Here is a 144,179-nt window from a genome sequence, read left to right on the forward strand (position 1 = left end):
TTGTTGCATCCTTTGAGAGCAGATATTCCCGATGCTAAAGACTGATTCATAGCTTTCTTGTAAGTGGAATAAGTAACTACATTCATTGGAGGGTCGGTATCTACTAATGCATTTGTGCTATGATTGCTCAATTGTAATGTGATGCAAAGGTCAATTCCATCCAACCATTCATCATCCGTTGATACTGCATCATTTGTGATTCCCGTAGTCTTTTATCTGGTTTTAAAGTGTTGATGGGAATAGGTGTTTGTTGATTTTTGAAAGCAGCTTTCCTCGTGAGTACGCAAACTCGAGCTTCCTCTTGAGCTTTGTCAACAACCTATTGTCGTTTAAACTTTCTCTGCTTTGCTGCATGTATTTTTTCTAGCAAATCAGTGGTTAGTGGAAAATGGTACTTCTTTAAGTGGCATCCACAATTCCAGCTAGCCATTGGTTCACCATCTAAAGTGGACAGTTTAACTGCTCCACTTGGAGATACATCTTCAATGACAAATGGTCCATTTCCCTTTTTCTTGAATTTGGGAATGTGTTGCTTAAGGGAATAAACCAAAACTAGGTCCGCTTTTTTGAAGGTTTTTGTGACTAGATGTGAATCAAAACATTGTTTTTGCTTCCATTTTTGTGCATAGATGTGAGCTAAAATTGTTAGCCTTTGTTCATCAAGCTTTTCTAAATCTTCAAGCCTCTCTGACAATTCATGTCTTGTCCACTCAAGATCTTTAGCTACCCTTAGTGTTGGCAATAGAAATTCCATCGGTAGGATGGCATCAAGACCATAAACAAGGTTAAACAGTTTAGCATTTAAAGCTCTCTTGAATGAAACTCTATAAGCCCATAGAGAAGCATATAGATTCATTTACCAATCAATTCGTCCTAAACTAACCACTTTAGTCAATATCGAGGTAAGAAATTTATTCGTGTGCTCAGCTTGTCCATTCGCTTGTGGAGGATAAGAAGCGGATTTGTTATGGATGACCATAAATTCATTCAGTAGATACTCAATTACCTCATTGAGGAAAAGAGTTTCCCTATCACTGAAAATTTCTATTAGAAGTCCATATATTGTGAATACATTCTCATACAAGAATGGGGATGTGGTTCTAGCATCATTCTTCTTGGTTGCCTTAGCCACTGTCCACTTGGTCAAATAGTCCGTAGCTACTACAATGATATATTGAGCTTGAGCATAAGTAGGTGGTTGTATTAGTCCGACAAAATCTATGCCCCGTTTTGCAAAAGCTCTAGCCCCCATCATTGGTCTTAATGGCATGCTATCTACCCTTGTTGGCATTTTTGCTCTTTGGCATGCATCACATCTTTGATCATATTCTTTGGAATCTGCAAAAAGTGTTGGCCACCATATGCATGCCATTAAAATTGCGATAGCGGTGGTTTCACTAGAAAAGTGACCTCCAGCTAATCCAGCATGTGCTTGTTCTAGAATGGGTATATATTCATCTTCATTTGCATAGAAACGCAAATGTTGATCCTTTTCCCTCAGATACGATTGGTTTATAATAAGAGAAAATTCTCTTGCTTCAGTTTCAATAGCTCTTTGGTGATGTCTACTCATATCCTCAAGAAATGTTCAGCTTAATCAGTAAGTAACTATATAGTTACTCCACTTAGGAATGCGTGAGATTTGAAATAATGTCACATGAGGTACAGGTGTTTCTTTTTGGCATTGAAGATAGTCTTTCACAAATGAGTGAACATCACTCCTCATGGTTGGCCAAAATACTCCAAGTCTAAGGATATGTTGCATAGTTTGGTCTTTTGCAAAGTGAAGTCCTACTATGGTAATGTGAGCTTGATTGGGTTTTCTCCTCATGATTAATACAGAAAACCAATATTCCATCTTGATTATTTTGTATAACCTCCCAGCTAGTAATTGATATATAGCCAATTGCCCAATTAATCTTGGTGTAATAGGAAGTGATATTTGAGAACCCACTTGAGTTATGGTCATCAATGAAACCATATTTTTTGACCAATGGGGTATCATTTCCATGGAGAACAGAGATGGATCTGGTAGATCATCGTCTACCCCTTTTGGTAGTTCTCCTGAAATAATACTTGATAAATGATCTGCTCTTTGGTGCTTTGTGCCTTTTTTTATAATTACAGTGAAATCAAATTCTAGAAGAATGATGAACCATCTCACTATTCTTCCAATGTTGTATGGCTTGTTGACAACATACAATAAAGCTTGGTGGTCCACAAAGAACACAAATTTATTGGCTAATATGTAATGTCTATACTTTTTTACGGCATAGATCATCCCTAATCCTTCTCTTTGGTGGTTATATATTTTTTCTCTGCCACATTCAGTTGTCTACTAGCATAGGAAATGGGAAAATTGATATTTGTGTCCCCTTGTTGAGCTAATATACACCCAATGGAAAAACTGGAAGCATCAACATGTAAATGGAATATCTTATTCCAATATGATGCTTTCAATATTGGGGTTGTAGTGAGAGCTTGTTTAAGCTTCATGAAGAATTCTTCACACTCATCAGTCCATACAAAGAGTGTAATAAGGCCTTACATGGGTTTTGTGATTATAGGATACATATAAATGAATAGTCTATAACATCCACAATGTCCCATGAAAGCCTAAACCCCTTTGACTGTTGTCAGTCTTGGCAATTCAACAATAACATGAATTTTATCCAAATCGGCTGCTATGCTATTTTTAGACACTATATGTCCAATAATTTTTCCTTGTCTGGCCATAAATGTGCACTTTTCACGATTTAAGAAAATCCTACAAAGTCTACATTGTTTAAAGAGCTTTTTGAGATGTTCAAAATGATCAGCCCTGATTAACGAATGTACACATAAATCATCCATATATACTTCCAAGAAATTTCTAAGATATTCTTTGAAAGCATGGCTCATCAATCTTTGGAAGGTGGCAGGAGCATTAGTTAATCCAAAAGGCATAACCTTATAGGCAAAAATACCCCATCCAGTTGCAAAGGCAGTTTCATGCTGATCTTTTGGATCAACCAAAAGTTGATTCTACCCCAAAAAGCCGTCTAAAAAGCTGTAAGCTTCTTTTCTTGCAACTCGTTCTAAAACATGCTCAGTGATTGGAACAGGGTAGTTATCTCTAATGGTGTCTGCATTCACGTTTTTGAGATAGACATATACTCTTGATTTTCCAATTTTCTTCTTTGATCTTTTTGGCAAATGTTTCATTATAAGTATATGGATGTTGTCTACTTGGTTTTGCATCATCTCTCATATGTATGATATGTTGACAAATTTTTGGATCAACACCCTTGAGTCTTTATAAGACCGAGAAAAGACATCTCGATATCTTTTAGTAAGCTTAGCAAAAGCTCTTCTTCTTATTCAGTCAAGCTGTTCGTAATGTAGGTAGCTTTGGGCCCTTCTCTTGGTTCAGCTAAATCTACTTTCTTTGCATTTTCAGGTCCTTCATATGACTCACCCTACTTTTTTAGCTCCCTAACAGGTTGTTCCACTATGATCTTTCGGTCTTGAAGAGTATATTTTTTTTAATGGGATGGAACACTCATTACATCTTTGTTCTCTTCCTTGGTTGTTTCCATTTCAGTGGTATACACCTCCTTTAGAGTTTTTTCAACTCTTGATATTTTTTCTTCTGTTCAACCCGTGTCATGGATGATTCATCATCCTGGTGCTTAGGTTTTGATTGAGTTTCCTTTTTCATTTTCCTTGGTGTTTTTGATGTACCTTGCTTGTTGTTTGAAGGATATCTACCAGTGATTTTGTCTTTGACACAATTATGTGCATCTATCTGCATCAAAAAATGTGTTGTGCTAGTTTTTTGTTTCTCTTTTTCCTTCTACACCATTTTTGTCTTCTTGGTTTTTGATTTTGAAAGTTAAAAAACTTTTCCTCTCCTCCTTTTAGGATTAATTGGGCTCTCACATGTTCTTTTTTTAATCTAGAATCACCGGATGTAGTTGAATGTTCTTTAAACTCATAAGTAGCATCATAATAGAGGTTTGAAAGACTTATTGAGCTTTTAGTAAGTCCTTCAGTTCCTGAATTTCATCTTCAATTTGAATGGTTGAGACCATTTGTATGGGAATTATGTCATAACCATCCTCATTGCAAAATTGAGTAGGCATAGACGTATTCACACACACATCCATTGTTGCCAAAATTTGAGTCCAATCAAATGGCTTAAACAAATGCTCCAAAAAGGGTTCATGTATATATGCATCATCCGTGCAATCCCTTTCTAAAATACATTCTTCTCGTTTTAAACTCCCGTTTTTTAAGCTCCACACATCCAAATAGGTGTGTCTTTGTTTAACCAAGATGGAAGCTTTGATTCAACTAAAGAGACTGAGTCAAATTATTGAATGGGTGTTTTCATTACATCTCTATAAGTGTGATCTTTTAAATTAACCCTTGTGATTGATCCCACTTGCTTTATGTACAAGTAATAATTTTCCCAATCTTAAATGAGTTGTACTTGTTGCATGAATGGCCTTCCCAAGATGATTTCATAATTAAGTTTCTTTCCAAAGTCCACTATTGCAAAAGTATGTTGATAATCAATTCCACAGGAACTAACTATCACTTTTTCAAGCAATCCTAGGGGTTTTTCTATGTGTCCATCAACCAATTGTAATTTCGTTCAAGTTTGTCTAACGACTGGTTTTCCCCATGATTCCCATCCTACTTTTGTGGTTATGGATAGGCCTGGCCCACTGTCCAATATTGCCATGGTTTCTAGATCATTATATCTCACCGGAAGGGTTGTGTTTTCTTCTCCCCCCTCATAGTATTCTCCAACTTTTTCATAGGAACGGATCTAATCTCCTTGTTATCCAATTCATGTTTCAATTTACCCAAAAAATTTGCGATTAGCCATGTTATCCCCACTTTCTCTACAGTTTTTTGTAAATCATTCCATAAATCTGGTCTGATTTTTAACATTTCTCCCAAGTTAAGAGTACATTGAATGGGTGTTGACATGATTAAATGGGTGTTCTCTACCTCTAGGGTATGTTTCTCTCTTTTTACCTTAGTGGTTTTGCACACTATGGACTCATCTTCATTGTCTCCTAAGTAAGAGGGTAGTGTTTTTAGAGTCAATGGCTTAGACATTCATGATACTTCAGAACCGCAATCCCCATAAAAGGATAGTATATTCATATCCATATTAAGTGGTGAATTGTCTAACCAAACTTCCTCTATAGGAGCTGATTTCAATTTTATGCTCCCATCATTAACCTCTCTCACTTTTTCCCATAAATGTCATGGCCAGTCTTCTTCCACAAATAGAATTCCATCTAATGCATCTTCACTGTCAGGCACTATGAGTTCTGGCTCTTTAATCTCAAGGTGGGATTCTACCACCACTCTGGATTTCTCTTTATTTGTTTCTACCACAAGCTCCTCTGGTTTTGCTATACTCTCAAGCTTGGGTTTTTGTTTTTCCAACATGTCTTGAGTAATTCTTACCAAATTTTGATAAGCTTCAAGCTTAGCTACTTACATATTTGGAGAAGGATAGCTTTTCCATTTGTTTTTCATATTTTGGCCTGCTTTAAGCCCCACTTAGAAAGCTTCTAGGGCTGCATTGATTGGCTCAAAATTTTTGTCTACCAAAATTGATCCTCCAAATTTTACTAGGGTTTCCTTGATTTCACTCTCAGTTTCTTTCACTTTTTCTTGGAATAGCTTTCTGGATTTTTTCTCAATTTCTTTCTTTTGTTTATGTTTTCTTATCTCATATATTTGACGTCTTATTTTCGTGGTCTTTTGTGATGAATTTTTAGTATTCTCTGATTCATTAGAGGAGTTATGTTTCTTTTTCTTAGCTTGGGTTCTAGTGATCACCTTGACTGGAACAGTAGGTTCACTTTTCGAAGAGCTAATAGGTATCACTTGTACTAAATTTACCATTGCCTTTTCTTTGTTTTTGGATTCTTTGGACAGTCTTCAGGGAAGTGTCCACCCTTCTTGCAACATTGTGTACAAAAAGCTTCAACTGGCTTAATGTTCTTGTCAGGTTCAAGACATTCATTTTTTCAATGATCATCTGCACCCCACATTATGGAAATTTCCAATATTTGGCTTAATCATGGGTCTTACCATTGGAGATCTAGCACCTGCTACAAAGTACATTAGTGTAATCTCTGGTGTAGTCCATCTAAATGAAATAGGACACCATATATTAATGCAATGACAATATTTCGGTATACCATAACATCAAAAACGTTAATGACAAAACAACTAGTAGAGCACCAGACCCTGTGTAGGGATCGAATGGTCCACCCATCCTCTTCTGCTCTACTACGGACAAAGAGAATTTTACTTCGTCGGGAGTTGCATTGTAGAGCAAATTCTTGGAACTAAAAAGAAAAGTGTTGATGCCAAACAAGTTGTTTTTTGTTGAAATGTTGTTGGTCAATGAGAGGACAGAGAATGTGCCTACGGGAGCAAATGATCACACTCCCCTGTCAACTCCTTTTCACGAACATGCTTCAATGTCAGTAGCAGCAAATCCTAGCTCAACTAAATTTAGTAAATCATCATCCAATAACCAAATGCTTTATGAAGTGATAGATAAGCAATGGTTGCTTGATTTGCACTTGAAATGGATGCAAGATTTTGTGGCGTGTGGTATACCATTCAATGCTATGCATAATTCCATATTTCCTTTACTGAGCACGACCAAAAATGGGTTTGTGCTTCTTGATTATAATAAGATGTGCATAGAGTATCTAGATAAAGTGAAAGACAATACTGAAGTCATCCTCAAGCGCACGGTGGTGGACTTTGTTCCTGCATATGGTTGCACCATAGTGTTGGATGGATGGACCAACTGTCAGAAGAATCCGCTCATCAATTTGATGCTTATCAATCCTAGAGGGTCTATGTTCATAGAAGCCATTGACACCTCTTTAAAAGAGAAGACCAGTGATTATCTAGCAAGGATATATGAACGTGCCATAGCAAAGGCAGGTGGACCAAAGGATGTGACTGCAATTGTCATAGATAATGCATCCAATTACAAGGCTGGAGGAAGGGCTATCCATGTTAAGTACCCAGAAATTACTTGGGTGCCATGTGCCGCGCATACTTTTAATTTGCTATTAAAAGACATTGGAAACATGGCCGTCATAAAACAAATGCTGTTGGATGATAATCATGTAGGGAAATTTATTAGAGAGCATCAATTTTTGTATGCTCTTTCTTTATTAAAATCACCCAACAAAACTTTGCAGATATTTTGTGCGATAGGGTTTGCAACCGCATATTATGTTCTTGCCACCTTGCAATAAGTGAAGCCTACATTGATTGAAACAGTAGTAGCTGATAGACACTGGGATGCATGGTTCAACAAGTATCCTAGCTACTAAGAGGCAGCTACAAGGTGTATACAGCTTGTAAAATTTCACAAGTTTTTTGGCGCAATGTAAAGAGAATTGTCACCCTGGCCAAACCATTTCTAGATCTTTTGCGAATAGTTGACAAAGATTCTTTTGTCTTTAGTCAAGTCTATTGGTATATGTCAGAGGCATTGCATAAACTAAGAGAGCATGTTGGCTTTGGTGCAAAGGACAAAGCTTCCATAATCACAACTGCCAATCAGCGATGGGTGCAAATGCATATGCAGTTGCATGGTGCTGCATTTGTATTAGATCCTAAATTTCAAAATGCACCAACAATAAGCAATAAAGAAGTCATGAGTGACTTCAAAACAATGTGCTCGCAACTATTAGGACAAGAGGATGGGAAGACTACTTTTCATTAGCGATTTGATTATGCTAATAGAGCTGGCATGTTCCAGGATCCATGGCATATAGATGCCATTGCACACACAAGTGTGCCTCTATGGTGGAAAGAGTATGGTGGGGAGAAAGTGGGGCTGCAACACATTGCTATTAGGGTTATATCTATTGCACCATCAAGTGGAAGCTGTGAGAGGAACTGGTTGTCTTTTGACTTTATGTATACTAAGAAACAAAACCAGCTTCATCCTTAATGTGTTGCTGATTTGGTTTATGTTTCTGCAACATGAGACTCATTCATAAGCCGGTGAACATTGCGACAAGAGCAGCACAAAACATTGTGACAAGAGCAGCACAAAATAACTTTGGTGTTTTTCAAACCCATGAAGCTATAGCTGCGGAAGTAGACGATGATGATGATATGGAATGGGAGATAGCTTTAGAATGCTCTGATATGGATGAAATAGATGATATGATTGGTGTGTTTCATGGAGATGAAGATGTATGACTTAAGGTCTATAAGTTTTACTCGTTGTGAGTATATGAAAATTATGACACATCACCATTTTACACTACAACATGTTCACCTCTCTCCCTCTCTCTCTCTCTCTCTCTCTCTCTCTCTCTCTCTATCTCTATCTCTATCTCTATCTCTCTCTCTCAAGTTACTTTTGCAATAAGAGTCATAATTACAGTTAGATACAATACAATACAATTTGTTTGATTGAGAATACAAAAATAGCTAGCTGAGGGGATAAATGATGAGCTGTGATTACAAAAACTGTAGCCCTTTGCCAAAATAGATAGGGGTAAAGTGAGCGAAGTGCTCAATCCAAAGATTGAGTCAGCTCATTGAGTAGTCCGTCTATGTCAAACTCGTCACTTTTAGGCGTAGGAGATGGGCCTAGAGGTCCTTGCTGCAAAGGACCAGCCAGATCTGGCAATCGTTCATAGAGTGTTGCATATTGTTGCAGCTTGGCTTGGGCCTTTGATAGCTCTATCTCAAGCTCAAGGATTCTGCCGTACAAAATATCAGATGTCTCTCCTTGGCTTGCAAGATCTTGCCCTTGGCTTGCCAATGTAGCAAGTGTCTCTGATTCTTTGGGAAGCAGAACTATGGGCCCTTTGCGTGGAGGCATTGGATTGTTGGCATGACTTGCAGCCACTTTCTCTGTAATCCAACCATGCCCAAAATCAGAGTTCTTGGGGCGGTTTGGCCAATCCATGTGTCTCCCAAGGATGTCATGAACATAGAATTTTTGTATAAAGTAGAGTACCATTTGGTTGTTGTTTGGCATAACTCTCTCTCGACGTATGAATCTTTGTAGCAATACTCGTGCTAGTCCTTTGTGCTGCAAATCTGATAGCTTTACAGGAGCTGATTCCTTGGCACTGCCACTGATTTGAAATAAATATTGGCACACAAAGTGGCATGGACACAGCTTCCTGCACTCCTTAAGGTTGAGAGGCTCGCCTTGCAACCCGTACTTGTCCTCTTTGATCCGTGCAATAGCTTCGAGATATTTCTCTTGGACATAACTCTCTCTCTCTCTCTCTCTCTCTCTCTCTCTCTCTCTCTCTCTCCTTTGTTGATGGCTTGTGCTTCAACGCGGTTAAGTTATTCTTCCATATCTATCAATCAAGCAAACATGTCATCATGAGAGAGATTTGTCATAAAGTTAACAAGTTATCACTTTCAAATCTTCAAAGAAATAGACATGATAACTTAATCTTACAACAATAAAGAGAAATAATATTTATCACCATGTCGTTGAAAAGAGACAAGATAACTTGATCAATTATATAATTTACAAGCACAACTAAAAAGGATAATAAATAATTTATCACTTCAATCATCAGTTGGCCGTAGACCAGAAATCTCATTATAATGTCATAGACCACACTGGGCATTATTTAGACATAGGGAAAGATTAAAAGTGTTAGGTCAGGCTAAGGGATTGTTTTGCTTGCCACTCTCAAGGTAGGTAAGTACATTGCCTAAAAAATCCCTTTTGTTTTGCTCTTGTTCCACTTCCATGCACTTCAAGAGTTGTTTACAAGTATGACACATGGAGTAGATATCCATGGCTTTATTCCAGGGAGGGGGAGTAGTAGATATGCATTACGGGGTAGCCCATGGAAAATATCTCTTGCTCTGCTTTCTAGTTTCTATTTGCAAGTTGCGGAGAGGAGGAAAGCATACAATTGTTCTGGTCTTTGTACATGACCCCCAATCCACAATGCCTACATAGACCCCCCCGTCCAAAGTGAAGCATCATGTTGTGGAAGTGAAGATCATTGTGGAGAGAGTCGTGCACATGTAGATACTTCAGGGTATGAAGAAGAGTGTTTATTATCTGCAAAATGTTATTTTGGAATAACTCTACTATTCCTTCTGTGGTTACATAATTGCAAATGGCACGTTGATTGCCATCTGCAGTGCACTCTCTTATCCACTGCTCTACATGGCTGCCATTCCAAAAACGTGGAATGAGCATTGGATGCTCTATGTGGCGGACCATGGCAAGTGGATAAATAATGCCGCGATGAGTGATGTCCAAAGCTGCAGCTTTGTCCTTGACTTGTTGATCCACTGTGGGTCCATGCAAGTGGACTTTGAAGATTTTTGCCGCATACATTGGCTCTTTAAATGTAGGGTGTGTGACACTTATACGCTTCACATGTGACCATCTCCCTTATCCTAGCTGTGGATCCTGTATGTTGAAGATTGTAGTTTTTGACAAAAGATGTAATATAGGGGGGAGCTAAGATGAATCGAGAGCAAGAGTGGCACTAGCAATAGACTCTATTCTAGCCGTAGTTTCTGGCTCTGCATTAGCATCAAAAGAGCTGACTTCTACTCTCGTGCACTTTGCTACTCTTTCCAGCTTTTCCTTGCTCTTGAACTCAATATACAACTGTTGCACAAGTTGTATGTGAGTAGCTATGCCTAGAAAAGTAATGATTTCATGATTTTTTACATCCTGAAAAAATCTTCGCAATCTGTCCAATAGATTGCTTGATCATGTTAAATAATGAACCTGATGTCATTAGAGATATGTCAAAAGCAGCATGCATAAATGCATGGTGAAGCTGCTCAAAGACAGACTTTGCTAAGACCTTTCTGAAGTGATAATACTGTTTTGGAGCAGAGGGGTTTAGGCAATGATGAAGATCAGGCTCTAACATGTGATGAAAGTGACGTACAATCACTTCAAAGGTGAATTTTTGTTGATGTTTTTCTAGCTTAATATCCACCATATCTGCAAGATATAATTTTATAACATAAATGTTGTCAGAGAAGAGGAGAAACTATCAAATTTGTGTCATGTTTGTTAATTCAGACTCCATATACAATTTGACTTAATTCTTAGCAAACGACGATATATTATGATTGCAATACATTGTACAATAGAGAGAGAATACACAAAGAGAGAGACGGAGAGAGGTGAACATGCCAGGAGTGTGAGGTATGCTCATCACAAGAACTGGACCCTGTTGTGTGTGTTACATAATACACGTAAACGATTGGAGTGTGAATGTGAACAACCCAGCTTGTGTGAGGTACGGCCAACACAAGTCCTCGACATTGTTGTAATGTTGATTGATTGTTTAATCAATCTAATCCCTGATGAAGTTTGTGGAACGCACAACACAACCATCAGCGGGACAATTTAAAAATCTCGGATTGTGGTCAAACATCGTACATATTTACATCCAAGACAACACCAAGTCGTCTACTAATGAGCGAGAACTCACCTAACAAGAATTGTCAGCTAAGGACGAAGCTCGACCCGCAGGCGCGTGGAAGCAAGCATAAGGTGTAAACTTACACTCGACCGACTATTGACTACTTCCTATAGAGGTCTCTACCCAATGTCTAAGTTACAGCCTACTATTGTGCACAGGAGGACATTTCCTACAATGCTTCCATGAGCCAAATACCCATTAGACATCTCGAACTGCTACGAAACTTTAGGGATATCCTATTAACACCAGTAGGCCACTCTCCCTAAGGTCTGTGACCCAAAACCCTACCCAAAAACACTCGGTACAGAATCATGTGGGATGTCTAAGAGGTTTTTGCAAGTCGACGTTTTTGAAAACTAAGGTGCCTAATGTGTATCTCTACTCAATACGAACGCGTGGATATGCTAAAATGCAAAAACAGACACCGTTTGCTTACCGAATCCCTAGAAATAGCTCCCAAGTCAATCTCGCGAAACCGGGTCGTACACGCGCAATGTGGGTATTGACGTGTAGCTCTCTCCGGGGGCAGCACACAGCACTTCTCCGTACTCGATTCTGACCACCAGTGTGCACGTATCATCAAGATAAGCTCTCACTCTCTCTCGTACACAGAATACGCTTCTCACAGACACTTCATAGAATGAACAAGGGTTTTTTTCATTAAGGTTAAAATTTGGTATATATACCTTCCAAATGCAAAACCTCATGTTCCAAAGTGAAATACTACTCAATCTAATGGCAAAAAAATAATATACAAAATTGGAAACTTCTGCAAGCCCCAAGTATTTACAAGTGAAATTACAGGTTTTCTTAATCAAAGAATGACTACATAGGATTTCCTTCTTTTCTCATTTTGTCAGTCTTCAGTTGAGTGTGGCCATCAATCTTCAGCTAACACTCCCCCCCCTCCTAGCTCATGTTGTCCCCGACATGACAGTAGAGCCGCTACTTCAATGGAGGATGTCGCGCATCTTCAAAACAGACTCATATCGTGCATGCTGGGCCACTAATGTTGGGCCGAATATATATGTGTCGATGCTGAAGAAGCCAGTGTAGAAGGCTTCTTCAAAGGCTTGGAGATGGTATGAGGGCAAGACCATTATTCTTTGGTAGAGGGCATGTATCACCTCATGGGAAGGTCCAACAGACAGTTCATAAGCACATCTATAAGTGTTTTGGAAGAAGAATATGTTGTCTGTGGCTTGTCCAGGTTTGAAGACCTCAAAGACTGCCAGAAGTGTTTTACATATCTTTCTGAGCATAATGCAAGAGAGGTCAGGCAAGCCAGTGAACAATTTAATGGCGCCCGTTAGGGTTTTCACCATGTATTGCTCACTTATTCTCTCGCTTGCCTTCAAGCTTGGTAGCTTTGGGTAGTTGAGCCATGTGGGTGGCTTCTCTTCAGCAATTCATGTTCCTTCCATGTCCGCATCCTTGGTAGAGGGCAAAAGCTGAGGTCGTCTCTGATCATTTTAGGCGCCTCTACCAAATGTACTAAATACTGTGGGTATTTAGTGAGCCATGCCTTCCTCCATTTTGTTTGAGAGTCCACAATAAGCTTAACACCTTCTGGTTTGGTAATGTCTTCATGGCACAGCGGCACTATAGGCTCCTTTTTAATCCTCTTGTTGATTGTAGCAGCCTCATATTTTAGAAGAGGATAGGGGAGAGAGGGTTGTAGCCATTCATGTCGAACAACATTTGCATCTTATTTCTGAATGGTCATTCACTTCAATATCCTCTGCTCCCACTGCATTACTTCTTTGGCGGTGTCTTTTATGGCTGCTTCTATTGCTTTCTGTAGATTGTCTTCTTCTTCTTGTGTCAGATCCCGACGCTCTTGTAATGGTCCCAGAGGAATGTCCTCTTGCATTGTTGTGTCCACCGGATCTGACATATTCTCTATATCAATTCCTTCCATAGCAGCCGGCCCATGACTTTCTTGATGTTCTTTACTTGTTTGGCTCTTAAGTTCGTCCAGCTGCTTCTGTAAGTCGTCTTTTGCTAATTGAGCTTGTTCTGTCACAGCTACTAATAGGTCATTAAGTTTTGCATTGACTCTATCAGCTTTCTCTAGCTTTTGTCTTACCTCATCATTCTCTATCTGCAGCGTCTTTGTATCATCTTTTAGTCTTTTCTGAAGGTTAACCAATTCTGCTTTCAATGATTTGTTATCATCTTCCAATCTACTTTGATCACCATTGATCCCTCTGCTAGCATCACTCTCTGCCTCTTTTCAAGGGTCATCTCTTTTTAAAGTTCTATCATTTGTTCTTCAAACACATCTTTATCTTGGCTAGTGCTAGTTGCTGGTGCAGCTCTTGCTCTGCCCGAAGATGCTCTCAACCTCTGGATCGTTTGGTCTTTCACTGTGATTTGATCCTTTAGTTCAATCACCTCATCTTGGCTAGCCTCATGTGATATTTTAGCTTTTTCTTTGGCCTCTTTCAAGCTCTCAACCTGTTTTGACACTTCCGCCAGCTGTAGGGTGAGCCAATCCCTTTCCTTTTCAGCTTCAGTCAGAGCATTGCTGATTTTTTGGTACTCTTCTTCAGAGTTCATCAGCTTCTGATTGGTTTCTCGATTTTGACTTTCTAACTCTTGATATTTCTTCAGTGCTGCTTCTAGTTCAGCTTGCAGCTATGCCTAGCTGTGCATTTTCTCTTGACTTTGCTCCTAAAGTGTTTCCACTTCAGCTTTCACCTTTTCTTCACTCAACCTCAGCCCTTCATACTCAATCTCTTTGGCCACTAATCTGGCTCCTAATCCTTGCAGTTTTTGCATCACTTCTTTCCAATCTTCGGCTTGTGGTTGCAAATCCATGGTATCTGTTACAATCTCCTTTAGCTCCACTAAACGAGGACTCAGCGTGTATTCTTCTGGTTTAGGGGTTGACAGTTGAAAAGCTGTATGAGCTGCCTCTTCTCGGGTGTATCCAGCAGCTAGTAGATCCAGGAATATTCCATAGTTTTTTGCTTCCGGATCTTGCTTCTCAGGCTTTGGTTCAAATTCTTCCTTCTTCTCTTTCTCTTTGTCCTCTTCTTTCTTGGAGTCTTGCTACTTCCCAGATTTACTCAACTCCTCAATTTGTCGCGGTTGAGGAGGACTAGGAGGAGGTGGTGATGGTGATGGTGATGGTGGAAGACTGGACTCGTGGATTGATGGTGGGGTTGCTGGCTTCTTTTTGAAGTCTCGATCAGCCTTTGTTTTCCTCTCGCTCTTCACTTTCTTGCTCTTCTACCAGCTGCCGCCTCACATCATCAACCTCTTCTTCGGTAAAAGGAATGATTGGAATATTCTCGGCTGTCGCATCTAGGATCTCGAAATTCTTTTTATAATCATCGAAGTGATCCCTATTAGTCCTTCAAGAATATCCAGACATGGCCTCAAGTGAGGGCTTCCATAATTCGTTTAGATCTCCTTTAAGAATTCTTTGGGCTCTGAAACTCTCCATTAGCCTCTCTAGCCGAGCGGCCTTCTGGGATTTAGTCTCTTTTGCTGGCATCTGAATGGTAGCTTTCTTTCCTTTCTTTGGTTGAGGTGGCTCTTCTTCTACTGCCTCTAACCTTCTTTTCAATCTGGTGGTCATCGTGGGAGCTGTAGGTTGCTCCTCTTCCTTGTCTTTTGTCAGCTTCAACCACTCATTCTGTGATGGAGGACGAGGCCACTGGCCTTTAGCATGTAGAGCTTCATATATCACCTTTGTGAGCATCTCCCCTACTGCAATATATGTAGGATTCTTGGTTCCCATCCTCACAATGTGGTACTGCAGGTATGCCACATAATCTATCTCTCCTGGGCTTCTTCTCTTCATTGCCCAAGTGAATGTTGTTCCAATTGCTGCAAGTGGCACAGTGTACTTTTGAGGCCTCTTGGTGCAGATATAGAAATATTGGCTGCAAAGTTTGCACATGGTTGCCACCATTGGATCCGCAATATCCTTGAAGGTGTAATTCTTCTTGGTTTCCTTGTATACCTTCACCTCTTCTCACCTCTTGTTGACACTGTCTCCTGCATTAGAGAGGTTCAAGGCACTTGCAACCACCTCTGGCGTGATTACAATCACTCTGTTCTTTCCTTGCAGATCTGTCACCTTGGCTATGCCATTCTCCTTTATTATGGTGACGAATTCCCACTCTCTGAATGTCAATTCTTGCTGGCAAAGCCTCAAAATAATTGTGTAAGTCTAACTTTTCCAAGATAGACACTATCTCTGGCTTTCTCGTGAACTCATTGAGTTCCTGCGGTATCATTGTCTTTGTAACCAAGTGGTAGTGGGCTTTATGGTTCTTGATACTATTATAAATGGCTCCACCTCATCCAGGTAGTCCTTGTTGGTCATTCTTTTCTTCTTTGTTGGCGACTTAGCGGCTGCCATGGATCCTGTTGCACTCAGTAGCCCAAAGTTAGCGTTCTTTACAGATTAGCTGATAAACTGAGTTTTAACTATCCAATTGACTTGAAAATTGAAACATGAGCTCAAGAGGGACTAAGGATGCCCTGCAAGTGAAAACAGTAGGATTTGTGCTGCAAAATAAGCCTAAAGATATCCTACGCGTAGTATGTCTTTTTCATGAGAATGACTTGAAACTTGACATGATGATATCTTATGACCTGTACATCACAACTATGTGCTTGGATTTTGATTTAGACACCAAAAGTGCAATTTTGGACTATTTTAGGCTTCTTGGTATACAAATGAGTAGGATGTCCTGTAATGATGAGCAAATGGTATCCAAATGACTTGAAACTTAATATGTAGGCTTCTTGTAGCATGTTGATCACATTCATGATGTCAAATTCTGCTCAGTAAGTCAAAATGACCCTGGAGACATACTACGCGTAGGATGTCTTTTGCTCAAAATTGCATGAAACTTGTCAGTGTGATAAGGCATAGCCTGTGGATCATCACCATGGTCTTAGATTTGAATTTGGATAAGTTTTGAGGGTAGGAAGACCATTTTTTGTGCTTTAGAGTATGAAAAGTCCATCTATGGAGCTATGAGGCCAAAAAGTGATCTGTTTGGCTTGAAACTTAGTGGGTGGGATTGTATGAATGTGATAAAGATGTTTGAAGATGAAAAAATCCACCTAGAGGTCATTTAAAGCTTGGAGACATACTACGCGTAGGTTGTCTTTTTTCATGATTTTGAAGATGTGACCTCACAGTTAGCTTTGACATGTTATGAAGAGTGTGTGGTTCAAGTTTCACTTGATTTGGATCATTTCTGATAGGTCTATGACCATTTCTTGTCTCTATGCTCTGACTTTGTGTTTTTTGATGCATACGAGGTCAAACTTGGTCCAAATGGAGTGAAACTTGAGGGACTAGATGTAAATGACATGTAGAGGCTGTGTATGGCTGAATGATGAGTTGGGTGCCCAAAAGTGTCCTTGAGACATCCTACGTGGATGATGTCTCCTGTGCATTTTTTTGGAGCAAGTCCTACTACTATGTGCATATGACCTTCCTAAGTCCCTTTTGTGCCTTATTTCAATTAAAAAATCAAATGGTTAGTTAGAAACTCCCTTCTTGGCTTTGAGAGCCTCAGAGGCAATTTATGACTCTTGGAGCACTTTTTCGTGATGAAATTTCTTGATGATGACCAACATAGCTTCATAAACCCTTGGGGGACCTTGCCCTATGGTTCTTGCTGGCTTTGGCTTCACATGAGCTTCGTTTGGCAATTTGTCCCTCTAGAAGCGCCCATGATTGCGTTTGCATGCCCCCGATGATTTGTAGTGGTCTACCACCATAGGACTTGGTTGTTGAAGGCCTTGGTAAGCCGCTCGTGAAGTTTGGTGGCAAACGGACGTCTCGCTTGGCTGTGACAGCCAAGTGACGCTTTGCGTTTCCAATGTCGTTTCTAAAGCTTAGGCCTGCTTTGGGTCGCCTTATGGACATGTGGCCTATGTAGCCTTGTACAGCTCGTTGAGAAGCTCCTACCCATGAGTTTTGGTATCGTTCGGGTCACTTTTGCCAGATTTTCCTCTTTGTGGCCTCTTGCAGGGCTTGAGGTGTTAGATTTTTTTCCGTTGCTTTATTGCCTTCTTTGAGCATCCAAGATTGGTCTCCTAAGCTAGGGTAAACCCCCTATGAAGTCTTGTTGGTATTGGGTTAGCCGTTAGGTGGATACCTACGCTCACAGGCCTCTACCCTGCAAACCCCATTGGAGTTCTATGCTAGTCTTGGCAACAAAACATCAAATATACACGAAGAGCATAAGGTGCTGAGTCTACCTCTCATATCTGGTGGCCGTCAGGTGCCTGTGCGCGGCGTATCAGTTGCTGAAAATCCTGTGCACTCTAGGTGGCTAGAGCTCTCTCTCACAAATGAAATAGTAGAAATGAGCTCTAAGTGGGGTGAAAAAATCTTATAATGGGGGTCTCCAAACCATTTTTCATGAAATTTGACATGTGCTCCTAACTTTTTGCGAAATGCGGTTTAGACTCGAAAAGTTCCTCATTTGGACTCCGTTTGCCCACTTTCTGAGAATTTTGACGATTCGATCAAAATCTGGCCACAACACGCCTCCCGCTTCATTCCCATAATTGCACCCACACTGTACCATGGGTTATCTTATAGTCATTGATCATCCCCATCTTTTTTGTTTTTCATTACGTTCGCCTTTCACTTGCTTTTTGTATTTTTGGAGTTTTTCTGTCCAATAATTAGTAAAAATAAAAAAGAAAATAGCAAGATCAACCCGAAAAAAATCCCAAAAATTAAATAAATCAAAAAATTCACCTCGACACACTATGTACACTCACATGTGATTTTTATGGCCGGATTTCTCCGTTTTACCAATATTTTGCCCGAAAAATGGCTATTTTAACATATATACACACACCTATAGGCCTCAATTTGGCGTTTGGTCTCATATATCTGTAGATTAATGTTGTATAAGAGCATATGTACTTAGTTTAGTCTAGAAAATTTTGCAATCAAATGTAAACCCCTCAAAAATAGTCAAAACATGCCCTTTTTGCTGCTTTTTACGGTCATCGGGTTTGCATTGAGAATGCCTCCTCCCCTCCTAATCGGAGTTCTCTCGGATGACAAGGTATCGCCTCGGGGTATGTGCAGTGTATGTTAAAATCGTGCTAATGAGAAGCCTTGTAACGTGGCACTACCTGATGTATACTCAGTCAATGCATGGTAAAATTAATGTGGTGCGAGAGGAGGGTATAAGCAAGATGCTTATTGGCATTCGACGTTGAGGTTTCCTGTTTGTTCCTAGTTTGGTTGGCAGATTTTCTTTGCAATTAAAAGTTGTAATTCTACAGCTCGTTGTTTGATCGTCTTCTTTGCGAAAGTGGCTTGGTTTGCCGCTACTGTAGATATTGCCGTTGTGATCTCCTTGGACGGGAGTGTCTTGTCCGATGTGGCCATAATCTTTTTCTCTTTTGATTGCCATTTGTAGCTTTGGTTTGGAGGTGTTTGTAGGTTTATGGCCTCTTCTTTGGTTGTTTTTGCGGTTCTTTTGATCGGCACCCACATAGATCGATTTGCCGATGTCGGATTTAGTGATTGTCTGGCTGCTTGTGTTGCTTGTACTGAAGGGAGTTCCTGTAGCATCTCTTTGGGGATCCAAATGCGTGTCTCATGTAGTTGGCAATTGAGCATGTTTTCGGTATCCAGATCTATTTTATGGCCCTGTTCGGTGTTTGTTTAACGTTGTTTTTCGGAGGCCGTCTGCTATTGCACTATGGTTTGTAGGCTCGTTCACTTCCATCCTTCCGTATTCATCCCTGTTGTTTGCATATCGCTGACCTTGATCTATTCATTGTCGCCTGTGGTGTCTCATTTTTTGTTTGAGTACGATGGGTGGTTTCTTGGTTATCCTTTGTAGATATCTTTTGCTGGTTAAGTGGCACCCATGTTTTTTGCTCTTTATCAAGTGATTGCATCCCTGTTGTTTGCATATCGCTGACCTTGATCTATTCATTGTCGCCTGTGGTGTCTCATTTTTTGATTGAGTACGATGGGTGGTTTCCTGGTTATCCTTTGTAGATATCTTTTGCTGCTTAAGTGGCACCCATGTTTTTTGCTCTTTATCAAGTGATTGTGGCACCATGATCTGTTTCTTCCGGGTTGTCTGAGCAAATACTACCACCTGGTGTTGTTGTGCTTGTTGAATTTTGACCGTATTCAAACTCCAACCTATCTACACATTATACTCTTTCTGCCATGGTTGTCCCAACAACATTGGATGTAGTGTGCTTGCATTACCACATAAAACTTGTGGGGATAAACATATTGATGTATTTTTACATGCAATATCGTCTAGTCCAACATGCTTAATGAATGTGATGTACTGCTTTCTGGTGCTTGTTGAATAGGATGGAGTTGTTCTTCAAGCTTGAGTTTTTTATATAATTTGCAAGAAATCAGATTTTCTTGAGCTCCTGAATCAAGCAATGCCGTCGAGTCAACTTGGTTGCTACCCACTTTGACTGCAATTATTGGATCCACTGTGTCTTCATTAAAATTTGTTAATCGAATAGCATTTATTCACAACGGTGATCCAATTTGTTGTTATTGTCGTAGAAGCCTTCATTTTGCAATGCATTCTTTTGCTTCTGCTTATGCTTCTTCTCTTACCCTCTGTTTCAAAACTCTATGGGTAATATAGCGTTTAGACCAAACACCATGTTGTATGGTGTTGTTCCAATCGATGTTTTATAAGCTACCCTATATGTCCATAGTGTTGAGTGTAATTGTTGACCCCAGTCTGCCCTTGATTCGGATACAATTTAAGTCAACATAGTGCATAGGGTTTTATTTGTGGCGTCAGCCTGTCCATTTGCTTGTGGATGATATGGAGCATATTTTTTATGTATGACCATGAATTCCTCTAGCAGGTATTCAATGACTTCATTAAGAAAATGTGTTCCTTGATCACTGAAAATTTCTATTGGTAATCCGTATCTTACAAAGACATTCTCATACAAAAATTGTGCAGTAGTCCTTGCATCTTCCTCGTGTGTCGCTTTGGCTTCAGCCCATTTTGTAAGATAGTCCATAGCCACGATGATATATTGGGTATGGGTGCAATACGTAGGGAGTGAAATAGGCCCCACAAAATCAATTCCCTATTTTGCAAATGCCCGCGCTCCCATCATTGGCCGTAGTGGCATCTCATCTCTTTTTATTGGCAATTTAGTACGCTGACATACGTCACAACGCTTTACAAATTCCTCAGCATCCATGTGCAATGTAGGCCACCATATCCTTGCGGTTAAGAAAAATTTTGTCGTCTTATCGCTTGAAAAATGGCCTCCATTTATTCCTCCATGTGCGTGTTCTAGAATTAGCAGGTATTCACTTTCACTTGCACAAATTCTAAGTTGATTGTCCTTTCCTCGCTTGTAGAGTTGATTTTCAATTAAATTAAAGTCTTGAGCCTTCAACTCTATAGCCCTTTGTCGTGATTTTGTTGTGTTTTAAGGAAATGTCCTTGTTGTTAAGAAATCAATGATATATTGACTCCATGCAAGTGCAATGGTTACCTAAAACAATGTCACGTGATCCACTGGTCGTTTGTCACTACATATAATACATTTGGTAACATAAGCATGTGTGTCAGCATACATAGTTGTCCAATATACTCCTAAGTGTTTCAATCTTTGGTGTGTTTTCATTGTTGAATAATGAAATGCATAGTCTTGGATGTGTGCTTTCTCAAGATAACACTCGAATTCCTCTGGATTTATACATAAGCGTAGAACTTTGTCCGAGCCTAGATGGTATAATCATCCCGCAATCAATTGAAAGGCTTTTGTTTGTCAAAATGTTTGTTGTGTGGATCCTTCTTCCTTTTTATCAAATCTACCTCAAAAGGAAAGAATGCTAACAATTTTCTGAGACGATTTGGGTATCATTTCAATATTGAAAAGATAAGCATCAGGTATGTCATCATCGATTCCTTCAGGAGCTTCCCCGTTGTGTAGCCTTGAAAGATGATCCACTCGTAGATGTATTTTACCTTTTTTTACTATCACTATGAAGTCAAACTCTAGCAATATAATAAACCAGTGCACAATTCTCCCAGTATTGCATGGTTTATTTACTAGATACAGAAGAGCTTGATGATCTGTGAAGAACAAAAATTTGTTTGCAAGCAGATAATGCCAAAATTTCTTTACAACATATATCGTTCCTAATCCCTCTCTTTCAGTGGTGGTGTAGTTCTTTTATGCACTATATAGTTGTCGGCTCGCATGACAGACTGGGAAATCCATTGTTCCGTCTCCAGGTTGAGCCAAAATACTCCCAATTGCGTATGCAGAGGCATCAATGTGAACATGGAATATCTTTTCCCAATCTGGTGCTTTAAGTACAGGTGCTGATACAAGGCTTTCCTTAAGCTTTTTGAATGAAGTTTCACACTCCTCGGTCTAGTCGAAACTGACTAATAAGTGATATAGTGATTGTGCAATGACCGCATACATATATATGAATCTTCGATAATATCCACAGTGTCCCATGAAAGATTGTACTTGTTTAGCATTAGTGGGCCTGGGCAAGTCCACTATGACTCTAATTTTGTCTAGGTTAGTAGTTATGCCATTTCTTGAGACAATATTTCCTAAGATGCGGCCTTGCCTTACCATAAAAATGCACTTTTCCGGGTTGAGACAGATTTGATATGTTTTGCACTTCTCAAATACCTTTTGTAAATGGTCAATGTGTTCTTCTTGAATAAGAGAGTGGACACAGAGATCATCCATATATATTCTTAGGTATTCTTTGAATGCATGAGTCATTAACCTTTGGAAGGTGGCTGGGGCATTGGTTAGGCCAAAAGGCATAACTCTATAGGCATATATGCCTCATTCTGTGGCAAATGCGGTTTTGTGTTGATCCTCTATTGCAATGGCCAATTGGTTGTACCCCAAAAATCCATCCAAAAATGAATAGGCATGTTTTCCCGCTACCTTCTCAAGCACATGTTTTGTGATTGGCAAGGGATAATTATCCCTTATTGTTGCTGCATTTACCTTTTTGAGGTTCACACACACACACACAACTTTCCGTTCTTTTTGGGGACAACCACAATGTGTGACACCCAATCTGTATGCTCAATTTCATAGATGAATTCGGCATCCTTCAGCTTGTCAATCTCATCTTTGATTCGTTTAGCAAATGTGTCATTATATGTGTAAGGACGCTATTTGCTTGGTTTGGCATCTGACTTTAACGGAATTGTATGTTGGCATATTGATACATCAACTCCCTTGAGGTCTTTGTAAGACCATGCAAATACATCTTTATACTTCTTGAGAAGCTGTGTTAGCATTTCTTCTTCTTCAGGCCCTAAATCAGTTGCTATATAGACACGCTGAGGCTCTTCGCCTGGCACAGCGAGGTCAATTCGTTTTGCATTTTCTGGTCCATCGTAAGATTCCTGGTTTATTCTTTCCCTTATTGGTGGTGTCATTATGATTTTTCTGTCTTGGATGGTGAATTTTTTATAGTGGGATGGTACATCCATGTTTTCTTTTTTTGAATCCTCCTTACCTTCACTTTCTGCCTCAATAGTCCAAACCTCTCGTATCGTCCGTGTAAGTTCTTGGTATTTCTTCTTACGCTCCATTTTGGTCCACTGGATCTTTTGTCTTTTCACGTTTTGATTGTTGAGATTTTCTTGAATTTGTTTCCGTTTTAGGTTCCCCTGCTTGTTTTATGTCCTCATGTGTCCTTTTCCCTCGAACTCTTGAGAATCTCCCTGATATTTTGTCTTTTACACAATCCTCTACCTTGACTAGCATTAGATAGTGCGTTTTGTCTTTTATCCTGGGCATCGGTTTTTCTCTAACCTTGTTTTCTGCTCTTTTTTTCTATAGCGTTCCTAGCGTCAAACTTGACGATGATGTTAATGATTTTTAGTAAGTCGTCAAGGGTTTTCTTTGAGGTCTTGATGCAAGTTATCAAGCTGAAGTTAAAACCCAAGATCTATAAATGCTTCAAGTGGCATTACAACAAGCCCATATTTTTAAATATGGATCATGAATTGTACATCTGTCATCCACAAATTTCACAGGAAGATTAAGTCTAACAAGTGTAGACACAAACAAAAGATTCTTCTTGATCCCAGGTACATACAATGCATCAACAAGTGTGAAAGAACTGACATTCGTAGCAGTAAGCACAATCTTTCCAGCTCCCTAAACCAAATAAGAGGCATTGTTGGCACAAGTGACAGTATTCCCATGAGGGACACATCAGGAGAGGTAAACAAATCACAGTGTGAGTTAATGTGCTTTGTAGAACCACTATTAAAATACCACACATGTGAATCTGCAGCAGCAACAATTGGCATGCATGCATCATGGAGAACAAGATCATAAGTACACTCTACACTAAAAGCCCACTTTGCATCTACATTAGCATCACAATCTCCTTTCATAGAAGACTCTACAATAGATGCACTTGTATAGGACCCTGTAGTTGATCTAGCATTTTTCTTCTTATCCTCTTTTACCTTCAATTTTGGGCACTGCTTGATCAAGTGATCATTAGCTTTACAATAATGGCTACACATCTTCTTTTTGCCCTGATCACTAGAATTCCTAGTCAAAGTGCTGCCAGCAGAAGCATTAGGAACAAAGGAGTTTCGACTCGTAGAAGGACCATGAGAAGTGGTTACATTGCTGTTACCACCTTTTCTTTTTTGGAAAGTGACTCTTGCAATAGCAATGTGCATAATGAATCAAACTTGACAACTTTAGGATTTCCTTGGGTCATAAGTCTCTAAGTACTAGCAAAAGTCTGGTAAGAATTTGGCTAAACATCAAGAACAGTCTACACAAGGGATATGAGAAATGACTTCGCTTGCAAAAATAAGCTGCTCATTGATATCCTTGACACCAGCAAGGAAATGTCCATCTCATCTTCCTCATTCATAATCTTTGATTCCAGCTCTTTATGCAATATGCAATTTAAGCCTCATTGCCACTTTCATAAAGACCAACCAAAATATCCTAAGCCTGTTTTGCAAATTTCGCTAACAAAATATGAGGAGTAATAGTGCGCTTTACAAACAATGCAATCAATGCATGAGCGTGTGCATCTCTAACATCCCAATGAGCCTGTTCAATTGTAGGCAAAACAACTCAAGCACCAACAACCCTGCTGCCAAAACTACAACATTCTCAACCTCGCCTGCATCCACAGAACCAAGACGTACATCATGGCACTGCACAACATTCCAAACTCCCTTCAACACAAGAACCAGGATGTAATTGTCCCCATCTATTTTATCCTTAGCAACAAACATCATGAACACATCTATGTTGTTGTTAGCCATGGCGAGTGTCTACACGTGAAAACTACCCAAAAAGAGGAGAAACGAAGCGAGACCAAAACATGCTATATAGCACAACCCGCAAAAGACTGTAAGAGGCCTATTATGCAGAAAATGGCACCGACAAAAAATTGGCACTAAATGATGAAATAGCCTACACAATACTTGATTTGATGAATTTCTTGAAAAAGGAGCAATCGAAATCCAAATGATTTTTTTTTTATAAAGGAAAGTGTACTGCACACTCTTGTAGGGTAACCGGGGAGAGAGAATGAGAAAAGGAGAAATCAAAATCCAAATGAAAATTTTTTTAAAAGGAAAGTGTACTACGCAGTCTAGTAGGACTAACCGGGTAGTCTAGTTTGAGAGAAAATGAGATGGGAAGTCCATGTATGTAAAGCCCATTTAGGCCAAAACTAGTCTCATTTTTACTTTGACCTCTTGGAGAGAGCTTTCAAATCTAATTTTTTGCACTCTTTTTCACACTCCTACCGGCCTCTATGCTACACAATCTCGCACGAGACATGAGGGATACATTCCTAACTTACTAACGAGTCTGTTTGTACATGTTTTCGGGGTCGGGATAGCTCAAACAAACCCTAGGTTAGCAAAAACTTCCTTGGAAATAACAGAGAGAAAAATGACCATAACTCCCAGGTTTATGGACCAAATCATACCAAACTTGAAGGGGGGCATAAGGACCACTAGTAGAACATTCCCTATGAGTCATATGACCATTTGACTCAGGATTGGGGGGTCTAAAAATAATAAGTTGAAATTTGGTGCAAGGTTAGAATTGCATTCTCAGTTCACAAAGAGCTTTCCCATAGATATTACAACCAATGTACCTAGGTGGAATCAAAAGGAAAGCTCAGTTGAGGCCTCAAATAAATGAAATCAACTTGAATTGGCACAAAGCGTCATTTTTAAGCTAAGGCCTCAAAACTATTCCAAACTAGACCAAACTTGACAAGGTCACTCCTCAAGACATATGGGACATCATATCATTCAAAGTTGGGGGGAAAATGATCTATTCCTAGTGCCAAAAGAAAAACCGCCAAAGTCAGAGGATTGAGGACTAAGCAAACTCTAGGAGACCAAATTTAATTCCAATTAACACTAAAAGTTACACCTTAGGCTTACAGGACAAGTGTATGGCATTATAAGATGGAGAAACTAAAAAATTGCAACCCTAGATAATAAGCGTTCTTATTATCTACTAATCCCAAAATGGCCTATTTTCACTTTTTCTCTTCATGCACACTATCCCTTATGATGCATCAAGGCCTTGAATCCCCTTGTAAGTCAAATCTCACGCATTTCTTGTTCACATCACCAAAAAATGCAAGCATAACCTTTGTTTTGGATTCATTTCACAATCAGACAACTATGCAATAAAAAGTTAGCAAGGACAACCATAAGCTTTTTTGTACCTTCTAAAGTGTGTGATAGAAGCACTGCATCATCCGTATACAACAAAATCATGATTACCGCATTGCAAAAAGTGACCTCTTTACAATGCCTTCTTATTGCATACAGTCAAGTACCATTTACTCCAATTGATTAAAACATATAACAAAGAGAGTTGGTGACAATGGACATTGTTGTTTAACCCTAATAGTTCTTGCAAAAAAAATTGAATTTTGTCTTTCCATGTGCATTTGACATATCACCTTCTCATAGATTTGAGAAACCGTAAGCATAAACTCAATTGACACTTGGAGTTCTTCCATTCTTCTCCACAAATTGTTACGTGGAATCATATCAAAAGCTTTCTTGAAGTCCACAAAGCAGCAGTACAGTTGCTTGCCTTTCAACTAACTTATCTCCATAAGAACACTAAGAGTGGCAAGATGGTCAATTGTGTTATATGATATTGATGGAAACTCGCTCCTCCTTTTGCATGCTTGTCATTCTTTCTAGCCCAATCACTAAAATTTATCTCCATTATGCACCCAAACAACTTTGCCATAAGAAACCCAATCATTATAGTCTGGGAGCTATTTATGTTATTTACATCCCCTCCTTTATGAGAAGGCTTGACCCAATTAGTGCCCCAATCACAAGGCATACCATGTTGAAGTGCAAGATTGAACATATACACATCCAATCATGTGTAAAATCTCATGTTTATCTAATCATCTCTGGCTTGATACTTTGAATAACTCTCACTTTGCGAGTGAGTGGTGGCCAACTTTTCAAGCTCGTTGTACACATCCTCAATGGTAAAAAAAGAAGGCATACGTGGAAGTGAACCATAAAATGACATCGTTTTGGCATTTGGTTGCTCATATAGTTGCCTACAATTCATGTACATATCCATAGGAGTCAAGTTACCAAAACTCTAAACCCGCTTGCCCTTTAAGTTTCTTCAAAATCTTCCACATGCACGTGTCTTTTCTTGGACTTGAAAAAATTGACGAATTTTCATTTTCTTCTCTCCTTTTGGATCAATTTCTTGTATGCATGCAAATAACTTTGATCATTACCTTTGTCCATAGTTACATCTAGCTTTATCAAGGACTTGAGAGAGAGAGAGAGAGAGAGAGAGAGAGAGAGAGAGAGAGAGAGAGAGAGAGAGAGAGAGAGAGAGAGAGAGTTAGCAGCAAGCTAACACGGATACCATTTTTTGGAGTTCTCTTTGTAAAACATTTATTATTTTGATAAATCGGGAATATTGTAACTCCTATTTTTTTGGATAAACTCTGTAATTAATGAGCCGGGTCTACAAGCTTCCAGATTGTATCAGCTAGTCATTTCCTAGCTTTGATAGAACTCCAGATTACTAGTTTTGACCACCCAAAAACCTTGGCTAAGATATAAAAGCCAATTTTTGTAAGTTTTTTATAAGTTTTGGATAATGAAATACACAGCGTAAGCTAATTGCGCTCACTCCTCTCCTTCTCGCTATTCCTACTCTCTCCCCAGTTGTCACATTATAGTCGCGTTTGTTGCATCGCAACCGCAGGTAAGAGCTCTACGCATTGACGTAAGCAGTTCACAGTATTTTGTAGCTTTTGGCGTCGTCGATCCGCAGCCTAATTTCATCATAACTAAGAATTTGAACTTTCAAATAAAAAACTAAGCATAGGCCGGGTATTGGGGCATGATTGCTAAGCATTTAGATGCATTCTGGGTCGAAAATAACTACGTCAAAAATCCACTGCTGTTAATAATCGCGATTTTGGAACCTGACCTAAAGTGGGGTTTGAGACCATAAGCATGTGTGCTTATGTCTTATAAACTTGTCCTAGAATTTTTGTTACGTTTGGATGTCATTTGATGTTGTAACGGATGTGATTTGTTTGTTGATGAGCGATTGGCTTTTGGTGATTTCAGTCACTTGAGTATCGCTTGAGCTAGATGCGAATTGTTAGTTGTTTTCCGAGAGATTGACACCCTCTTGTAGCCTCTATGCACTAGTTGAGTCAGCTTCATCCCATGCATTGACAATTTAATCATGGTTCTTGCTAATACTACAATAAGATAGGATGGTGAGGTTAGACATGCGTCCCACATTTGGCACCGCTGTCGGGGATCGAAGAGACCTAAACTAACAAAAAACATGAGCGTCTTGTGAAGTTATCCTTTAACTTTCTCTAGGTTTGCCTAGAGTTCAAAACTTTTTTTTAGAAACCGAATAGCTTAAAGTGTTTGTCGTCTTTTGCTGTGTAGAGGTAGCTTGGAAGTAATTGTACTTGCTGAGTGCCTTTAGGATTGTAGGATCGTAGAAATAGATTAGAGATTTGAGAATGATTGGTAGATGAGACAAGTCTTAAGATTAGTGCTCAGAAAAACATAAAAAACAAGAAAACGAGTGTTTGTGGACACTTTCCACAACCCCATTGCATGAGAATCTAGGAGTAGGGTAAGTAGGATCCGAGGTGGATTTCAGAACATTGCTCTCTCTGAAATAATCAAGTGTGAGTTGTTATTGGAAGTGCAGAATTTCAGGTCTACGGCTAGAAATAGCTCGAAAATACTCGAAACTACTCAATCCGACTGGAGAGTAAGCTTAAGAGTTGTCTGAACTAATTGATAAGCTCAAAGACACTTTGAGGTAAAAATTTCAAGAGTTGGCCAAAACTCAGATTATTTACTTTTTCTTGTTATTTAGGCCAGGCATAAAATAGCTCATATAAAGACTGTCTTTGAAAAAATTGCAAAAAAAGTCTTCATTTCAAGCCTGAAGTTAATAATCGCGATTATTAACTTTCTGCTCCAAATTGACCAAGGTTCATGCCATTGACTCATTGCATGTGTATAAATAACTTTTGTAAAGGCCCAAGAGATTTGGATCACTAAACTGACAAAAAACTGGGTAAAAACTAAAGTTTGTACTGACTTTTTGAATCTTGAGTATAAATTTGGGAAAAAATTGTCCAAAGTTGTTGAAAATTGATTCATACACTTATATTGATGTGATAAACATGTGTACATGTTCAGTTGACCAAAAACTTGCAAAAACTTGTCAGTTATAAATAATCGCGATTATTTACTTCTGTCCCATTTTTCAATTTTTTTGAACAAGTCAGCATACCACTAGTTTTAACATGTTATAATAAGCCCACAAACCAAATTGGGTAAGATTTGGATCACTAGATTGAAAATTGTGACCAAATTTGCAAAGTAAGTCTGCAGACAGATAATTGATGACCATCTGACCAAAAATTGTACAAACTTGATGAAACTTGGCTAGTCACCTGAACTTAAGATGCTTAATAGATTTTTGTCAAAGTTGGGGCAAAAAGTTGAAAAAATATAGCTGGAGTAAATAATCGCGATTATTTACAACTACTTTAAAACTTGGGAAATTTGCAAGTTTGAGTGTACCACAAGGTCAAGCACATCAAGTAGACTTCACAAATCAATTTTGGTGAAATTTGGATCACAAAAGTGAGACTTAAGCCAGATTCTCAAAATTAGAGTTTGCGGACATAAAACAGTTGATAAACTTGATCAAATTTTGTCCAAACTTGTTGAAACTTGTCCAGAGACTTTACAAGTTGTATACTTGCTAAGCCAATCCAAAAAGTGCAAAAAATTGACAAAAGTAAATAATCACGATCATTTATTTCTGCTATCTAGAGACATCAATTTTGACTTTTGAACTTATACACTGTTAGACCAACATAATATAAAGCCACATGGCAATTTTGGGTTCAATCGGATCAAAATTGGTGCAGATACACTTAGTTTCCAGGTTGCAGATCAAACCTTTGATTTTTGCTAAGTCGAATCTGAAGGTCAAATTTTGACTCCATTATTGAATTTGAAGTGATAGTCAGAGACCAATCATGAGAGTTAGCAAAAACTCTACTGTCTTTATAGAAGAATAGCTAACTTGATCAAATTTGTACAAGAATCACGTTACAGAAGAGGAATCAGTGGCTTGACAGAAAGTTGCAATTGAATCAAGTAGAAATTGACGACAAGTCAATCTAAAGGTGAGTACTCTATGCAGGGCTTCATAAGTCTATATGAACCTTAGATCTGGTCGTGTACTAGAAAATCAACGCATACTCAGAGAAACCTCCAGTAGAGTATCCACCGAAGAAAGTGTGAATCAAGGCAAATCCTTGCACACAATTCTTGAAGAAGTCTCAGACACTTTTCAGACTCAACATCACTCACTCAAAAACCGGAACGACAATGCGCTATAAGCATATACTATCTTTTTACAAGAATAATCGCCATGGAGCCCAGGTTTACTTGGACCCTAACGAGGAGTATGCTATTCGTATTGATGACCATGGTATTGAGTTCAAAGAAGAGGTTAGGGCAAACAAACAAGGAAAAATGTACATAGATAGAAACGGTACTCAATATGTACAAGTTGAAAACCCTGATGTTGTAGACAAATGGGGGTTAGAAGTAAACACCATAATCCTAGATATGTTAGTAAAAGAAGGACCACCAACTTTAGAATTTGAGGGATACGATCAAGTAGACTTGAAGCCTTTGAAACGGCTTAGTACGGATAATCCTAGGATCGGGGTCTATTAAAAGGGAAGATAGAAACATTGAAGACCTTTTGTGGACTTCGCATGCCAAACCAGGACAACTAACAGCCATGAAGATTATCTATATCTTCAAGATCAAAGATAAGGGATCAACAGACCTAAACCAACTTACTTGTTTAGGGGTTGTTATAATAACAACTTTGTTATGATGACTCCTAAGGAGGTAGAACAAACCAAATACCAAGGGTATTCCATACATGATTGGATATTGGGACAAGGAATAGAAATAGTTCCAAAAGATGAACACCGTGAGAGATCATCTGAGAGTAACGTGAAGAAAACAGAAACCACCTCATCACATAGAAAACGGGGTGACACTAAGGCCAATCCAGGGCTACATGAGTCACTATTTCCAATAGATTGATTTGAAGGACTCGGAACAGGACCAACTGCCAGAAGACCTGGAGTTGAACCAAACAGACGTGTCAGACCAGCTGATTTTCAGAAATGGGTCAGAAAATACAGTGGATCCATACGACAACTTAGCAAGCTTTAAGCAAGTGCTAAGAGCAGAACGTATATTCGATTTCCATACTTAATTTGAGGGGTTTGGAATGATGTTAGAAGAAAAAGCATTGACATAGTTTCAAAACATTCCACCAAGGTCAATCTTGGACTTAAACACATTAGCTCAAGGATTTGTAGCTACTTATTCCAAAACAGGGATCAAACATAATATGGTAGCTCAAATCTATAGCTTTAAACAGAAACATGGTGAGTCCGTTAGGGATTGTGCAACTCGAATGAAACAATACATTGCTAGATGCCTAGAGCTAGAGATACCTGCAGAAGAACGACTTGTATCTTTGTTTCTAGAGGGACTACTAAACAAAGAGCTTAATGCTATACTCTATAGCAAGAAGCATACCACCCTAGAAGCGTGTGTGTCAAATGCTATTGACTTAGGAGACAATTGTAAAATTTTCAACGAAGATGTCCCTAAGGATAACCAAAGTGAGAAAACAGCATCCACTAAACCAACACAAGTGGGAATGGTTGCTGCAGTGCCACTCTCAGCTATTGAAGATATGCTAAAAAGGATGAACGACATGATGAACAACATGCAAAAAGCACCTATGAGGGAACCAGGTTAGGGGATACCTCCACAAGGACAACCAATTAGGCCACAAAAATGGTGTGCAATCGAGGGTAAATGGACCAATCATGAGACCCACGAGTGCTACTTTAGACCAAAGTATGATGGGAATGTTTAGTATGTGCCCATGAGGCCACAAGGACAACCCATGTATAGATATCAGCCTAATATGGCCTAAGATCAAACAACACCAATGGGTATGGAAAGACCTCAACCTGTGTTGGGACAAAAACAGGACATAATGCAGTGCATGTAAAGTACATGCACTTTGAAGGAGTCATAGATGAACAAGTATTAGTGCCTGTTACACCCTATGCAGAGCCTAGTCCATCTACAGTAATGGTAGAAGGAGATTGGTATAATCCACATCCACCACCAATGAAAGAAACAGTGACTTATGCTCCACCAGAGCTCGCACCAATGTATTATGTAGCTAATCAAGGTGTCAGACCTCCCATGGTAAGACCCATAATGAAGCCAAGAATAGGAAACTGTCATAACTATGGTGCTGATGATCATTGGAAAAATGAATGTCCAGAGCCTGACAAAAACCTCAAACCAATTGAAGCCTATTGCATACAATGTTGCAAAAAGAGAGGACACTTTCCGAAAGATTGTCCTAAAAATCCTTTGAAAAAGGGTAAAACCGTAGTAAATGTAGTCCAAGTGATACGTAGTAGCTCATCAGAGAGTGAACCAATTTTTCCAATCAAGGTAATCACTAGAGCCTAGGCCAAGAAAAAGAAACACAACTCCTCCGGACGATTCGAAAAATACGAAAGTTTCTTCTCAAAGAATCAAAAGAAACAGAAGCAACAGATATGAGATGAGAAAACAAAAACAACAGGTTGAAATCAAGGAGAAAGCAAAAAAGCTATTCCAGGAAAAGTTGAAAGAAACTGGAAGTGAATTTAAATAAACAACCATGAAATCTGGAGGATCCATTTTGGTTGATAAAATTTTTTAGCCTATTAATGCCGCCTTGGAAGCCTACCAAGCAGGACTTAAAGCAAGCCATAACATGGAAAACAAATGGAAAAACTATCCTTCTCCAGACATGGAAGCAGCAAAGTTGGAAGCTTATCAAAATTTGGTAAGAAACTCAAGTAAAAAGAGCTGAACAGACCCTAGAAGTAGACAACATTCATTCAATCATGTCTACACCCATCCAATGCACTCTTACCTTGGGAGAATTGTTAAAACTTAGACCATACTTATGGAATGATTTACAAAAAACCCTAGAGAAGGTGGGGATAACGGGGTTAATCTCAAAAAATTTGGGAAAATTGAAAAATGAATGGACAACAATTCGATCAGTTCCCATGAACAAAGTCGGAGAATATTAAAACGGAAGCTTAAGACGAGAAGAATGTATCCTAGAAAGGGACTGCACAGATGAAGCCTATGTACTTGAACCCTTTCCAGAGCATTTGTTTGAGCCATTCAAGTGGACTCAAATTTTAGCGACAATGGATGTATGTGTGAATATGTCTATGCCTACTCAATTTTGCAATGAGGATGCCTACGACATAATTCCCATCCAAATGATTTCAATCCTCAACATTGAAGACAAAGATGAGGAACCCAAGGACTTAATGAAAGCTCAACAAGTCTTTTTAGACCTCTATTATGATGCAACTAATGAGTTAGATGAACGCTCAGCTACCTCAAAAGATTCAAGGTCAGAAATAGAGCATATGAGAGCTAAGCTGCTTTTAAAAGGAGGGGAGGAAAATTTATTTGACTTTCCAAACCAGAAATCAAGAAGAAAAAAATGGTATAGATGAAAGAGAGACCAGTATTCTGAAAACACGACCTATGCCATCAGTCTCCAGTAGAACACAATTTCTATTGCAGATAGATGCAAATGATTGTGTCAAGGACAAAATCACTGGCAGATATTCTTCAAACAAAAACTCAGAAATGTCTCAGACATCGAGAACAAGGAAGGGTACTCAAGCAAACCCACAGGATAAGAAACCACTCATGACCAGGGTCGAGCGGAAAAAGAAAGATCAAGAGTTGAAAAAAGCTCTAAAGGAGATATACACAACTGAAATGGAAACCATAGAAGAGGATGGTAAGGATGTAATGAGTGCTCCATCCCATTACAAGAAGTATACTCTCCAAGATCAAAAAATCATAGTCGAACAACCTATTAGGGAACTACGAAAACAGGGCGAGTCTTACGAAGGACCTAAAAACGCTAAAAGGATAGGCTTGGCTAAACCAGTAGAAGGGCCGAGACCGGCTTACATTGCAAATGACCTAGCAGCAGAAGAAGAAGAGCTCTTGGTGAGCTTGTTAAAGGAATACCGAGATGTCTTTGCTTGGTCTTACAAAGATCTCAAGGGTGTTGATCCAAAAATCTATCAACATACCATACCCATGAGAGATGATGCAAAACCAAGTAGACAAAGGCCATACACGTATAATGAAACATTTGCCAGGAAGATAAAAGAAGATATTGAAAAAATAAAGGAAGCTGAATTCATTTACGAAATTGAACACATAGATTGGGTGTCTCCAATTGTGGTAGTACCCAAAAAGAATGGAAAATTACGAGTGTGTGTTAATCTCAAAAAGGTGAATGCAGCTACCATTAGAGACAAATTTACTCTTCCGATAAATGAGCATGTTTTAGAACGAGTTGTAGGAAAAGAAGATTACAGCTTCTTAGATAGCTTTTTGGGATACAATCAACTTTTGGTTGACCCGAAAGATCAGCATAAAACTGCTTTTGCAACAGAATGGGGTATATTTTCCTATTGGGTTATGCCGTTTGGGTTAACTAATGCTCCAGCCACGTTTCAAAGGTTGATGAGCCATGCTTTCAAAGAATATCTTAGGAAATTCTTAGAAGTATATATGGATGATCTATGCGTACATTCATCAATCCAGGTTGATCATTTTGAACACCTCAAAAAGATATTTGAAGAATGTAGACTTTATAGGATTTGCTTAAATCATGACAAGTGCACATTCATGGGTAGACAAGGAAAAATTCTTGGACATATAGTGTCTAAAAATGGCATAGCTACTGATATTGAGAAGATTCATGTCATTGCTGATTTGCCTAGACCAACAACAGTCAAGGGGGTACAAGCCTTCATGGGGCATTGTAGATATTATCGACGGTTCATCTACATGTACGCTATAATTGCAAAACCCATGTATATCTTGATTACGCACTTTGAATAGACCGAGGCATGTGAAGAATCCTTCATGAAGCTTAAGCAAGCTCTCACCTTAGCTCCAATGTTGAAAGCACCATATTGGAATAAGGTATTCCACGTACATGTAGATGCTTCCAATTTTGCTATTGGTTGTATTCTAGCTCAACCAGGAGATGGGAAAATTGACTTTCCTATTTCTTATGCTATCCGACCATTGAACATGATAGAAAAGAATTACAACACCACCAAAAGAGAAGGATTAAGAATGATCTATGCCGTTAAAAATTATTACCTACTATTAGCCAACAAGTTTGTGTTCTTTGTGGACCACCAAACTTTGTTGTATTTGGTCAACAAGCCATGCAACACAGGGAGAATAATGAGATGGTTCATCATTCTTCTCAAATTTGATTTCACTATGGTTGTAAAAAAGGACACTACACATCAATGAGCAGATCATTTGTCAAGGATTGTTTTAGGAGAATCACCTAAAGGGGTAGACGGTGATCTAACGGATGCCTATTTGTTCTCCGTGGAAATGATACCTAGATGGTCGAAAAACATTGTGTCATTGATGACAATTGCTCAAGTGGTTTCACAAATACCACTTCCTATCATGATCATGTTCATCAAGCAATCGGCTATGTATCAATTACTAGCTGGTAGGCTATAGAAAAGAAATCAAGACGGGATATTGCTCTTATGCATTAATCCTGAAGAAAAAGAATAGTACCTAAGTCAAGCACATATTACCATAGTAGGACTCCACTTTGCGAAAGACCAAACTATGCAATGAATCTTAAGACTTGGAGTGTTTTGGACGACTATGAGGAAAGATGTTCAATCTTTTGTAAAGGATTGCTCTCAATGTCAAAAACAAACACCCATACCTCATGTAACATTGTTTCAAATGTCACTTGTTACTAAGTGGAGTAATTATCTGGTTTCTTACTTATTGAAACTGAAGCAAGAGACTATGCTCTTATTGGAAACCAATTGTATCGGAGAGTTAAAGATCAACGTTTGCGTCTTTGTGCAAATGAAAACGAGTATATTCTGATTATAGAACAAGCACATACTGGATTAGCTGGAGGTCACTTTTCTAGTGAGACCACCACAAGAGCAATCTTGATGGCAAGCAGATGGTGGCCAACACATTTTGCAGATGCCAAAGAATATGTTCGAAGGTGTGATGCTTCCCAACGAGCAAAAATGCCAACACGAGTAGATAGCATGTCCTTAAGACCAATGATGGGCGCTAGAGCTTTCACAAAATGGGGTATAGATTTTGTTGGACCAATACAGCCAGCTGCTTATAGAACCCAAGCTCAATATATCATTGTATCTACGGATTATTTGACCAAGTGGGCCGAGGCTAAAGCAACTCAAAAGAATGATGCCAGAACCACTGCTGCATTCTTATATGAGTATGTATTCACGAGATATGGACTACGAATAGAAATTGTCAGTGATGAGAGAACTCATTTCTTCAATGAGCTAATCGATTATTTGCTTAATGAGTTTATGGTCATCAATAATAAATCATCTCCCTATCACCCACAAGCAAACGGACAAGCTGAGCATACGAATAAAATTCTTAGCTCGGTGCTGACTAAAGTGGTAAGTTCAGGAAGGACAGACTGGGAAATGGATCTCCATGCTACTCTATGGGCTTATCGAGTTTCATTCAAAACAGTTTAAATGCTACACCCTTTAACCTTGTTTATGGTCTTGATGCCATACTTCCAATAGAATTTCTATTGCTGACATTAAGGGTAGCACATAATCTTGAGTGGACTGGACATGAATTGTCAGAAAGACTTGAAGATTTAGAAAATCTAGATGAGCAAAGGCTAATTGCTGTAGCTCATATATATGCGCAAAAGCAGAAACAAAAACATTTTTTTGATTCCCACTTAATCACAAAAATATTCAATAAAGGGGACTTAGTTTTAATCTATTCCCTAAAGCAACACATTCCCAAGTCTAAGAAAAAAGGAAACGGACCGTTTATCATTGTAGATGTATCTCCAAGTGGTGCAGTAAAATTGTCCACCATAGATGGTGAACCAATGGCTAATTGGATTAGTGGATGTTGTTTAAAGAAATACAATTTTCCAGTAACCAATGAACTGCTAGAAAGAATGCATGCAACCAAGAAAAGGAAGATTAAACGACATCAGGTTATTGATTAAGCCCAAGCGGAAGCTCGGCTTTGGGTACTCAAGTGGAAAGCTGCTCTCAAGAATCAACAGATATCGATTCCCATCAACACTCTGGAAATAGATGATCGACAATGGGAATTACCTAAAGATGCAGTTTCAACAGATGATGACTGGTTAGACGGAATGGACCTACGCATCAAAGTAAAGCTCAACAATCATAGCACCAATGCTTTGGTCGACACAGGAGCTAGAGTAAATACAGTAAGTTATTCCACGTACAAGAAGAGAACAAGTCAATCATTAACAGCAGGAATAACGACAATCAAAGAATGCAACAAGAACCCAACTCCAACATTGGGAGTAGTCAACTTGAACGTGATAGTACATGGATGTTCATGTCCTCATCAATTTGTATGCTTACCAGATGAACACATGAATGAGACGATGATTCTTGGAATTCCCTGGATGCGAACATACAAAGCAGTACCAGATTGGGATACAAATCAGCTAAAGCTATTACCTAAAGGAGGGCAACTCATTGTTTCAATAGCACCAAGCAAGGAAGAATGGAAAAGAAGCAATTAGCAGACCAAACCACGAAGTAGTCAATCTTCTCCATCCCCTCGACAATCAAATGCTACAAGTAGCATGCAAGGAGTCAAGAAAATTTGGGTACCAAAAGCATAGCTTAAGGATAAACCGATTCAGATATGGGTGCCTAAAACTTCACCGACAAAACAAAAGAAGGTTCCCAGGGTTAAAACACAGAAGCAGGGAACCTAACATGGAAATGGTTTGGAAGAAAAAGGAGCACTTATCATATCCACAAACCGTAAAACCAATGAAGCAATGGTGAGTTAAGTCTCAAAAGACTCCACCACACCATACATCACCAACCAGACCAAGCTACCACTGTCGAGAAAAAGCTCAACAACAGTCAAAAGTGCTACCAACAACTCAAGCAATCAGTGTGCTAAAGCATCCTGATGATATAATTAAATAGAGAGCACACAAACTACAAGATTTTCTCTTTGGAAGACATCAACAATAAACCTCGACATCGAAAACCCTTGAGTTAATTACTCAAGGGTCTTGAGTTAATTACTCAAGACCCAACTCTTACACAACATATTGGTTTGAATTGCATTGATCTTCATAGCATGGTAGAGCCAACCACGGCTATGCATAGACACAATTGTTCAACCCATGCACATAGTTGTCCCAGAGTATGCCATCTAGGAGGGGTGGAAGGGCACTAAGTACTAAGTAATTAAGGGTAATGTTTAAAGAGGGAGGAAAAAGTTTGATGTTAACGTGTGATTTTTTGCAAAATTACATAATAATACCCTTATAATTCATCATCAAGGAAAAATTCATTGATAATATCTTTCGGATGAGTGTAAACAATGTACATACTATCAGGAAATCATAAAAAATAGTCCTTTTTGGGTATTTTTTTAAATCATTTTTATTGATAATGAGGCTTAAAAATAGAAAATTTCAACAAAAAACAATAAAATTGTGTTTTTCAATTGATTTTCTTAATTATTGGATTTTCACTTTACTTTTTTAGAGCATTTTGCTATTCTTTGATTTTTTCAAATAAACAGGTCAAAAAATTAATAAATAGCAAGGAAGCTCAGATGGAAAAATGGAAGACACAATGGTGATCAGAAAGACAAGGTGGACAAGTACAAAATCAGAAGATGGAAGCGGGAAGCCTAAATTAGGCGGCCAGGCCTACTTTTGCAAAATTCTTGCAAAATGAGCTACAGGAATCCGATCAGGGAAATTTTTGAGTCTAACATAGATTTCACGGCCTAGTAGGACTAACGTGGGAATCTAGGGAAAATTGGTTTGGGAAGTCCGGGTATAGATATTTAAGGTAGGCTAAAACCACCTCATTTCCACTTGTAGCCTTTGCAGAGAGAGATTTCGACCTCTTTCGCATGACTTTTCTAGAGCCAGTGCCGTCTCACACGAGACATGAGGGTAAGTTCTTTACTCGTCAATGATCCATTTTGTACGGCCGGTAGCTAGTCTAAATCCCTAGGAAAAACCCTAGAAATCGAGCAGTGCACGAAGACCTACGACCAAAAACTGACCATAGCGGCCTACCTGCTCAACCAAATCAGATGGGATTTGAACCATAGCATGCCCTGACATAATAGAACCTTTCTATATCACCAGTTGACCATTCAGCAAGGGTCGAGGGGGTCCCCAATAGAAAGCTAGGTTTTTGGCAAATGCCAGAATTCCGATCTGACTCCACAGGTAGCTTGCCTATGAGGTCCATATACAATGTATATGATTGGTTTGGTGAAATCCATCATGCAAAATCCTCAAAAAGCAGAAAACATCTCAAAGGTTACAAAACGTCAAATTCAACATACGAAGTCAAACTGACTCCAAATGAGCCAGAGTTGGACAAGTTACTTCACGACTACGTTACAGACAAGTCCAAAGCCTCAAAGTTGACCGACCAACCCAACAGGTAGTGTATTCATAGAAAACGGTGATTTTAGATTCGACAAAGCACAAAGTGATGCCGGCATGAGCAAACTTTACCAATTTCAATTTAGGACTTGTTTTAGGTGTATAGAATATGTCAAGTCACAATTTGTAAGTTTTGCAAAGAATTTGTCACTGTTGTAAATAATCACAATTATTTACTTTTGCATCATCTTTTATTGGAAATTGTCATATCCCCTCACCTATCATGACACCTATTACATGCCAAAAATCAAGTATGAGCCAAAATGAGCACCCCTTACTTGGAAAATTGCCAAAAAAAAACGCAAAGAAGTCTTTGCAAGCCAATTTTTGGGTTATGGACAACATTTCTTGATCCAAATCACCTTATATCTCATAGGGTCTATACAATGCCTAGAACCAGTTTATACCAAAAAATTTGAAGAAAAGTTAATAATGTCGATTATTTACTTTCTAGCCAAAATTGGGAAGTTTGGATATTTTTGACATCATACAGCCAAAGTACATGATATGTTAAGCCCACTAGCCAAGTTTGAACCAATTTGGAGCTCAAAATCTCAAATTTCCTTTATATCTACTATTTCAGAGACCTAAGCCAAAATATGGTACCATTTTCACCCTATGCATCCAAATGAGCCCATATTTCACTCAGAGAAGTTATTTGGTATATCCTTCAAGCCTATGAAGCCAAGTTTACAAAAAGTTGAAAAATTTGCTCAGTTGTGTATAATCGTGATTATTTACTTTGGTTACAAGAATTTGTCTTGACTTCACAGTTTTGTTCCTTGCATGTTTTTATGCATCTATGCTTGTTCAAAAATTGATTTGAAGCAAATTGGACCAAAATTGTCAGCATTTCAGACTAAAGGACATTTCAAAGAAAATTCCGACAAATATGCTAACTTTGCACTCTATTCACTGAACAGGAGCCATGCAAGCAGCAGAGAGAGCCAAGAAAAAGCTCAACCAGAAGGAGAAGTTGCAGGAACTGCCCGCTTATCAACTAGACCTTGATTCAGTCAAAGCAGCCAAGGTAGCATACCTCTCCAGAGAACAGCTAGAAGAGCATCACACTACAGTCTTCACCGGTAGATTCAAGAGCCAAGAGGGGCATCAGGTGGAGTTGCAGCTCCTACCCAAAGAAGTATATGATGTTGCCGCGAAGTCAGAGACCAAAGAAGCCAGCCGCAAGCTTGGACTCAGTGACTTCTACAAACAGGAGCCTTGCGAAGTGGATTTTCAGAAAGCTTATGAGATTCTATCCACAATTAAAGAAGATGGAACGGCCCAAATATTTGACACTCAAGGAAACAAGGTCGAGGTAGTCATAACCAAAGATATAGTGGCAAAGGCACTTAGACTGCCTACAGAGGGATTGACCATGAGAGAAAAAGATAGAAAAATAGCAGGGACTTTTACCAAAGAGACCACCGTGGCTACCTTTACAGATTTGATTCACAAACAGGTGGAAGAGCCATCCATATTATACCATCAGCACTTCCATTTTTTGGCAAAAAGGCCACCAAGATACACTACGCCAAATCACGCGATTGCCACCATATTTACCCAAGTTCTAAAGTCAACAACCAGGCAACCAATGGACCATGCCCAATATGTCCTGACCACCTTGAAGGGCACCAAGAAAGAAGGCAAGATCACTACTTGGGTGCACCAGAAGTTTTGACAAGGATATCATACCATGCCATTGGCACGGTTGGCAATCTACCACCTGCTCTTGATCAAAATACATGGATATTGGAAGCACAACTGTCTCCAAGAGCTACAAGGTCAAGAAAAAGATCTTATAAATTCAATGAAGAATCAGCTGATAGCTCGCCAAAAAGGCACAGTAGCAAGAGCTCTAACAATGAGGAGAAGAGAGCGAGCGAGAAGAAATGAAGAGGAAAGTTGTGGCTGCCCACCAAGAAGAACCTGTGTAAAAACAAGATTGTTTTGAAAGAGGAAAACAAGCCTACCAGCGCAACCGACAAGCACAAGAGAAGGACCCAGAGAAATGAGTGCCGAGCGGACTTAAAGGCCCAAGAATGAAACATCACACAAGAAAGAAATCTAAAGACCCCACTGAATCTTTGGAAAAAATGTACCAAGAAGCAGAGGCCCTAAAGCTGAAGGAAGTCGAAGAAGCGGCTAGAAAAGCCAAAGAAGCGGCTGAGAAGAAGCACAAGAATAGGGCTATGAGTCTCCCAGACCCACCTCACTGCCTACAGAGCAACAGGACCACCCTATGCCAAGCCCACCACCATCACCTGTTGGCAAAGACACCAATAAATAAGCGGAGCCTGAGAAAGAGACAAACTCTGAATCCACCAAAGAAACAGAATCTACACAAGAGGCTGACCAACACAAGAAACAAAAAGAGAAAGAAGCAAAGTCGAAACAAGAGAAAGTCACCGAAGCTACTCAAAAGACTGAAGAGCAAAAGGCAAGTGAATCTGCACAAGAGGCCACTGCTACACAAGAGCAGCAACAATAGAAAGAACCGGAGCCAACGAAGGAAGTGAGCCCTGCACTTGAAGAGACTCTAAAGCCTGGGCTAGCACCCTCAACTTCCACTCAGCAAGAAACCATCGAGGCAAAAATGCCTTAGGATGACAAAGAAAAAGACCAACCCTCTACCTCCACCCAAGAAGAACCAGCAGCTACGACACAACAGAAAGACATACATGAGGCTACAAGCACATCCACTCAGCTTGCAAGACAGGAGGATTGGAAGGCAAACAACGAGGTAATATTGCAAGTAAATGAATATGCAAGGCAGATGCAAGATATGACTGAGAGACTCCGTTCAACAGCACTTAGCCGTAGTACAAAAGCTAAGAGCTCGCATGGTGATTGACACTCTCCAAGGAGAGTTAGAAGACAGGATGATTGTCATCACCGATCTGCAGAGGCAAGTGCAGGAGATGAAAGCAGAAGCTGAACAACATCAGCTAGCTAGAGATAGACAACAGAAAGAAATGGAGTTAGGTGATCTGCTCACCAAGTTATCCGATGCTTGCAAAGCAAAAGACGAGCAGCTGATGGAAGTTACAAATGAACTTCTTACGACATCCCTGTCAGCTCAAAAAATCCAAGTGCAATTGTTGCAAATGCCTCTTTACAGTACTCTAAACAACAAATCAATGATCAGGCAATCTTCTTACGGCAAATCATAGAAAATCTAGCCGTGGCCTTGATCAAAGGGACTGGTGAAGTATACAAGGCACTAGAAAAGAAGATTAAGGACCTTGAGTTAGAATTAAAGTTGGAGCAATCAAAGCACAGGGACCTAGCTTTGATGTGGGTCTAGAGAGAAGAAGAGCTCCTTAAAGAAATAACTGAGTTCAAGAGAGTTAACCAGCTCTTGAGGGAAGGAAAATTGGATACGCAAGAAGAGGCAAGCACTTCAGAGTCGCCACAGATAGACATACCCTTGGTCTCATTTGCTGAGTTGGAGACACAATCCATAGCAGAGTCAAGTGATGAAGAGGATTTTCAGGTTAACATCACAGATGCAGACACAATGCCTATGCTGAGGAGGACGCTCTGAAAGAGAAGATCATTCAAGAGGTGGATGAGCAGCGGAAAGCTGCAATGGATTGGGAGTTGAGAGGTGTACACTCTGTCAACGTCACTCAACTCACTCCCAATCAGATCAATGTTTAATGGCATCAGCAATTGCTGCCATACCCTCTCATCAAAGTGGAATTACTACAGGTCAAAGAGAGGCTGTGCAAAGACATGCAAGAAGATGGTGCACATAAAGACCACCCAAAGTGGAGGTTAAGCTGGCTGAACAAGAATTCAGATATTTGATTCTATTCACAAGAGCACCAGCAGCCCTTCAAAGAGATCCAACATTTTGTCCTGTACCCACAGTAAGGACATGGCAAGAGCATGAGGCACTGACAAAGAAGAGGCCAACCTGGCTAGACTACCCAAGACTTCCAGCTCCAGAGAAAGGACAAGCAACAGAGGAATACATGGTGCAAAACCTAACGGGCGCCATGTCTTTCTTCAAGAGTCTATAGGATATCTCTTGCGCCATGTTATATAAAATATTCCGAATGCTGCTCACTTGTATTGAAGTATTTCATGAGCTAGAGCAAGCGGGATTCCCGTGGATGTCATTCCTCGAGGGACATAAGGGGTTATGCTATGATCTAAGTAGTCAGCCTTCCGAAGAAGCACTTTACAGCTTCTATGCCAGCTGTATGTTTTAACCATCAAGCAATATGTTGGCATTCGAGGAAGATTCTACACTGTATTCTTCACTTGGCGAACGAAGATCTTTGCGCCAGCGATCAACAACCTCACATCTAGATTTATAGGCTACTCGATGGTGGAGATGAAGAACAGAGTGACCATGCAATTTCTCAAAGTGCCAGACAAAGAAAGAAAAATCAGATACCAAAAGGCACTGGATGCGCTTAAAGACCACCTCTCCAGCCGTCAACCCAAAGATTATTTCAGCCCATAAAGTTGTGTCAAGGGACGACACAGGCGAGGAGGGGGGAAAATGTTAGCAGCAAGCTAACACAGATACCATTTTTTGGAGTTCTCTTTGTAAAACATTTATTATTTTGATAAATTGGAAATATTGTAACTCCTATTTTCTCGGATAAACTTTGTAATTAATGAGCCAGGGCTACAAGCTTCCAAATTGTATCAGAGTCATTTCCCAGCTTTGGTAGAACTCCAGATTATTAGTTTTGACCACCCAAAAACCTTGGCTAAGGTATAAAAGCCAATTTTTGTAACTTTTTTATAAGTTTTGAATAATGAAATACACAGCGTGAGCTAACGGCGCTCACTCCTCTCCTTCTCGCGCTTCCTTCTCCCTGCCCGGTTGTCACATTGCAGTTGTGTTTGTTGCATTGCAACCACAGGTAAGAGCTCTACACATTGACGTAAGCAATTCACAGTATTTCGTAGCTTTTGGCGTCGCCGACTTGTGGCCTAATTTCATCATAACTAGGAATTTACACTTTCAAATCAAAAACTAAGCATAGGCGGGGTATTGGGGCATCATTGCTAAGCATTTAGATGCATTCTGGGTCAAAAATGACTAAGTCAAAAATCCACTGCTGTCAATAATCACGATTTTGGAACCTACCCTAAAGTGGGGTTTGAGATCATAAGCATGTGTGCTTAGGTCTTACAAATTTTTCCTAGAAGTTTCGTTACGTTTGGATGTCATTTGATGCTGTAACGGATGTGATTTGTTTACCAATGAGCGATTGGCTTTTGGTGATTTCAGTCACTTGAGTTAGATGCGAGTTGTTAGTTGTTTTTGGAGAGATTAACACCCTCTTGTAGCCTCGATGCACTGGTCGAGTCAGCTTCATCCCATGGATTGACAATTTAATCGTGGTTCTCGCTAATACTGCAATAAGATAGGATGGTGAGGTTAGACATGCATTCCCCCCCCCCCCCCCCCCCCCCCCCACACACACACACACACACGCACACACACACACACACAGAGGATGAAATGAAATGTTCTTTTAATGTTTTCTAAAGGCCAAAATCACCTATGAGACCAAAGAGTTACATCATGGTGAATCTAACACACACACAATATAGAGAGATGAAATAAAAGGTTATATTAAACGCTTTCAAAAGGCCAAAATGACCTATGAAACCAAAAGTTACATCCCATTAGAATTTGATCCTTTGTTTTTTGGAAAGCTATGAAAAGAGAAAAAATGAATAGAAAATTTAGAATCTAGGTCTATCATACGTTGATAGGTAGGTGGGAGGGAATCTAGGACTATCGTATATCAATTTTGTAATACACATGAGGAGTGGGGGAATAGGAGGTAAATGTTCAAGGTGTACAAAAAATCTTCTCAAGAGATCAATCATTGGTCTCTATCATAGGGTGTCAATGTCCTCCATGTTGAAAAGCATGACAAGTTGTGCATTCATGTTGACCAATGATGATCTTGATCCGCCTATGTATGCATCTCTGATGATATGAGGATCCTTGTCCGTTGGGGTGTCTAGATCGTCCTAGTTGGAAAACTCTATAAAGTGATGCCCCCTATCTAGCAGGTACTCTATCTTCTTTGTCATGCTATTGTTAAGCACAAGTTCTAAAGAAATTCATAAGCTATCTCTATGTAGACCCTCTCTTAATGGGGTGTCCAGCTCTAAGGAAAGTCTCTTTGAATCTAGGTATCTCTAAGAGGTACAACCTCAGACATCTCTGGTCGCAATAATCCATGACCTTGGCCAATGGTCAAAAGCCCTCTTAGAATAGGAAGGGGAAGCGCCCTCTAATATCATAATAGGTGGTACATCAGCATATGTAGTGCTCCTTTGTCTTTGGCTCATGTTGGCATACCTAAAAATCCTTGTCCTTGTGCTTTGTATCTGCGTTTCTCTATCTTGAATTGGAGTGAAGTAGTGCAAATCTTGCCAATGGCATGTCTAAAGCCATTTGACAACTATGTGTCCATGTAGTTGGGTTGTACTATGAAAGAATTATTTGTAGTATAAAGAAAATGTTTTTGGTAGAAATCCATCTTCTTCCCTAGCATCTATGAGCGCTCCTAGCCTTTTCCTCCTAGTGTTCAGCTGGATGAGGTCCTCTCTGGGGCGACTCTAATAATCTCTTGATGTGTAAAGGTGAGGGAGGGTGCATCTAGATATTATTGAAAGGGGGATATTCTCTCTATGCTAGACCCATGAATCTCAAACCATGATATCATCTATGCATACGAGCTGGATGTGTCTCCCTCCATGGTAAGCTACCCAGAATACTTAAGAGAAATTCAAGCATATCTATCTTGAGGCAGCACCCATATATTGTGGAGAAACAATACTGAGCCTCAATCATGATCAATGGTGCTGCCATTTTGCTCTAATAATATTAGGTGGATTGAGGCCTTAGCCCTAATCATCTTGGAGATCATGGATATCAACTACCCATCAACTATCAATGGTCACTCTTTCAATCTCTATGACTCATATGTGATTCCTAATCTACTATGATGATCTAAGTTGGGCCCCCATATTTGTACACCATAGAGAATGGATGATGTGGTTGTTAGCGGCTGGACACACCCTACGGAGGATGATTGCCCGGCATGATATTATTTTTTTGTAATTATTCCTTAATTGAGAAAAATTGTCATTTCACCTTTGTAAATAGTGGGGCTTGCAGAAGCTTCTAGATTGTATCCCATTTTTTGACATTTAGACTGAGCGAATGGTTAAATTGGAACATTAGGGTTTGAGATTGTAAGGTATTTATACCACTTTTGACCTTAATGCAAAGAACCTTTTGTCATTTTATAAGTTTTGTCAGTGTGAGTTGAGCGTACTCTGTGTATGAGAGAGAGTGAGGGTTTTATCTTGACACTATGCGTGCACCGATGGTCGGAATCGAGTGCGGAGAAGTGCAACGTGTTGCCCCCAAAGAGAGCTACACGCCAACACCTACATTGCGTGTGTACGATTCGGCTTTGCGAGCTCGACCCACGAGCTATATCTGGTGATTCGGTGAGTATACGTTGTCTGTTTTTGCATTTCAGCATATCCACGCATTCGCATTGAGTAGAGCTACACATTAGGCACTTTAGTTTTTGGAAACGACGACCTACAAATTTTGACCAGACATCCTACGTGATTTTGCACCATGTGTTTAGGGTTGGGGTTTTGGTTCATGGACCTTAGGGAGAGCAACCTATTGGTGTTAATAGCGTTTCCGTTCTGTGGTGTTTCGAGAACGTTTGATGGGTATTTGGCTCTTGAAAGTGTTGTAGGAAATCTCCTCTTATGTACTCACCAAGGCTGTAGCTTAGACATTGGGTAGAGACCTCTGTAGGAAGTAGTCAAGAGTCGGTCGAGTGTAGGTTGACACCCTATGCTTGCTTCCACGCGCCTACGGGTCGAGCTTCGTCCTAGCTGAAAAATCTTGTTAGGTGAGTTCTCGTTGTGCTGACGTCCGTCGCGACGTATCCGCCAACAGTGGCCAAAATGTAAAAAATCCATAGCTTAGTCTGTGGATCCCAAAACTACACATGTGCACAATCCTCTCTAGTCCTCCCAATGATGCATATCCTCTAGTCAGTCTTGCCTTTTCTTCCCCTCTCAAGGAGATAACATCAAAGGTAGGTATAAGAATTTGCATACTGCACAATCTCTTATCTTTTTACGTCTTTAACAGAATTGTGCAGAGTATTCATTAAAATTGAAAGCACATAAGTGGTACTGCATAAAATTGTGCAGAGTATTAGTTAAAATGAAAATTACACAAGTGATACTACAATAATTAAAAATGCTTCATAATGTGCTTGTAGCCTTGTGCCTATGGGCCCTCGGGGTATGTGTGGGAGCATATATTCCCACATAGTTTAGGGTCACAATCGGGCTCTGATGACATAAGTGGGATGTTGGAGTATTTAGATAAACCCTAATTCTCTTAACAATGTTGGTGGGAGACCTAAGGCACAGGTTCTACTGATCCTAAGCTACATGATACTTCCACAACATACAATAACAATGATATCCAAGTGCTCTAATTGGTCTGCTCTACCACTTGAGCTCCCAATGTATCCCAAGATCTCATCAATATATAATCCAAAGAGGTTCAGTGAGAATGTGCATCCTTGCTTGACCCCAACATTAGAATGAAGTGGTTGTGATGAAACTTATAAGATTTGTACTCATCCAACCATAGTTTTACAGAGTGCCATAATACCCCATATCAACTCACATGACACTTCTAAAGCTTGTAGTCTAAATCATGTTCCTATGCCTCTTGAGCTCCCAATGTAGTCTGAGATATCTTCAATATATAATCCAAAAAGGGTAGGTGAGAGTGAGCATCCCTATTTTACCCATATATTGGAGCAACTTGGTAATGATAAACATTTTGAGGTCCATCTTCATCCAATCATATTCTCATAGAGTACCATCATACCCCATATCAGCTCTTAGGATACGTATACAAACCAATAAAAAGCTCCCATTTGAGTCTTTCTCCACCCATATATAGTGCATGCTCTCCTCTACCCTTTATCACACCATGCACACATGCATCTGGCACTCATCAACTAGTTAAAGCAAAAACAATCAAAGTCATTAAAGCAAGAGAGCTTAATAGGCAAGTGAAACAATGGACAAAATCATTGTAAGGCACTATGAGTAGCAACAATGCACTTTCTTTGCTTCAAGTGTTGTGTGTGTTTGTGTGTGCATGCATTCGTGCATGCGCATGCACATGTGCACACACACACATATGATGGGAAGTAGTTCAATGATTTGTAGGAATTACGGGTGAAGCCATAGAGAGCAAAATCAGCATAGAGAACTCTTTTTCTTTGTGAAATAAAAAAGAAAGGTTTTTTAAAATCTCTTCAAGCCCCCTTTCACATGATGAAAAATGGCTCAAGCACAGACAACCAAAAGTGATCACGTGAGCGGCTAGCACATAGGTGAGTAAGCCCCAACATCCCTTGACACATCCTCGGTGGTAGTGGTCATATCCTAGTACAATGGAGGTGCATATTTTGGGCATCGCCCTATTCTCAGTATTGGCGTACACTTTTATGCGGGATAGTGGAAGACAACATTGACGTCCTCTTCCCTTTTTTGACGCATACATATATATATATACACATATATATTATATATTATATGTGTGTGTGTGTGTGTATATATATATATATATATATATATACACACACACACACACACACATATAATATATAATATATATGTATGCATATATATATATATATATATATACACACACACACACACACACAGATAGATAGGGAGAGAGAGAGAGAGAGAGAGAGAGAGAGAGAGAGAGAGAGAGAGAGAGAAATCTATGTTTCCTTTCAACGTCATCTACCTTCCTCCAACACAATCTCATTCGGAGTGATTTTGCTCAGTCAGTCTCTCCTCAATGATTTCGTCTTCAATGGTTCTCCCTTTCCTACTTTGGCATCAGATATCCGACACCACATGCGACTCCAATGGACTATTCTAGAGCTAATTCTACACCAGTGAGTTTGGCTCCTGGATGGCGTTTATGACCATAGGTGGCTAGTTGTTCTATGTGTCTCATTTTTTATCAATAAGTTTTCCAATCGACGAGGTAGTGTGCCAGATTTTATCATTTTACTCACAATTTGTGCATTCCTTTCTAGTGTAGATTATGTAGCACATGTGTTGTGATCATGTATGACAATGTGAGTCACTTCAAAGAGTATTTTTAGCATGATTTTGTACAATTTTATGTTATGTATGCATATGTAGATATAGTGCAAGCTAATGACAACTTGCAAGTGGAAAATTCACAGGTTTACATGCATTTTGGACACGTACAGTTGTCCATAGAGCTGCTCGTTTAGGAATGAGCTAGATTGCCAAGATTCTGGTATTTTATGTATACCATATGTGCTTTTTCTACCGAGACATTGAGTGTCTATTCATGCTTTATTGTTTTGGTGATATGTTTGTGATTTTGCTTCAATTTCAAGGGAAACTCTATAGGATTTTTACTGGATTATCACCATACTTTGTGTGTATATACAATTTATTCTCTGACTCCCACTTTGAGAGTGATTAATTCTTTACTCTCACGTAGGTTTTATCAAATTCAGACACACATTAGAGTTTTTGTATCCACTCTTGCAAGAGTGAGATGTGGCTATAGATTATAGGCAGTCACAAGCTTTATATTTTCTACAGGGTTTTGGACTGTTGTCAAAGTTTTGCAAGTAGTTTTCTTGTGAGAGGCATTTTGAGCATTGTGTTTTCTCACTACTTGCGTATATGTTTATACACTTTATTCTCAATTGAGTTATTTGTCCTTGATTGAGATCACTTGGTTTAGTGACATTGTTTATGCCTACACATTGTGGACTTTACTTTGTATACTTATTGTAGAGATATTTTATGCATATGCAAGCACTGATCATGATCATGATTGGTGTAGTGGTCAAGTGATCCCCCACTTTGCTACCATTTTGACATGGTTCATGGTTGATATTTTTCTCAGTTTGCAAGGGAAACTCTGTCACTCCCATGATTTCTTGCCGTAGTTTTGGATTTTTGACACCCATATAGAAGACATCTGTGGCAGTTTAGAGTCAATTGTGATGACTCATGAGAGAGGTCAGTCTCGTAGATACTGATATATGTAATGTTGGCATTGTGGTCACACAAGGTACATTAGGCACCATTATTCTAGATGCATGAGATAGCAACATAGATGTATACATGATGTAGATAAGGCTTTGACACATGCTAGATTAGTGGCTTCATATGTTGGTGATGGTGATGCCAAATTCACGTTTAGCATTCCTCTTGCTTACATGTCTTTGAGAGGTGGCACTTCTACCCATTGGTTGCTAGATGAGGATGAAATTTTCCACATCACACCACATTGTGAGTGGTTTAGCACTTTCTTTAGTGGGAGCTTTGGTCATGTACACTTGGCTAATGGTTTGGCATTTGACATTGCACATGTAGAAGATGTTTACTTACCATTGCCCAATTGTGCATCCTATATCCTATGACATGTGCGCTATGTTCCTCAATTGAGACAAAGTTTGATCTCAATAAGAAAATTAGTAGATTATGAGTATCAGATATTGCTCATAGAGTGGTCTTTCTAGATGCATTACAGATGATTGATAAGGGAACCCAAAGTGGCTTGGTATATCCTATGCATGTATTTGAGGTATGAGATAGTATATTCTTGGTTTTGTTGTTGGCATGTGATGAGTGAGAGATGAGCATGTCTCCTTTGCAAGTGAGCTTCACCAGGCTCACAAGACAAAGAATGTAGCTAGAACATGCTAATAGAATTTGTAGAGATATAAGTACAGCAAAAGTGCTCTAGTGAGACATAGCATGCTTCATCAAAGTGTGTATAGATAGAGGTAGAGCAGGTATACATGTAGAGATAAAGGGCACGGAGTTCTTTGATATGCTCATGCTAGAGGCTGATGTTAATGCCAGGATACATAGTTTTACCCATGGATGAGAGAGACATAGCCATCCTAGTATTGGTGATGATACATCCATACGTGATGAGTTGTCCTAATGATGCAATACATGCAAATAGAGGTAAGGATACTGTAAGGTCTCCGGCCTCGAGCTAAAAGAAGACCATTGTACCATAAAACAACCATAATGAAAAAAGTTACTATTTTTAGCAGTTTTTCAAAATATGTCGATGCCATGATGTTTACAATGTCATAAAGCTTAAAAAGTGAAATAAAATAATTTTTGTGGAAATTTTTCAAAAATAGTAAGTTTTTGGTCACCCGACCCGTCAGTTTTGACCTTCTCGAAAAACTGCACCCGTACCCCAAATTTAAAAAGAATGCATTTTCGAACGCTGAGGGCTGCTAAATATGGCAGGTACCCAAGTTAATACACCTTAGTTAGAGCTTAGTATAGCAAGTTCCGGCATTAAATTCTGATTCGTATTGCCCGTCTTAGGTTAAAATCAAATTTTCCTAAAAGTTGTGCGGGGAGGCACCGGGACTCGGGGGTTGTGTGGGAACTGGCTCCAGGCCACTGCAGACTGATTTTGGCAGTAAGAGGGCGCCCTCACATACTCACACGGCTCGTGGGCTACTTTCCATGCAAGAGAGAGAGAGAGAGAGAGAGAGAGAGAGAGAGAGAGAGAGAGAGAGAGAGAGAGAGAGAGAGAGAGAGAGAGAGAGAGAGAGAGAGAGAGACTAAGTGAGCTCTTGAGCAGGTTGGGACACTTGGTAAGTATGCAACTAGAGCTGCGATGCATGAAGTGAGTACTCCTCCAGATGCATATAGCAGGCAAATTCAAATTTTTCAGCTTGTGAGCCTATATAAGAGTATGCTCACACACACACAAGCACACATATATGCTCGCACACACACTAAGTACACACACACACACACACACCTTGAGGAGGTGCTGCCGGCAGACATAGTCTTTGGAAGAAGAGCTCGGAGGGAAGGTGCTTCCCGTTTCTTGTCTCAAGGAGGCCCTTGCAACAGAATTTTGAGAGGAATTTAGCCGTAACCTTGGTAATTTTTGATTTAATTCATGCTTGTTGTAATTCCCTCTCTAATATCCTCTTAATTCCGCATCTAGTATGCATAAAATAGTCAAAATACTCATTAGATACTCTCTAATTCTCCGTATCCATGATCTATTGCATAAATCTTAATCTAATTAGTAATCATGCAAGCAATTAGTCACTCTTAATCATAGTTTAATGCATGTTTAAGGAAATCATCCACTAGTCACCGTTGTGATTAAAAAATCAAGTCAGCTTTGAGATGGGAATGATCCATTGCATTCTATTAGTCCATAATGTGCAAATAATTAAACTAGAATCAATTGCTCATGGATTAGCATTTAATTAGGGAAAATTAATCCATCATTAATCATTAGGAAGGGAGAAATCCTCTCATCTATGCATACAATAAATCTGTAATTCTCTACTTGCATTAAGAAGTGATTAAGCACGTCTATTTCATCTCTAGTAGAACTGATTAAGTAAAAATCTAAATTTCATAATTATCTAGGTCAAGTAATTAACCTTAGGGACTATTCCCATAGAACAAGTATGGTGCTATCGGGATTCTCTATGTCTTGAAGTAAGTCTAACCTCTCGTACAAGGGGATTTTCTTATTGAATCTAATCCCTCATCATGGTTGTATGTTACTCTCGAATGTTAGCTCTCTTTTTCCAAGTTGTCAATTAAGTAGTGAGTATAAAATGGCCCGCTAAAGAGAACTCATTTCGGTGGTTCCCACGACCGCGAGGCGGGGACAAGCAACACTAATGGAAAGGGAAAAGCTCCCATGGTCGACCAAGTACCGGCCATCTCACGGAGCAATGACGAGGAAATTGTGGAGGTAGGTCAAGTTTTAATTCAAGTTTGTTAAAGCAACATTGCATTCGATAAGGTAGAATGAAAAACACATTTCCCAACATGTTGAAAGTCAATGGAATCCACGGCATTTAAATTAATTGTATTTTATATTCAAGTAGGAAAGAATGCTTTCGGAATATACTGTCTGAAGTAGGAAAGATTGGTTGCTAGGGAAAATTTAGCTCAGCTAGTTCATTTTCAATTGCAATGTTGATCTAGTCTAAACCCCCTCTTGATCACAGGGGGCATCTCACAAAGTAATTCGCGGGAGCTAGAGTTCTTGGTTAAGGGCTCTTGAATCAACGACTGCTGGTTAAGCGGTGGATATCGACGACTGCTGGTTAAGCGGTGGAAGTGCACGACTGCTAGTTAAGCAGTGGACAACCTAGTTGTATGGGCAACTAGGCGACAACGGGTGGAGCAAACACTCGTTGGGGGATTTCGTGCCTCCAGAGAATTGGAACTTTAAATGAATGATTTTTTGAGTGAATTTTTACTAGAATTACTGTCTTGGTGCCGCTTTGCAATACTAGTTGAAGGGATGTATTAAAGAACTTGTGAATCAGAAAAATAAACAAAGAACTTATATGTTGAACAACCATTCTGGTAGTAATTAGGTAACAAAGGAAGTGTGAGTATGGGGTGGAAAGTGGGGGATTGGCTTGGGTTGCCAATGGCTATGAGAAGGGTGGTCCCAATTAGTCAGGAACTCTGCGTGCGGATAGTGTTATAAATCGATGCTAGTATTACTCAATTCCCCAAGAGCGGTGAAGCCTCAAGTGTACGTGCCTCTAAAACATGGAGAAAAAGGCAGTCGAGACTTATCTCCTCTTGGAAGGTGGATCTAAGGATCACTAGATAAGTTAATCACGCTTCCCGTGCGGGGTGGAACTAGATCTCGATGCTAGTAGGCTCGAACTCGACTCACTTTGTGATGAGAGATTGTCCCCGCTAGATGAACCATAAACCACTTTGTTTGCTTCCACTGTAGATCTAGTGGCCACCAGGTGTACCATCAGATCCGTTGTTTGAGATGACGGGGTGGGGACCTCACACCTGGTATCAGAGATATAGGTTTATCAACTAAAAAATGATGTTGTTTGAAATTTAAAAAAAATAAGGGATAGTAGGATAGCTCGTACTCAAAGCTTGAGCATGATGTATCCCAGAATAATGACATTGGATTTGTCTAGTGGATTGTCTCCTGAGTGATGTTAAAGAGTTTTACTCATTGAGCTTGTTGGGATTCAGTGGGTTCCACATGAATTTTTTTGAGAAGTCGTTGGTGCGACTAGTGTTGCGGGCAGGTAGCCTGTTGATGCACATAAAGTTATAAGTATGGATCGAAGCTCTCGAGTAAAGTTTTTACTATTATTTATCGAACAATTTTGGATGTATTCAATGGAATTTAAACTAATGGTGGGATGGTTAAATCCTTCGTGATAGCTGTACAGATTAAGTAGGTTGGTTAAGCCCAAAAAGTTAAATTTCTTCTTGAGTATGGAAAAGCCTAGGTTCATTTGAGAAGAGTGCTATAGTAATGAGTTTTATACCATTGGATATGTACCGTCTACTGCGCTATATACCACCGTTCAGGAGAAAAAGCTTCTCCTTAAGCAAGCTCAGCCTCCAACCTTTAAAGGCGAAGGGGTTAATGTGGAGAGAGATGTGAAAGTATGGATGGAAGCAATGGACGACTATTTCAAAGCTACGGGAACTCAACCCAAGAACCAAACCATGCTTGCAATGTTCCGCTTGTTTGGTGATGCCAAGATCTGGTGGAAACAACATTGCAGGGACTTCGATATCAAGGGATCTTCCCAGTCATGGGAAGACATAAAGGCTGCTGTGATGGAGCGATACTTACCACCCACTCACAAAGCCTTGAAGATGAATGATTTTTTCTTACTTCGATAGCTGACTTCTTCTGTTGAAGAATACTACTCGAAGTTCGTCACACTTCGGAGATATGCTCCTAGGATGACATTGGAACAGCAAGTAGCACGGTTCTGCCAAGGACTCATTGACCCCTTGAACAACCAACTAGAAGCTCTCAGACCCGCAACTCTACAAGATGCCTTGCTAAGGGCCAAACCATTAGCTAAAGAGATTTAGAGGACTACCCAAGATAGTCAATACTATTTGTCAAAGAGGGCCAGGCCAGACAACTGGAGTAACAGACCAATCAACCCTGCATACGACCATCGTCCGGTAGTAGCTACTACGGCACCTACCGAGTTTCCCAATATAAGATGCTTTGAGTGCCAGGAGTATGGACATTACAAAAGCCGATGTCCAAAAATGATTTCTCAAACATCCGGTGCTAATAATGTACCTCTGAACGTCAACGGGCGAGATCAACCAAATGGAAGAGGAGGCCGAGGAAGAGGAAACACAGGACAAGGAAGCGGAGCTTTCGCTAATGCCGCAGTGAGACAACCAATTGTGGGTGACGAAGCTGATGAGAGAGCAGCTCTGTATGCTGCAACTACTAATACTAGTGAGAAATAATTCAAGCACCAGGATCTCATCAAAGTTCAGCAGAATAAGACGCATAAAGCTAAAGACTATTCTATTATCAAAGGAATTCTTTACCTTAGATAAAGGATATATGTACCTAAGTAGTTAGCATAGAGTTTATCCAGATGTATTCTTGAGATGAGGACATCTCAAATTTTTCACGTTGGGGAGGATGTAAGGTCTCCGACCTCGAGCCAAAAGAACACCATTGTACCATGAAACAATCATCATGAAAAAAGTTACTATTTTTAGAAGTTTTTCAAAATCTGTCGATGCCATGATGTTTAGAATGTCATAAAGCTTCCAAAAGTGAAATAAAATAATTTTTGTGGAAATTTTTCAAAAATAGTAAGTTTTTGGTCACTCGACACGTCAGTTTTGACCGTCTTGAAAAACTGCACGCGTACCCCAAATTTGGAAAAAATACATTTTTGGATGTCGAGGGCTGCTAAATATGGCAGGTACCCAGGTTAATACACCTTAGTTAGAGCTTAGTATAGCAAGTTTCGACATTAAATTCTGATTCGTATTTCCTGTCTTAGGTTAAAATTAAATTTTCCTAAAAAGTTGTGCGGGGAGGCACCGGGACTCGAGGGCTGTGTGGGAACTAGCTCCAGGCCACTGCAGACTGAGTTTGGCAGTAAGAGGGCACCCTCACACACTCACAAGGCTTGCGGGATACTTTCCATGCAAGAGAGAGAGAGAGAGACTAAGTGAGCTTTTGAGCAGGTTGGGACACTTGGTAAGTATGCAACTAGAGCTGCCATGCATGAAGTGAGTACTCCTCCAGATGAGCTTGTGAGCCTATATAAGAGTATGCTCACACACACACAAGCACACATATATGCTCACACACACATTAAGTACACACACACACACTCCTACACACACACACACACACACACACACACCTTGAGGAGGTGCTACCGGCAGACATAGTCTTTGGAAGAAGAGCTCGGAGGGAAGGTGCTCTGCCCGTTTCTCGTCTCAAGGAGGCCCTTGCATGATAATTTTGAGAGGAATTCAGCCGTAACATCGGTAATTTTCGATTTAATTCATGCTTGTTGTAATTCCCTCTCTAATATCCTTTTAATTCCGCATCTATTATGCATAATCATAGTCAAAATACTCATTAGATACTCTCTAATTCTCCGTATCCATGATCTATTGCATAAAATCTTAATCTAATTAGTAATCATGCAAGCAATTAGTCACCCTTAATCATAGTTTAATGCATGTTTAAGGAATCATCCACTAGTCACCATTGTGATTAAAAAATCAAGTCAGCTTTGAGGTGGGAATAGTCCATTGCATTCTATTACTCCATAATGTGCAAATAATTAAATTAGAATCAATTGCTCATGGATTAGGATTTAATTAGGGGAAATTAATCCATCATTAATCATTAGGAAGGGAGAAATCCTCTCATCTATGCATACAATAAATCTGTAATTCTCTACTTGCATTAAGAAGTGATTAAGCACGTCTATTTCATTTCTAGTGGAACTGATTAAGTAAAAATCTGAATTTCATAATTATCTAGGTCAAGTAATTAACCTTAGGGCCTATTCCCATAGAACAAGTATGGTGCTATCGGGATTCTCTATGTCTTGAAGTAAGTCTAACCTCTCGTACAAGGGGATTTGCTTATTGAATCTAATCCCTCATCATGGTTGTATGTTACTCTCAAATCTTTTTCCAAGTTGTCAATTAAGTAGTGAGTATAAAATGGCCCCGATAAAGAGAACTCGTTTCGGTGGTTCCCACGATCGCGAGGCGGGGACAAGCAACACTAATGGAAAGGGAAAAGCTCCCATGGGCGACCAAGTACCGGCCATCTCACGGAGCAATGACGAGGAAATTGTGGAGGTAGGTCAAGTTTTAATTCAAGTTTGTTAAAGCAACATTGCATTCGATAAGGTAGGATGAAAAACACATTTCCCAACATGTTGGAAATCAACGGAAACCACAGCATTTAAATTAATTGTATTTTATATTCAAGTAGGAAAGAATGCTTTCAGAATATATTGTCTGAAGTAGGAAAGATTGGTTGCTAGGGAAAATTTAGCTCAGCTAGTTCATTTTCAATTCCAATGTTGATCTAGTCCGAACCCGCTCTTGATCATAGGGGGCAGCTTGCAAAGTTATTCACAGGAGCTAGAGTTCCTGGTTAAGGGCTCTTGAATCCACGACTGTTGGTTAAGCGGTGGAACTCCACGACTGCTGGTTAAGCAGTGGACAACCTAGTTGTATGGGCAACTAGGCGACAACGTGGGGAGTAAACACTCGCTGGGGGATTTTGTGCCTCCAGAGCATTGGAACTTTAAATGAATGAGTTTTTGAGTGAATTTTTACTAGAATTACTGTCTTGGTGCCGCTTTGTAATACTGGTTGAAGGGCTGTATTAAAGAACTTGTGAATCGAAAAAATAAACAAAGAACTTATATGTTGAACAACCATTGTGGTAGTAATTAGGTAACAAAGGAAGTGTGAGTATGGGGTGGAAAGTGGGGGCTTGGCTCGGGTTGCCAATGCCTATGAGAAGGGTGGTCCCGATTGGTCGGGAACTCTCCGTCCCCATAGTGTTATTCGCGGGAGCTAGAGTTCCTGGTTAAGGGCTCTTGAATCCACGACTGCTGGTTAAGCGGTGAATATCGACGACTGCTGGTTAAGCGGTGAATATCGACGACTGCTGGTTAAGCTGTGGAAGTGCACGACTGCTAGTTAAGCAGTGGACAAACCTAGTTGTATAGGCAACTAGGCGACAACAGGTGGAGCAAACACTCGCTGGGGGATTTCGTGCCTCCAGAGCATTGGAACTTTAAATGAATGAGTTTTTGAGTGAATTTTTACTAGAATTACTGTCTTGGTGCCGCTTTGCAATACTGGTTGAAGGGCTGTATTAAAGAACTTGTGAATCATAAAAATAAACAAAGAACTTATATGTTGAACAACCATTCTGGTAGTAATTAGGTAACAAAGGAAGTGTGAGTATGGGGTGGAAAGTGGGGGATTGGCTCGGGTTGCCAATGCCTATGAGAAGGGTGGTCCCGATTGGTCGGGAACTCTCCGTCCCCATAGTGTTCTAAATCAACGCTAGTATTACTCATTGCCCCAAGAGTGGCGAAGCCTCAAGTGTATGTGCCTCTAAAACATGGGGGAAAAGGCAGTCGGGACTTATCTCCTCTTGGAAGGTGGGTCTTAGGATCGCTAGATAAGTTAATCACGCTTCCCTTGCGGGGTGGAACTAGATCTCCATGCTAGTAGGCTCAAACTCGGCTCACTTTGTGATGAGAGATTGTCCGCTAGATGAACCATAAACCACTTTTTTTGCTTCCGCTATAGATCTAGTGGCCACCAGGTTTACCATCAGATCCGTCGTTTGAGACGACGGGGTGGGGACCTCACAGATATATACATGCTGATGTTAATGCTAGGATACATAGTTTTACCCATGGATGAGAGAGACATATCCATCCTAGTATTGGTGATGATACATCCATACATGATGAGTTGTCCTGATGATGCAAGCCATGCAAATAGAGCTAAGGAGGCTAGTAGAACCAAGTTTGTGTAGACTTTGTCAGTGTTTGGGTGTCTCATGTACAATGTACTAGACTCAAGGTCCGACTTAGCAATTTCAATGGAAGCATTTATTGCAAGGATTGTTAGTTGTATGATGATTCCCACTAGCATGATGCATTGTGGAGCTATGGAGACCATATGAAGTTGTCTGCATGATTTTCATGCAGGCTCTAGCATTGATACACACCCTTGCCTATCACCATAGCTAGTATAACTGCATCAAGTGGACCTAGGTTAAGAGAGTCTCTCACCTATTTTCTTGTACATAACAGTCATTTTGCTAGTAGCACTCACTTATTGGCACATTCACATTTATGTGGAAGGTTGTTGGATTAAAGGCAACGTGTCTTTTCTTGGGGCCAAGAAAAGTGGACATCCAGTGTTCAACCACCCACTGAACACACTTTCCTTATGTTAATGAGTCATTGCAATCGAACTTTTGCAGCATAGGTGTCATACACTAACATAATGTCAATATTCAGTGAAGAGACTCAAATGGGGCATGGAGACTCTTTGAGGGTGTCAAATTCAAGAAGTGAACCTATGGAACTAAGCCATCATCAACACTAGCAAATATATATCACTCACTACTCAGGAAAATTTGCCTATGTCCTATCTCATTGCTCTAGGTCATTACACCACATTAACTCAAAATGCAACAAAACTTTAGGAGGAGGTACAATAGGCCTAGGAACACTATCTTGCAAAGTTTGGTCACAATCCAATAAGGAACCAAAATCATGATCCATCATGATCAAGGTCCTAAAAGCTACAATGAAACTATCCAAAAAGGTTGCCCTATGGTCTAGGATCACTCTCCTATGGTCAAAACATAAAAAAACAACCTGTTTTGCACTCGAAACTATAGATTTAGCTCATAAATAGGCAATCATGTACCACAACAAACTTGAGAATGATTACACAACTTGAAATGAAAGAGATAAGGAACACAATGCACTTTTTAAAATCAAATTCTAATTACTAGAGTTTGAGAAAAATGTATTTCAATGCGCTACTGAGTAGCCGATCTCAGACACATGTGTAGAGCTCTTCCCACACTTTAGATAACATTACAAAAGTTGTGTGTAAACTTGAAAAAATTGAACCTTATACCTAGGGCTTCCCATTTGGCAAGTGGCTAGCTTACAAGCCTCTTTAGTTCATGAAAAAATTTTACAACTCAGAGTATACAACAATGCGGCTCAGTAATCATGATTCCACTTTTATACAAGGCTTTCCCAAAAACATAATGTGATTATGAAAAATCATGGTTGTGTGATGGTGTAGCCAACTAGCCGATGGGTACTTCCACTAACATTCCTCCCTTCCTAATCACTAGACATCCGGTGAGAGCTTTGTGGATGGCTTCAGTAGTCAAATTGGCACTTTTTGAGTGTCTTTGCAATTCTTATGAACTTCTCCACTCGAGCCACCATGTCCACTTGAATGGATAGGTCTTTAAAGGGATTGTTGAGGACTATGCTCTAATAGACAATGTGACGTGCTTGTAGGTCCTTTGTGAGAGGGTTGAATATTGTGGACTAACACCTACTCTACCATAATTGGTGCATCTTCATAGTCTCCTTTTTGATTGGGCTCTAGTGTTGGCAGGAGCTTCTTCTTCCATACCAGAGCCTCTTGCTTCATTAGTGGTAAGAAAATCATTTCATGGCCAAAGTCTTGGACCACTTCATCCAGCTTGATTATTAGTACAACTCGTACAACTTAATTTTATTACATGAGTGGTCTAATAAATATGCAAATTAATTCTTGAGCTCTTCACAAGCATCTATTTTCTTCATATCTTCTTCAAAATTGCCCCCCCCTCCCCCCCCTACCCCCCCCCCCCCCCCCCCCAATAGATGTGCTTGGTAGGTTTGAGGGGGACATGTCTACTCTTTTAGGCTCTATGGTTGGTGGTGCTCTTTGTTGGACAGGTACACATGATTTAGCTTACATGGCACTGATTGTATTTCCTCAGCATGCTTCTCAACTTGGCTAGCTAGATTGGTTTTTGCCTTTGCTAACTGTTCTTGCATCTCCTTGAACTCTTGATCCTTTTGATTTTGTATAGCCATCTGACCAGCTATCATCATCTATTTCTGATGTTTCTCTTATGCAAGCTCCACCTTTATAGCTTTGAGTTCTTCTATGATGGCTATTGGTGTTTGAAAATTTGAGGTCGGAGCAGGCATACCTTACATGGCTAGGAGTGTTGAGTCACTTAATTTTGTGCTTCATTGTTGCTCTCTTGCTAGCTTCTCTTCCAATCATTGTTGCTCCACTTGCAACGCAATGTTGGTAGTGATATGATCTTTTAGATCTTGAAAAAGACCTGGTGCATGCTTCCTTTCTTGTTCGAGTGCATCTTCAAAGCTTCTTTTGTCCTCTTGGAGGCTATTAATGTATTTTTGCAGACTTTTGTTGACGCGTGGGTCAACAACACAACATAACTCAACAAAGCCTTATTTTTCAAGAGTTATAAAATGTTGCAAATTATGGTTGGAAACATCATTTGTAATAAGTAGCTAGTCTATTTGCAGAAGCGGGGGTGCAATGGCACTTTCATTTTACCCCTTGAACTTATTTCAGTTTTAACCTATGGTAGCCTTAGTATATAAGGTACCTAGGTCATTTTGTAAAGAGAACTTTACCATAGTCTAAGTTTTAAGCTGTCGTAGACTATGTGTGAGAGAGAAAGAGAGAGAGAGAGAGTGTGAGATTCATCTTGGCACTACTCCCCACTTGCTCATCCCATTGGAGAATCGACAATGCCATTGTGCTAGGCTTGGTGAGAGCTACGCAACAACGCCAAGCACTCCACACAAGATGGATCACGTGCGTTGACGCATCTACGAGCCATTTGTGGTTGTAAGTATACTAAAGTTTTTTTGTTTTTTGTTGGTAAGTAGTCATTAGTTAGAATCGTGGCGACATAAGCTATGCATATCTACTCATAGATTTCAATTTTGGGCACTTCCAAAATACTGCTCTGTGTTCATACACGTTTTCTGCAAATGGGTCTAGAGTGAGGGTTTTGAGTGTAGAGGCTTTAGGATAGGTCTATCCTAGTGAGGGGATGGTGTTCCTTAAGTTTCTTACGATTCTGGTATGGTTTATTGAGTTTCCTTCTATTTGTGTGCATGTGGGTTGGTGGTGTAGTTGAGAGCAGTGAGATTCTAGATTGTGGTTTGGTTAGCCTTAAAGAGTGTTGTATGTGTGGGATGGTCTAAGCCTGACAAGCTAAAGATATTGCCTCCGTGTGCATATCATGTCATGTGTGTCCTCAATTGACATTATGTTGATCTAGGTTGTGTTGCATGCACTTTATAGGTGTTGTGGTTCGCGCCCGCAACATTGGCGCTGCTGTCGGGGACACAATGACTTCAGTAGGTAATCCTACTAACACTCGTGTGATGGGTTGCTTGCTTCACTTTTGGCTAAATAAATCATTTTTCCTAAGTGGATCGAGAAGAGGTTATTCCGAGATCAAGTAGATAGCCATAAAGCGTGTGTCTTGCCGAGGGTCTGTGACTAGGTAGATTTAGTTAGGATGTGTAGTATTAGTTGTAGATTAGAGTAGTGTTGGTGGTTGAGTGATTTGTGAGGTGATAAAAGTGTTTGCTAGTCCATGTGTTACATTGAAACATTTTTCTACTCATAGATGCAAAAGCCCATATGATGTGTAGGAGTAGCTTTAGGTAAGTGATCTAATTCTGATCTAGAGCTATTCATCATTGATTTATTTGCGGAAGTGCTTGTTTCCATTTAGAATCTCTAAAAAGTTTGCTTCTGAGTAAAAAATGCAATAAACAAGCTTTTGTTGACATTTTTTCATGATTGATTCGTGATGTGCATATAAACTGCAATTTTGTAAACTTGAACATCATATGTGTATGATGTCTCAAGGGGAATTTGGAGACCAAATTTGAAAAAAATTGATTGCACCAAAGTGTTTAGAAGGGGGTTTTTACCCAAGGTACACACTGGGACTACAATTTTGACCAACTCTTGACACCCAAAAGACAAAAGACAGAGTGTCAAAAATAGAAAAGAGAGAAACTTGTGATTCTGAGCACATTTTTGCATGAAAATTTGTAGAAGTGCTTGAAAACCAGTGCTAGAGACTTGGGGATGCATGTGAATGAATTCTGTCCAAAAATTCATCAAAAGACATCATACTGTATGATGTTTGAGGGGTGATTCTGGCAACAAATTTGAACTTTTGACATTATACCCATGCTTTGCATGTTGTGTTAAGCATATCCACCAAGTTTCATTTCATTTGGGCTTATAGATTTCCTTGTCAAAAGTGAAGATTTTGGGCATTTTTGAGTTCCAAATTGCTATGAGCACATATTCTTGTTGTATACACCAAGGGGCACCTTGGGTAGAAACAAAAGTCCATTTTGACCACATGGACATCATACACGTATGGTGTCTTAGAGGCGAGATCTAAGGTCAAAAGTTACAACGGAGTGCACCCTTGTGATCTACAGCATTTAGGAAACATATATGCTAAATTTCATCAAATTGGAAGCATTTTTGGGCTTGCAAAGACCACAGATAGATCTAGGAAAAGTGATTGCTTGAATTGACCATAACTTGCACAAAAAGTGTTGGAATTCAATTCTGAAACTTGTTGTGAGTTACCAGTGTGGTGAGAAACCTCTGGAGTGAATTTCACTTCACTTTGACCAGTTAGACATCATACATGTATGATGTCTAAAGGGAACTTTTAGGGACCAAAATTGAAATCTAAGCATACCAGGGTGTGACAAGCTTACATACCAAATTTGAGCCAATTTTGAGCACATAGACATCATACGCGTATGATGTCTTGAGGCCAGATTTGATTGTTCAATTGCACCTTTGACCACATAGGGGGTTTGGGAGTGATGTGTTAAGCTTGTTTGCAAAATTTCAACTCATTTCGACACATACTTTTTCATTTAAAGAGATTTTTGCAGATACAACAAGGTAAAGGTGAAAAAATAGTGATTTTGAGCTCCAAAATTTGTTGTGATCACATATTCTTGTTGTATGCATGAAGGAGTATCTTGGGTAGAAGCATAAGGGGATCTTAGCAAAAAGGCATGATACACGTATGATGTCTTCAAGGCCACATTTGGGTGGGGTCAAATCAAACATTTGAGTATACGGTAGTGTCCTAGAGCATAAAAGAAGTCCCTAGCCAAAACTTCATTGAATTTGGAGCACATTTGAGCTTGCAAAGGCCATAAGATAAAAATTGGACAAGATTCATGATTGTACTGATTATAACTTGCACAAAAAGTGTTCAATTTGAATTTTGAAAGTTGTTGAGAGTTGCCTGAGTGATAAGGAGTCTCTGGGATAAAAGTCACTTCATAGAAGACATCATACGCATATGATGTCTCAAGCCCCAAATTTGAAGTCAAAACTAGAAACTGAGACTTGGAGTGGTTAGAGTACATCAAGGAGAGTCTACAATTGAAGTCTGGAGAAAATCTGAGCCAGTAGACATCATAAGCGTATTAAGTCTCCGGGCACAGATTGACTATTTTGGCCAAAACTTGAGCTACTGGTATCGGATTCAAAAACATTTTTTAATCAAAACGAAGCTCTAGAGTTGCTCTACAACATTCAGTGTGGCCCCTGAACAACAATAAAAGACTCTACGGGTCATTCTTTGTTGGTTAAAGTCCAAAAAAACGTCATTTAAGGCCTCAAAATTCATCCGAAAGTTCGGGGTGTCTAAAATCGACCATTTGAGAGAATTGTAAGAAAACGATCGCGGTTTTGGACATACTTTTGATTTTTTCCTAACCAAAGTACTTGAACACTTTGGAATAAGAATTCTTACCTCCAGCTAGAGTAGTTAAGCCTAGAGATCATGTTCTCTTTAGAGTCAAACTCAGCTTATACAAGCTTCTGAATCCCAGCGATAGAGGAGCATCCACCCATAATGGATCTTCCAAACTTTCAATTGATAAGGACTGAGAGTGTTGAAAGAGTTTGGATAACATATCATAAGAGTGAAGGACTATATAGATATATTGACGACAATGAGATCAACCTTTATAGGTGCTCAGAGCCATACCCAGAAGAGCTGACAGATTAGAAGCTCTTATATGTCTATAGATATGGAGTCGACTACCAATGGAAATCTATAGTTGTTGACAAGTATAGATGAGAATACAAAGGTGTAGACAACACAAATCCACAAATTTCATTGAAAATAGGTGGACGTTTGGTCAATGAAGGACCACAGATACCTCCACCAAACATGAGGATTCCTACGAGAATTTTGAAAAGGGAGCCACCTCGATTCCCTTCTAGAATGATAACGAGAAATGAAATGATCAGAGAGATGACATACATGCCTCTTCAAGGGAATCTCCTTAATGAACCAATCTCCAAGAGAACAACCAATCCCTTTGAAGAAGAACCTAGCCATAGTAGAAGGCCTGAAGCAAGAGAAGGATTGGGAGAGTCTATGGCTAGACTTCTAGACAATCGGCGAGTTAGACCATCCCAGATCCAAAATGGGTAAACAAGAAATACGTTGGAGATAAAAATCCAAGAGATCACGTAGTGGCTTTTAGAAGAGTAATCAAAGCAGAGAAAGTTTTGAATTTTGCAACACAATTTGCAAGATTTGAACTGACTATGGAAGATGATGTGGCTACATGGTTCGACTCAGTGGAAAGGTGTGATTTTAATACTCTAAACGAGCTATTTGAGGAATTCATCAAAGAATTCTCACAGAAAGGTGTGATTTTAATACTCTAAACGAGCTATTTGAGGAATTCATCAAAGAATTCTCACAGAAAGGCATAGCTCATAATACGGTCTTGCAAATCCATAGATTCAAACAAAAAGAGAGTGAATCAATGTGAAAAAGCGGCATGACGGCTCAAAAGATATGTCAATTTCTATCCAAGAGTTGAACTACCTATGCTGATCTTTATCAAGGGGATGAAACATGCGGGTCTTCAAAAGGATCTGCATATGATAAGGAGCTTGACGCTAAAGGAATTGATCAAAGAAGCTCTTTATCTGGTGGCTAACTGTGAGGAATATAAACAAAAGGATTGTAAGAGTCAAGACGACGACACATTTTCTCAACACATTGATTCACAAATGACTGAGTCCATTGCAAAACTAGCGCATCTATCAATCATGAAAAGTTTATTGGATGAAATGGTCAAGAGATTAACTCCTCTTGTAAAGTGTGATCCAAGGGAGCCTAAGTGGTATAAAATTGAGAGAATATGGACAAACCATACAAGAGAAGAGTGTTACTATGGCATGGAATATGCTAGGGAGAGGCATGTACAAGCTATTCCAGTAGCACCTACTCCACCTAGATATGCTATAGGGAATGCACCAGGACTAGTAGGAGTTTCAAGGCCACCACCTATCTTATGACAACAACCTCCGCTCTCAGGTGCTAGAATGCCTGTAGCCATGAGAGACACGCCAATGATGGAAGCGTCTAATAAACAAGTGATAATACCAATTGCAATGTATTATAATATCCAAAGTGGGTACTGCCATTCAAAGCAACAGAAAAGAGAGGAACAAATGGAGAGGTGAGGCTAGTACAACCTCCACCTCATGTGCTTCGACCTGAAGAAAGAAGGTATGAGATGGAAAAAAGGACATTGCGGTTCATTGCGAATAGAGGCTTAGCTAGGTCAGAGCCTATTTACATCCAAGAGGAAATGCAAGAAGAAGCTCCTCAACCAGGTTGTCCACAAAAGCTGTGGCAACCACTTGGTCAAACAATGTCCTCAGATGGAGATCACACAAGTAAATGCCTATTGTCTTGAGTGTGGTGTCATTCACTTGATACCCAATTGTCCAAAAAATCCAAACCGAGTCAAAAAGATCACAATAAATGGTTCAAGAATCATTCAACTACTTAGTAGCTTGCAAAATGAAAACGTTGTACCACTTCAAGTAGTTACGAGAGTGCAAGCTCAAAAGAAAGCTGATGAGAACCCAAAGAGAGAGATATCAAAAACTGCCGCGAGTCTAGAGAGGGGTGAGCCAAAGACCGATGCACCTAGTCAAAAAACCAAGAGCAAACAAAACAGCTTGAAAGTTAGAAAGTCTAGGATGAAAGCACGTAGGGAACAAGAGCAAAAATCCCAAGCTAAAGAGAAGATAAAACAACATGAGGAAATGGTTGCACCTTCTCTTACGCAGATGTCTCAACCTCTAGAACAACCATTCATAGAGGAGAAATTTAGAAGTGCTAGTTTAAGAGGATCGGTGTTGGTTGAGAAGGTTAATGAGCCATTAGACACCCTCCTAAAAGCCTATGAAACACGGCTCAAAAACAACCAAACCCAAGAGTAGAGGTGGATGACAAATCCATTTGCGGAACTAGAAAAGGATAGGCTTGAAATGTGCCAAAAAATGATTCAAACAGCCTACACTTTACTAGAGTCACCAGTTGGAAAACTTGAGGGTGTGATCCTTGTCCCACCTACACCAGTAATCCCATCAAGCCAGGAATGAAAAGATCCAGATTCCAATCACAAACACGGACCAAAGCTCAAGGACCTAGCATTAGAACCAAGGATAGTGTTGAATACCATGGATAACTCTTTTGAGGGATTCACATAGCCATGCATGACAGCTATAAATAAATAGATGGTCTTGACAAATTGTGGAAACAAGTAAGAGAGTCCAACGAAGAAAGTAAGATAAGCATCGAGTAAACCAAATGAGTGATGGAAGAGGAGTGTCTTTTCCACCAATAGAGTAAATTGAGACTGGGTCTCAAATGAATCTAGAAGTGGAATTGTATTGCGAAGACAAAGGATCTGCACAGTCTATGGATAGTCAACCCCATTTGCTAAGAACACTACCGTCCTATACGAGAGAGCACGAGGCCAAGTCAGATGTTATTCTAGTCCCATCACAGAGACTATTTTCCAACAAGGTCATTGATTCAAAAGGTTTGATAGACATTTTGTTGCCACCAGTCAAGTGTACAATAACGCTATCCGAGTTGCTCAGAATACGACCAAACATGTGGGCTACTGTGGGAAAATGCCTAGAGAAATTTGATGTTAAAAAACCAATGACTCAAATCGAGCAAGGGATTAAAGAGCTAGAAATGCCTCAAATAAACACTAGGCCAATGCCATTAAACAAGGTCAGAGAGTATTATGAGGGAGAAGATGGGAGCACCACTCTTTTTGTGGAACTCCAAGGTATAAAAACCATGGCAATCCCTGACATTGGAGAGGGAATTTCCATCGCAACAAAAGAGATCTCGAAAAATTAGGGAAAACCAACAGTGAGTGCTACTAGGTTGAAACTATAGCTTGCAAATGGACACATGCAAAAGCCCATAGGGTTGCTAGAAAACTCAATCGTTACTTCTTGTGGCATTGAATATGAGAAAAAAATTTCTATTGTTGATTTTGGCAAGAAGAACAACTATGACACCATTCTAGGAAGACCATTTATGCGACAACTAAAAAAATTCCAAGATTGGGGTTATGACCATATCTACCTGAGACATATGGAAACCATAATGAGAATAAATCTTAAGGACCATAGTTACATCCATCTGATGAGAACACATGAGGAGGAGTTTGATTCCACTACTATAGCAGGATTAGAACTTTTAGCATGGTTGGGTAGGCCTAAAGAGTTGTGGACGTGTGGAGCTTTGCAAATGCGGAAGCTTAAAGCGAGAGGAATGCATCCTAGAAAGGGTAATTGAAGATAAGGATTATATCCCAAAACCTTTTCATGAGGAAGCACTAGTGCCACTTTAATGGGAACACATCTTGGCTACTTTGGATGTGTACGGTACTCAAGACAATCCAACAATGAAGTTTTGTCATCAAGATGGCTATGATGTCGTTCCTTACTTTGCAGCAAGTGTAATCCAGGGAAATGAAGACGAGTTCTATGACTCATAGAACACTTGGAGCTTCAAAAAGATGTTGACAACAAAAATCCAGACAAACCAACAGGTGACATAAATGACACTTCAACTAATGCGCGGTTTTATGAGCGTCCAAATCAAAGACCCACAAACCAATGTCACTGATATAAGAATAAAGTGCATCAAAAGTGGATTCCGAAATCTCTAATGGTGAAAACGCAACCGCAACAAGCATCTTCATACGTGGCTCCTATACATGAAGAAAAGACTTAGTCAAGAACAACACAACCATGTCAACGAGCTAACAATGCTATAATCAAGTGGATACCAAAGTCATCCCAAAAACAACAACCCAAGAGAAAGCAAACAATAACTTTCCATAACCAGCCAAACCACAAAGAGAAAGTGCTAGAATGCAACCTTGCTGAGGATAGCAGGGATAGGGATGATTCTTATAGCATTCCCTACCAGCAACTCAGGTCATCACCATTACTAGCAACTTTTGTAACAACCAAAGAAGGCCAAAAGAAAAGAACAACAAGTCAAAATCAAAAAGCTCAACAAATTTGGATACCAAAGAGCCAGCTCATCAAAAGTAGGTATGGATCAAGAAGATGAATATCTTTGATGAAAAATCACAAGATTCAACGCAAAAAATAAAACAGTCAAAGCATACAAGAATGGCTAAGAAAATCACAAAATTGCAAGCTTTCACAAATCAGATTTGGGTTCCAAAGAAGTTGATTCAAGCACAAAGAGGTCAAGAAGTCATTTGGATTCCAAAACAGTTAGAGCATCAACTCCCAAAGTTTGAATCTCGTCTCCAACCAAGAGTACAAGGGTTGAAGCAAAGACTACTGCTGACTCACACAATGACGAGGTGGTTCCCAAAGAAGTCTCTTCAAACACAAACGAAGCAGGGACAAGTATGGGTCCCCAAACAAGCAACATCAACAAAACAGCCAGTAATCACAACGAAGTGGGTCCCAACAAAGGAAACCAATAAACCTACTATCAGAATTCTTTCAATTCTTCCTATGATTACAGTTTAGTTAGAAGAGAGCTCACTTCAAGAACCCAATACTGCGGAACAATGCCAATTGTAACAACCAACCACAAGGCTAAAATGGATCCCAAATAAGCATCAAATAGATAAGTAAACCTTCAAAAAATCTCTACAACCTTCAATCAAGAAAATGACACAAGAGCTTCAAAGAACATCACATTGCTTAGAATAGGAAGCCTCGCCAGCAAATCCCAATAAGAAAATTTATTATACCCACATCTTGCACTACATAAATTTTTCCATGCATTGATTGTGTATGCATAATAGGGCTACATTCAAAGGCCTACATAGGCACAATTTTTGATTGCCCAAGCATAACACATACCCTTGGTGATACCCTGTTGCCAAGGAGTCCTCCAAATAGAAGGAGGGGGGGAATTCTAAATGCGGAGCTAATATTATGAACATGAGAGTGTTAGCGGCTAGACACACCCAACGGAGGATGATTGCCAGGCAGGATATTATTTTTTGTAATTATTCCTTAATTGAGAAAACTGTCATTTCACCTTGGGCTTGCAGAAGCTTCCAGATTGTATCCCATTTTTGAGATTTAGACTGAGTGAATGGTTAAATTGGAACATTAGGGTTTGAGATTGTAAGGTATTTATACCACTTTTGACTTTAATGCGAAAAACCTTTTGTCATTTTATAAGTTTTGTATGTGTGAATTGAGCGTACTCTGTGTACGAGAGAGAGTGAGAGTTTTATCTTGACGCTATGGGCACACCGATGGTCGGAATCGAGTACGGAGAAGTGCAGCGTGTTGCCCCCGAAGAGAGCTACACGCCAACACCTATATTGCGTGTATACGATCCGGCTTTGCGAGCTCGACCCACGAGCTATATCTGGTGATTCGGTGAGCATACGTTGTCTGTTTTTGCATTTCAGCATATCCACGTGTTTGCATTGAGTAGAGCTACACATTAGGCACTTTAGTTTTTGGAAACGACGACATGCAAGTTTTGACCAGACATCCTACGTGATTTTGCACCGGGTGTTTAGGGTTGGGGTTTTGGTTCATGGACCTTAGGGAGAGCGTCCTATTGGTGTTAATAGGGTTTCCTTCAAGTTCCATAGAATTTCGAGAACGTTTGATAGGTATTTGGCTCTTGAAAGTGTTGTAGGAAATCTCCTCTATGTACTCCTGAAGGTTGTAGCTTAGACATTGGGTAGAGACCTCTGTAGGAAGTAGTCGAGAGTCGGTCGAGTGTAGGTTGACACCCTATGCTTGCTTCCACGCGCCTGCGGGTGGAGCTTCATCCTTAGCTGACAAATCTTGTTAGGTGAGTTCTCGTTGTGCTGACGTCCGTCACGGCGTATCCGCCAACATTGGCGTCGTTGTCGGGGACGAAAACCCTAAGTAGGTGACCGAGACTAGTCCTTGAGGATAGGGATTCTCTGGCTTGCCAGAGTCTTGTTTTACATTTAGATAGGATCAGAGGGTGGAGGACTCTCTAGGTCTTAGGAGGAGTCTAGGGGGCGAGTGTTTGGCCTAGATCCTTCGACTCAGGTAGACTTAGGTAGTTTTAGGTATTAGTTAAGTTGTGGTGTAGAGAGTAGGAGTTGGAGTGGTAGAGGTGGTGAAAGGATAGCTTGAGAGTCTGAAGAGGCCAGGAAGCAACCGAGACACCAAAATCACCATCTCACATGATGAGTAGGAGTAGGGAAGTAGGACATCATGATTTATGATCTGGAGCACTTCATGCATGTTATATTTGTTGTTAGGCTCATCAAAGAGTTGTAAACGACGGAAAAGAGTGTTTAGAAGCTGAAGTGAAGTTCAAAAGTTTCTGTGAGTATTTATGAGAGAGCTGCAGAGCATAGGGAGTACTTCTGTCAGAAAAAAATTTAAATTTTAAGCCAGTAGACATGCTACGTGTAGGATGTCTATAGGGTGTTCTGTTGAGAATCTTGAAAATCTGAGTTGACCAATGTGTTTAGAAGGTAGGTTTTACCCCATTTTCAAATGGAAAGTGGAATTTTGACCATATCTTGACAAGATAAGGCCAAAAGAAAGGAAATTGCCAGACATCCTACCCAAATTGTGCCAAGGCATTATTTTAAGACCGAAACCATAGGATGGCTTCAGGAGCATGATCTACATGATTTATTGAGTGCATGAGAAAGGTTTCATCTCAATTGGGTGAGAAAATTGGGTTTTAAGCAGACTTTAGCATTTTTGACTGAAAAGGGCTAGGATAGCTAAAATTGGGGTCTTTTGAAATCCAAACTAAAATCTAAGCATAGCACTGGGTTGCTGACATCAAAGGGAAGCTGTGGCTCAAGTTTGGGGTGAAACAGATCACTTAGACATCCTACGTGTAGGATGTGTTCACAATGATTTAGCACTCCAAATCCAACTTTGAGCATGCCAGAGTGATCAGCGCCTTAGGAGGAGTCTGTGGTTTGCATTTGAAGCAATTTTGAGCAGTTAGACATCCTACGTGTAGGATGTCTACTGCATGATATTGAAGTCAAAAAATGATTGTAGGCATAGCAAGGTGTTGTGTAGTGTGATGCAAGCCTCCTAATCAATTTTGGTCCAAATTGGGGTTGATTTGAATGGTCAGACCAACATCAGCAGACCAACATCAGGCTGCTGGAATAGATTTCTCATCAATTGACCAGCTTATAGGTGTCCAAATCAAAAAGTAAAAACAGATGTGGACTCAGCACATCAAGGGGAATCTATAGTGCAAAATTCAACCAAAACAGAGCAAGTAGACATCCTACGTGTAGGATGTCTATAGGGGCTTAGTGAAGTGAAAATTTGACTCTTGACATAGAGTGATGTTCCAATTGACTTAAGAGTTCTAGAACTTCCTTCAGAAGTGAAATTGGACCTTGTTGACCTTCTGATGGAGCAAAGACTGAATTAAGAATTTCCCTCTAAACTAACAAACATTCGAGATAAGTACAATTCCAGATTAGCAGACTAAATCAAGAACAATCGAAGTGTATAAAGTACAGTAGTGGTTGAGGTTAACCCTCCAGTTATACCAATCATTACTAAGACCACCTCTAGCGGTTAAATGCTTTGATTCGATTGCCAAAATTAAATGCTTGTGTATAGGTATATTCAGCGGCAAGGCAAGAAGTTTTGCGGAAACTGATCCTTTGCCAGGTGAGTGGTTGGATTTGTGATAAATTGCATTGCTAAGTTTGATGAATTTAAGATCAGGAAGACACATTCCTAGAGACCAAAAAGTGGCAGGTGATCAGGGTAGCTTAGTGTCCACTGAGGAGAGTGTAACTCAGGCAAGGCTAGATCCATTAGCACCGATCATTGAGGAGGATAGTGATACTGACACTTCATCAGATAAGTCCTTCTTCATGATGGGTAGTCAATAGCCAGGAGATTTCTCCGATGAAGGACCAATGCTAGGAGGAAGTACCTCCCAAAACCCTTTGAACGATGCCAAGTTCACTATAATCTTCTTAGAAGGAACAAAATCTAGGGGATCCCTAGTTTATTCTGACTATCGGGGACGCAAGTGTATTTGTAAAGAAGAAAGACCTGCTCAAAGACTGGAGATAATTCGAGTCTATGATGATGGAGATAGATTTCGAGATGAAAAGGGGAACCACTATCTAATCGTTAGTAACCCTGAGGATTACAACAGATATGGAGTTAATGTGGCAAAAGGAAAAATGGTCTCAAAAATTCAAGAATCGCCTCCAAAAATTGATTGACCTGGAGCTCTTTTTATGTATGATAAAAAAACAACTAGGGTCTCTACCTATAATGAGAATGTGGGGATTTACAAGCATGAGAGCAAGGGAGTAGTCTCTTATTTTTAATGCAAAGAACCCTACCCAAACGAATTAAGCAAAGAAAAGGTTCTTTACTTATTCTCTTATGAAATTGCGATGGGGAAGGATATCATTTTTGTTGACAGGTACGGGCGAGAATACAAACGTATTCTCCTAGAGGAGGTAGAAAAGGCAACAGTTCCAGTAACATCAACATATGCCCCCGAAGAAGTGCCAAGATTCACCTATACCCCTAGTACATTGACAAATCCATTTTCAGAAGAGTAGGACCCGACCTCACATTCTAACCGACAACAGACGTTCAACTACCAAAACCAACAAGCAACCCAACCATCATTGCAGGCATGGATTTGACAAAATGTGACATTAGAATAACACCAAAACCAAGATGGTTATCCAGCTGCATGAGGGCTAAGAGATTTACAAGAACCACCACTTTATTCACAGTATCAAGGCGAGAGTAAGCCAAAAACTCAAGAGTCGACAGAGCCTGGAAGACAACCCATAGAACGAGTTCGAAGATATGAACCACCTCTTGCAAAAACCATCAGAAATTATGTCTTAGGGACACCTCTAGGAGAGGAACCCTCCCACTACCAAAGGCCAGAGGAGGTATATCGAGTAGGATGAGGAGAACCAATGATGAGATTTGTAGACCATCGTAGAATTAGACCTTCTCAGGTGCAAAAATGGGTAAACAAGAAATACACGAGAAACAGAGATCCTAGGGATCATGTAGCAACATTTGTGAGTGTAATTAGAGTTGAAGAGGTGCTAGACTTCCCTACCCAATTTGCAGGGTTTGGACTTACCCTAGAGGAGGATGCTGCTACTTGGTTTGACTCTGTGGAGTGTAGAGACTTTGAGTTATTGAGTAATTCTCACAAAGGGGGATAGCTCATAATACAGTCTCACAAATCCATAAATTCAAATAGATAGAAGGGGAATTAGTGTGAAAGGCAGCCCTGCGACTAAAAAGATATGTGAAGTTTTTCCCTATGGAAGAACTACCAACTCAGTCCAGACTTATGCTTATATTTATTCAAGGACTAAGGAATTTAGATCTCCAGAAGGACTTACATATGAAGAGGAACACAACGTTAAATGAGTTAACTAAGGAGTCTCTTTACCTTGTAGACAATTGTGTGGTCTACAAGGAGGGTGAATTCAAGGATCTTGATGACGATTCATTCTCACAACAAAGTGGAAGCAAGTCCGCTAAGACAGCACCGAAAGGAGAAGTAGCTGTAAGCAAGGAGCAGCTTGTGGAGGAAGTGCTAAAAAAAATATATGTATGCCAAGCCTCAGGCTAAACAGCCGAAGTGGTGTGCTATTGAACAAAAATGGACAAACCATGTGACAGAGGAATGTTATTATAACAAGGGATATGTGAGAGAGCGACCATATGCTCCCCAAGTTCAGGTAGCATCTCCTCAACTTCCACCAATGCCTAGGCATCAAGCAGGCAACCTACTAGGACCTATAGGTGTAGAAAGACCACAACCAATATTGGGGCAACAACCACCCCTACCAGGATTACGACCAGTCGGCATAAGATACACACCAACAATAAACGAACCAGAAGAGAAGGCTTTGGTACCTGTGCATGCATATTACGAATATTCCAATGGATATGCTACAAATCCTATCTATTATCCACTGGAAGAACCCCCAACGCCAGAACCTTGGAGCATTATGGGAAGTACAGGACCACCAACAACTGCACAGGCAGTAGGAGAAGGAAGATATAGCTTGGATGAACGAACACTGTTGTTCATAGCCAATGGAGGCATGGGCGGGTAGAGGCATGCATGCGAACAAAGAGGAGCTCAAGGAGCACCTCAACAGCCTAAGGGACCCTACTACAAGTGTGGTGGAGACCATTGGCTAAGAGACTGTTCTCATGATGAAATCATTAGAGTCAACGCATATTGCACCGAGTGTGGAATTACTCATTTGATTCTTGATTGCCCTAAGAACTCGAGAAAAGGAGCAAAAACTATCTTGAACATGCTGGAAGCAGTGCCTTCCAGTGGAGGGTCAGAAAACGAGACTGTAATACCTATTTAGGCAGTGACACGAGCCCAAGCTCAAAGAATGACAAATGAACCTATAATTGAAAACCCAAAGACCAATGCCCCAAGTGCAAAAATGAAAAATCAGAGAAGCACTTGGAAAGCTAGAAAGGCGAGTATGAGAGCCAGGAGAGAACGAGCAAACAGCTCTATCCGGGGAGTTAAAACACACAAAGGATATATTAGAGCGGTTAGAGGATCTAGCTAGTCTAAGCTCACACACTACGGCAACCATAGGGCCCAAGAAAATAGTAGAACCCAAAAGTGCAAGATCGGGAGGATCAGTGTTGGCAGAAAAAGTAAATGAGCACTTAGACGCACTTTTAAAAGCATACGAAGCCAGACTCAAAAACAACCAAACCCAAGAGCAAATATGGATGACTTATCCATATGCAGAAATAGAAAAACAGAGGTTGGAAATGTGTCGAAAGATGATTGAAACAGCCCAATCCTTGATAGAAAACCCGCTTGGTAAACCTGCAAGTTGGCACGAGGTACCAGTTCCAACCCCTATCAAACCAACTCTAGAGAAACAAGTAAACACAAAGGAGAGACTCACAACAACTGCCTCTGAGTCTAGGAGAGAACCTATCATAGTGCCAAATACAACAGATGAGACAATTGATGGTTTCCATCCTAAAACATTGGTAGAAATGGGTAAGGATTGTAACAGTCTAGATGACTTGTGGAAGCAAATCCGGGAAGCCAATGAAGCTAAGAGGGTGAGCCACCAAATAAATAGCACGAGAAAGGAGGAAAATGAGATCTTACCTCCCATTGAAGAATTTGAGGCAAGATCACAAATGAACTTTGATATGCATTCACAAGGGGGAGACCAGGGTTCAATTAGTTCAGGGCACAGCCAAACAGACTCCCTAAAAACTCTATCCTCTTACCTAGGGGAGTATGAAGCTAAGTCTGAGATGAGAGAAATCCCATCTCAAAGACTTTCTTCCAATAGAGTGATTGAGTTATTGTCCACCCTTGTGGCATGCACAATCACATTAGCCGAACTCCTGAGGTTATGACCAAACATGTGGACCACCGTAGGCAAATGATTAGAAAATTTTTGAGTAAAAGACCCCACCTTGAAGCTTCAAGAAGGGATCAGAGAATTGAACAAGCCTCAACTAAACATTAGGCTAGTACCTTTAAACAAGGTTAGAGAATATTGCGAGGGAGAAGATGGAAATACCACACTACCAGTAAAATTCCAAGGAGTAGTTTCCAAAGCTATTCTTGATAGTGGAGCAGGAGTCGCTATCGCCACAAAGGAAATCTGGAAAAAATGGGGAAAACCGGCTTTGAGAGCTACCATAATGAAATTGCAACTGGAAGATGGGTTCATGGAAAAGCCTCTAGGACTTTTAGAAAAAGTAATTGTCACCTCTTGCGGAATCGAGTATGAGCATACATTTGCAATAGTTGATTTCAACAAAAAGAACAATTACGAGATCATCTTGGGAAGACCATTCATGAGACAATTAAACATGGTCCGGGATTCGGGTTACGACCACATATACCTCAAACATGGCGAGACTACAACCAAAATATACCTAAAAGACCATAGTTACAAAGATGTGAACCAGACACCAGTGGAACAGTTTGATTCAGCTACATTGGTACCTAGACAAAATAAGAGTCATAGTAGACTTGCCCAGGCCTACTAATGCCAAACAAGTACAATCCTTCATGGGACACTGCGGATATTATCGAAGATTCATATATATGTATGCAGTCATTGCACAATCTTTGTATCATTTATTAGTCAGTTTTGACTGGACTGAGAAGTGTGAAACTTCATTCCAAAAGCTTAAGGAAAACCTTGTATTAGCACCTGTACTTAAAGCACCAGATTGGGAAAAGATATTCCATGTTCACATTGATGCATCTGCATATGCAATTGGGAGTATTCTGGCTCAACCTGGAGACGGAACAATGGATTTCCCAGTTTGTTATACAAGCCGACAGCTAAATAATGTAGAAAAGAACTACACCACCACTAAAAGAGAGGGATTAGGAATGATTTATGCTGTAAAGAAATTTCGGCATTACTTGCTTGCAAACAAATTTGTGTTCTTCACAGATCATCAAGCTCTTTTGTATCTAGTAAATAAACCATGCAATACTGGAAGAATTGTACGCTGGTTTATTATATTGCTAGAGTCTGACTTCACAGTGGTAGTAAAAAAGGGTAAAACTCATCTACGGGCGGATCATCTTTTAAGGCTGCAAAACGGGGAAGCTCCTGAAAGAGTAGACGATGACATACCTGATGCTTATCTTTTCAATATTGAAATGATACCCAAATGGTCTCAGGAAATTGTTAGCATTCTTTCCTTTGGAGGTAGATTTGATAACAAGGAAGACAGATCCAAACAACAAACATTTCGACAAGGAAGACAGATCCAAACAACAAACATTTTGACAAACAAAAAACTTTCAGTTGATTGCACGACGACTGTACCATCTAGGCTCGGACCAAATTCTATGATTATGTATAAATCCAGAGGAATTCGAGTGTTATCTTGAAGAAGCACACATCCAGGATTGTGCATTTCATTGTTCAACATTGAAAACACACAAAAGATTGAAACAATTAGGAGTTTATTGGCCAACTATGTATGTTGACACACATGCTTATGTTAACAATTGTATATATGTAGTGCCAAACGACCGGTGGATCACGCGACATTGTTTCAGGTAAACATTGCACCGGCATGGAGTCAATATATCATTGATTTCTTAACAACAAGGACATTTCCTAAAAACACAACAAAAGCGCAAAAAAGGGCTATAAAGTTAGAGGCTCGCGACTTTAATTTAATTGGAAATCAACTCTGCAAGTGAGGAAAGGACAATCAACTTAGAATCTGTGCAAGTGAAAGCGAATACCTGTTGATTCTAGAACACACACATGGAGGAATAAATGGAGGCCATTTTTTGGGCGATAAGATGGCCAAAATTGTCTTAACAATATGGTGGCCTACATTGCACATGGATGTTGAGGAGTTTGTAAAGCGTTGTGACGCATGTCAGCGCACTAAGGTGCCGATAAAGAGAGATGAGATGCCACTATGGCCAATGATGGGAGCACGGGCATTTGCAAAATGGGGCATTGATTTTGTGGGGCCTATTTCACCCCCTGCATATTGCACCCATACCCAATATATCATTGTGGCTACGGACTATCTCACAAAATGGGTGGAAGCCAAGGCAACACAAAAAGCAGACGCAAGAACCACTACACAATTTTTGTATGAGAATGTATTTGTACGATACAACTTACCAATAGAAATTGTCAATGATCAAGGAATACATTTTCTCAATGAAGTCATTGAATATTTGCTAGAGGAATTCATGGTCATACATAGAAAATCTACTCCATATCATGCACAGGCAAATGGACAAGCTGAGGCCACAAATAAAACACTATGTACTATTTTGACTAAAATTGTATCAGAGTCAAGGACATACTGGGATCAGCAGTTACACTCAACACTATGGGCATACGAGGTAGCTTACAAAACATCAATCGGAACAACACCGTACAACATGGTGTTTCGTCTAAACGCTATATTACCCATAGAGTTTTTAGTTCCAACTCTACGAGTAGCAAAACGCTTAGAATGGACAGGGCATGAGCTCTCTTCAAGAATAGATGATCTTGAAAAACTAGATGAACTTCGACTGAGAGCTGTAGCTTCGATCTATGCTAAAAAGAGAAGACAAAAAGAGTTTTTTGACAAGCATGTGCGTACAAAAGAGTTCAAAACGGGTGATTATGTACTTGTTTATACTTTGAAGCAACATGCCAAGAAACTTAAAAGGCGAGGGATGGGACCCTTTGTGATTAGTGACTCATCACAAAGTGGAGCTGTCAAACTTGCTACATTGGAAGGAGAAGAAATGCCAAATTGGATTAGTGGGTGTCGGTTAAAAAAGTATCATTTACCACTAACGCAGGATATGCTTCAACAAATCCATCAAGAAAAACAACGGATGAAGGAGAAACAGAGGGTACGAGAAGAAGCCCAAGCAGAAGCAAAAGAACACATTGCAAAAAGAAGGCTTCTACGACAACAACAACAAAGTGGATCACTGTTGCAAATAAATTCTATTCGACTAACGAATTTTGGTGAAGACACAGTGGGACCAATAATTGCAGTCAAAGCAGGTAGCAATCAAGTTGAATCGACGGCATTGCTTGATTCTGGAGCTCAAGAAAATCTGATCTCTTACAAATTATATAAACAGCTCAAGCCCAAAGATCACCTACAACCTACTCCACAAGTGCTGGAAAGTAGTACATCACATTTGCTAGGAACATTGGGCTGGACTATATTGCATGTACAAATACATCAATATATTTACCCCACAAGTTTTACGTGGTTGCGGATGCGAGCACACTACACCCCATGTTGTTGGGACAACCTTGGCAGAAAGAGTATAATGTGCAGATAGATTGGAATTTGGATACAATCAAAATTCAGCATGCACAAGAACAACAGGTGGTAGCCTTTGCTCAACAAACCCAGAAGAACCAGATGACAGCACCACAATCACTGGATAAAGAACCAAAACGATGGGTGCCAAACAATAAAGAACAACATGATACCCATGGAGAACAACCAGGGACCTGCCAACCATGTTCACTACAAAAATAAGACAACACAGACCACAATGAATAGATCAAGGTTAGCAACACGCAAAAAACAAGTATGGGTGCGGAAGGATAGAGGTGACATGGCATACAAACCACAATACAACAGCAGAAGTCAATAGAAGAACATAGTTCAACCAACAACCACGGGAATAAAAAAGATATGGATCCCAAAGAGAATGCTCAGTAACAACTTAAATGCGACTCGCATTTGGACCCCAAAACCAAAGCAATAGGAACTCTTCAGTACAAGCAGCACCAGCATGCAGACACACACTACATATGAAACCAGCAAACCGATCTATGTGGGTGCCGATCAGCAGAACAACAATGACGACCACGGACGTGGCAATAAACCTACAAAAACATCCAAAGCAGAGCTACAAATGGCAAGCAAAAGAGAAAAAGACTACGGCCAATTCAGGCACGACAATTCTCTCCACGGAGACAACCACGGCCATATCGACAGTCGCGGCAAACCAAGCAACTTTTTCAAGAAAGACGATCAAACAGAGAGCTGTAGAGTTACAAATTTTACTTACAAAGAAAATCCGGCAACCAAATCAACAACAAACAGGAAACCTCAACGTCGAATGCCAATAAGCATCTTGCTTCTTCCCTCGTCTCGCACATCATTGATTTCTCCATGCATTGACTGAGTATGCATCAAATAGGGCCACATTACAAGGCCGCACATTAGCACAATTTTTAACCCATGCACTGCACATACCCCGAGGCAATACCTTGTCATCCGGGAGGACTCCGACTAGGAGGGGGGGAGGCATTCTCAATGCAGACCCAATGAAGGTAAAAAGAGCAAAAAAGGGCACGTTTTTTTACTATTTTGAAGGGTTTTCGTTTGATTGCGAAATTTTTTGGACTAACCTAAGTACATACGCCCTTAAACAGCATGAATCTACAAGTATATGGGGCCAAATGCCAAATCACACCCCTAGGTGTGTGTTTATATGTAAAAATAGTCATTTTCTGGCAAAATACTGGTAAAACAAAGAAATCCGGCCATAAAAATTGCATGTGGTTTAATTTGCTATTTTCTTTTTAATTTTACTAATTAGCGACAGAAAAAATTCAAAAATACAAAAAGCAGGTGAAATACGGTCGTAATGAAAAACAAAAAAATATGGGGATAATCAGTGACTATAAGATAACCTATGGTACAATGGGGGTGCAATTATGTGAATGGAGCGGAAGGCGTGTTTTGGCCAGATTTTGACCGAAACGTCAAATTTCTTGGAAACTGGGCAAACGGAGTCCAAATCAAGAACTTTTCGAGTCTAAACCGCATCTCGCAAGAAGTTGGGAGCACATGTCAAATTTCATAGAAAGTGGTTCGGGGACCCCCATTATAAGATTTTTTCACTTCACTTAGAGCTCATTTCTACTATTTCCTTCTTGAGAGAGAGCTCTTGCCACCTAGAGCGAACCGGAGTTCCAGCTGCTTCTACGACGCGCACGACCACCCAGCAGGCTCCAAATATGAGAGGTAGGCTCACCACCTTGAGCTTTTCGCGTATGTTTGATGTTTTGTCACGAAAACTAGTGTAGGGTTCACACGGGAAACGGGCAGTAGAGACCTACAGGTAGAGGTGGCCACCTAACGGCTAACCCAAAAGCAATAAGGCTTCATCCGCGGTTTACCCTAGCATAGGAGACCACTCTTGAATGCACAAAGGCGGAAAAAAACCATTGGGAAAAACCCTAACTTCTAGAGCCCTACAAGAGGCCACCAAGTGGTAAATCGGTGGAAAGTCGCCGAAATGCTACCAAAACTCATGGGTAGGAGCATCTCGACATGCTCTACAAGACTATATAGCCCACATGGCCATAAGGCGAACCGAAGCGGGACTAAGCTTCAGAAAGGGCATCAGACACACAAAGCGTCAAGTAGCTCTCACGGCCAAACCGGTTGTCCGTTTGCCACCAAACTTCACGAGCGGCTTTCCTAGACCATCAACAACCAAGTCCTATGGTGGTAGACCACCACAAGTTATCAACGACATGTAAACACAACTACGGGCGCTTCTAGAGCGACAAATTGCCAAACGGAGCTCCGGTGAAGCCAAAGCCAACAAAAACCATATGGCAAGGATCCCCAAGGAACCATGAAGCTATGGAGACTAACATCAAGAAATTTTATCTTCGAAAAGCACTCCAAGAGTCAGAAAACGGCTCAGAGGCTCTGAAAGTCAAACAGGGTGTTTCTATCTATCTTTTTGACTTTTTTATTGAAATAGGACTTAAAGGGGACTCAGGAGGGCTCAGGGCATGTACCAGTAGCATTTCTCATAAAAAATTCATCAGGAGACATCCTACATGTAGGATGTCTCAAGGCCATTTTTGGGCATCAAACTCAACATCTCACCTCATACACAGCTTCTACACAGCTTATACATGCTAGCCATCAAGTTTCATCACATTTGGACCAGAGTTGACCTCATATGCATCAAAAAACGGAAAGTCAGAGCATAGAGGCAATAATGGGTCATAGACCTACCAAAACTAGTCCAAATCACATGAAACTTGCACAATATACTCATTAGCACATTGCCAAGCTAACTGTGGGGTCAAATATGAAAATTAATGAAATAGACATCCTACGCGTAGGATGTCTAATTGACCTATTTGGTGTCCAGTTGGTGTTTTTGAGTTCCAGATATCTTTATAACACCTTCACAAGCTCATGTATCAAATTTCAAGCCATACCCATCACATTTGGCCCCCAAAACCTCCAAGATGCACTTTTTGAGCCTAAACACACTACACATGCTCTTAACAACACCAATGCTTATCCAAATCAAAATATAAGAGCAGGGCCATGTTCTACATGCTAAGGGCTACCCACAGAACCAAATTCAAGTCATTCTAAGAAAATAGACATCCTACATGTAGGATGTTTCCAGTGTCATATTGACCTTCTGTGCAAGAATTGACTTCATGGGAGCCTTTTACATGGTATAAGAAGCCTATATATCAAATTTCAACCCAATTGAATATCATTTGCCACCTGTTTAGGACATCCTGCCCAATTTGTGAGCGAAAAGCCTAAATCTGCTCAAAATTGCACTTTTTGATGTCCAAACCAAGTTCCAAGTACATAGCGATGTTGCACAGGTCAAGGGCCACAAGCTTGTCAAGTTTCATCAAAATCAGAGAGTCCACAATTACTTTGAAGCCTTGCCAGCAGGGATTGATGTTAAAAGAGTGTGAGAATTTGTCACCACAATCAAAGAGGACGGCATAGCCAGAGTTACAGATCTGCAAGGCAAGCCTAATACAATGATTGTCATCACAGAGAAGGTTGTGGCAGCACCACTGACATCTCTAACAAAGGAGACAGTGTGACAAAGAGGCGAGATGACATTGAGGTCTACTCGGAAAAGAAGAATAACTATACATTTGAAGATATTGCAAACCCAAAGGTGGCTATCATGAGCCAACTATACAATCAGTACTTCTACATGTGTACCAAGTGGCCACAGAAATACAGGATGCCATCGGGAGCTATTGCCACCACTTTCACCTGGGCGATGCAGAAGAGCAAACCAAAGGAGATAAATTATGCCACTTACATCCATGACAATCTTGTGAAGATGGGGACCAAAAATCCCACCTATATTGTGCCTGGTGAGTTGATAACCAAAGTCGTCTATGGAGCATTGCATGCCAAGGGAAACTGGCCTCTACCTCCCTCACAAAATGATTGGCTCAAGCTGAAGGAAGACAAAGAAGAAGAACCTCCTAAGGCGCCCAGGGTAGCCACAAGGTTGAAGCACCGTTTAGAGACAGTGCTAGAAGAGCCGCTAGAGCCAAAGAAGGGAAAGAAAGAAACTCTACAGGTGCCAGTCAAGGAAACAAAGTCACAAAAAGCGGCAAGGCTAGAAAGACTAATGGAAAGTTTCAGAGCTGAGAGAGCGCTAAAAGGGGATCTGAGCGAGTTATAATAGCCATCACTTAAGGCTATGTCTGGATCATCCCAAAGGATTCAAAGGGATCAGTTTGAAGATTATATTAAGAATTTCGAGATCTTAGATGCTACAGCGGAGAATATCCCAAATATACCTTTTACAAAAGAAGAGGTTGACGAAGTGAGACGGCAGCTGCTAGAAGAGCAGGAAGGCCAAGAAAGAGAGAGGAAAACAAAGGCGGATCGGGATTTCAAGAAGAAGCAATCAACTCCACCATCAAGCCGCGAATCCAGCCCACCACCATCACCACCTCCTCTTAGTCCTCCCCAAACCCGACAAAAAGAGGAGTTGAACAAACCTGGTGGGCAACAAGACTCCAAGCAAGAGAAGAACAAAGAGGAAGAGCAGAAGGCAGAAGTTGAGCCAAAAGATGAGAAGCCAGATCTTGAAGAAAGAAACTATAGAATATTTCTTGATCTCCTAGATGTTGGGTACTCTTGAGAAGAGGCAGCTAATGCAGCTTTTCGGTTGTCGAGCACTAGACCCAAGGAATATATGATGAGCCCTTGGTTAGTGGAGTTGAAGGAAATGGCCACAAATACAGTGGATTTACAGCCACAAACCAATGATTGGGATGAAGTGATGCAAAAACTCACCGGGCTCAGGGCAAGGTCTATGGCCACTGAGATTGAAATTGATAATCTAAAAAAAAATGAAGTTCATATCAAAGCCAAAGTGGACTCGCTGCAAAAGCAGGACCAAGAGAACACAGAGAAACAAACCAAGCTGCAAGCCGATCTGGACGCGGCACTAAAAAGATGCCAAGAGATGGAAAGACAAAGTCAGGCAGCAGAACAAAAGCTTCAAAGAGCAGAGGAGGAGTACAAGAAAATCAGCAAATCACTGACAGATGTAGAGAAAGAGAGGGACAATTTGACACTCCAGCTTGCTGATGAGTCCAAAGACGTTGAAACTTTGAGGAATGCTAAGGAAAAAGCTGAGCTAGAACATGAGGCAAGCCAGGATGAAGTGATAGAGCTAAAAGATCAAATGAAAGTGAAAGATCAGACCATCCAAAGGCTAAGGGCATCTCTGGCCAGAGTCAGAGCTGCTACCTCGACTAGCACTGCTTCAGAGAATGATATATATGAAGAACAGATGAAGGAACTCCAAAAGGAGTTGAAACTAGAGAAGAGACAAAGACTGATGTTGGCCGAGGGCTCCTTAGTAATGCAAAACCGTCTGGAAGATGACAACAAGGCCATGAAAGATGAGCTAGAAGCCTTGAAAAAGAAGATGGATGAGAACCTAAAGAGGATGCAAACAGAAAATGAAGACACCAAGAGGAAGCTAGAAGAGGCTGAAAAAGCCAATGCACAATTGAACGACCTCTTAGTGAACATGGGAGATCAAGCTGAATAAGAAAAGAAATCATATCAGAAGCAGATAGATGAGCTGAAAGGCCAACAGTAGACTGAAGAGCAACACTTGAGCACAGGGCCAGCAGCAATGGAGGGCATTGACATAGACAATGTGTCAGATCCAGTGGACACCACTATACAAGAGGACATCCTTGTGGGACCATCCCAAGAACCCTAGGATCTGACACAAGAAGAAGAAGAAAATCTACAAAAGGCAATAGAAGCAGCACTAAAAGACACGGCCAAAGAAGCAATGGAGTGGGAGAAGAGAGTATTTAAGTCTATGACCATTCAGAAGTTAGATGCCAATGTCATTCGGCATGAATGGCTACAACCTTCTCTCCCATATCCTCTTCTCAAGTATGAAGCTGCTACAATAAACAAGCGGATTTAAGAGGAGCCAATAGTGCCACTATACAAAGAAGATATCTCCAGACCAAAAGGAGTTAAGCTGATTGTGGACTCTCAGCCAAAATGGAGAAAGGCATGGCTAACCAAATACTCGTAGTATTTAATTCATCTGGTAGAGGCGCCTAAAAGAATCACAGACAACCTTAGCTTTTGCCCTCTACCAAGGATGCGGACCTGGAAAGCACAAGAGCTGCTGCAGAAAAGCCAACCCACATGGCTCAACTACCCAAAGCTACCATGCTTGAAGGCAGGCGAGAGAATGAGTGAGCAATACATGGTGAAAACCCTAACGGGCGCCATTAAATTGTTCTCACTGGCTCGCCTGACCTCTCTTGCATCATGCTTAGAAAAATCTATAAAACCCTTCTGATGGATCTTGAAATCTTTAAACCTGGACAGGCAACAGACAACATCTTCTTCTTCCAAGACACATATAGATGTGCATATGATCTGTCTGCTCAGCCTTCTCATGAGGTGATACATGCCCTTTATCATCAAATCATTTTTTTGCCCTCGTATCATCTCTAGGCCTTTGAAGAAGCCTTCTACACCGTTTTCTTCACCATCAATACAGAAATATTTGGCCCTACAGTACTGGCCCAGCATGCACGGTATGAGTCTCTTCTGAAGATGTGCAAAAGCCTCCACTAAAGAAGCAGCTCTATTGCCATGTCGGGGACGACATGAACTAGGAGGGGGGAGTGTTAGCAGCTGGACACACCCAACGGAGGATGATTGCCCGGCAGGATATTATTTTTTGTAATTATTCCTTAATTGAGAAAAACTATCATTTCACCTTTGTAAATAGTGGGGCTTGCAGAAGCTTCCAGATTGTATCCCATTTTTGACATTTAGACTGAGTGAATGGTTAAATTGGAACATTAGGGTTTGAGATTGTAAGGTATTTATACCACTTTTGACCTTAATGCGAAAAACCTTTTGTCGTTTTATAAGTTTTGTCTGTGTGAGTTGAGCGTACTCTGTGTACGAGAGAGAGTGAGAGTTTTGTCTTGACGCTATGCGCGCACCGGTGGTCGGAATCGAGTGTGGAGAAGTGCAGCGTGTTGCCCCCAAAGAGAGCTGTGCGCCAACACCTATATTGCATGTGTACGATCCGTCTTTGCGAGCTCGACCCACGAGCTATATCTGGTGATTCGGTGAGCATACATTGTCTATTTTTGCATTTCAACATATCCACGCGTTCGCATTGAGTAGAGCTACACATTAGGAACTTTAGTTTTCAAAAACGACGACGTGCAAATTTTGACGTGATTTTGCACCGGGTGTTTAGGGTTGGGGTTTTGGCTCATGGACCTTAGGGAGAGCGACCTATTGGTGTTAATAGGGTTTCCTTCAAGTTCTGTAGCATTTCGAGAACGTTTGATGGATATTTGGCTCTTGAAAGCGTTGTAGGAAATCTCCTCTTATGTACTCTGAAGGCTGTAGCTTAGACATTGGGTAGAGACCTCTGTAGGAAGTAGTCCAGAGTTGGTCGAGTGTAGGTTGACACCCTATGCTTGCTTCCACGCGCCTGCGGGTCGAGCTTCGTCCTTAGCTGACAAATCTTGTTAGGTGAGTTCTCGCTGTGCTGACGTCTGTTCGCGGCGTATCCGCCAACAGAGAGGAAAATGTTTTGTTAGTTGTATTGAATTTTTGCATTCAATTGTGACATTTTTTGACAAAATTCAAAGTATATGCCCTCATAATAACGTTACAGAGAAGTAATTCTCAAAAGCCATATATGAGCCCCTATGGACATGTATACAATGTACATAGCGTTTAGAATTTTATTCAAATGATTTTGCTATTTGCTGAGTTGATTTTTTGTTTTATTTAGTTTTTCTTTGAGACTTTTTTTTAAAAAAATTCCATAATCCAAATGAAGAAAATACTGAAGAGATACCAAGCCGTACAAAGCAAAGAAGCTTCAAGAAAATGACAAAACTTCACAAAGTATGTCTCAAAAGCCATATGCACAATGGGTAATGCCAGACATAATAAAAGCAGGTTGATCAACCTTTGACAACAACATGAGGCCAAACATGACTTAGAATGGTCATAAAACTCCGGGATGGACTACAAGGACACAGGAAGGAAATGAATGTTGATAGCTTTGATTTTACTAATGAAAGAGCAACTAATGATGCCCCTATGCTTGTAAACTATCTTGTTTCTAGGCTTCAACAAGCTCTGGACAATCCATCCCTCCAAGGTGAAGTGCTACAACAATTGCGCACCCATGGTATTCTCCAAACTCCCCACCAAGAAGAGAGAGTACCTAGGAAATATCCGAGTGAGACTTCCAAAAGAGGACTCTCTCCGATAAGGGAAGAAGAGGAGGATCCATACAGAAACTTACTACTCGATGAGGCATCTCCCTCCCAAAGGAGAACCCAAGTTTCCATGGTAGAACCACACCTAAATAACAAGAAAGAAGCAAGCCTCCTGCCAGCTCGATGGAGATGGCTCCACAAAGACGGTGGGAAAAACGCTCTCCAACACCCCCTAAACAGAGAAGACCATTGCGTACTTCTGTACACCATAACTCAAAGAGGAAAGAGAGAAAACAAGAGAAGAAAAAGGCGAGAAAGAGGTCACCCTCTTCTCCATATTCTTCATACTCTTCCTCTTTTGAAGAAAGTGATGGTGCAAACAAGGAGGAACAAGGAAAGAAAAAGGCAAGAAAGAGGTCACCCTCTTCTCCATCCTCCTCATACTCTTCCTCTTCTGAAGAAAGTGATGGTGCAGCTCTCGAACGACCCAAAAAAAGAGGCCATAGGAAATCCTATGCCACCTGGAAAAGGTCTTCCAAGCTCAAAAATTTCAAAGAGGGAGGAAAGAACATCTCTTTCCTTACCTACGATGGCACCTTTGGTGCTACGGACAAAGTCTTGGGCTTTATCCAACAATTCGATGTGGAGTTTGGAGATGAGGGCTTTACGGAGTCCTCTAAGCTTTAGGTCATGTAGCTATGCATTTTCAAAAGTCCACCAGGCAATTGTGGTCTAGCCTACAAGAAAACGGTGAAGCTCCACAAACATGGAAAGCTTTAAGAGCTTCCATCATGAAGCAGGTTTTTGCTATCGACGCCAAAGACAAAGTACTCACCGAATGGTGAAGCTTGAAGCTCTTTCCCTATGAATCTATTCAAAAATATGTAGACAAGTTTTGGAATTTACACCTCAAAGCCACTGTCTTGAAAAAGATGGATTTTGGAGAGCAAAAACAACAATTTGTGCAAGTTTAATTGAGGATATGGCGGAGTATGTTAACTCCCAAAGGACACACACCATATCTACAATCATACACCATACCATGGTGGCTTCAAAAATCAATGTCCAACAAGGGGCTAAGAGAAATCTTAAGCCCATGGAAAACAAGGACCATAACAAGCCTAAGGGGAAGGAAAACGTCCAAAAGTCTCCCAAAGGCAATGCCAACAACAACAAAGATAAGGATAAGGGAGTTTATAAAGGCAAAAATAAACTCTCTCCTGAAGAGCTAGAGTGTTATCGAAAAGATAACTGTTGTTTCAAGTGCGGAGAGCAAGGGCATGCCTATCGTGCCTGTCCCCACAATAATACACGTAATGAGACTCCTAGAGCTACCTTGGTTAAAATTCAAGAAGAGGATGCTCATCACAAAGGATCTCCTCTATGCCATGCTTGGGGAAAGTTAATCGAACATGATGATTTCATTCTCTTTGACCCTTGCTCTACTCACAATTTCATATCCAAAGAGTTGGCCACCAAGCTAGGCATCCAAGCCTATGAGATGGGAGATGTCCTACCTACCGATGGTGCATTCAAGGGGAAAGAAGCCTCGATCACTCCCTTAATTGGGAAATTGAGGCTCCATGTCTAAAGCTACGTGGACAAGGAGGATTTCTTCATCCCTCCTCTCAAGCATGAGGATGTAATCCTAGGGTCACCATGGTTTGATTGCATGGTTGCCAATGTTAAATTTCCTGAAAGGCAAATCTACTTTAGGTTTAGGGAAAAAGATATGTACATAGATGCTAAGGAGTTGGGTAGCACCATACCCATTGTACATAAGCAAGCTTTCAATAAGTCAATAAAGAACTTTATTTCCGTGTACATGATTTTTGTTAAAGATTCTCAAAATGAACCTAATGCTTTAGCAAAAGAAAATATAAACAATCAAAAGGAATTAGAGTTATCCAATTTCCTCAAGGGGTTCTAAGATGTTTTTATTGACAACATCCATTGTGAACTACCTCCCAAACGAGGGGATGACAACCATGCAATTGAACTTCTTCCAGGAAGCTCACCGCCTAATAAACCTCCTTATCGAGTTTCTCAAGCTCAACAAGAGGAGATTATGTGGCAAGTGCATGAGTTGGTTGGAAAAGGCGTGATTAGGCCTAGCTCATCTCCATTTTGTTCATCAATGTTATTAGTGCAAAATAAAGATGGCACATATTGTATGTGTGTTGACTATAGAGCACTAAATAGGATCACTATCAAGAATAGGTTTCCCATTCCACGGGTAGAAGACCTATTTGATAAGCTACAGGGGTCAACCTACTTCAGTAGGATTGACCTAAAAAGTGGCTACCATCAAATAAGGATAGTTGATCAAGATATTATAAAGACTGCATTTTGCACTACGTTTGGCCTTTACGAGTACATTGTCATGCCTTTTGGCTTGACCAATGCACTAGCCACATTTTATCTTCTAATGGAGAATCTATTCAGGCCTCACCAAACCTTTACTGGAGTGTTCTTTGATGATATAATCATCTACTCTAATTCATTAGCCGAACACAAGCAACACCTCCAGGTAATATTTCAAGTTTTACGAGAGAATAAACTTTATATTAATCGAAAGAAAAATAAATTTTTGTTGCAACAGATTCAGTATTTAGGTCACATTATCTCTCAAGATGGCATCCAAATGGATCCATCAAAGCTCAAGGTAATAAAAGGATGGCCTAATCCAAGGATTCTGCATGAACTAAGAAACTTTATAGGTATGTGTGCATACTATAGACCCTTCATAGAAAAGTTCTCACAAATCGCGGGACCATTACATGACCTAACAAAGAAAAACGTTAGGTATATATGGTCCACCAAGGAGAACAATGATTTTGAAAAGCTTAAAGAGAAGCTTATCTCTCAATCTGTGCTTACATTGTTGGATCTCTCAAAGCCATTTGAGGTCCAATGCGACACCTGTGGTGATTTCCTTGGAGCTGTTTTGATTCAAGAAGGGCACACCATAGCCTACAAAATTCAAAGGCTCGATCCTGTTGAGCAAGCTTTAAGGATATATGAGAAGGAACTCTTAGTAGTTCTACATGCTCTAGATTCGTGGAAGCACTACTTATTGGGGACTCCTTTATATGAATGGAAGTACTTCATGATGCAGACCGAGCTCACCAACAAACAAATGAGGTGTGAAAATATCCTTTTGCAATTTCATTTTTATATTGCTCACATTGCTGGCAAGCATAATCAAGTAGCCGATGCACTCTCAAGACGACCGAGAGTGAATGCAGTATCAATAGCAACTCACAATGATCTATATTCTATGATAGATGAGTATGCTATCGATCCTGATTTTAGAGATGTGATTTTAGCCCTTGCACTAGGGAAGAAGGAAGAACCATTTACCCTACAAGATGGTTATCTTCTGTATGGCAATAGACTATACGTTACTAACTCACTACGTGAGAAAGTAATGTATGAATCTCATGCTCCTCCTTATGCGGGGCATAAAGGGATTTAGACTACCCTAAAAGGGATAGAAACATATTTCTATTGGCCTTCCATGAAATCAAACATACAAGAGTATGTTTCAAAATGTCCGGTATGCCAAAAGACGAAGTTTGATGGAGGGAGTCAACCTGAATCTCTTCAACCATTGCCAATCCCTAATTCACCATGGGAGAGCATATCCATGGATTTTATCTTTGGATTACCCAAGTCTATCCATGGGAATATAGGAATATGGACGATAGTAGACAGGTTTAGCAAGCAAGCACATTTCATACCTGTCAAAAAGACTATTAAGGCCCATCAAATGGCAACCCTCTTTATATCACAAATCTTCAAGTACCATGGCTTGCCAATGTCCATAGTGTCGGATAGAGATCCTAGGATGACCATTAATTTTTGGAAGGGTCTCTTTGAGAATTTAAGTACAAGCCTAAACTTCTCTTTGGCTTATTATCCCCAAATGGATGGCCAAAGTGAAATAGCTAACCTAAGAATTTTTTATCTACTAAAAGCTTATGTTACAGAAGTAGATCAAAAGTCCCAATGGGAGAAGTACTTACCCTTAGTGGAGTATGCTTACAGTAACAATGTAAATACTTCCACAAGAAAAGCACCTTTTGCGGTGATAGGGGGAAGATCAAAACGTCCCTTGCTACTCAAGGTACATGGGAAGATCTTCGCTGCAAATGATTATAGCCGAGACCTACAAGAATCTTTCCAAAAGATTAAGGATGCTATTTCCACCTCTCAGCAAAGGAAAAAGGTTGTTGCTGAGATAAGCACAGAAGAGATTTAGCCTTTAAAAAAAATGATTGGGTCACGCTTAAGTTCTCCAAGGCTTGATTAAGGCACACAACGGGCAAGAATCCTACAGGACACTAAAAGTACTATGCTAAGTTAGCAAAAAGGTTCTATGGTCCCTTTGAGATTCTTAGGCCAATCAATGAGATGACCTATCATTTCAAGTTGTTCAACCATTGGCTCATACACAATGCTTTCCATGTGAGCCTACTAAAGCCTTGCAAAGGAGATCCACCTCAAGAAGCAATCATTGAAGACCCATCGGAGATCGAGGAGCAAGAAGAAGTGCTGCAGCCCGAGTCCTTTCTCCGACACGAAGACAAGGTATTACGAGGTGGTAAGACTATCCGATGATATCTTATCAAGTTTCAAAATTATCCTTTTGAAGATGCTAGATGGATGCAAGGCATACAATTAAAGGATAACCTAAACCTTGTCAGTGCTTACAATGATTCCCTAGAGTAAGCAAATGTAAATATGTCTAAATGAACAAAGTTTTTGTCTTATAAGACTCTTTTTTAATTTATTGTGCATGAATGTTAATAAGTATGCATGATTAGGATCATTTTTGTGGAGACGACGTCTCATGCTCTCAAGCACCAAATGGACTAGCCATCCATTCTGGAATGGTGTCGTAGGGTAAAATTGGGATCCTCTACCCGCTAGCAAACGTACTATACTAGGCTTTATCTTCTCTACCTCATAGTCGAGGACAACTATTTTTTCAAGGGAGAGGTAATGTCATAAAAACTCATATTTAATTCTCCCAAATGATTTTCTCATGTTAAACTGATCATTTAATATGGGGAAGTACCAGGAGAGTAAAAGCTAGAATATTGGTAAGGCTGCTAGACCAGTCTCTGTCAGGGATCCAAAGGAGGGAAAATAGGGATCCAAAGGGGGATAGTCTGCAAAAGAGCATTGTGCTTCAATGGGGCTTAAAAGACCTAAGGTTCAACTCCATTAAGACTTCCATAGGCTAAAGTTCCTAAATTTAATTGTATTGTCCAATGGCCAAAGTAGGGGAAAATTGGATGGTCATGGGAAGACTAAAAAGTCTTCCCACATTCCTAGGAAGGAGGGGGCAAGCCCTAATGGTAGGTGATGAGAGAGAAACACGCACACAAATCCACCTCTCATTACTAATGTGCTTGATTAGGTTACTCTAGCCAACTGCACATGCACATCTTTAACCTCCTAGCTTGAATACGAGCATCATGAGCAAGCGATGACGATGCTACATAAGTCCTATAAAAAGTAGAGTAGATAAAGTCCATCTCATCCTAAAAAATGTTTTTGCTAAGCATCCCTCCCCTGTTGTTGATCTTGTCAAGAGTATTCAGCAAGTTATGACCAGATATAAGAAGGTGGCTAGGGACATTAGGGCAAGAAGAAGAGTGATGATAGCTAGGGAGACCGATCTTCTAGAAATATCTCTCCAATATGATCCTCCCCCTACTAGACTTATAGACCTTAGGGCTTTCCTCAAGCAGGAAGAGCTCCTTCAAGCCAACAGTGCACTTGTGTACACTAGGGAGTTTTGGGCAGGAAAAATTGATAGGCCTACCAAGTCCATGTATGATCTGCTAAAAAAGAAAAAGTCTAAGGACTTTATACCTTATCCCATAAAGAAAGATGGCTCTTTGGTGTCCTCTCACAAGGACAATGTTAAGTTGGTCCAAGAGTTGTATACTGATATTTTCTCCAGTCTTCCAAAGAGGGATAGGCCATCACAAGAGGCAAGTGCTTTGATAGCCAGGGTCATAGGGAAGACTGTGGCTCCCAATATAGCACACTTCCTTGATCAACCCATCTCTTTAGGGGAGATTCTAAAAACTATCAGTAAGCTCAAGACTAGCAAGCAGCACAAATTGATGATGTGGCAATGCAACCCAGACACACACACTGCAAAGTGATGACATGGCTGATTGTGCAAAAATGCCTGATTTTGTGCTGACAGTTGACATGGCAGTACTCTACGGATTTTTTAGTTTTGCGTTAACATATCGACGTGGCAAATTGTACGGATTTTCACGTTTCACACTGGCTCTGCTGATGTGGTAGTGTTGTACAAAATTCCATAGTTTGTGTTGGCTACTTTTTGTCAGTTTTTGAGGATCAGTTGCTTTTGGAACTTTTGCTTTTGAGTTTGATTGATTTTGGGGCTCTACTTTTGGCATCCCTTGTAAGAATAAAAGATCCCTAAGGACCTCACTCTTCAGAGCATCTAAACGCAGAGTCTGAGAGCAGAGGACCTTGCGGAAGTTATACTTTGCTCAAAGATATAAATAAAAGAAATACCAAAAGAACGCCAATCTCTCTGGGCACAGAACTACGTCGGGCTGTGTTGACCCAATTGAAGTGTGATTTTGAAGTTGTGAAGTATTTCAAGTGATTCTCTCTCGTGTCGTGACAGAATCCAGACTTAGGGTGTCCAAGTTTGTTACAATGGTATCAGAGCATCAGGCTTGTGCTTTTCTCAAAGCATACCGGTATTATTAAAGAGCAGACATGGCATAGGCACTTTGTAAATTGATATTGAAGAATCTTTGTGCTTCGACCCCAGACTTATTAGCCACTCCCACCCTTACTTCATTGCGCATCGGGCGCACTCCCATCTTCATTGATCTGTCTTACAGGGCATAAAGCAATTAAGAATCTCAAATTACACATGGGTTCTCGTGGAGAGTCTGACAAAGATAACACCTCCCAGATGATATCAGGAACGGGAACTAAAGAAAAGAATGAAGATTTGGGCAAATTTTGTGGCAGAGAAGTTTACCAAAGCAAAGTCCAAGCGTCAATTGCAGGTTGACATGGGTGTGAAAAGATTGATGAAGTACTCTAGAGACCCAAAATTTGCAAAACACCTGAAGAATACCTGATTGATGAGATTCACTGAAGATGGTGTGAGGCCATTGATTCCCCTCTCCAGATAAGTCAGAATCTTAAAGGACAGACAAATGCAAAAAAGTGGAAGCTTTACTTGCAGGAAGAGCTAAAATGGAAGTCTTGACTATAAGAAGAACCAAATACTGGAAAGGACACCGAAGGAGATACTGATGTACTAACAATCTGGTTGTTTGTGACGGATAACCAAAAATAGGTTCGAGGAAATTACGTTTGTATGGATTGGGAAGCATTGAGCTAGACATCCACTCTTTTGCAACGAGGTGAGCCATCTCCTTGCCTGGTTTGTAGGTCAAATCAAGGATAACATGGTGAGATCGAGAGCGGATAGCTCAAGAACGAATCGGATATCCTTTCGATTCGAGATAAGAATGATGAATTTTAATGAATGAATGATGATGCATGTGGAATGATTCTAGTGAATCAAGATTACCATATGAATGAGATGACTGGATACTGTGTTGAGCCCATCAAGAGTTCCCACGGGATGAGATGGCTACACAGGGATCTAGGTGCATCAAGACTTCTTGACGGATGAGATGACTAGATGATTGAAACATTGGTTCAATATGAACTAAGTGTGTGAATGAAGAACTTTGAAATATGAATTTTTGAAGATGATTTTTTATTTATGAGATTAACGTTATCTAGAAGAACTTGCTAGTTGTGTGCAGATAACATGTGAAATCAATGATAATGGATGACGAAATTGGGAGAAATGATAACTCTAGAATGAACCTAATAAGTATCATGAATTGTGAATGAAACTAATGTTTTATGGCAGGTCCTGCTATTTGGGAACAGATAACAGGAACAAGAATGAGATGATGATGATTTTGGAGCAGTGACAACTCTCAAATAAACCTGATAATTGAATCACGATCGATTCAATGGAACTTAGTGCATGCTCAAGATTTCCTGCGGGATGCGATGGCCACACAGCTGGAAATGAATGATTGGACCACTCTGTTCAGTATGAATTAGTGATGGATTGGGATCCTCGAAAATGATACTTGCACACGACCGTGCTTGAGGTGACAAATTCTTGCACACGATAGTACTTGAGGCAACAGATTCTTGCACACGATAGTGCTTGCGAAAAATGACTACTTGCACATGACAGTGCTTGAGTCAAATTTTTTTTCTCTATAGACATGATCGCAATATGGGATTAGTTAACCTGACATCAATGAGGTTCAAAATGGATCTAGATGTGGTTACTAAATACGTTGCTTGTAGTCATTGTCTGAGATTTGGAATGGATGTTTCTATGATTGATTGTCCTATGATGTCATGTGCAGTGATGTAACTGTCGTCTTTGTACACATGCTAGATGTGTCATGTCTAGTGTGTCGGTACTAACAGTTAGTGTCTACTAAGACAGCTTATAGCCTCTGTCTATTTTGCAAGCATAATTGAGGGTGATTACAATTATTTCAAGAGTGGGGTATGTCACAAATTGATGACATTGCAGTGCAACTTGGACACACACATGGCAAAGTGATGACGTGGCTGACTATACAAAATTTCCTAATTTTGCAATGATAGAGCTAACGTGGCAGTACTATATGGATTTTCAAGTTTTGCGCTGACATGCTAATGTGGCAGATTGTACAAATTTCCGCATTTCACGCTGACTGCTGACGTGGCAGGGTTAAATTCCATAATTTGTGTTGGTTGCTTTTTGCCAGTTTTTGAGGATCGGTTGCTTTTGGAACTTTTTCTTTTGAGTTTGACTGATTATGGCGCTCTGCTTGTGGCATCCCTTGTAAGAATAAAAGAGCCCTAAGGGCCTCACTCTTCAGAGCATCTGGACGTAGAGTCTGAGAGTGGAGGACCCTGCGGGATTTGTACTTTGCTCAAAGATTAATATAAAAGAAATACCAAAAGGGGCGCCAGTCTTTGGGGCCAATTTCTCTGGGCATAGAACTATGCCAGGCCGTGTCGACCAAATTGAAATGTAATATTAAAGTTGTGAATTATTTTAAGTGATTCACTCTTGTGTTGCGACAGAATCTAGACTTGGGTGTCAAGTCTCCGAGCATTGATGGTATTCCAAATGAGTTCTACATTCAGTACAAAGATTTATTGGCTACTTATCTTTTTTTGGTGTGGCAAGAAGCTGTTAAGAAGGGAACTCTTCCTGCTTGTGTGAACACTGGGGTTATCAAGTTGATACATAAGAAGGGTCCTAGGGAGGATCTTAGTAATTGAAGACCCATTACCTATCTGACTTCCATATATAAATTCTTTGCCCTGTCCTTAGCTAGGAGGCTTAGTTCCTTGATGAGTAGTTTCATCTTCAGGAGCAAAAGGGGTTATTAAAAACGAGTTCATTCTTGATGCTATTATTGCTTTATGGGAGGGAATGGAGCATGCTTTGGAGTAGGGGCAAAACTTCTATTTCTTCAAGGTAGATTTTGATCAGGCCTATGATAGAATGGCTTGGGATTTTGTTTTACAATCACTTGCAGATATGGGACTAGGCAAAAGGTTCATCAAATTTGTACACATATTGTTTGGGAATGCTCTAGCAAGGGTATCTGTCAATGGTGAGCTCACAGGTCCGATTGTGCTGAGGAAATCTGTAAGGCAAGGTTGTCCATTGGCTCTTCTTTTATTTGCTATAGCTTCTGATGCTTTGGTTTTGGTTAGTAAGGAAGAAGCTTCAAGAGGGAAAACTTGCTGGAATAAATAATTTTGGTTTTGATATTGACCTCTGTCTTCAGCTCTTTGCTGATGATACCAATGTAGTGCTTAATGCTGATGACTCTTCTGCAAAGGCTTTTCTGGACTGATTAATTGTCTTCTGTCAAGCCAGTGGTTCACAAGTAATCCACCAGAAAACAAGCTTTAAAGTTTTAAATGATTTAATACCGAAGGCAATAGTAGATGCAGGTTGCAAGATTATACAGGATAGCCAGGTCTTTAGACTTTTAGGAATCCCAATGGGCTTCAAGGTAATCTTGGAACATAGATGGGATTGGGTCATGGACAAATTCAGAAAGAAAATCTTCCTCTGGCATTTGTATCAATTTGTCAATTGGATATATATATATAAACATATATATATGGGTGTGTGTATGTGCATGAGTGCATGTGTACATATGTCCATATGTTTATCTTGCCAGTAATTATCTATCTACTTATTACTATCTATCTATCCACTAACACCCTATATTCATGCTTCTATATTATATATTATCTATCTATCTCACCTCGACTAAAATAGTCATAATGATAGATTTATAATATAAATCTAGGTAAAGTGATAATGGATGGACATTGGATATAGGATATACAAGTGTTATTATGAGATATAGGCAAATGTTTGCACAAATAGATGTATAGTCCATGAGTAGAGGGATAGGAGGATAGTTGCTTGCCAGGCACATAGCAAGTCAAAACACGTAATATAGAGTTTTGGATCATCTATCAACAATAGATAGGTGAATATATAGATAAACAGGGACGTGAATGATAGATAGATGGATACGTGAATACATAGAGACATAGGCTCGATATATATCTGGTAGCTTACTATTTATTGATAGATAGACCATAGGTACATGATTGACCAATCAAAATATATAATATATTGTAGATAGCTAGTTCAAATTATAGAAATAAATGAATAGTTATTAGGTGGATATGTATATGTGTGTGTGTGTGTGTGTGTGTGTGTGTGTGTGTGATATATATATATATATATATATATATATATATATACATAGGTAGATAGGCTCAATATATATATATATTTGGAGCTTACTAATTCTCTATCTACTAATTACTATCTATCTTTCAATTAACTCTCTACATTCATGCTTCTATCTTATATATTATGATCTATCTATCTCATCAGTAGACCTCTAACTACTCACACATTCTAGTAGACCTCTAGCTACTCACACATTCTATTTGTTCATTAAACCTATGTTGCCACTAAATCTCTATCTACTTCTCATTATGTATCTATCCACCACTATCTCTCTATATTTATGCTTCTATCTTATATAGTCCATGCATAGCGAGATAGAGAGAGTGGATGGATATAAAGAGAAAGGGATACATTTATAATGACATAAGAATATATATATATATATTCTCTCTCTGTGTGTGTGGGTATCTTATGTGTGTGGGTATGCATGTATGTGTGTGTATATGAATGTTTTGGGATCATTTTATCATGTTAGAAGGTGAATACATGGACAAATATGTTGATACATAGATGAATATTGGATAGATAGAAAATGAAAGTGATACATATAAACTATAATGATAAATATATAGATAGGTCAATATATATGTTTGCTAACATGTAATATATTCATAGATAGACCATAAGATATATAATAGAGAGAGAAACATGATATAGGCAAGTCAGTGTATAAAGATAGGTCAATATTCCGATAGATATATTCATCTACAAAGCTAAAAATCGATATATATTATTCATGGATAGACCATTACATGGATAATAGAGAGAGAAAGAGAGAGGCATGTAGACATTATAATACATGAAATAGGCAAGTCAATAGATATTTAGATATAGTGAGTATATAGAGAAGGTTGACATGTCAATAGATATTTAGATACATAGATAAATATTGGTAGATATAATATAGATAGTGGATGGATAGAAATAGAAGAAGACACATAGACATGTTGATAGATAAATATGTAGATGGGTACTTGTATATGCATAAATTATTTGTCGATTGGATATTTTATATATATATGGTGTGTATATGTACATGAGTGCATGTGTACGTATGTGTATACATATGTCCATATGTTTATCTTGCCACTAACTATCTATCTACTTATTATTATTTATCTATCCACTAACACGATATATTGAAGCTTCTATATTATATATTATCTATCTATCTCACCACTAGACATTTAATTGCTTATACTTTCCATTTGTTCACTAATTAAACCTCAACTAAAATAGACATAGTGAGAGATTTATAATATAAATCTAGGTAAAGTGATAATGGATGGACATTGGATATAGGATATACAAATGTTATTATGAGATATAGGCAAATGTTTGCACAAATAGATGTATATTTCATGAATTAAATAGAGAGATATGAGATTCATAGATAGATAATAGAGAGAGAAACATGATATAGGCAAGTGAGTGCATAAAAATACGTCAATATGCTGATAGATATATTCATCTACATAGCTAAAGATTGATAGATATTATAGAGATATGAGATGGATAGAGATAGAAGGAGACACATAGTCATGCTAATAGATAAATATGTAGATAGGTACTTATATAGACATAAATTAATAGACATAATACATATATATATATATATATATATATATATATATATATATATATATATATATATATATATATATATGTGTGTGTGTGTGTGTGTGTGTGTGTGTGTGTGTGTGTGTGTGTGTGTGTGTGTGTGTGTGTGTGTGTGTGTGTGTGTGTGTGTGTGTGTATGGGCTTAGTATACACCTGTGTAGATATGTATATGCATATATTCATATACTTATCTTGCCACTAATTCTCTAGCTATCTACTAATTAATGTCTATCTATTCATTAACTCTCTATATTCATGCTTCTATCTTATATATTATGATCTATAATCAATCTCACCAGTAGACCTCTAACTACTCACACATTCTATTTTTTCATTAAACCTATGTTGCCACTAATTCTCCATCTACTTCTCATTATGTATCTATCCACCACTATCTCTCTATATTTATGCTTCTATCTTATATAGTCCATGCATAGAGAGACGTAGAGACTGGATGGATATAAAGAGAAAGGGATACATTTATATTGACATAAGAATATATAGATATGTGTGTGTGTGTGTGTGTGTGTGTGTGTGTGTGTATCTGATGTGTGTGGGTATGTATGTATATATGAATGTTTTGGGATCATTTTATCGTGTTATAAGGTGAATACATAGACAAATACATTGATACATGGATAAATAGTGGATAGATAGAAAATGAAAGTGATACATATAATTAACTATAATGATAAATATATAAATAGGTCAATATATATGTTTGTTAGCATGTATTATATTCATAGATAGACCATTAGATAGATAGAGAGAAACATGATATAGACAAGTGAGTCATGTATAGAGATATGTCACATCGATAGATATATTCATCTACATAGCTAAAGATTGAATGATATTATAGAGATAGCATATGGATAGAGATAGAAGGAGACACATAGTCATGTTGATAGATAAATATGTAAGTAGGTACTTCTATAGACATAAATTAATAGACATAATATGTGTGTGTGTGTGTGTGTATTTACATCCACTCTCTCTATAATTATGCTTCTATCTTATTTAGTCCATGCATAGAGAGATAGAGAGAGTGGATGGATATAAAGAGAAAGGGATACATTTATAATATACACACATACATGCATACCCACACACATAAGGTATACACACACACACACATGATATATCCATGTATGTGTGTGTATATGAATGTTTTGGGATCATTTTATCGTGCTAGAAGGTGAATACATGGACAAATACATTGATACATAGATAAAGAGTGGATAGATAGAAAATGAAAGTGATACATATAAACTATAATGATAAATATATAGATAGGTCAATATATATGTTTGTTAACATGTAATATATTCATAGATAGACCATTAGATAGATAATAGAGAGAGAAACATGATATAGGCAAGTCAGTGTATAGAGATAGTTCAATATGTGAATAGATATATTTGTCTACAAAGCTAAAGATTGATACATATTATTCATGGATAGACCATTACATGGATAATAGAGAGAGAAAGAGAGAGGCATGTAGACATTCTAATACATGAAATAGGCAAGTCAATAGATATTTAGATATAGTGAGTATATAGAGAAGTTCGACATCTCAATAGATATTTAGATACATAGATAGATATTGGTAGATATAATGTAGATAGTGGATGGCCGATAGAGATAGAAGGAGACACTTAGTGATGCTGATAGATAAATATGTAGATGGGTACTTATATAGGCGTAAATTATTTGTCAATTGGATATTTTATATATATATATATATATATATAGGTGTGTGTATGTGCATGAGTGCATGTATACGTATGTGTATACATATGCCCATATGTTTATCTTTCCACTGATTATCTATCTACTTACTATTATCTATCTATCTCACTACTAGACCTTTGATGGCTTATATTTTTCACTTATTCACTAATAAACCTTGACTAAAATAGACATAATGATATATTTATAATATAAATCTAGGTAAAGTGATAATGGATGGACATTGGATAAAGGATATATAAATGTTATTATGAGATATAGGCAAATGTTTGCACAAATATATGTATAGTCCATGAATAGAGAGATAGGAGGATAGTGGCTTGTCAGGCACATAGCAAGTCAAAACATATAAATATAGAGTTTTGGATCATTTATCAATAATAGATACGTGAATATATAGATAAACAGGGACGTGATAGATAGATGGATACATGAATACATAGAGAGATAGGCTCAATATATATATTTGGTAGCTTACTATTTATTGATAGATAGACCATAGATACATGATTGACCAATCAATATATATAATATGTTGTACATAGCTAGGTCAATATAGAGAAATAAATGAATAGTTATTAGGTGGATATGTATATGCATCTGTGTGTGTGTGTGTGTGTGTGCTATACATAGGTAGATAGGCTCAATATATATTTGGTAGCTTACTATTTATTGATAGATAGATCCATTTTGGCAAAGATTGATATATGCACACTATATTGTGTGTGTGCCTTAACAAAGACAAAGAAAGCACTATATCCTCATGATCAATACACTGTTGAGCATGCAACCACATAAAAGTTGCAAGTGACTGTCCTATTCCCAAAGTAACAATCTCATCATTACGAGTTATCTTTAGATTCTATTCAGTAGATTAAGAACATCTATCAAAATGTATTTTTTTTTAAAAACCACCAGAATATATAATTTCTGCCAAACTGAGTAGGTGCAGATGCACCTACCTGGACGATGTTGTTTTTCCTGATTGTTGAAGCAGGTGTTGTCACAACTGGCATTACTTGGGAAGACAGGTGTCAACGATTCCCTCCCCCTTGTTATTGGTGTCAAAAATTACAACAAAAACTAGCACCATAACATAGATCAAATATTAAGTTTAAAGAATGAGTCTTTAATTTACGATAATTTTTTCATATTTTAATTCCAAAAAAAATCGGACAGCATCTCCTTTGTAAATTGGATTGATTCTCAAAAGTCCAGTCTATTGCCATCTCATCCGAGACCCCCACTTGAGGATTAAGGCTCTTTTAACATTCATTGCACTAATTTCAAAGTAAACATTTGTTTCAAGAATTTATGCATTTATCCACCAAGAAATTATAGCATCAAAAAGTACTTTTTCAGTCGTGAATTTACCCCTATATACTTACCTTCATCAAAAGTGAGTTCCTATTTTAAAAACCACCAGAATATATACTTTCTGCCAAATTGAGTAGGTGCAGATGCACCTACCTGGACGATGTTGTTTTTTCTGATTGTTGAAGTAGGTGTTGTGTGTTAGAGCATATGCAGCAGTAGCCCAAAGATACTCCACACCAGCTACCACAAGGCGTACCATCTTGCTTGCCAATATAATGTGATGTATGCACTAAGACACAGAAGAAGTTGAGAAGACTGCTTCCAAGTAATGTTGTCCTGCTCTCGATAACAGAGTGTAGAGGGTGCTTCGATGGAGGAGTCATAAGGATGGGGGACTAATCCAATCCCTGTGTGTGGAACATGATAGAGCCGATCCTTTTGTGTGTGTGTGTGTGTGTGCGCGCGCGATGTGTGTGTGTAGAAGAGAGAGAGAGAGAGAGAGAGAGAGAGAGAGAGAGAGAGAGAGAGAGCAGATAACGTATTGTATGTGTGTGTGAGATAGGCATCGAGAAGAAGAGATAGAAAACGATTAAGAAACCCATGGGTGGGTTTTGAGCAGAGAGGGGCAAGCACAACTCTAGCCAAATCGCGTTGTGTGTTAAAAGTATGAGCGTGCAAAGAACCTTCTTTATAGGGATTATAGCATGCATGAGGGGACAAAAAGTGAGTTCAAAATTTAAAGCTCCTTGTTGCAAGCCATGTGGAGGATATGTGTGTGTAGATACATGCACTATACAAAGCAAATGAGCCCTTGTTTTTCTGCCAAGTGCCAAAAAAGGCCTTTGACAAAATGGGACCAAAAGGAAGGTAGGTGAGGTATTTTCCCCAGAAACACAGCACCGAATGTGCATGTGCTAGTGATGAAGGCATCCAAGAGAGTTTAATATGGTGGGTGAGAGTGATTCTAAAATCGGCACAGTATTGGCCTCTGATATTCATATGTCCACTGTACTGTTTTGATCTCCCATCGTTTAAAATAGGGAAGTTCCAATGTCTCACGTTTAAATGTGCGTGTGTGTGTGTGTGTGGGTGCGTAATATATATACATAGATAGATAGGGTCAATATATATACTTGATAGCTTACTATTTATTGATTGATAGACCCATTGATACATGATTGATGCAATGACAAATGTTTACCTAAATAGATGACATAGAGAGATACAGAGATTGCATGGATATAAAGAGAAAGGGATATATATATTTATAATGACATAATATGTGTGTGTGTGTGTGTGTGTGTGTGTGTGTGTGTATTATGTGTGTAGGTATGCATGTATGTGTGCATACCTACACACATATATGAATGTTTTAGGAACATTTTATTGACTTATCATAAGGTAAATACATAGACAAATACGTTGGTACATGGATAAATAGTGGATAGATAGAAAATGAAAGTGATACATATAATAAACTGAATTGATAAATATATAGATAGGTCAATATATATGTTTGCTTACATGTAATATATTCATAGATAGACCATTAGTTTGAGGCCATACCCAGACTCGACCCTACTCACCTCCCTCAGTCCTCCAAACCGTTCCAGCGAATGACGTAGATCTATCTACAGGTATCCCTCCCACTTGGGACCGACACTCAGACAGGAGTCCGGTCTATCTCAAATGCCAACCCAAGGGGATACATCCCTTCATTCAACAATTCTATCCGCTTCTCATAATCAATCTGTCCTTGACAACACCCAAAATCGTGGTCCTTAGTCTTGATTTTCTTGATCTTTAACTTGAAGATCTCCTCTTGCTTTCTTGTTCTCCCTTGGTTCATGGCGATAACCCCTTTTTCCTGACAAGCAGGCACGGTAGTTATCACTTTCCCGTAAGAAGAGGGATCTTGCAATCCTACCTGGTCTCGCTCATCCCCGATTACCCATTTTTATCCCACGTGTTCCTAGTGTTTCACATAAAATTTTTAAATCAACATCCGGCAATCTGACCCTCCGGATCCGCCCACCCACCGAACCATTTCATGAAAATCCATTCCCGAGGTAGTACTTAACTACTACAAAAGCAGGAAGACGGTAGTGTATTAGACATCGTCAGACAACAAGCAGCATGCAATATGTTGCATACCCTTGTTCAGGGAAATTCATCTGGTTGTTCCCACTAGATCTTTATTTAGAAACTTTTAATTCATTTCCTTTCCTTTAACTGCTATAATAAGCTTGTAACTAGTTTCCTAACTAATCATGCAACACATTTAGTTTCAACCAATTTATCTTGCCTCCCCATTCAGTACCAAGATAATCGGTTACAAGCCATCAAAATGGCAGCACCTTCACAATATTTCGCAGAATTAAGTGTTTGGGAAAGGCTCATCAGGTAAATTAATCATTCCTTCCTAAGCATTTTATTTCGAGAGGTAAAGCACCATCTGGTGATAGATGCACAGGATAGCCCCTGTATTCCTAGCCTTTCCAAGTTCCTTTTTAAGCAACCAAATTGAACAAATTTCCTTTATTAAATTCACATCATCCTCCCTAAGTATGACCTTCTCATCCAGCTATTGGCATCAAGCCATACCTGGATTATGGCCAATTTCCAATAAGAAACCGCGGGTACTTCACCCGACCGGGCAAAAATAAAACAAACCCATTCATCCCTTATCCCTCGTGCATGAATGACCTAGGTAGAATAACTTGCCGATTACGCTACCCTAGACGAAAAGGGCCAATCTCCGTCAAGTTCTGCAAGAGAATCTTCTCAATGGGTCGGCCTTTCAATCAAATTGACCCCAAGAAGATCCATCTTGGTTTTCGGTCATTTCCAAACAATCTTCAAAACTCCTAGTTAAATCTATGTTTTGCAATGGGCTATCCCTATCACCTTTTGAGATTCCTTTTTAACTCCTAGTTGGTAATTTCCAGGTTCATTCATTTATCAACCTTAATTCCTACTTTCATTAATTATCTACCAGCCAAGTTTATTTAGAGAATACAAGCGAGTTTTTGCCATAGGAATTTAATGGTTAATGTCTCTTCGAAAATGCAAACTTTTTAAGTTCAATCCCCGTTTTGTACGATTCCTAGGTTTTCGCAATTCTTTTCCATCCATGGGGTTCCTCCATGGAAGCTTGTAGAGTTTTTTGGTTCAAACAACACGGAGATCAATTCCACGAAGTTATCCCCTATCTCCCCCCATCCCGTATTTGCAAACAAACTTGAAATTGACAACTTTAAAAATACTCTTCAATACCAAAAGTTGAACTAATTCTATCGGGTTAAGACAACTACTCTTTTCTTATGGTGCCTAGCTTTCCATTTTAGGAAGCTAGAAGGTCGTCCTATAGTTTATGAGTCTTCAAGCTTTCCATTAAAGCTCGCTTTGGGGATAAAATTGGAATCTAGAGCTTTCCATTAGAGCTTGGAAAGAGAGGATTATAACTGTACATTCTTCCTACCGTAAAGAGACATGCAAACCCTAAGCTTGATTACCATAATGAGACTAAACCTTTCTCTCTTTAATGAGACAAGGTTTCCATGGAAGCTTAACCCTTAATCACGCAAGGTCACCATCAAAGCTAAACCCTAAATTGCAAGCTTATCTTTCAAAGCTTTTCCTAAGTGAAAAGTTACCATTAAAGCTTAGCTTAAGGATGAAAATCTATCTTTAAAGCTTAACTTAATGATGCATAGATACTCTTAGCACTTAACCCTAAATGCGAGGTTTCCATTAAAGCTTAAACCTAAAATACAAGGTAGTCACTAAAGCTTACACCTAAGTGCAAAGTTACCATTAATGCTTAGCTTAAGAGTGCAAATCTACCTTTGAATCTTAACTTAATGATGCATAGATACTCTTAGCACTTAACCCTAATTGAGAGGTTTCCATTAAAGCTTAAACCTAAAATACAAGGTAGTCACTAAAACTTACACCTAACTGTGAAGTTACAATTAAAGGTTATCTGTTAGCGGGTACGCCGCGACGGACGATGGAGCACAGCGAGAACACAGACCAACAAACTGTCAATCCGAGGACGTAGCTGACCCAACTAGGGCATGGAGGCAATCTCTGGGTTGTCAACCCGGAGCTAGACACGAACAACACTCTACAATCACTAATCCTACCACAACACTACCATAAAGCAAAGAAACAGACAACGCATCCTACGAAACACTACAAGCTCGAAACAGTCTCAAATCATATCGGAATGACTCGAAATCGGAGGGCAAGACTCACAAGGACATATCCTATATGGCCAAACACCTAAACCCTGAAAACCATAACTGTAAGACCTCTAATCGCTGTCGCGATAGACTCGAAACAGCAATTTCCAAAGTGTCCGAAACTGATCTACAAAGACATCAACACGAAGAGCTTCTCGCCCTCATTCTAACGACTACTCGATCATTCAGAACGGATGTCGTTTGAGGTACTTACGACCAAATATAGCTCGTAGCAGGTGGGCTCGCGATGTGGTCCTTGGCTTGCATTGCTTGCGTCAACACGGAGAGCTTCTCGATGCTAACACGCTCCTACTCTCATATCTGCAATGTGATTAGTGTGCGCGATGGTGTGTGTGCGTGAAGCTCACTACTGTGTGCTGCAGAACCCACAACTGTATATTAATTGAGATAACGTAATGTGTTTTTTACAAAGCCTTAGGTTTTAACTTATATACCAAGCCTTCAAACCTAATGTTCGGCCAAATGACCTGAATTGTCCCTAGGCTTCTACAGAGCTTAATTACAAGAAACTGAGTTGGCTTTACTCATTATACAAGCATATGTAGCCAAAATACAAGTGCCGACTTAAAATATGAGGTTCCCATAAACATTACAAAAGTGGTCGTAATGGCTCAAAATAATAATAACGGGATATTCGATGATGTCCATGAACTCGTATCTTCATGTTGCAGCATCCATCATTACTTCATCACCATCTTCATGTGGAATCTTTATAGAATCTTTGAGGAATCTTTAATGGAATCTTTATGGAAACCTTGTTGAAAGGGCATCCTTTCAACACTCTCCCCCTCCGAATTCTTGTCGTCCCCGAGAAGACCCTATGTCTTTGCTGGCCTTGACGAGTTCTTGATGTCTTGGTGTTGATTGAAGTTGTTGTGGCTGCCTCTTCTGTAGTTGGTTGCTTTGCGTGATGTTAAAGCTGCCTTGAAGTTGTACCCGTAGTGTATCTGAAGCCTGGAACTCTCCCCCTCCGATTGGTTGTTGTATCTTGAATTGCATGAGGTTGTATCGACTTGTTGGTGCAGCAGGTCGTTGTCATTGTAGCTCTAGTATTTGCTTTTCCTGTGGTTGTTATCTGGTAGTTGTACCTGTAAGTTGATTTGAAGCTTTGTCAAACTGTTATTTGGCCTCTCCCTTTTGACTTGTCAGTAGATTTGCAATTAGTAGTGTGGGGATATCGTGGTTCTTCTTGTTTTTGTTGTTATACAAAATAAAAGAGTAAAAGTAAAATGTAGCGTATATACAAAATGAAGGTCTTGGATACCTGGATAAGACTAAAGGGAAAAACCCAGTGGAAAAAAATGTCTTTAGTCATAATTAAATGCGAGGCTATATGTACTTAGGTTCTGATGTTATAGAGTTATGCTGAGTGAAAGTACATATGGCCATATGGCTACTAGTATGGGCTTGATATACATGGATAAGTGTTAGTAGCTTGAAGTCAGAGTCATTGCTGTTGAGCAAAGGCTTATAAAACCTGTTTCCACTTGGTCATCGTCATTTGTTTGTGTAAGTGCATGGCTGGAATAAAAAAGAGTGCCTAATGCATATGTCCATTGATAGGACATCTATATGCTTGCACAGAGTTATGCATGTTAAACAAGATGCGGTGCGAGAGAAGAGTATTGATGGGTTCTTCATGGAGTTAGTGTAGTGAGTAAAACATATAGCATGAGTGCTTCAAAAGCTTTCATTACTCACAAGAAGGGTTTTTGCTGTCGAGGTTTCTCCACTCTTCCTCACTGTGTCAAGTGCGTTAATGTTTTTTTTTTTTTTTGAACTACTCCGCCTTCTCCACCTTATATATTATATGGACTTTGACTCTTATGCTCACCTCTTCCAGCATGAGCGACATGACTTTATGTATGCTCAACTCTCCAGCTTGAGCTTATACCTATTAGCTAGACTCATAGACCACAGAAAAATATTAACTTGAAGCTTGGGTCTGACACTTCGCTCATTTAGTGGCTTAGCTGCCCGACTCTAGAATCTTATGCCATGTAAGTTTAATGGCGACTTGGACTTACCTGATCGTGGCCTGAAATCCAATTCCCTATGCTTTTGATGTTTAGGCCTTTCTCGTTACTTTCTGTTTGGGCTTACTTTAGCTTTGCCTTTTTCAATAGCCAAGAATCTTTGAACTGTTGTAGGCTTGACCTCTGTTGCCACTTGATAGCTTGTCGTGATGACCATTGTTGAAGATTCAGGCTCGTCTTCAAAGACTTGTGCCCATGGCTTGGACAAAATCAAGTGTGTTCCCATTTGTCGAGAATCTACCACCAAGAATTTTTCTTTGACATTCTGTGAGTGTAGTTGGACAGTAGCTTCTGCAATCCCCATACTTATAACATCTACTTCAGGTGAGAGATTTACCTTTGTCTGAATATCATAAAGCTTTGGCTCACCTAGAAGTAACCACATGCCATATGACATGACATTAGTCGTGGAATTTGTATCAATTTCTGCCATAAAATTCATCTTGACTCCGTCTTGTGCACTTAGCAAAAAGTTGATCTTCTTTGGTACTAGATTGCCTGTGTTCTCTTGAGTGACTTGAGCAATCTTTGGCCTGGACTCCTTGTCGTCTTCTTCTTCATTGTTCACACTTCTGAGTTCATCTGTGTGTTCTAGCTCCTGCTTAACCACCATTTCCTCTGATATGTCTTTTGGAGAGACAAAATTAGCATTTGGTTCCTGTAGAGTCAAAGGCTCTTCTTCCTCGACTTCAGCTATTGAAATGTCACCATAGTGTCTGAACTTCCTGTCACTTGCTGCACCTCTTCTTTGATTGATTCCAAGTCTTCATATTGCTCGTTTGTAGGCGCTGGACCTGAAGCATCTTCTTTGGATCTTAGCCCTTCTTCCTGCAACTTTGCTTCATTGACTTGCGGCTCCTCCTTTGTACTATGCATTCGAGTTGGACAGTTTGTAATCAAGTGTGTTATCGCACATTGATCGCAAAGAGCACCTATTTCTATATGACCAGTATTCGGGCTAGGTGTCTGGTTTTGTGCTATCCCCATAGCTGATAACCCTGTTTCGAACTCATACTCAGATTCTTCATCTCTCTCACCCAGAACCCTTAGCATGTAGTAGGGGACTATGTCATAGCCATTCTCATCGCAAAATTTTGTTGGTGTGGTCTCATTAACACAGACATCCAAAGTAGCCAATATCTGAGTCCACTCTAGCGGTTCTAATGCCTCTTCCGGAAAAGGTTCTCTTATGTAAGCATCATCTTCTAAGACCCTCTCTAAGGCATTCTCGTTTCTCCCAAAGTCACTACACTCCGATGCTCCGCACATCCAGATTTCTTTCTTTTTGCCCATCCACGGATGGTCTGTTGATCCACTTTGTGTTGCAGAATCAAAATCTTCCACGGGCGTTCTAGTTACATCTTGGTAACTATGATTTCTCATATTTACACGTGTTGTGGTTTCAGCATGTCTCAAGTATAGATAATCATAACCCCAATCTTGTACCATCTTGAGTTGCCTCATGAATGGTCTTCCAAGGATGATTTCATAGTTATTTTTCTTGCCAAAGTCAACTATGGCAAAAGTATGCGCATACTCTATACCACAAGAAGACACCACTATAGCTTCTAGCAATCCCATGGGTCTTTCCACATGCCCATCCGTTAACTTTAATTTTATTCTGGTTGTTCTAAAGGCGGGCCTACCCCATTTCTCCCATATTCGTTTTGTTGCTATGGCAATTCCTGCTCCGCTATCAAGTATAGCTTTCGTTTCAATCCCATTGTATTCGATAGGTAAAGTGGCATTACCATCTTCTCCTTCACAGTACTCTCCTACTTTGTTCAGAGGTACCGGTCTTACATTTGATTTAGGCTTCTCGATCTCATCTAGCTCTTTTTCCAGGAACCTTAACGGGATTTTGATCCCAATTTTTTCCAAGCATTTTCCTATATCCGTCCACATACTTGGTCTGATTTTCAAAAGTTCTGCCAACATAATTGTGCACTTCACTGGCGTTGATAGCAAGTCAGTCAAAATTTTTGTGTCCAATTCTTTTTTCCCCCCTAGCCTCTGTGATGGAACTCTCACAATCTCAGACTTTGCCTCAAAATCTCCCATGTACTGTGGCAAAGTTCTTAACGATGCAGGTCTACTGTCTTCGGAGGCTACCGATCCTACGTCACCATAATATGACCTCGCATCAACACTCATTTGTGGTCTATCTAATGTGATTTCAGGAAATGGTGCTGGTCTAGCATCCTCTTCTCTTTTTTGGGCATCTCCGACAGCCTTCCATAACTCCTCTGGCCACTACTCCTCAACTATAGGAACATAGGGTGGGAAATCCCTCATTGATTCATCTGTTGTATTTTGGATTACCCTCGAGTCTTGCGACCTTGGCAATGGTTCTTCCCTATGATCCACCTCTTCTCTAGGTAATTCATCTACTTTAATGCTCTCATCTTTGTGCACTAGGGTGACTATCCTATCCTTCAATTCTGGTGGAGGTGGTTCTAGCAATGCTTAAGCAGTTTTAATGAGCTGCTTACACATTTCTAGCCTCTGCTTCTCTAGTTCAGGATAAGGATGGGTCATCCATCTTTGTTCTAAGGTCTGTCTATTTGCCAATCTAGCCTCATAAGCCTGTACAATCGCGTCTAAAGGCTCATTCACTTTGTCCACTAGGACAGATCCTCTTGAACTAGCACTCTTGGGTGCTTCAGCTGGTTTAAGGGTTTCAACTTCCCTTTGCTGTGTCTGTTGCTCTTGAGTTGTTTCCAACTCAGCTGTAACAGCCTTTTCTTCCCCTTTTTCCCTTTCTAGTCTCGCTTTCATTCTAGTCCTTCTTGCTCGTCTAGAGTTTCTACGGCTTTTGGAACTCTTACTAGTCTCTCCATCTGTAGGCTTCTGCTCTTGCACTTTTGCTTGTGCTCTTGTGACAACGTTTACTGGAGCAACTTGCTTACTTTCATCTTCTTGTTGTTTAAGCACCTGTTCTTTTGTAATTGTTTCTTGCTCTGTTGTTGTTGTCGCCTCTCCTTTTGTTGCGGCTCGTTCTTTCTCTGATTTGCTTGTAGAAGGAAAGGTAACATGTGGTTGCATTTTACCTTTCTTTCTTGGATGCTTAGGACAATCCAAAATCATATGTGTGACTGCACACTCATTACAATATACATTTATCATGATATCATGGTGTGGACAATCCTTAATCAAGTGATCACTACTACCACATCTGTCACATGGACGTATTGGTTGTTGTGGCAATACTTGATATTGACCTTGAAGTGGCCTCTGATCTACCACATTTCTTTCTATTTGAAGCTCATGACTCACACATGCATTTCTAGCAGCTATGGATCTTTCACTTAAGAACACTTGTTCCGCTACAGGATGATATCTAGGCGGTTGAGACATAACATGCTCAAACCTTGGTGGAGTCTTAGGTATATAGTCAGGACAATGTTGCTTCGGATGGTCCCCTCCACATATCATGCACCTTCATTGTTGAGGAACTCTATAGGCTGGTACTCTATCAGAGTGGTTGATGCGTTGCATCACATTCTCTATGATTTGCTCCTCAACATTTACTTGGTTTTGTCCTAGATTCCCTCTTTGATCCTCAAGATCAGTGGTTTTCTTTTTCTCACTCGCATCATTCATCTTCTTTTGACCCTCTTCATAGAATTTGCAATTGTCAACTAGGTCAACTGCTGCTTTGGTCACCTCTTCCAAGGTTTGGTATCTTTTCATGTATAGGTCCTTTTGGAGATTTTCATTCCTAAGTCCTCTGATGAAGCATAGGATCTGACGTTCTGGCGTGGGTAACTCTTGGGTAGGACATCTAGCAACATATTGCTTGAAACGCAGTATTGCTTGTCGCAATGTTTCTGTTTCGCCTTGTTTAAATTCTTGAATCTTAGGAAGGGTGTTATGTTTTATGCCCCTCTTGGTGAATTCTTGAACAAATTCATCCAACATTTTCTCAATGGTTGTGAACTCTCTCCGATGCAATAGTTCAAACCATGCTTGTGCATTGTCCTCCAATGTAAGTCCAAAACCCTCATACTGCGTGTGGAAGTCCTCTACTCGTTCTGCTCGTAGGACTTGCTTGAAATCCGAGACATGGGCGTATGGGTCTCCTATGCCGTTGTACTTTCTATTTACCCATTTTCTTAGCTGAGATGGTCTTATACTTTGGGGTGCAAGGTATGGAACCATACTCCTCTCTGGTATCGTTTCATCTCTCGTTATCGCTCTAGGAGGAAATCCAGGTGGTGGTCCCCTCTTTGGAATTCTCTTAGAGGTTCCTGTGTTTGGTGGATGTATCTGAGGTCCTTCATTGACCAAATATCCACTCATCTCTAATTTGGTTCGCGGATTTGTGCTTTCTACAGCTCTATATTCTCGTCCATACTTGTCAACAAATAAAGATGTCCATTGTCGATCGACCTCGTATGTATAGACATATAAGAGCTTGTACTCTGTTAGCTCATCTGGGTAAGGCTCTAAGCAACTGTAAAGGTTGAATTGATTTCCATTACTATACCTATATAGTCCTTCACTTTCATGGTTATACGTCCAAACTCTCTCCACAAAATTGGTCTTTATGCACTGTAGGTTTGGAAGATCTATTCTGGGTGGGTGCTCATCTATCCCTGCAATCCATGTGCTTGTATAAGCTGAGTCTGAGTCTGATGTAGACATGACTTCTAGGCTTAACAGATCTAGCTTGCTGTAGTAATACCTCTCTCAGTGTGTTCAAGTGTTTTGGTAAGGGAAAATCCAAAACTATGTCCAAAACCGTGAGCGTTCTCTCACAATTCTCTCAAATTGTTGGTTTTAGACACCCCTGACTTCCGGATGCATTTTGAGGCCTTAAACAACGTTTTTTTCAAAACTGACCAAAATGTATGCCGTTGGCAACCATTTTGGTCATTTTACTCTAAGATCTGTAGTGCTGCTCTCAAGCTACGTTTTGATAAAAAAAAGTTTTGGAATCGGAGTCCGTATGTGAAAAGTTATGACCAAATCAGTGAGATGTAATTTGGAAAGTTGCTCTATCTGATGTTTTTGCAAGTGGTCAGTTTGAGCCCAAAAGTGGTGTGTGCACTCCTTAGGCAATGATAAACCCAGTGGTATACTTGGTTTCAAAAAAATTCTCAAAATTTTTCCTCAGTTGTCTATCGCGATAGACTCACCAAGTACCCCTTGCAGATGTCCAAATGCACTCAAACTTTGTGTACAAGGTATAATGGGCCTTCTGAACCCAAATATGAAGTCAGATTTGAATTTTGAATTTTCTACAGTGAATTCCTGAGTCTATCGCGATAGACTCACCAGAGTGTTACTGGGATACAATTTTTCAACTGTTTTTACAGATTTGAGTTCCCCCTTCTCTTGAGATACTACTCACCAAGTTTCAACCAATTTGGAATACTTTTCCTTTGTAACTTGCATCAAACAACAGTTTCTATTCTGATCTTGTGAAGTAATCCACTTAGATGCACTTCCAATGCTCCAAATTCACTCAAATTTTAACCATAGGCTCACAACAACATGTAGAACAAGGCCCTATGGTCAATTTTCAAAAATTTCAATTTTTGTGAAAAAACCCTAGTCTATCGCGATAGACTCAGCAGATTCTTCAATTTTGAAAATTTTCCAGATTTCTCTTCACCACTGTGTTCCCTATGCTCTGTACACCTCGCTCACCAATTTCCACTTGTTTTGGACTTTTTCTTAGGTCTCTAACTCCAACTCTAGAATTCTGAGTCTATCTGATCACTAGAAAATAGACTTAGGATGACTTCCCAATGTCCAAAATGCACCAAATTTTGTGTGTAACCTCCTGAGAGGCTAAACAAGCTATGCTCCAGAGGGTTTTGAAAAATTCAGTTTCTTTGGCCCTGCTTTGAGTCTATCGCGATAGACTCAGCAAGTACCCCTTTTAAAGGTCAAACTTGAACTTTGACTATACCACTGTGTTCCAACACCTCTCCTTAGCCCTCCTGCCAATTTTCAAGTGGTTTGGACTTTTACTTTGTCAGTTAGACCAAATCTGGTGTTTTCTACAAGCTGAATCCTCTCAAATGGTCTTAGACCCACTTTCTGATGTCCAAATGACTTCAAAAATTTTATGTGTCCTTGATAGCACCTTTCCAAGCTATGCCACAGAGGTTTTTGAAAAAATCAGTTTGAATGGTTGTTTTTGCTTTCTGGCAAGCAAACAGCCTCCGGCTTACCTTTTGCGTTTTTTTTTTTTCTTTCAAGTTCTTCACAACCATAAGTCACAACCAAACACACAAACCATAAAACCTAATCTAAACACACAACAAAATAATATAACCATACCTCAACCTCATGGTGGACCACCTCGGTGAGACGCAGGCTCCCTGGCTATCCCTCAGTCAAGAGATCCGCTCTCTGACTTCCCACTAAGAAGACAAATGGTGACAACACTCAAGAAAACTCTAGAGAAACGCTATACTATCAAACACGAGTGATGCGGTCTACGCTAGTTTAGGCGCTTCGTCCCTGGCAGCGGCGCCAATGTTAGCAGGTACGCCGCGACGGACGATGGAGCACAGCGAGAACACAGACCAACAAACTATCAATCCGAGGATGTAGCTGACCCGACTAGGGCATGGAGGCAATCTCTGGGTTGTCAACCCTGAGCTAGACACGAACAACACTCTGCAGTCACTAATCCTACCACAACACTACCATAAAGCAAAGAAATAGACAATGCATCCTACGAAACACTACAAGCTCGAAACAGTCGCAAATCATATCGGAATGACTCGAAATCGGAGGGTAAGACTCACAAGGACATATCCTATGTGGCCAAACACCTAAACCCTGAAAACCATAACTGTAAGACCTCTAATTGCTGTCGCGATAGACTCAAAACAACAATTTCCAAAGTGTCCGGAACTGATCTACAAAGACATCAACACGAAGAGCTTCTCGTCCTCATTCTAACGACTACTCGATCATTCAGAACGGATGTCGTTTGAGGTACTTACGACCAAATATAGCTCGTAGCAGGCAGGCGATGTGGTCCTCGGCTTGCATTGCTTGCGTCGACACGGAGAGCTCCTCGATGCTAACACGCTCCTACTCTCATATCTGCAATGTGATTAGTGTGCGCGATGGTGTGTGTGCGTGAAGCTCACTACTGTGTGCTGCAGAATCCACGACTGTATATTAATTGAGATAACGTAATGTGTTTTTTACAAAGCCTTAGGTTTTAGCTTATATACCAAGCCTTCAAACCTAATGTCCGGCCAAATGACCTGAATTGTCCCTAGGCTTCTACAGAGCTTAATTACAAGAAACTGAGTTGGCTTTACTCATCATACAAGCATATGTGGCCAAAATACAAGTGCCGACTTAAAATATGAGGTTCCCGTAAACATTACAAAAGTGGCCGTAATGGCTCAAAATAATAATAACGGGATATTCGATGACGTCCATGAACTCGTATCTTCATGTTGCAGCATCCATCTTCATCTTCATTACTTCATCACCATCTTCATGTGGAATCTTTATAGAATCTTTGAGGAATCTTTAATGGAATCTTTATGGAAACGTTGTTGAAAGGGCGTCCTTTCAACATTATCTTACGAGTGCAAATCTACCTTTGAAGCTGAACTTTATGACGCAGAGATACTCTTATCACTTAACCCTAATTACGAGGTTTCCATTAAAGCTTAAACCTAAAAATACAAGGTAGTCACTAAAGCTTACACCTAAGTGCAAAGTTACCACTAAAGCTTAGCTTACGAGTGCAAATATACCTTTGAAGCTTAACTTTATGATGCATAGATACTCTTATCACTCAACCCTAATTGCGAGGTTTCCATTAAAGCTTAAACCTAAAATACAAAGTAGTCACTAAAGCTTACACCTAAGTGCAAAGTTACCATTAAAGCTTAGCTTACGAGTGCAAATCTACATTTGAAGCTTAACTTAATGATGTATAACTACCATTAATACTTAACCTTAATTCTAAACTTACCATTAAAGCTTAAACCTAAAATGATGCACATAAACCTTCCTAGTATTAAAACACATGGGTTAATTAATCCTACTAGAAATGAAGATTACCTCCTCTAAACAAGAGGGGAGTGGGTTTGAAGTCCTTCTTGAGGAGATGTGAGGCTCAAGGATGAAGGAAAGGGATTTAGGATGAAGAGGAAGGAGAGAGGATCTTCTTCACAAAACCCTCAAGGGTTTGGCCTTCAAGAGAGGGAGAGAGCAAGAGCAAGGTTTAATGGAAACCCTGTTTTTACTTAGTCATAATCTTGAGCATGGCAAGTATGCAAGTAGCTTAGCAATATGTGTCTAAAATTACAAAGGAGAGGGGGTGCTTATATAGGAAATGGTGGGTATTCTCTTCTCAATTCCTATTGGACCCCAATTCTCTTCTCAAATCTTATTGGACCCCAATTCTCTTCTCAATTGCTATTGGACCCTAATTCTCTTCTCAATTGGTATTGGACCCCAATTCTCTTATCAATTGCTATTAGACCCCAATTCTCTTCTTAATTCCTATTGGACCCCAATTTTCTTCTTAATTCTTATCTCTTAACTTTATCTTTCAATCAAGTTAGTCCCTTTTTCTCCCAGTTCTCGATCTAGATCAGTTCCCACGCGGCTTTTGACGAAGAAGTATAAAAATAATCTTAATCTTTTTGGAAAAATATAGGGATGACGTAATTTCTTATGCGGAATATCCTTGTCTTTTCATTCTGGAGTAAAGTCTCGTTGTCCGCATGACTTTTTTGTCGATCTTGCTTTTTTTTAATTATTTCTAGGTTGAAAAAAGTTCTGAATGGCTCTAGGGTTTAGGGAGGGACCTTACAAACTCCCCAACAAAAAGAAAGAGCTGTCGTCAGCTCGAGACATGCTTTAGAGAGTAGATAGACTCAATCTTCGGTCAACTCATGATTGAAGATGGTCAGTAACTTTAGGGTATTTAAATTAAAGAATAGTAAAGTTGGTATGGACCTTGAATAATATACTTCTCTTCCATTTTTAGCGCTGACTCAAAAGTCTTAATCATAAAGAAGTCTTAATGACTCTGGGTTACTTTAATTACTGAATGTGATCTTACTCAACCAGGTATTTTTCTTTTGGTGTGACCGGATTGTGTTTCTCTTGTGAGGTCTGAAGATAATTTCTTCATTTCGCTCTCTAACTAGCCTTAATATGCTTTGTAAAAATCTTACCATTCTTACCTAGACGTTAACTTTTTCTGTTTTGAGTGTTGACTCATTTCTCTATTGATATCATCCAATGGATACCATGGTCTTGACAGTTAAGGATTTCATACTGATCTTTCAATTAATCTTGCAATGACTCCTCCCTTGTGTTCCCAATTTATTTCCTCCATCCTTATTTCTCTTATGTTTATAGCTTACTGCCTCATCTTTCACTTGGTAATCAGATATTTCACGTATCATAACAATTAGACTTGTAAAACACCATAGACGATCTGAATCTCAAAAGAATTGACTGACTAGAGATGCTTGAATTCCATAAATATTGTGATTGCTTACATCCACCTGAAAATTACATCAAAAGTGCCATCGATATCTTGAAGAATAATTATAACTCGTAGGCTTGTTCTCTTATCTTTCTAAGGATTCCAAAAGGTCCACAATATCTGAATGCAAGCTTACGGAATTTCCCTAGCTTTAAGGAACTACGTTTGGGTTTGACTCTGAGGAAAACTTGTTCACCTTCTCTAAAGCTTCTAGCACAGTGGTGAAGATCAGCCTAGCTCTTCTGCCCATCACTAGCTCTCTTCAGGTTGTCTCTAATGACTAGAAGTTGATGATCCATCTCTTCCAGGGTAGACTAGTAGTAGGAACATAAAGAGCTGGGTCGGTTAATCGAAGAGTGACTAAACATTCCTGACCATACAAGGTTTTAAAGGGTGACATTCTGAGGCTGCGATGGTGAGAAGATTTATAAGAAAACTCAACTAGGGGAAAAAACTTGATCCATTGCTAGGGTTGTTGGTTGCAGTATGCTCAAAGCATATCTTCAATGACTTGATTCACTCGCTCAGTTTGACCATCAGTCTCCGGATAATATGCTGAGCTGAGATTCAGCTGGATACCCAGAGATCGAAACATGGCTTGCCAAAACTTAGAGGTAAATTTGGCATCCCGATCACTGATGATTCTTGAAGGGATTCCATGTAATCTTACTAACTCTTTGACAAATACTTGGGCTGTGTCGATGGCAGTGGCTGTCTGCTTGACTGAAATTAGATGAGCCACCTTAGTGAGCTTATCTACTATGACAAAAATAGAATCATAGTTTCTAGTTATCTTTGGAAGACTTGTAACAAAGTCCATACTCAGATATTCCCACTTCATCTGAGGAATATCTAGGAACTGAAGCTTTCCAGGTAGTAAAGAAGACCATCTGCTAAGGTATAGTTAGTTAGGTGTTCCCTCGGGTTCTGAGCATAAATCTCTTGCAGAAGAGGTCTAAAATAGGGGTCTACCTAAATTTCTTGTTGAACTTCCTCGGGTAAAGAAGAGCTAAGGAGTGAAATTAGTCAGGGTTGATGAGGACAAGACTGCTGGTCAAGAGGTCTTTGAGTCTATTGAAGGTAGAATCTCTCCCCATCAAAAAAGAAAAAGTTGTTCTCAACTCGAATAAAAATATGTAATTGATGAAGCTTCTTGGATACGTCTTGAGACTTAACTTCTTGTTAACGCTCTCCTCTTGACTTCTCTCTTACACTTCTTTATCCCCAAAAATCTTCTAATATAATATTGGAGTCATGGGAAATATTTCTAAATAAGCTATCTTTTTGAATAAGTCATCACTTTTGTGGCTTCTTTGATACGTTACTTCCTCTTTATAAGCTACTGGTAATCCCTTCTTTATCAGCACTTGTTATCCTCTTATTTTTGCGATCTTCACTCTCTTGTAACTTAGTCATTTTCTTATTTGATGGCGTCTTGGCAAGAAGACTTGGTTCTTCCTGTATGCATCTCTCACTTGCAGAGTGCAGATGAGGCAGTTAAAAGACAGTTCTTAGAGCGATACAAAGGTCTCCTCTTTCCTCAGCCAAATTCTTGTGTCGGCCAGAAGATATGGAAGACATGGCGACATCTCACAAGAGTGACTCTCTGGGGGTAGAGACCATTTCCGCAACAATACCCGACTTGCTATGGTTACAGAGGCTCTAGGACTTGGCCCTTGATACTACTGTGTCAAAAGGACACGAGATCCTGAGTTCTCCACAAGGTTGTTCTTGCTTGTGCAGTTTATCCCCCATTCCAAGATTTGCTTCGATACCATCTAAAGTCTTCCTCTTAGAGATCCTTTTCTTTTCTCAGCTCATACCCGAAAAATTGCTCAAGCTGTTTCTTGTAGAACCATTCCAGAGGGTGAGCGTCCTAACATATGTGGCGTTTGCGATCCTTGGTTATGTGACCATATATTAGAGGATCTTTATGAGTTGTAAACTTTCTTGCCTCTCTTGTAATAACTTCCTGCCTCCCTTGTAATCCTTTTTGCTTTAATTGAAGAAATAACCCTTTTTTGAAAAATTTGAGTATTGTCTGTACTTCCTTGTCTTGAAATGTCAGACTCTCCTCTTTAATTAAATTCTTAAGGACATCTCTATTCAGCAAAGGGTCTTTTGTCTATGATAGTTTTGGGTAAAGATTTCAACTTTGAGTTCTTAGCTAACTCATAAGTTTGTTTTCTTATTCTTCTTTGGATTTTAAATGTCCGCAATATTTATGAGCTTATCTATCGCACTTTCCCATCTTGATTCCTTGTGAGTTTTTAAGCACGTTTCATTTACTATCTTTTCTATTTGTCTTGAGATGTTATAAGTAGAAGTTTACTTTTAGAATCTATAAATAAGATTGGACCATACCATATCTCTTTGGTCCCAATCTCAGCTTTCTCTCATCATTGCAATCCGTAAATTATTCAATAGTTGTACGCGTCCCCATAGGGTTAACCGTGTAACTCCATTTGACCTACATGTTCTTCATTTCTTAGTAGAAATGACACTTTCCTTAGGAGAGAAAAATTCGATAAGGTGTCTCAACATGAATAACGTATTCTTTGGTTCGGCTATCCCCATTCTTTCAGGACTATCCTATAAACTTCTTCTTCTTGAATATTCCAAGCCATCATTAATTTCAAAACGAGTCTTTCTATATATACTTATAGCTTTATTTGTGGCTAATCACAAGAACTTCTTGGATTTCTTCATTATTACTCAAAATTATCTTCCAGTCAATGTCCCAAAAATTAATTCTTCATGTGGTAGCTACCTTACCCAATCTTGCTCCTTATTACTAATCTTAAGGAAGAATGACAAATAAAGCTCAATAAAAGTTTCATCCATGCCAATTTTATGTGTCTTGCACAAGTGCATGCATCTTCATTCATTTATGCCACTTCCATGCGTCTTCGAACAAGTGCATTATATATTCTTTCACAAATTTCTATATCGTTCATTTCCAACTTTACTCACATTTCTCACTTGCTTCAATCCCAAGGACAAGTATAGGTTTTTGGAAATAAGAGCTCCCTAAAATGTTCCAGCATAGCGAGCCTTCGCTCTAGTGTAGCAGTTTCCATCCTCTCATAGATAAGCCACTGAATTTCTTTTGGCAGATCCCAAGCCATCTTGAAAATTTTTGAATAATTTATTGGAACATTAAGACTTCATTTCAAAATATAATTCAAATTTGGGTGCTAAACTGAGTTGTTTTTCTCTCATGCATTAATCTTAAATCCAAAATCCTAAATTCCAAGGTCCAAAATTCAAAATTAGACTTTGATACCACTTCTCAGGGCCATACCCAGACTCGACCCTACTCACCTCCCTCAGTCCTCCAAACTGTTCCAGGGAATGACGTAGATCTATCTACAGGTATCCCTCCCACTTGGGACCGACACTCAGACAGGACTCTGGTCTATCTCAAATGCCAACCCAAGGGGGTACATCTCTTCATTCAATAATTCTATCCGCTTCTCATAATCAATATATCCTTGATAGCTTTCCGCACCCAAAATTGTGGTCCTTAGTCTTGATTCTCTCTTGATCTTTAACTTGAGGATCTGCTCTTGCTTTCTTGTTCTCCCTTGGTTCATGGCGACAACCCCTTTTTCGTGACAAGCAGGCACAGTAGTTATCACTTTCCTCTAAGAAGAGGGATCTTGCAATCCTACCTGGTCTCACTCGTCCTGGATTATCTATTTTTATCCCACATCGTCCTAGTGTTTAACATAAAAATTTTAAATCAACATCCGGCCATCTGACCCTCCGGATCCGCCCACCCATCGAACCATTTCATGAAAATCCCTTCCCGAGGTAGTACTTAACTACTACAAAATCAGGAAGACAACAGTCTCTCAGACATCATCAGACAACAAGAAGCATGCAATCTATTGCACACCCTTGTTCAGGGAAATTCATCTGGTTGTTCCACCCAGATCTTTATTTAGAAACTTTTAATTCATTTCCTTTCCTTTATCTTCTATAATTAGATTGTAACTCGTTTCCTAACTAATCATGCAACACATTTAGTTTCAACCAATTCATCTTGCCTCCCCATTCAGGACCAAGATAATCGGTTACAAGCCATCAAAATAGCAGCACCTTCCCAATATTTCCCAGAATTAAGTGTTTGGGAAAGGCTCATCAAGTAATTTAATCATTCATTCCTAAGCATTTTATTTCGAGAGGTATAGCACCATCTGGTGACAGATGCACGGGATAGCCCCTATATTCCTAGCCTTTCCAGTTCCTTTTTTAACAACCAAATTGAATAAATTTTTTTAATTAAATTCACATCATTCTCCCTGAGTATGACCTTCTCATCCAACTATTGGCATCAGGCCATACCAGGATTATGGCCGATTTTCAATAAGAAACCGCGGGTACTTCACCCGGCCGGGCAAAAATAAAACAAACCCATTCATCCCTTATCCCTCGGGCATGAATGACCTAGGTATAACAACTTGTCCGTTACGCTGTCCTAGCCAAAAAGGGACAATCTTCATCAAGTTTTCCAAAAGAACCCTCTCAATGGGCCGGTCTTTCAATCAAATTGACCCCAAGAAGATCCAATTTGGTTTTCGGTCATTTCCGGACAGTCTTACAAACTCCTAGTTAAATCTATGTTTTGCAATGGGCTATTCTTATCACCTCTAGAGATTCCTTTTTAACTCCTAGTTGGTAATTTCCAGGTTCATTTATTTATCAACCTTAATTCCTTCTTTCATTAATTATCTAGCAGCCAAGTTTATTTAGAAAATACAAGCGAGTTGTTGCCATCGGCATAAATGATGGTTAATGTCTCTTCTGAAATGCCAACTTTTTAAGTTCAATCCCTGTTTTGTACGATTCCCAGGTTTTTGCAATCCTTTGCCATCCATGGGTATCTCCATGGAAGCTTGTAGAGTTTTTGGTTCAAACAACACGGAGATCAATTCCGTGAAGTTATCCCCGATCTCCCCCCATCCCGTATTTGCAAACAAACTTGAAATTGACAACTTTAGAAATACTCTTTAATACCAAAAATTAAACTACTTCTATCGGGTTTAGACAACTAATCTTTTCTTATGGTGCCTAGCTTTCCATTTTAGGAAGCTAGAAGGTCGTCCTATAATTTATGAGTCTTCGAGCTTTCCATTAAAGCTCGCTTTGGGGATAAAATGGGAATCTAGAGCTTTCCATTAAAGCTTGGAAAGAGAGGATTATAACCATACATTCTTCCTACCGTAAAGAGACATGCAAACCCTAAGCTTGATTACCATAATGAGATTAAACCTTTCTCTCTTTAATGAGACAAGGTTTCCATGGAAGCTTAACCCTAATCACACAAGGTCACCATGGAAGCAAAATCCTAAATTGCAAACTTGTCTTTCAAAGCTTTTCCTAAATGCAAAGTTATCATTAAAGCTTAGCTTAAGGATGCAAATCTACCTTTAAAGCTTAACTTAATGATGCATAGATACTCTTAACACTTAACCTTAATTGTGAGGTTTTCATTAAAGCTTAAACCTAAAATACAAGGTAGTCACTAAAGATTACACCTAAGTGCAAAGTTACCATTAATGCTTAGCTTAAGAATGCAAATCTACCTTTGAAGCTTAACTTAATGATGCATAAATAGTCTTAGCACTTAACCTTAATTGTGAGGTTTCCATTAAAGCTTAAACCTAAGATACAAGGTAGTCACTAAAGCTTACATCTAAGTGCAAAGTTACCATTAAAGCTTAACTTACAATTGCAAATCTACCTTTGAAGATTAACTTTATGATGCATAGATACTCTTATCACATAGATACTCTTATCACTTAACCCTAATTGCGAGGTTTCCATTAAAGCTTAAACCTAAAAATACAAGGTAGTCACTAAAGTTTACACCTAAGTGCAAAGTTACCATTAAAGCTTAGCTTACGAGTGAATATCTACCTTTGAAGCTTAACTTTATGATGCATAGATACTCTTATCACTTAACACTAATTGCGAGATTTCTATTAAAGCTTCAACCTAAAATACAAGGTAGTCACTAAAGCTTACACCTAAGTGCAAAGTTACCATTAAAGCTTAGTTTACAAGTGCAAATCTACCTTTGAAGATTAACTTAATGATGCATAACTACCATTAATACTTAACCCTAATTACAAGGTTACCATTAAAGCTTAAACCTAAAATGATGCACATAAACCTTCCTAGTATTAAAACACATGGGTTAATTAATCCTACTAGAAATGAAGATTACCTCCTCTAAATAAGAGGGGAGTTGGGTTGAAGTCCTTCTTGAAGAGATGTGAGGCTCAAGGATGAAGGAAAGGGATTTAGGATGAAGAGGAAGGAGAGAGGATCTTCTTCACAAAACCCTCAAGGGTTTGGCCTTCAAGAGAGGGAGAGAGCAAGACCAAGGTTTAATGGAAACCTTGCTTTTACTTAAGCATAATCTTGAGCATGGAAAGTATGCAAGTAGCTTAGCAATTTGTCTAAAATTACAAAGGAGAGGGGGTGCTTATATAGGAAATGGTGGGTATTCTCTTCTCAATTCCTATTGGACCCCAATTCTCTTCACCCCAATTCTCTTCTTAATTCCTATTGGACCCCAATTTTCTTCTTAATTCTTATCTCTTAACTTTATCTTTCAATCAAGTTAGTCCCTTTTTCTCCCAGTTCTCGATCTAGATGAGTTCCCACGCGGCTTTTGACGAAGAAGTATAAAAATAATCTTAATCTTTTTGGAAAAATATAGGGATGACGTAATTTCTTACCCGGAATATACTTATCTTTTCATTCTGGAGTAAAGTTTCGTTGTCTGCATGACTTCTTTGTCAATCTTGCTTTTTCTAAATTATTTTCTAAGCTGAAAAAAGTTCTGAATGGCTCTAGGGTTTAGGGAGGGACCTTACAATTAGATAAATAATAGAGAGAGAAGCATGATATAGGCAAGTGAGTGTATACAGATACGTCAATATGCCGATAGATATATTCATCTAAATAGCTAAAAATTGATAGATCTTATAGAAATTGGAGATGGATAGAGATAGAAGGAGACACATAGTCATGCTGATAGATAAATATGTAGATAGATACTTATATAGACATAATATTTATATATATATATATATATATATATATATATATATATCTGTGTGTGTGTGTGTGTGTGTGTGTCTATATATATGTGTATATATATATATATACATATATACTATGTATGCGACTATATACCTATGTATATGCATATATTCATGTACTTATCTTGCCACTAATTCGCTATCTACTAATTACTATCTATCTATCCATTAACCCTTTATATTCATGCTTCTACCTTATATATTATGATCTATCTATCTCACCTGTAGACCTCTAACTACTCACACATTCTATTTGTTCATTAAACCTATGTTGCCACTAATTATCCATCTACTTCTCATTATGTATCTATCCACCAATACGTCTCTATATTTATGCTTCTATCTGATATAGTCCACGCATAGACAGATATAGAGAGTGGATGGATATAAAGAGAAAGGGATACATTTATAATGACAGAAGAATATATAGATAAATATTTGTGTGTGTATGTATATGTGTATGTCATACATGTGAGTGATGATTGCTGCCAAAATACCTTTCAATCAATGACCAAATGTCTGCCAGATAACTATAGCAACATTTCGCAAAACCTTGCAAGATCTGTCGCTATGCGCAATGCGAAATACGGCACACAAGGGCATACAAAAGTGACTCCAAACTCCAACCAAATGATGACTGAAAATCACCTGTCAAAGTGGGAGTAAACTCAACCACTAAACTGTCAAAGAGCAACCTACGGATACGTAGAAGCTATGGCGAGAACCTGGATAAAATCCAATAGAGTTTCTTCTATAAATTGAGCCAAATCTTAAATAATCTCAGCCATAAACACATACACAAATCCATATATGGCATACATAAACCGCCAAGACCATGGCAACATAGCTCACTCTCGCATGAGTGGCTCTCTGGACAAATTCATATCCAAAAACTTGTGTACACCTATGAATTTGCTGGTTGCTGCAGAAAATACTCCGTGTGTGTGAGATATACCAAAAACAATGTTTTTGGGACCCGAAAGTACACAAATAAACCTGCTGCTGTACCTTCTGTAATTCAAAGCATAATTTCAGAAAATGGACATCACCATCGCGTTCGGAGCATGCCAAAACCCTGACCTAGACTCCTGGATCATGTAGATCTGACTCTGTATGACGGAGCTACGCAAAAAATTGCGTTTTAGAGCCCGAAAATGGCAAAAACGAGCTGCACACAGTCTTGAACATTAGGAAAAAGATGAACCCTCTAGGGGCCCTTTGGGATTAAGGTTAATTAGAGGCCAGCCAATGAGAAGAGGGTGGTGGACACACTCTATGCCCTCAAAAATGTAGGGGGACAAAGTAGTCTTACACTTTTTAAATGGGCTCTTACCTAGTGAGAAGGTGGGGTGGGGGGGGGGGGGTGGAACCTCCAACTTCCCTCCTTTTTGATCCGGTTTTGAAAAAATCCCAAAAATTTGAAATTTTTCAAAAATTTCAAAACTCAAATTTCATCTTCTGAAAACCCCCCTAAAACTATTTTATGGTCAAAAAAGCATTTTTTGATCTCAAAAAGTCAAAACGTGCATCCAAAAACCCTAAAATTCAAAATTTTTAAAAAACTTTTAAAAAATCTTTTTTTGCTATCCAGAGCTCCCCCAAAATTAGTTATTAGGCAAAAATGGATTTTCTCTCTCTAGAACCCCTTTTCCAACCCCTCCTTGGTTGCAACCATCACACTCATCCTCTACTCCAACACTCTCTCTCTTTACACCATCTCCATTGCTGCAGCAAGGAAGCTCCTTTCTCCTCCCCTACCACCTTCCATTGCCACACCAAGCAAGGCTTATCCACCTTCTCCTCCCAGTGCCACACCAAGCAAGGGTTGTCCACCTTCTCCTCCCATTGCCACAAGGGTTGACCATTTTCTCATATCACTTTATCACACCTACATTGTAGCAATAAGCAAGGTTCTTCTCCTCCTCCTAGTTTGCTTTGCTCAACCATGGCCAACTCTACTTCGCAAAGGCGACCAAAGGATGAGGTCACAGCACTTGCATGCCACAACACTAGAGGTGTAGATGATGAGTGGGTGCCACAAGAGTTCACCAAAGGTGCTTGGGTATACATGCAACCATCTGCTGTTGGCCCTCATCGTGTGCGAAATCGTGCAAACTTGGATCTTCATTGGAAAGGAAAGCTCCTTGGCTTCAAGAACCGCAAAGACAAGGGGACCATAGCCATTGTGCAACATGTTTTCTCAATGTCAACCATGCACTTGCAACAACCACCTCGATTTCCAACACATTGTAAGTACATGTTTTGAGAATACAAAGCTAGGTGTGAAATCACAGTGTAATGTTATTATGGATTCATACTTAACATTTGTCATGCATTTATAGTCATATTTCCATCCACGTTGGTGGAGGAGCAGCCACTACATAGTCTCTCCGGCACATTCAATGCTATACATGCGGATATTGGAGCAATAATGTTCCCACATCTTTGCCCAACCAAACTGGTTCAAAGAAGGATTTTCTTCTATTCTCACTCCTATATTGTCCCTACTTCTACACAAGCATTTGGAACGCTTGAACCCATCAAAGTAACTTCCTTATTAAGTATGGAGTGGCCGGTCCCAGATTTGTGGTCGGTAGCATCTTTCAAGCAAAAGATGATAATGGATGTCCAAAACTCTTTGAAATACTCTAAAGCTTCTAGGTCTGTGGGCTTGAGCTGGTGTTTGCCTATTCATTTTTTTGTGCACATTTTTAAAGAGTTTGGATTTGTGGAGACTACCACAATGCTTGTATGTAAAGATGCGCATTACGAGGAATTAGGAAGGCTTTTAGAAGAGGACTGGGGTTTTGTGGAGGGCATGCACAACGGGGACCGGTACCGTTGCAAGGTTGGAGCTTCAGGTATTGGAATGCGCTATTTGAAATCCCGCACCTCCTTGTACATACGATTTCACTATGATCGTTGGACGTGCAAGCTTGGAGTGTGGACTCCCTTACAGAGTGTAGACGGCGCTATTGCAAGCTTTGACATTGCAGTGAAGATGCCCAACGATGCTTTGGAGGCAGTCCAAGTGAACAAGCATTGGACTCTCAGTAATGTTCGAGAACATTTGGTTATTATGGGTTTTGAGGCCCTTCAACAAGCACAATTTCTTTTACAAGGTCACAAGGTGAGAATCCTTCCACCACATTTTCAATACATCATGGTTTGTCGATCATTAGATGCTTATTGTAATGAATGTCCGCAGATTGGGAAGAGAATGGAAGACAAATTGAAGGTCGAGGAGGACTGGGGGATAGATGGAACTATGCTATCGATCTTATAACTTTGTAACTCTTGCAATTTTCATATTGATCCCCGCTGTAATCAACATGATTTGCTTCGGCAAATCATGCCTTTGAATATAATTTTTTGCATTAGGATGAGAAATCATTTTTTGGTGAAAGTGCCTTTTTTTTTTAATGTCTTAAAAAAAGGGTACATTATAAAAGGGGGCCCACCTAACTCATTCACTATTTTCACTTTTGCAACTCCTGAGCTCCTCCACTCTCTATCCACACCCCAGGCTAAACATGGATGCTGCCACAGCCTCTGCATCTGTACCCACATCCACCCCTTTGTCACGCTTCATCCTCTTCCTCGAGGACACCAAATACAAAGGGAAGTTGGACCTCCACACCTTTTTTACTCGTCTCCCTGACCTTGACGCCACAGTTGCCCTTCACATGGATGCATTTGAGGAGATTTCTGCGTTCATGGAGGAGCACATCATAAAATATTCTGTATCTATCCCCCCACATGCAGGGATCTGGGTGCCTTGCGATCTTTTGCGCTATATACACAAAGGTGATCGCCCATTCGCCAAGCGGTTGCAACGATTCCAAGAAATTGCAACCAATGCAGGCCATTACTTGGACGAGCAAGCCCCTGGGGTGTCAGCGCTCAAGAAGCGCAAGTTGGGGGTGGAGTACCTTTCTCAGCTCGCAACATTTATCTTCTTGGTGAGCGAGGAACCTGATTTGGAGGAGCTCCACTTACCACACCTTCAAGTTGGGTCCTTTATCAAGGACACCAAGGAGCAGCAGGTTATCCCCATGAACCCTGCAGCGGAAGGAAAAGCACACCAGCTCGAGTACCCTAGGGGTCTTGAGGAAGTGGTTGAGAAATCCATAGTTGCGGCTGGCCCTAGTGACACTCCAGTGCCACTACCACTGACGGATGTGGCTATCCCAGAGGTAGAAATTAGCCGCTTCTCCTCAGTGTTAGTGGATGGGGAGGAGTTTGTGTTCCTGCATGATTTGGAAAAAGCATTTGGCCTGCGCATGGATGAATGCTTGAGCGTGCTATGCAACAACAGAAAATGTCCCTTAGACAATACGCCAGATTCCCTAGAAAGCAAGCTCTTGCCAGATGGGGACTCTGTTGCTGACACTATTGCAGTTGTATGTGCGGAGGTCCTGGCAGCAGAGCAGTTGCACGTGGCTGATGAAGATTTCCAAGCCACGCAAGCCAAGGTTGAGGCTACTAGGATGCCTATGCCATTATGCAACCTCCCATCTGATGATCCAAAGCTTGTATCTGTGGTGCATGGGACCATTGACTTGGATGCAAAGGACAACAGGGAGGAGGATGACAAGGAGCAGGAGGTAAACTGTATCCTAATTTTCATGTTACTATTTTATCCTTCGTTGTCTTTTTTCTCAACCTTCATCGGTTTATGACAGGATGTTGTGGAGGTTGATGATTTTGCTACAAGGACGGGTGGCAAGCGGACGGGCTTTGGACCTCAAGCTTCCCTTGCGCATTACCTCGGACAACTCCCCCCTGGCGATGTGGCCATTATCCATAATGAATTTACTCCCCAAGCCCATTTTATGACTTGGTCGTTAAAAGCTTTGAGCAAGTTTTTGTGTTTGAGTACCATTGCTCAAACTGCGCATCAAGTGTTCCTAGTGCGTAGATCCCTTGTATGCACAGCGTTTGGCACTGGCTTTCGTGGTAAAGTGCTTGCCCAGATAGGGATACATGCTTCCATTGGCTCAACTGACCCAAATGCCATAGCGCAGTCCCTCTTGACTGGGGAGTTGCCTTACGCGCAAAATAGGCGCCAGGAAATGGTCAAAAAAATTCTGAACTCCTCATATACATGATGTAAAATCACCGTGCTAGAAGGAATAAAAAATATTTGAAATTGTCTCTCTATATTGCAAATTCTTTTCAATCTGATTTGTCAATCTTGAAAATTGTTTCAATTGGTGATATGAATTGTTTTTTGACTTTGCTATTTCAAGGTATGTAATTGCAGTCAATTTGAGTATAATTGTGATTTTTAAGTACCCTAGGGGGTTAGATTAGCCTATAAGGGGCAAAAAATGCCTGGCCACAAGGGCGCGCAAATGGCCCATCCATCAGTTTTGGATGGGCCATTTGCGCGCCCTTGTGGCCAGGCATTTTTTTTCCCCTTATAGGCCAATCTACCCCCTAGGGTACTTAAAAAGCACAAATTTATTGCAATGGATTGGTTTTGCATCATTCATTTAAATGCAACCTTTTTATGGCAATTCCAGTATATGTTCACACTCAAGGACACTAGAAAAGCTCAAATCAATTATGAAATGAAGTTTCCAGCAAACTATCACTTGCTTTAGCTCTACCTACTACACCCTTGCACCAAAAAGTCAAATTACATTGGACACTTGGTTTCACAATATGTTATTAGTTTTGATATCCTATAAGGAATTCAAAGCTTGAAATGACCAAAAAAAGGTGTCCATAAGGATCCATATAAAATATTGATGCAAAACTTAGTAAATTTGGTTATTTTAAGTACCCTTGGGGGTAGATAAGCCTACAAGGGGCAGAAAAAGGCCTGGCCACAAGGGTGCGCAAATGGCCCATCCATCAGTTTTGGATGGGCCATTTGCGCGCCCTTGTGGCCAGGCCTTTTTCTGCCCCTTGTAGGCTTATCTACCCCTAAGGTTACTTAAAATGCACAAATTTACTGAAATTGACTACAATTACATACAGAACTTGAAATTACAAAGATAATAGACAGAGTAGACACAACTGTTGATCATATTGTCATTGGAAAGTCAAATCATTACAAAGATAAGGGTGTGCAATACAAAAAGAGGGGTAACTTCGGCTAATGCTCGAAGTCTCGTCGCAATTGTCGTGCAAGCTGCATATCTTTTGGCTGTATTGTCACTCGCTTTGCATGAATGGCACATAGGTTGGTATCTTCCAACACTGAAATGATGTGGGCCTCTGCAGCTTCTTGAATAGCCTCTAGCGCTATTGCTTGCATTCTATACTGATTTCCATAGCTTTGAAGCACTTCCTTCACAGTGCGAGCAAAGGGGGCGCGTCGAATCAAGAGCTCCGTCGTCTTCTGGTAGTGGCGGATTTCTGCAAATGCCCTTGCTATTTTTCGGCGCCGCTGCGGTTGTCTTGGGGGCACTTGCACATTTGCTGGCGGGCGGCGTGAAGGCTTCTTGAAAAACTTAGACTTGCGTCTGTTTACATGCTTAGGGGCTGGTTCTGCAGCCTGTTCTGATTCTTCCTCTTCCCTTGGTTGCCGATCTTGTCGTGTGGGGAGAGCTCCCTTGCCTTGAGGCAATGTCTTCCCCCCAACGGCCACCCGGTGTGTGCGCGGTATGTTTTCTCGCAGCCATGGTGGCTCACTCTCTGATTCGGTGTCTGTATTGACCACCCGAGTCCTGGATGGTCCTGCTTGTGATTGGGGGCGCGACGGCTGCTCCCTATCGGACTCTGATGTTTGTTGGCCCTCTGCTTCTCTCCAGCGCTGGGCACGTTGCTTCATTCTCTTTCTAGGTGTTATATCTTGAGGAGGTGGAGATTCAACAGTCCTTGATGACTCTCGTGTCCTACCACCATGCCCACTACCAGAAGAGTTCCTAGAACGGCCAGGTGTTCGTGGCCGTTTTCTTGTGCCTTTAAGCCATGACGGCTTCTCACATCCTTGGAGGGTGTTTTTGTTGGCAGGCGGATGCTCTTTCGCGGTTTGTTTAGTGCGCGCCATTTCGTTGGTAAGAGCTCACCTGTTCTTAAGAAATGAGTGATTTATGAGAGCATGCAATATTTATAAGGGCCCATTTAAAAAGGGCCCTGTTCACACTAATTTTTTTAAAAGAAGTATTATTTTTTAAATAAACATGTCGCTAAGAGTTGGACCCTGCGTTCACGTTTAGTGACTCGCGCAGTATCCACTTTGATCCTTGTCGCACTCTGCATCGCCGCCATGCAGCATGCTTGGTGGGACCTTGCGACATTTGCCACTTGTTGCTATGCTCTTGACGACTCCATTTGCGCACTTCAATAGCAATCTTGGATTGTCGCGCACGCTCCATTGTGAGCTTACGAGCAAATGTTGTGCGAAAAAACCAGTTGAACATCGCCTCCAAATAATTGGATTGCACTATTCCACCACCATGTCGAGTATTTTTGAAGTACACTCCCCTTGCTCGATAATGGGACTTCTCCATGCCTTGAGTGCTAAAAATTTCAAGCGATCCATACTTGTGCATAAAAAATGCACCATGCGCAAACAAGATATTCTGTTCACATGAGAAAATGATCCACATTAGTAAATAAAAACAATCCCTGTAATGTGTGATGTTATTTTCACCCCAAGAAAGGGTGAAGACCTTGGTAAAATCTGCCAAAGCTTCTTGAAATGATTGCCGTTGTTCTTCTGTTGTGCTGTTAAGGCTCATAAGCTTGACCATTTTATCAAAATGGGCCCAAACTTGCTTGCGCTTGTTTGCAAGCTCGCCATTTGAATCATTGTCAATAGTAGCTTTGCATAACTCCTTCCAAAGCTCCCAAAGGTTACCTGCCTGCTGGTTGGAGCTGCTTTGAGCATCATATCGACTTGGCTTTCCTTGGGAAACTTTCTTCAAAAAGTGTCTAGCTTTTTGTCCACTCATTGACACTTGTTGAGCAATTTCATGGGCCTCCCCTGTGTTCTTTGCAGCAACTATAGACACATTTCCACCATGACAGCCAATGGAATTCAAGAGTACCTCCACTCTTTCGATCGCTTCCTGGGACTTTTCCAACGGTTTCATTGTGAAAGCATAGTCAATGTGGAGCTTCAATAGCCTATCAAAAATACGCATGAATGCGTGTAATGTACAAAAATGTACATTCGATAGAGGAAATCGAAAGATTGGATTCCAAGTGTGGTCCTTTTGATCACGGTCTGGGGCATTGAGCATGGGACATCTCAGAATAGACGCTTCCCATTCTCTACCTTCATCTCCGACATCATGACAATCTAACCCTTGTTCTCCATGCCCTTGCCATGGAAGCATGTAACTGGCCTTTGCAGTGCTCTTATGTGATTTTTGTCCATTAGGTTTGTACCCTCGAGTGCAAAATGGACAAGGCATGAGAGAAGAAGCCCCTTGTTTGCAGCCAAGCAAACACTTTATGGTCTTCAAATCCCCACCTAAGTGCCACTCCACATCATAACTACCAAAGCCCTCAATCTCCAACTTCTGACCTGCAATTTGGGAGTGTATTACTTCTGTGATCCATGGAGTTCTCTCAAAAATCCACGAAAGTACTCCATTGGTCTCTTTGGGCACCTCAATAGCACCCAACCACCAAATGTCTTTCTCTGATTGCACGCTAAAAGATAGGGTTGGATATGGCTCGACTGAATCCCTTCGCTTGGTTTGCAGAAGGGCCTCGTTCATGAGAGTGACACTTAGCCTCTCTAACCTTCGGCCTTTCACTATTTGACACTCATCGAGTTTCAGCACAAAAGTGACTTTTGTGCCAAGCACTACAAAATAAATAGTGCTAAGACCTTAAACTTCAGCTTCTATGAAAAGAATAATACCACAGAAAAAAGTAAAGTGTGTCACCTTCTTCAGGTAACTCGTAAAATCTAAGCATGGCTTCTTGAAGCCTTCTAAGATCCACGAAAATATTGTTCCACATTGTGTAAGGAAAGTCCTTATTCGAAGGTCTTATGGATTGTTTCTTACCTTTTCCCCTTGTCTTTGTTGCGCACGAAGCATAAAGGGAAGTTGGCATTGTGTCCTCAATGTGTAGGTATGTCCCAATGCGGGAGAACACATCTTCGTTTGTGGCCTTGTTTGCGAGCTTGACCTTGTGAGGAACGGGAAATAAGTTTTCCACAATGCCATGTTCTTTGAGGGCATCCTTTAGGAGTTGAAAAATAGCCTAATATGCTTTGGTGCTGATTCCAGCCTCATCACAAGCTTGTTGAACGTCATCATCATTAACCACATTTCTTAATTTACGCATAAGGTCCTTGGTGACTGCATCCTTAATGTGCTTACCTCCAGGTGATTGTAAGATAGAAATAACGTCCTTGGTATTGAGACAACTAGTAAGAAGGTTGACTCAATTATCTTGGCTTGTTCCACCGCATGCCTCCTGGATGAAGTTTCTAGCAACAAATAAACATAAATGTTAGAAAATAGTGTGAAGTAAGAATGCAGCATGCAAGTAAAGACCAAATCAACTTGTGGCTGTAACTCGTCGTTTGCGTGCTCCTTCGGAATGTGCAAGAGTTTCAATGGATGAATACGGGCGTTTGCGTTCCCTTGCACCAAGGGGTGTTTCTTTCAAGTATGTGATGGTGTTGGTAAGCTTCTGGATGTGGGACTCCTTTTCTTGCATTTGTTGTTCAAGACTTTTAACTACCCTCTCCGAAGAGGCAACACTCTCTTGTAATGCCTTCGTCTTGAGGTGAAGAGCTTGACATTCGTGCATCCACATATGCAAAGAAGCACCTGCACTCATACACAGCCGCTTGCAATAGCCTAACAAGCCTGCTTCTCCCCTCCCAAGAAATTGAAGAAATGTGGAAAGGCTATTAAACGGTGGATGGAAGCGGCTTATAGGATCGTAAGGGTACAAATGGCCATCCACCCAAATATCAACATTGGTCTCACAAGCGGTGCGACGTTCCTGTGATGACCTTTGATCACCTTCACTAGTGGTCTTCGGTGCAAATGCCGTGGGTAAGCGAATATGTATGCTTTTGGTGTGCGGAGTACGTGGTGGTGGAAGCAAACCATTTGTGATGTCCGTGAGCACCATGGAAGCTGTTGCGTGAGGAAGCAAATGATGAAAAGATAGAGGGGGAAGGGTAGAGAGGCCGAGCAGGATGGGAGGAGAGAAGGAGGGAGGGAGGGGAGGGAGAGATTGGGGAGGAGGAGGAAGGTAGGGGCAGAGAGGGAGAGAGGAGGGAGGAGGGAGGAGGATGAGAGAACAAAATGTTTATTACTTTTTGGGGGAAAAGATTTTTGAAAAAATGGACTTTCTAAGCTTGTGGGTTAAAAAATGGGTCAAAAAATGATTTTTGGATATGTATATATGTTGGGAGGGATTTTTAAGTAAAAAACAAATAAAAATAAATTTTTTTAAAAAAAGTCAAATTTTGACTCTTTTTAACCCACGGAATTGCTGATGTGGACACACCCCTATGCTTCCTTCACTTTAAAAAAAAGCTAGAGAGAGAAAGCAACCTTTTAGGTCCACATCCTACATTTGTCTAAAAAAAAGGCTAGAAAAGCCTACTCAAAACTACCTTCTTTAATGCCCTTGCCCCCTAAACCCCACACAACATTAGCCTTAATCCCTAAAAATTAGGATTCCTTACAAGGCCCATGCAAGGTTCATATTTCTCCTAATGAACCTGCTCCTGCTCCACTCTGCGTGATGCAATGTCCTCTCAATGCAAGCTCCAACGCAAGAGCTCTGCCACAACAGCATCCAAGAACTCGAATGTCAAGCTCTCCTCCGCCGAGCACTTCTCTAACGAGCTCCACTGAGCTCAAAAGCTCCTCTCACCAAGGAAGCCGCAACCGCCTCCTCGACCAAGCTTGACCACACCAAGCTCCTAAGCTCCAAAGACAATGCTACTCAAGCTAAAATCGCTCTCCGTGAAACTCCGCGATCGAACTCCACCGTCGAGAGCGAGCGAGCTATCGCCTCGAAGCTGTCAAAGCCGTCGTGCTCTCCGCGGTCACCATAGCTCTGATACCAATTGAAGGGGATCGGGGAGCACCACAGATGTAGAGTGAGCGAGAGAGAAGGAGACACACAACACAGATATGGGTGGGGAGACTCCAAGAGTGAGCAGCCCCCTATACACTTATGCTATGTATAAGGTATACAAGTCAGTGGGCGCCCAGACTCTGGGCGGCCGGGCAAGGCACAGGCGCCTATACCCCAACACTGGCTTGGGATGAAGCATCACAGGAGTATAGTTTCAAATGAACCAAGTGCAGACAAATGATAAGGATGAAGAATCAACTCATTAAGGTAGATTTTTTCTTTTAGCAAGAGCGTCATTAAGTTATGTGCACAGATGAGTGCTGAATTTTTGGAGCTTAAGCAATGTGTTTCTATGCGTCTAGGGAGATCCTCGCAATTTTGCGCTCATGATGCATTGGGACGGCTTTAAGGCAACATCAACAACCATGAAGAATAGTGCAGTGGTCAAGATATTCGTACTTAATGGTGGCAAAAAATCGATTCTAGGCTCATTCCCGGTCTTGTTCCTACCTCTCTCTCATAAGGATCTGGAAAAGAAGCATAGTGACATTCTCGCTTCTTTCCTATAGCCTTTGCTTAGCGATTTGCAAAGCTCTTTCTTAGATGGATTTGAAGTGAACTATAACTACCATCCAAATACACTTGGTGAGGATGTACAAGGTAGTTTGGTGCAACTTCGAACAATGTTAATGTTGTGTACAGGCGATCACCCAGCTAAGTGTAAGCTCGGCCAGGTTAAAGACGGAGGAATGAGCTTTTGCAGGTGAGATAAGTCGCATGCAAATCTAGTTGAGGAAGCAAATGGGTGTAGGTATGTCTATGAAAAAAACAATTATCAGTGGAAATATCTGCCAGATAAGAGGATGACACAAGAAATGTGGGATGCAATCAAAGTGGCAAAAAGGAAAAGGACAAAAGAGCAAAAGGAGGTTGTGCTAAGATGTGTAGGTCTATTAGGTGAATCAATACTATGGAATCTATACCATTTGTATGGGTTTGATATAACAAAGGACCTATTATATGACATGATGCATATCTTATCCCTTAATCTATTTCAAAAGTACTTAAGGAAGATGATGTCCATCGCTTTCACCTCCTTAAAAAAGAAGATAGATGAGATAGTCAAGCAGGTTGCAAAAGCTATCCCCAAGACAATCTTGAATTTGAGTAGATGGCCAAACAACCCTTCAAAGCATTACAAAATTTTTAAAGTTGAGAAGTACCAGAAGTTTGTGCAGTGGTGTCTTCCACAAATATTGCATCTTAAAGACGAACTTAATGAGCCAGACATTAATATTGGGCTTCTACTCGTTGACATTGCCCATATGTTCTTCGACTCCACTAGAAAGCATGGTTGGACTCAGCATGATATTCATGTGTGACGCTCCTTGCTTTGCTCGTGGTGCATTCTATCTGAGGAGTATTATGGACCAAATAGCTCCCCGTTGGAGCATGTAGCTGGTACACATTTTCTTTCATTAATCTTCAATATAAAAGGAAGTGTGTTTATTTCAAGGTTATGAGAAGGAAGTTCATTGAGATATTGTTGGGGTGTTTTTCTCTAAGGTAGTGGAGAAAGATTTGAAGATATTATGTGTCATGGGTCCATGATTGCTATTGGTGCTTCTTGTTTGAAAGAAATGTGTCAGGGTATTTAAGTATACCAACCAATAACCAATCAAAAAAGATATCTTATACTCGTTTCTATAGCCGTATTCTGTTCACTAAGCTATGGCAGCAATTCAAAATAGATAAGGATGGCATTCAAGCTTGTGAAAGAGAAGCAAACTTTGTGCACTCTTATGTTATTGTGCCCGGGGGACATACTAGTGGCTCACAGGACACTTCACATTGTTCAAATTGGCACAAAAGAGGTATCTTCCATGTTACATCAGAAAAGCAAGCTCAAAACCTTTGGGATAGATGCCACTGATTGCCTCCATTTGCTTACACAGATCTTATTCATGAAAAAGGCATTCTGGTGGGAAGCAAAAAATGGCAAACTTTCCACTTGAACAGGTTTGAGAGGGACAACTTGCTTGAGATTTACAAAGAACTACAAGGGATTCTTCTTCAACCAAAAAGTCTTCAAGCAAGTGGTTTTCAGTATGCAAAAGCCTACCTACTTCAAACTAGGTATATGGTTGGCGATAATGTTATTTTTGAGGGCTCCATGCAGAGGGGTCGCTTGAAGAAGATTTTTTCTCATGAACAAGGAGGAACTATTACTATTTTTGTTGTGTTGGAGCGTCTTGAACGTGACGCTAACAATGTAGATCTTATAACTGGTATTGCCTATCCTACCCAAAAATGAGATCATCAACTATGTTGACATAATAAGGCCCATACCACCCCATCAACCATGCATTTTTCTGGTTTGAAGCTCCATCAGTAGATATGAAGATAGCATATGAGGTTAATGGATGTATGGTATGCACTAGGTTGGTTTGTTGGGTTATCCCGGTTGGGTTCCTCCATGGATTGAGGCGGGGGATCATGTGCTCGCTCTCCACGAAGGCTTAGTGTTTAAAGAAGCCATTGTGAGGGCAGTTGATAGTGAAAATAGAAGAGCTTGTATCTCTTGGATTGATGCACAACAGGAAAGCGTTGGGGCTGATTCGGAGGATATAGGGAGCATCCTTTCAGGTTCAAATACATCTTTTTAGGCTTCAAATGTAACGCTTCTTTGTGTTTTTTTCACCTACCATCTTGAACCCCCGTTGTAATGCTTTTAAAGTAAATCTTCTCGTATGATTGTTGTCCTAGTTTTTGGAGCAGTAGATGCAATACAAGGGCCATCAACTTTAAGGGGGGATATTCCTGGAAGAATAGGGAACCCATCCATCCCCATTGTGAAATCAGTTTGCCAGAGAACTTTACATTGATGTGGCTATGACTTGCACCTCAAGCCAGGTATTAGGACTATTTGCAGGTCTCAGGTAGTCGCGATAAATTTTTTTCCATGGTTGATGCTCCAATATGTCAGCATGTTACCAAATTATTGTTCTTCATATAAAAACAAGTGGTTTCACAGCCTTCAATGCCAGCCAACATTGTTTGATTTTTTTGTTTTTAAATTCCATTCTTCTGTTATGGATACTTGAGTATAGCCTTGTTGTCGTGGCTTCTGCTACTTGTCTGTGGTCTGCCTTAGGTATTCTCTAGCTTAAGGAAGCTAATGAATTTCCTTGAGGCTCATAGAATATGGTATGGCATGAAAGGTGTTGCACTAGGAGTTGGGGACTACAGATTGTTTCGACAAGTACTTTATAGCCAAGAATTTTGGATTTGATACACAACAATAGTAAGTTCTTGAGGAGTGTGTGTGTGTGTGTGTCACACACAACAGTAGTACCAAAGAGGTATCCCTTGCCGGGCTTATGCAGATGGTTTGCGCACACTCAGAGCTCTTCCTTACGACCCCATATATTTTGACATTGATTTTTAATTGATGACTATGGGTTGATGGGCAGATTGAGCTGTTTTGCCTACGTATTGTAGGGCCATTTTGATTTGTGCTTTTCAGATCTAGAACTGTAAAAACCATTCATAATGATGCCCGGCTCGCTAATGTGATTTCATTGCACCCTTCAGCTTTTTCATTGATGGATGATTGGAGACATCGTTCTCTGGGACCATATCCAATCTTGGACCATGGACCTAGAAGCCTTTAGATGCGTGACAGTGCTCATGTTAAATCTTTGAGCTGCTGACCCAATAAGAAGTAGACTACAAGTGTAATGGGAATGGCCTATGAACTTAGAGAATAGCAGAATTTAGAGTGAGCAATTTTGAGAGCATAGAGGGTGAACTTAATGGGTAGTAGCAACTCTATCATAACACTTAATTAACTAGGCATGAACAATACTTTTACAAGAGAGAGAGTGTAGAGAATATGACAACAGTTGAGGACCGGATTTATGTGGAGCCGGTCCCCCCTGCAAAAGGCATTTGTATTATAGATTCTCTCATTAAGAGAGACTTGGTACAATACAATATTTGTGTTCCTTGAGACCTCCTTGGCAATATGGAGATGGAAGGTTCACACACCAAGCTTTTGCATAATTTCAACAATCAATCTTAGCTTGAAAACAATCAAGAACTTGTGAACATCATTAATCTTTGTGTTCCCTAAATCATTTGAGTGCATGAAGATGTATACTTTTATGCATCAACTTGTGCTTAATCTATAATTAATCTACCTTGCAATACAATTAATCTACTTACATTAAGTAATTAATCTACTTGCAATAAACCATTAGCCTTCTTTCAATAAGCATAACATGCACTTGTAGAAAGCATTAACTATCCCAAGCCTCAATCCCAAGACCTCAAACACCTTCGAAGGTGGAGAGAGCTAGCAGGGAATGAGGGTAGGGAAGAGAAAGAAGAAACATTTCATAGGAGAAAGAAGTAGTTCCTCACTTACCATACTCTTGTTGCTAGCATACATAACAGCATAGTAATGGAGAAGAAGAAGATGGAAAGCTTAAGCATTGAAGCATAGCTCTTGGTTGGATTTGCATTCCATAGCCAAGAGAGTTGTGTAGGCTCTCTACTTCTCAAGGAGCTTCGAGAAGGAGATGGAGCTCTTGCACTTTGCATAGCACCCCCTGAGAGTGTTTGTGAGTGTGTGTGGGTGAGTATACCCCCTAAGCAACCCCCTAGCTTTCTTGGGTCGACCCCCCCTTGTAGCTCATGCTTGAAGCTCATTGGACCCCTCCAGGCCTAGCCAATCACAAGCAGGAGCCATTACAAGCAACAGGGGTAGCTTTGGGACAAGTGTCCCCCTTTCCCCTTTGAGAGAGAGGACTTGATAAATGCAAAATCAGTTAATTAAATATCCTAAATTATCATTGGACCCCTTGGGTGGCCAACCAATAGGCTTCAGGCACACCATGAGGGCAACATGAGGAGGAACTTGACAAGTGTCCTTGCTGCCTCTTCAAGCTGGGGTTTCCCTTTTGTGTGTGTGTGTGTGTGTGTGTGTGTGTGTGTGTGTGTGTGTGTGTTCTCTCTCATCCCCCCCCTTGTAGACTCACCCCCCTCCTTGTAGGGATCTTTTTGACTTTGGATGAGCAAGCCCCTTAGTCATCAAGCATGATAAAGTACTTGAACTAGGGGGTGTTCCCACAAGCATCTCAAGCAAGCATCTCAAGGCACCTCAAGCACCTTAATCATGTAGCAAGTGAATCACCTCAAGCATGGGGCCAGTCAAGCACCTCAAGCATCCAAATCAAGCACCTCAAGCATGTCAAGCACCTCAAGCACGACAAGCACCTTAAGCAGGACAAGCACCTCGAGCTTAGGCCGGGTTCCCACCTCAAGCTCAGCCCTAGCTTGCCTAAGGTCAAAGGACTTTTACACACATTATTGGAGGTCTT

Source organism: Adiantum capillus-veneris, chromosome 14, assembly GCF_014529385.1.
Source record: "Adiantum capillus-veneris isolate H3 chromosome 14, ASM1452938v2, whole genome shotgun sequence".
In the NCBI taxonomy this organism is placed as follows: domain Eukaryota; kingdom Viridiplantae; phylum Streptophyta; class Polypodiopsida; order Polypodiales; family Pteridaceae; genus Adiantum; species Adiantum capillus-veneris.